The sequence below is a fragment of the Nilaparvata lugens genome, chromosome 1 (genome assembly GCF_014356525.2).
Source record: "Nilaparvata lugens isolate BPH chromosome 1, ASM1435652v1, whole genome shotgun sequence".
NCBI classification, from domain to species: Eukaryota; Metazoa; Arthropoda; class Insecta; order Hemiptera; family Delphacidae; genus Nilaparvata; species Nilaparvata lugens.
Genome location: NC_052504.1, coordinates 53,527,164 through 53,662,915, shown reverse-complemented (window position 1 = coordinate 53,662,915; position 135,752 = coordinate 53,527,164). Strand labels below are relative to the sequence as shown.

Here is a 135,752-nt window from a genome sequence, read left to right as displayed (position 1 = left end):
AACAGGGCTTCCTCGACTTTATAATAGAAAAAATTAAATAAAAAAAAAGTTTTTATACAAATATATGGAGTGTTTATCTTAAATTGATTTCATAAATAAATCATAATACAATTTTAATACATTTAGTTTTTATATGAGTTTGTATACTCTTGATTATCATGCTTTTTTAGATTATAATAAATATTTATACAGAAATAATGGTTGTTCGTATTTCTACACATCGACTTCCTTTAGTATACATAATATTTCCTTTGTGAGTAAATTTTATAATTCAACCTTTATACTGGTTGATCGAATAATCAGCTGATTCGTTCAGCATTGATTCTAATAATTATCGATTTTTCAAGATCGACTAATTCTTTCAAAATGTAAACAAATAATTCTAACCTCAATGTTCATGCACTTTATTTTTTATAATCCGCCAATAATAAGTAAGCCGCTTTATAATTTTTGATCTTACCAATGGGTTCTCATAGTTATAGAATCACAATTATACATGTTTTCTTATCGTTTTTGATAATGCTATTACTCTAATCGCTAATAATACTTGATTTAAGTTGATTTATCCTTTGACTAGGTCTAACCTTCTTTCCATTTATAGTTCTATTAAAATTCATTGGTTCATTTTAAAATGTTTGGTGGTATTAAAGTACCACGTGACACAATACGCCCTCTGATTTCTGATATAAAACGACAATTCGAGAATATAATATAATTTTATGATCCAGCTGGTTTTGGATCAGAAATCACACATGTTACAAAGTCTGTTAATAAGTCTACTGAGAATTCTGTCTCCTAACAATTTCAACAACATATACAATAATAAATAAATTCAATTCAAATACGTATGCCTTACATTGGCCAATCTCCTACTACACATAATACACAAATATAAATTATCTCCTCCTCCATACACAATATAAACCTTTTTTCCAATCCACGCTTCACTCTCAGGCTAGAAGCACATTTGAACGTTAGTGCAAAATCATTGCCAACCTAACAAACTTGTAATTCTCTGACTTGCAGAATATAATATTTCTTCTCCTCGACATAGAATAGTGACTTGTACATTTTGATTTCAATCTCTTGCAGAATTTGGGCTTTGCTTTTATATAACGAATTTTCAAAGGATAATCTTTGGTAAGTTTTATTAAAGAGAACTTCTTATTCATCTGATACATTGAAACTTTGGCTTAATGCTTTTTGGTGGTAACTATGCGGTTTGATCATTTGGCGGATAATTTTATTGATTTTCTCAATTAGTTTACACATAAATAAAATAATATAATATTTTATAATATCTCTACATACAATTTACATTTATATGACACTTGAGCCTTTCTTGGGGGTGTTGACTTAGGCGATTTATCAGGCATTGAATACTCGGGTACTTGTAGTGGACAGCTGGTTTCTGTTGGCTTCTGTCTATCAACTGTCGCCATTTTGATGTCTCCTAGATATACAACAGTGAGTTGGTTTTTTAAATTTGAAGTTATTTATTCACTGTTTCATTAATGAGGTGGTGTTAAAGATGATTTCTAAATTTTTCTTTTTTATTTTCAGGTATTGTTATTCAAAGTGGATACTCGTCTGATTAAGTGTATTGTTGGTGTTTGTATGGTACGTATACATAGACGGGTAAGCTAATGACGTTTCATCAAAATATTATTATTACTTTCCTTTATCTCTTAATGTTTTGATAATGCGGTTTGAGATTATAGGCATGGGCTTTGATTCTGTAAAATCTGGTGGTTTTGACGACCGAAAAACCACCAGATTATTTACAGAATCAAAGCCCATGCCTATAATCTCAAACCGCATTATCAAAACATTAAGAGATAAAGAAAGTAAATAATAATATTTTGATGAAACGTCATTAGCTTACCCGTCTATGTATACGTACCAGACAAACACCAACAATACACTTAATTAGCAGACGAGTATCCACTTTGAATAACAATACCTGAAAATAAAGAAAGAAAAAATTTAGAAATCATCTTTAACACCACCCTCATTAATGAAACAAGTGAATAAATAACTTCAAATTTAAAAAACCAACTCACTGTTGTATATCTAGGAGACATCAAAATGGCGACAGTTGATAGACAGAAGCCAACAGAAACCAGCTGTCCACTACAAGTACCCGAGTATTCAATGCCTGATAAATCGCCTAAGTCAACACCCCCAAGAAAGGCTCAAGTGTCATATAAATGTAAATTGTATGTAGAGATATTATAAAAATATTATATTATTATTATTTATGTGTAAACTAATTGAGAAAATCAATAAAATTATCCGCCAAATGATCAAACCGCATAGTTACCACCAAAAAGCATTAAGCCAAAGTTTCAATGTATCAGATGAATAAGAAGTTCTCTTTAATAAAACTTACCAAAGATTATCCTTTGAAAATATTCGTTATATAAAAGCAAAGCCCAAATTCTGCAAGAGATTGAAATCAAAATGTACAAGTCACTATTCTATGTCGAGGAGAAGAAATATTATATTCTGCAAGTCAGAGAATTACAAGTTTGTTAGGTTGGCAATGATTTTGCACTAACGTTCAAATGTGCTTCTAGCCTGAGAGTGAAGCGTGGATTGGAAAAAGGTTTATATTGTGTATGGAGGAGGAGATAATTTATATTTGTGTATTATGTGTAGTAGGAGATTGGCCAATGTAAGGCATACATATTTGAATTGAATTTATTTATTATTGTATATGTTGTTGAAATTGTTAGGAGACAGAATTCTCAGTAGACTTATTAACAGACTTTGTAACATGTGTGATTTCTGATCCAAAACCAACTGGATCATAAAATTATATTAGATTCTCGAATTGTCATTTTATATCAGAAATCAGAGGGCGTATTGTGTCACGTGGTACTTTAATACCACCAAATATTTTAAAATGAACCAATGAATTTTAATAGAACTATAAAATGGAAAGAAGGTTAGACCTAGTCAAAGGATAAATCAACTTAAATCAAGTATTATTAGCGATTAGGAGTAATAGCATTATCAAAAACGATAAGAAAACATGTATAATTGTGATTCTATAACTATGAGAACCCATTGGTAAGATCAAAAAATTATAAAGCGGCTTACTTATTATTGGCGGATTATAAAAAAATAAGAGTGCATGAACATTGAGGTTAGAATTATTTGTTTACATTTTGAAAAGAATTAGTCGATCTTGAATAAATCGATAATTATTAGAATCAATGCTGAACGAATCAGCTGATTATTCGATCAACCAGTATTAAAGGTTGAATTATATAAAATTTACTCACAAAGGAAATATTATGTATACTAAAGGAAGTCGATGTGTAGAAATACGAACAACCATTATTTCTGTATAAATATTTATCATAATCTAAAAAAGCATGATGAATCAAGAGTATACAAAACTCATATAAAAAACTAAATGTATTAAAATTGTATGTTATGATTTATTTATGAAATCAATTTAAGATAAACACTCCATATATTTGTATAAAAACTTTTTTTTTATTTAATTTTTTCTATTATAAAGTCGAGGAAGCCCTGTTTCCAAGCCAACCAATTGTATTGAGTTTAGTAAATTGAAGACCAATCAGAGAGTAGCTTACAGAATTATTCTTGGAAGAGACAAATTTTTCTGAAAACCTCCTTCTTCAGGCTTAAGATCTTGACCTGAGAGGATGCACATAGATTTTAGGGTTCTTTCTTCCTCATTTTAAAATTTTAAAACTATTAAGCCAAACCCTTTTAAATGTGGAATATTTGTATTAAATGTTAAATTATCTGTGAACTCAGTGCTGTCAAAGAGTTCGTAATTTGTAACTATTCCCCATAAATATATCTTTAATTCGGAAAGAAACTTATAAGAATCTGGATCATGCGCTAGCCCAGCAGAGACGAAAGGAGCCCACCTAATTAATTATTGGAAATAATTAATTCAATCCACGAGACCGTCAAGAACTCCATTTAAGTGAGTGATAAGTCGAACGAGCTCGTTTTAGATTTTCTGTGTAAAGTGGGGGAATTAATTAAAAGCGCTATTCAAATTGACTTAAATTAAATAAAAAGTCACCACGTGTTGGATAATATCACATAGTTCATAAGGACAATTTATAAATTTATTTGATATATGTAGGAAGCTTACTTCCACGCACTGCCCGAATTCATATAAATCCCTGAGATCTCATGTTTGAATAAAAATTTATCAATTATTAAATTTGTTAATTGAACAAAGTATAGTATATCAAACCTATAGACCAAACAGGTTTTTATTCGCAGAATTTTGTATTGACTGGAAGTCTAAGTATCAGTATTAAATATAATATATTTATGAATTTGAAACTCACTATTGTGAATATTGGCAAAACCTGTGATAATTATTCAGATTTTAGAAAACATTTATTTGAGAAAAATTATAGATATATCGAATAGTTTATACATACATTTTTATGGGAATATACTTTGTGTTTCATGTCAGCATACAAATCGTAGAAATTTATTTTATCCTAGTTCATCTTGTGATATACAGTTTGAGCTGTTTTGGTACCAATATTCAGCAGCATTTAAAATTGTTGAATCAAGTAATATTAACCTTATTCAGAGCACTCAATATTTATCATCCTTTGATGATATTCATTTTATCTGCCAGAACAAGTATATTAAAAAATTATATTAATAAGGTTCCAGTTATATCATATGAGGATCCAGAGAGCTTCAAGAACTGGCGTTGAAAGTTCTAAGGAATTTTGGAAGGATATATTGGTGAATACCTGTACTCACGACGAGCGTTTTAAGAATCAACTAGAAACAACCATAGTTGGTCCTTACCATTTTCTAGTGGCACATGGTTACTGATAATCAGTCATCAAATATTCTTTTAATTTCCTTACTGGTATTCTTCAAGAACTTCGTAGAAGCAGCGGTAAGAACTATTAATCACAGGTCACTGAAGCTTATGGTGATTACTTGCATTTGTAAAATCCATGTATCTACCACTGAGCTAGAGCTGAGGTTTGAACCCAGTAATTTTGCGAGCCGGACAGCCTTAATTTTTTGTGAATTTATTTGCAAAAGAGGGAATTTAGTGACTGCTCTTATAAATACCAATATCATCACTCTATCATGAGAGGTGATCCTCCAAGGGCAAAGGTTTACAATTTGACAAAGTCAATAATTATTATACTAAGAAAGCAATTTGTTTGAATATGTGTGTTTGTGGATATATGTATCTATGTCGGACGGATCTCGAAAACGGCTCTAACGATTTTTATTAGATCAGGAATATATTGTGCTTGCAACAAAAAACATTATTTTGGAACAGGTCTCAACTCTGGGATAATTCGTTGAACTACCAAGAGGAAGGATTATTGGTCCCTCAAGTAGCAGCTGATCAGAGAAAAGTTTTCCATAGTCTGTTGGAAACATAAGGAAGTGTGAGCAAATAAAAAACATCATAATAGCTGTAGTTGAGTTACCAAATTTGGCGACCTCATTTCAACACATTGCAGTTTTCATGGAACATCTGGAAGAATAGGTTCAGAAAATGACCTGATGATAGCAAAATAAGTTTAAAATCGATCTCTCCAAACATATGGTAGTTGAATGTAATGTTCATTGTGATGTGATAGAAATGCGACTAATTTCTCCAGCTTCTGTTGTATTGGTTCCTCTGTTGCTCTATGTTTGTACGCAGCCATGGCCTTGTGAGACACAGTTGCACTGTCTGCTAATTCATAATCCGGACTAAATACAACGAGAACCAATCAGAGAAGCCTTTTTAAAAAACAAAAAAACCTGCTCTGATTAATTCTCATGGAATTCAATCCTGATTGAAATTGAACAAGCTTTTGTGCTGCTAGGCCTGATATTTTCATGTTTCAAAATCAGCTGAAAACCAATTCGAAAAAACATTATATTCCATCAGCTGCTCCTATTTCCTTTCATGCTGTTATTACGACACAAGACTAACCTATTGATATTGATAGATCACAAGTAAATTCTAAAGTTGTCAATTTAGATAGAAATTGAATTGAGCTACATGTTAGTTTACATCCAAATTTTCATCCCTAAGCTTTTGGTTTCAAGCTAAGATCAAAGAAAGAAATCATAAAATGGTAGCATATAAATGTTTCACGTAAATAATTTTATCTTTCAATTCCCGTACCGAAGCACGGGTGCCCTGCTAGTTACTGATTATAAAATTGAATCAGTAGATTAAAGTTCTGCTTATGATGATAGAGATTTCATAAGACTAGATCAGAGTCGTAACAGACAATAGCCTAATCCCTGTTTGAAAGGAGAAGAAGAAGAAAAAGCAAAGACATTCAACAATTTTTAACCATCTTTGTAAAGTGAAATTGACACTTTTGTGCAGTATTCACAATCCTCACTATGAATTTTCAACTATCTAATTATTCAATTTAATTAGTACTGATTCTCTAAATATTATATTATGTGTAGACTATACATACATACATAGATAGTAGATGAATGGTTATATTTTTTCCCCAATCCATAATAACTATAATGAGCGAAATCTGTATCGTGAATTCTGTCAGTCCAGTTTTAATGATGTATCAAAAAGCAGGTATTGAGATAAGTATTTAAATTCTCTTTTCATAGGAGATTAGGCAATGAAAAGCAGTCATTCAATATATTTTAATACCATGTATACTCATTGCAATCGGTAACGAGCCAATCGCATGAAGGTACAATTCAGTTCATGTACTGTTTAGCTTGAAAATATTGATCGACGTGGAATTTTAAGTTGACTCTTTAATGGATTGAGAATTATTTTCAAGCTGTGCATCAGACTGCGATGGGGATTTTAAGGTGAAAGTTCAAATTCAAAAGTCCATTTCAGTATCAGTTCCATTTCCTTAACAAAAAAGCATTTTGCAATTATTCTCTGAAATTCCCATTTCGAATAGGATGCAGAAGATGAAAGTTCCGCTCCTGCTTCCCTCACAGCCTTCAACTCTTTTCAAAACATGGATTTGCAATTCACAAAATATTCCGAAAGCTGTCTTTCAACATATTCTTTCACATTATACATTTACCCTGTAATCTTCATGTGTATATGAGTATAATGTTAAAATTTATTGCTGTGCCTGTGCTGCCTGATGGTTTGTTTAAATAGGAATAGCAAACTTCGTTTGAACGAAGTAATTGTGCGGATGACAATAATAATAGATTTGAACATTTCATTCCATAAATTGAGTCACATTCCATGTATGAATTTTATCTATGCTGCTATCGTAAACCGATTATAGAATAAAATTAAATAATAAAAATCTGGTGTGGCGCACTTACACAATTTTCCTTGCCGTTATGAAAATTTATCACCTGACGCTAGTGCTCCCGCGCATCTCAAGTCTATTATTAAAGATTTGAGCCAGCTGGTGACAGGATAATAACGCTGTAGACACACGAGGTCTGCTATCTCTTCATAGTGAATCATTTAATAGAATCTAACTGTTGCCAACAGTTTGTAATTGGATAAACACATTTTCTCGAATTTCGAGCTTATTTTCATCATTAAATTGTTTCTGAAGCCTGATAATTGGGAATCTAAAATCAAACTTTGCATACGAAATTTTTAAAGATATGGGACTGGTGACAGTTGATAGAGCTCATCAATGACTATTCTAGGTATAAATTTAATCAGAATCGTTGGAGACGTTTTCGAGAATATCGTGAAAAACCCTGTTTTTGACAACATTTTCTCCATTTTAGCCGCCATCTTGAATTGCATTTGATCGAAATTGTTCGTGTCGGATCCTTATATTGTAAGGACCTTAAGTTCCAAATGTCAAGTCATTCCGTTAATTGGAAGATGAGATATCGTGTACACAGACGCACATACACTCATACACACACACACACACATACAGACCAATACCCAAAAACCACTTTTTTGGACTCAGGGGACCATGAAACGTATAGAAATTTAGAAATTGGGGTACCTTAATTTTTTTCGGAAAGCAATACTTTCCTTACCTATGGTAATAGGGCAAGGAAAGTAAAAACCGGATCATTTATAGACACTATACTGTGCAGATATAAATTATTGCTCAACTTCATTTTTATTTATAAATTATTCAAATAATACTCATTCCACAAGAATATTATGTTCTCAATATTCTACTACTGGGCTCCAATCTATAACGATTTTATTCAAACACTATTATTTGAGAGTAATTGAAAGTTAATTTTCCTAAAGCCGTTAATTATGTGATTATCGAACATTATATCAACTAGAAGAAAACCAGAAGAAAACAGCTGTTCTTCTAGTGGAGAAGATTGTTTTAATTTTCGGAACAAAATATTTCAAATTAATATTTATTATACAGTTTTGAGTACTAAGTAAAATAAATTTTGTTATCAATTCGGATCTTAATCTTTATTAATTTGAAATTAATAATTGTTTCAAGTGTTTGTGTTTTGTTTCAATGTGGAAATCAGTGAAGAATTGGAAAGTCGCACATAACCTTTATTTGGAAAATTTATTTTATGAAATTGGGATGAAAAGAAGTTTTGGACTGTAGTCTCTTTCTGTGTCCTTAAGTTGATTGTGAATGATAAAAAAATAAATATTACAGGAAATTGAATAAGAGGATTGGAAATAAACTGCTAGACCAACATATTATGCAACAAGTCGCCATCAGCCAGTGGTACCCCATTCACCCGGAGCTCAATCACTGGAATGATTACGTTTCTCAAAATGTTAGCTTTTGATACATCAAGTGGTTTTTCAAGGCAAGAAATGAATTGATCCGCCTCGATGAATACTCATTCATTGGTAACAAGTTCTGTTCATTATGCAATAGAAAGGAGGAGAAGGATGTCACTCATTTCATTGGAACATGTCCCATACTCGTCGAGTTCAGATGGAAACACTTGGCAGGGCAGCATTGTCACGGTAAGATCTCAAGGACTACCTGAACGGAGATGATTGGTTGAAGATAACCGCATACTGTGTTGATACATGGAAATACCGACACTAATAACTTTAGAGTTTAATGGATAGTGAGTTCATAAATGTAGAATGAACAATCAAATTCATTGAAAAAGAAGCGTATTTGGAATACTCATCTGTTGTTAAATTAACTTTACAAACCTCACCCTGATGGTTGCTGACCAAGGGTTTAATGCCGGCGTTAATATTATAATTTTCCTTTGTAAAATTGGATTATGTTGTAAGAATGAAAGCAAATTATTCATTTATTCAGTAAATGAAATAATTTTCGAAAGTTTCCAGCATCTTCACTTGTCAACTTGCCGAGAATTGACTTTTTCAATGTTTATTTTATAGTCTGATAGAGATTGAGAAACTGGAAATGTTTTCCAATAATTGTATGTGTCAATATAGTAATATTTGTTGTGAATCAATGCTTGTGATGCGATTTATTTATCGTTCTATTGACCGAATTGCTCGTAGAATTGGAGCAGTTGAAGAACAATACAGTAGGCCAATACAAGCTTAGTCTGACTGATATCTCAAGCTACAGCTCAATGGTTACATGATTGTTGGACAGTTCCGGTATTCCCTGGCAAACACTTGAATAGCTCCCTCCAATTCTGATGGATGTTTTCCGCTTCACAGATTCCTTCTCAATTCTAGCGTAATATCTCATAGTGAGGTCAAGAGAATTCTATAGAGTTGTGAGCTGTATTCCGTTTCATTCACTGCTGTCGAATGGCCGAAAACCGAAAGTCGGATGTCGGATGTACATCCAAAAATCTTTTTGATCTTGAATTCCTGGTCAAATGGAAGGCGAATTCTGTATTGATTTGTGGAATCAAACATATTGGCTCAAAAATTCGTAATCTGAAGTATTAAAGTTTGAAGAGAAAATTAACGCTGTATTTCTGCGCAAGAGTGGTTTGTGTTGGTATTATACAGTCATTATCGAACCTTGACATATATATCTGAATGTAGGTTCTGAAAAGGTATCCGAGTTTCTCTAGAGGGAACAAGACCTAAAGACCTAGAGTACACTACTTATATTCTTGTATTTATTTTTGTTAATGAACCTGCGTCAAATAGCATATTTCACAGTTTCAACATTGTAACTCTAATGAGGACTATAGCAATAATAAATTGATAAGATGCAGAATAGAATTGCATACTATCAAATTCGAAACGAGATTCGAATCTCTCAATGATTCGAATCATCATTGTCGGCCGAGTTCGTCTAGTAGTCTGGACTTTACAATCTTGAGTCTACTGGCACCGCTTGGTTCATGAGTTCGAATCCCGCCGGTGGAATGGATGGATGTTTGGTCATCTCACTAGATCACTCATGCACTTCCCATTATCCACGCACAAACAAAAAGCTCATGGGGGTATCATACGCAGAAAATATTCTTTGTAACTGGAAGATGGATCATAGGTGTTCATAGGAATTCAAATGAATCATAATTCATAGGAGTTACAACGCTGAGGAGTAATTAATTAACTCGAGGTTTTCTCATGATGTTGAAACGTTGATTCATAAGCACAGTCTCTCGCTTTCCCGCTATATTAACATCTTTCACACACACACACACACACACACTCTCTCGCACTCTCTCTCACTCTAGTTCACTCACTCACGCTCACCCTCTCTTTTTCTCTTCTTATTGACTGCGACTCATTATTGTGAGTAGACTGACGACTATATGTTGCCTCTGACATTCCTTCAAAATAGCTGTTTCAAATTCCATCCTTACCGAGAATCGAGAGTAATCACAGACTGTACTAACGTTGAAGCCCTAGTTCGTCACTTTGTTAATCAAGGATGATTGCACCACTAGCATCTAAGCCACGTTGGCGGTGGTTTACAGCAACAAATACAGTGAATAAGAAGAGAAATAAGAGCTAATCAGTAGTGGTGTACTGCTGTACTGTATGGCGGGTGCCAACAAAGCTAAGTAATCCCTCTGCAAATAGTAAACTTTCTCTGGGTCACATGTTGGTTCTATGCAGGAGTTGCATGTGTGACAATAATCGTTGAAAAGATTAACCTGTTCCTTTGGCACTAGCATAGCAAAATGTAATATATAATTATATATGATAAGACTTGCATCCACTTTGGTACTAGGAAACCACGTAATATTTAATAAAATGGGGTTCAAAAGCTCTGTTTTCAACATTGCATAGGAATTAAGATGTAAAGCTTCTCTATTGAAAATGAATATTCTCTCCAAATGAGAATTGATATTATGAGAATGATTTTGTCTGTTTGGATTTAGAACAGACGAGATGTCCGTTGTTATACGAGATACTCTCTCAAACATTTCTTAGTTCACTCTTCTAGGTAATGAGAGTTTTAAAGCTGAGAGAATTTCATCCTCTTCTTGGAAGGAAGAGAAACCTTTTTAAATGCTTCGGCGAAAATCATCCTTTGTGATTTCGTCCTTTGTCCTTCAACCTTTGCCTTTTGTTCTCTGCTTTAACAAAGTGCACACTTCTGTTCAACAGCATCAATTTAATTCATTAGTTGAGAGGAAATAGGCCATTCAATTTTAATGACAATTGATGTTTCAGAAAACTCATTCATGATTATTGATTCTTCATGATACTCTGTTGTAGTCGGAGAGAACCAAAAGAATATCATACTCATCATACTGAATTATGATATGCTATTAAAAAACAATAAACAAGGCTCCTAAAAAAGGGAACATAATAATAATAATAATAATAATAATAATAATAATAATAATAATAATAATAATAAGCGTCTTTATTTCAAAAACAGAACCTAACAAATCATCAAGCATACAACATATTGAACAAATTTAAAAAAAAAATACTTCTTAATAAACCTACGTGATCTGTATAAAAGACTAATTTGACATAACCGGAAGGTTGTCTGACAGGAGTCGGTATCTACTGAATCATTATTACAATGCTTTATCCTAACTGAATAATATCCTTCGACCAACAAAACTTAAAAATAAAGTTAGCAATTCGATAATTATAATTATGATACTGTTATCCAAGAAATAAAAATAATATGCAATCTTCTTGAAATAATGAATAGAAAATACATAGTAGATAAATAATAAACTTTTCCCTTCATCAAAACAAAACAGAAAAAAGTGTACAATACTTAAATAATTTTAATTGATTGGACATACTCCAATGAAATGTTTAATATTTTCCCTGTGCCCTATATTGCACATTGAACAAATCCACTGCCCTTACTCTCTTCCATGTCCATAGTTCAAATTTAATAATGCACCTCTAGCTTTTAGAATAGAACTCATCATTTTCCTGCCCAATCCAGATTTCATATAGCTCTTTCCTCTACTCATGTCTAAAATATGATAAACGCAGTGAAATTGTGAAGTAGTTGCTCTTTGCAAACAACCCAGTCTATTTTTCTCTTTCATTCTCTCATACATACGCTCAAATTCACTTTTTCATTCACCAAACATTCTGCTAAGTTACATTCATACTCTATATCCAAACGCATCCACTCCTTATACAAAGATATCTTATATCTAATTATTTTCTCAGCCAATTTTCTTGTTAATCTGTGCCTGCCGAGACTCATAGTTTTAGCAATATACTCGATGTGCATTTTTAAAACATATAAATTAATACAATGATTCCAAATCTAGTTCAATCTGTAATATATAATTGGGTGTGGCTCTAGGTAATGCCAACAACTTTTTTACAAAAAATCAAGATAAAGACTCTAAGGCCTACCATACACGTTTCGATCGGCCTTGAGGCCCGGACTGTTCAGTCAGGGTCTAAGGGCCAGGCCTCTATGGCGGTCTCCCCATTCACGTACCGGTCGGCCTTACGGCCGATGCGTATTTAGTCGAGCGGTAGCTCTATTGTAAGGTGGGCGTTGTTTTGTGCAGATTTGTGAAGATTTTAGTGCAATACATTTTAGTAAATTCAGTTCAAGACGACATGTCATCTATTGAAGACCTACAAGCTATTGCAGTGATAATGTGTGCAGTGTCCTGCTTGAAAGGAGGAAGTTCACTCATGTAAACTTATTGTTCCCAACAGACTGAAATCACACCACAGCCCAAACTACTGAGCCTAAAAACTTGAAAGTTTTCATGGTTGTTTATGGAAGCCTCAAGACTTTTCAGAAATTTGCCCCACTGAGGGAGCTGGGGCCCACCGAAAATGTTGTACTTTTCAACCGCTCATTGCACAGCAAAGTCATAAGGGAATTTTTTGTTCAGCTACAAAAAAATATTAGATCTATGCAGAAAAATTCCGATCAGGAGCACAGAGGGGTTCAGGAGAAGGCATTTTTCAAAAATGTTGATGTAAAATCACACTACAGCTCAAACTAATTGGCCTACAGACTTAAAACTTCGCACAAATATTCTTCAAACATGATAGACACGCACTAAGAACAGATTTTGAAATATTTCGCCTCTTAGGGTTTCAAAGGATGAAAAAGGATCCTATTAGGAGTCTTCTCTATATATACTGTTCAACCAGTGTCATACTTGGTAAAATTGATGAATGAGATGAGGGATGGAGTAATCTCTCTCAATTGATGCATGCACTTACACATCAGCCTTCTCTTCCTAAAAGTCCATTATTATTTGTTCAAGCCAGTTTCTTTGTATAGTAGTTCTAGTTTTTCTTTTTCCAATGCATAGAGCTGAGGAAGAGATTTTGTCCTGTTATCGTTTTCATTCCCATGACTTGAGCCATCCCCTCCGCTCTAGGCGTGTGCAGCCTGGAGCTGAGCTCAGTTACAAAACAGATCTCATCATCGAAAGATCATTGTTTTTCGTTTGGATGGTTGATCCATAATTAGCAACTCCTATTCATTTAATTTGTTATTTTTGGATATGTAATCATGGGAAATTTGTCCCATTATTATTGTAAATGTAATATATTCGTTTTGTGTAATTGATTCATAACTTGTGCTTGTGTTTGTGTTTGTGAAAGTATATTGAGAGTGAAAGCCAACACCCTAAATAACTTTAAATACTTTGAGTTAAATATATATCCAGTCAGTACAAATGTGTGAGGACTAAGGACCACAAGAACAGATCACACACCATGGCAGAATAATATTGATTTGTTTTCATTCATCTGTCTCCTTCATATTCCTTATTCCAATTTACTACCTGGAACCCTGTTTGTAACAAACAAATCGGTATATAATTACATCATAGTTTGGATTGGGGTAAGTGATTTTTCCTATTTGTTTTCCTGGGTCTAAATACAGGTGTGCTGAATTGGATATATGAATGTGTTTATTCATATCATACAGTCCAACCCAAAAAACCAGAAGCAAAAGGCCTATGGATTCATAGTTTTTGTAACATTATATATCTGGTCCTCTGGGCCGGATTCTTTATCCAGTTCATTTTACTTGTTTCCTTAATGAAAATACAACTTTGGCTTTAATGTTTCAATATATTTTCAGTTGTTATTCGTTTCATAATCGTAACGCAGGGTAGATTGTTAGTCTGCATTGTTTCATAATCATAAAAATGTTTTGTTGTCTTTTGCAAGTGTAATAGATGCTTGTTTCCAGTTGTTTGTAGTAGTAGGTAGCTTTGGAGTGAGAGATGCGCTCACTTTTCTTGTATCCTGTACAGAGCAGCTGTTATGCTATGCGCATTGTACTATGTGCAACTATGAAGCAAAGCCTATGCATTGTTTAATGTTGATGGTATTTCATCTATCAATCACAACAGATTAGCTTGCATCCATTGTATTGTTTTGTGATTCATTCAATTATGAAAATGGTCAATGAAAATCATCCATTATCCCAAAATGAGTGAAAAATTGTTTAAGCTCGAAAGAGCAAAATTGGAACAGTTGTTCCAACATATTGTGATGAATTTTTTGAGTAAATCTCATGAAAGGAGAGAATTAACTAGGAAAATTATAATTACCCTCATAAAATAGAAGGTTTGCCTAACAAACAGTTAGCACCCAAGCAATAAGGCTTCCTTATCAACACAATATGACTGAGCTGAGTATAAGATAAGAGTACCATTTTGTACTACGCATTTTTTCAAAGAATTATTTAATAACATTATAATTATTCTGCCAATTAAGTACAAATCATTCATGAATCGCTCATTGAACTTTTGGAGGTTACACTTTTGTTCACAATTGATCAGATGTTTTGTAACAGCTCAGACACAGCTGACTGACTCAATATATTATAAATGTCTTGCCAGATTTTAATGCAAGCTATAATATTATTTCTGAAATTAAGAATTATTGAAAAAGGATGAAGAATTTCAAAAAAAAGATAAAATGTATGTATTATTGTTAAAATTATTAATTACTCACGAAATTACATTATAATGTCGAATGTTGTAGTAACAAAGTCATAGCATGAATATTGTATCATTGATAAGAGCAGCAAAATTAATTATAACAGTTTCGAATATGATGAGAATTTTATAGAAGTATTAAATTATAAATTATTGTTTCAACTGAGTCACATGGTGAATGAATCTCTTTGGCAAGTCTAAGCCAATTATATGTCATAGAAATGGCACCAAAATGGATGATTGTTTGAAAGCATCATATATTAATCTGTTATCAGCCAGCAAACTTGCCTTATCATATATGCTAGTGTATGTACACTGTATAGGGGAACTGTATATAGAGAATTAAGCAATTCACAAAATTATACAAATTAAGTTATTATTGTAATCAAAGGAATTATATTTTACTGCTTGCCACTGATGTCATGCCTACGTCATAATCATTCTACCAATGGCGAATTTTCATGCAAATTAATTACACAGAGATTCCAAGAAAAAGGTTCCAGCCAAAGGCCTACAAGAAGGCAAGACACTTCCCTTTTAAAATCCCCACCATTAAGACCTTGTTAAAAAGTTACCAAAGACCTATTAGTGAAATTTTATTTGATTTTTGTATTTTCTTTATCTGTGAGCCAATATCTTAGGCTAATTTATCTATCATTTCGTAAAATTATTCATCAATTGATTATTCTAGAAATTCTAATTCAATTATTCCCTAATTTAATTGATGAAGGAAATATTTAATTAAAATTCCACACATGCTAAGACCAAAGCTTGGACCAGCCACCGATCATACAAAATTTGATCTAAAGGAACCACGACTGCCAAGAGGAATCACGTGAGTTTTTATGTTTTGGGGCCCCAATCTTCACTTCAAAAAAAATATAGTGGAGAAAAATATAGAATTTTCTTTGTTAAAGTAATGGCCATGCTGACAAACGCTTATAATCATTAAGATCCTAGATTTTATCTGGTATAGAATTAATAAGAACTTATAGTTGATTAACTATCCTCCACTGCCAGAACCACGACCTTGAGTAATTTTAAAAATCTTTTATAATTTGTTTTCATTATTTTTTCAAAAAACAGTTTAATTTGTCAATTATAAAGTCTGTTGGATCATGCATGGTATCATGCAAGCACAAGCAAATTTCTAGTTATTTTGTTGATGTTAAACTATTTTCAATCTTTAATCCAAGCTTTAAATCTGCACTGTCGAATTATATATTTTATTATATTATATTTCCACTTTGTCAATTCATCTTCTGAGTTCGATTATTTCTTAAGCCTGTCAATTATTGTGTCTGGCACGTTCTATATTATCAAGAACTGATCAAGTATGATCATTGAAATAATTGTTTCAACCTGGATATCGGAACAGATCTAAGTGGATGTAGTGTGTGGGGTTAGATCGAGATTATCTATTCTCTGTCCTTACCTGCTCATATATCAGCTTTTATCTGTGACCAACCTCGGCTTGGGAGCGAATTTTTTGACTGTATGGCAGATGCAGCTGGAGATAATATAATTTCCTACAATAGAGCATAAAGCCCGACAAGACTCTGTTCTCGAAGTATATTCCGAACGATCTCTGGTCCTTAGTACCCTATCTTAATCCTTCGGAACTTATTAGAGATGCAGTCCCGTAGATTATCTACATTGGGGTTTTTGCTCGACCTGTATGATTTTGTATGCTTTTTCATCACAGGTAATAGTTTTAAGATATCCGTACTTAGTGTTTAGCAACCGCTACACTACCTCTGAAATTTTTATCATTATACAATCAGTCAAAAGAAGAATCAAGGGTGAGCGAGTGTTTATGCCTCCCGCGATTCAGACGATTGCATCAAATCTTGTAGTGACTCAGTCAGTCTGGTGTTCACTTAGCGTCCACGCACGCATTTTCAAATTCCTAACCTCAATACTGGGGACTCAGTACAAGATTCGTTATACATGTGTCGACTTAACCTTGGCGGCGATAGTAATTCCCCAAGAAGAGCTTCACAATATTCAGCGCACCTATGATCTCGCAAAGGGTGCAATTACAGACAAAAAAGCTGCTGAACAATTTCTAATTCTCTACCATCCTACTCTCAAAACAGTTAACGAGTATGAAGCGGTCAAATTGTCAATTCAAGAATTGGAGCTTGAATTGAATGCTGAGTATGTTCCAAAATTCAATAATGCAGTTATAGAAATGTATGAATATATCGAATCTGTTGCTGTTCAATTGAACAAGTCTAGAGTTGAATCACAACCCAAACCTATTTCCACTCCCACCAATCAGGATGATTTATCAAACTTATTGCCGAAAATTGAGCTTCCTGTTTTCAAAGGCGATCAAAGTCGTTGGTTCATCTTCTATGAGATGTTTAAATGCATGATACATGAGAGTACAACGTTATCAGATCAGCAAAAGGTTCAGATTCTACAAGGTTCAGATTCTAATTATCAGGTGAGGCTGCAAGCATTGCTTGTCATCTGCCCCCTATTGCCAGCAATTATGAGATAATTTGGAATGCTCTGTTGAATTGTTATAACGATCCCCGCTCTCAAACCAATGCTTATCTCAAGAAAATTTTGGAATTCAATTGTTTGGAATTGGAGTTGAGAGAGGGATTGGTTTTGATGATGGATCAATCACGTTATTCGATTACAACTTTGAAACGATTACGAGGTGAGGACGTCTCTGACACTATATTTTTGTATCAGGGTTTGAAAATACTTGATCCCATCTCACGTGAAGCTATGGTCCATGAGAAGGATGTACCCACTTATGCCAGTTTTTTGTCATTCATTCAGAAGCAAATTAAATCTTTGCCATATGAAGAAAGTTCATCGAAGGCTTTCATAAGACAAGGTGCTGAACCTAAAGTACTTGTAGCTCAAGCACTTGTAGCTACAGTGAACAGACCAGTTAAGGTTTCGGAATGTTTGAAATGTTCACTGAGATATCATCAGTTGAAAGATTGTCACCAATTTCTAAAGTTAACACCATTTGATTAATCTCATTCCGTTCAAGATGAAGGTTGTTGTCTCAAATGTTTTTCACTTGCTCACTTTATTAAGGCCTGCAGCTCCGTGAATTGTAAACAATGTAAGGAGTCTCATTATTCGCTGCTACATTTCGGGAATATCTCAAAATTATTATCATGAAGTTTGGAAACTGAAGTGGTTGAAAATGAATCAGCCAATTGTTGTGCTACTTCTCCCAGCGAGGCACCGAGGCACCCTCCACTGCCCTCTCAGCCACAGCTGTTCTGCATGTGAGAGATGAAAGAGGTGTATTGTGGAATGTTAAGGTGTTGATGGATTCTGCTAGTCAAAGTCACTTCATCACCAGAAGACTTTGTCGGAAATTGCATCTACCAATCACTCATCACAAATCATTGATTCATGGTTTCGGCGGCAATATGTACGATGTTTGTGGTCGTACAATTGTCACAGTTGAATCAGGGATCGATTCTAATATCCAATCTTTGATGGAATCGTCAGTTGTTGATAACATCATGGATAAGTTACAGTCTACCAGGATCGATAATTCAAAATTGACTCGTTTTAAAGGTCTCAGATTGGCTGATGAGAAGTATTATCTTCCAAGTCAAATTGATGCTATAATTGGTGCTGAACTGGTACCATACATATTGCAAAGTGGTAAAGTGGAAATTGAACCACAACGTTTGATTGCTACAGAAAGTGTTTTTGGCTACATTCTCATGGGTCGAGCACCACTGTCAACCACATCGTCGGAAAACTCAGCTTGTTTCATGGCTTGTTATACTTTGTTGGACAACTCAGTTTGAAGGTGTTGGAAAGTAGAAAAGATTCCGGATTCGAATAAATCGCTAACTGTCGATAAAATGGAGTGTGAAAATAATTTCATATCATCAGTTCGTCGAGAAGAGATGGAAGAGAGTAAGTGGCCTGTCAAAGTCGAACTTGAAACTCCCAATTCAAGCACCCTGTTGGAAGCCAAGGTCAATGCTACCGTTGTCGCGGTGATTCGATCAGAGACTCCATCAGTGAATGTAATTCAACAACTAATTGATCTGTGTTCTAATAATCATAAATTGTTGCATATTATGTCATTGATATTGAAAATGTTTCGTATCTTACCAAGTCACAGGAATTAAATTCCAACGTGGCTGAAAACTATTTATGTAGAGCTGTTCGAAATATTCATTTTTTCAAAGAGCTACATGAATTGAAGAAGGGGAAAGATTGTTCATCACAACTCCAACAATTGTCACCATTTAAAGAATTAATTTAGAGAATTAATTCGAGTTGGCGGTCGTTTGCAAAATTCGGAAATGAATTTTGATAATTGTCACCCTATCGTGCTTCCCAAGAATGACAAATTGACCACGCTTCTCATTGATTATTATCATAAGAAGTATTGTCATGCTGGCCCTCATTTATTAACGTCTCTATTGAAACAGAAATTTTGGATTTTGTCATCACGTGTCGTGATAAGAAATCGTATTTGAAAGTGCAATCAGTGCTTTCGTTGTCGCCCTGTTCTAGTACACCCGAAAATGGGTAACCTACCTTCATGTACAGTAGTGCCTTCCAAACCGTTTGAGCATTGTGGTGTCGATTCAGGCACGGCCCTAGGGACTTTGCCGCCCTGGGCGAAATCGGCAAACGCCGCCCCCCACCCACCACCAGGTATCCCGTCTAATAATTGTTTACTTGGAAATTTGCCGGAAGGTTATCAGCTTTTCAAGTTAAAAATGACATTTAATAAAATATTTGACAAATATAAATATTGAGGAATAAGTGCAGGCAACGAATGCTCAAATAAAGGTATGGAGGGAAAATTTTGGAACACATTTTTCAACTCTACAGCTCTTCTAAGGATAGTAAGAGGATTAACATATCAAAAGTCCTCACCCTTACCCCATGTGCCAAAGGGGTGGGGGTGGTTTGTACCATTTTTTTCATTTTTCTCATATATCTCGGAAACTATGCATCTTATGAACGAACATTTGTACACCATACAAAATTGAAGCCCACAAAATTACCAACAAGTTATGTTCTCTACATTTTTTTCATATCTCTTATAGTTTCTGAGATATCCGCTCTTGAAGGTGAGACATTTTTTGAAAAACACTTCTACCTCCAATTTTTTCATCTTTTCGGCCATAAAATTTTTGAATGATTGATGAAAAAATCCGTGCTGATTATAAGCTGATGGAGCATCAAATTATCTTTAATTTGATGTATATTTTCACTATTTTACGCATTTCCCTACGACTGTTGCAGCAGTTTTAGAGTTGAGAGTAAAGTTTTGTTTGGTAGAGGATTTCGATAAATCTGATACTTTTTGAGATATATATGTTCTAAATTGATGCATTTTCGAAAACCCAGTTTTTTCATTTTTCGCTCTTTCAATTCTTATAACTTTCCAACAATTGATGGAAATTGAATGTGCTTACTACGAGATTGTAGAGCAATTGATCAAAAGTCTTCCTATGACATGGATAGCCATAGTTGGAAGAACTTTTGATCCTCTACCCTTCTTCACCACATAACATGTATAATTTGCCTTCTAATATTGTAATGTGTTCTCATATTTATGTTATTTATTTTATACTGTAATGTTTTTTTATTGATGTAATTAATTTTTATTTCATATTGATGTATCTTATGTGTGTGTGTGTGAATAAATAAATTGAAATTGAAATTGAAATTAAATTATTCATTTCATGTATAATTATTCGACAATTTCACGCATTCCCATAATTATGACTGTTGCAGCAGTTTTAGGTTTGAGAGTCAACATGGATAAGTTACAGTCTACCAGGATCGATAATTCAAAATTGACTCGTTTTAAAGGTCTCAGATTGGCTGATGAGAAGTATTATCTTCCAAGTCAAATTGATGCTATAATTGGTGCTGAACTGGTACCATACATATTGCAAAGTGGTAAAGTGGAAATTGAACCACAACGTTTGATTGCTACAGAAAGTGTTTTTGGCTACATTCTCATGGGTCGAGCACCACTGTCAACCACATCGTCGGAAAACTCAGCTTGTTTCATGGCTTGTTATACTTTGTTGGACAACTCAGTTTGAAGGTGTTGGAAAGTAGAAAAGATTCCGGATTCGAATAAATCGCTAACTGTCGATAAAATGGAGTGTGAAAATAATTTCATATCATCAGTTCGTCGAGAAGAGATGGAAGAGAGTAAGTGGCCTGTCAAAGTCGAACTTGAAACTCCCAATTCAAGCACCCTGTTGGAAGCCAAGGTCAATGCTACCGTTGTCGCGGTGATTCGATCAGAGACTCCATCAGTGAATGTAATTCAACAACTAATTGATCTGTGTTCTGATAATCATAAATTGTTGCATATTATGTCATTGATATTGAAAATGTTTCGTATCTTACCAAGTCACAGGAATTAAATTCCAACGTGGCTGAAAACTATTTATGTAGAGCTGTTCGAAATATTCATTTTTTCAAAGAGCTACATGAATTGAAGAAGGGGAAAGATTGTTCATCACAACTCCAACAATTGTCACCATTTAAAGATAGAGAATTAATTCGAGTTGGCGGTCGTTTGCAAAATTCGGAAATGAATTTTGATAATTGTCACCCTATCGTGCTTCCCAAGAATGACAAATTGACCACGCTTCTCATTGATTATTATCATAAGAAGTATTGTCATGCTGGCCCTCATTTATTAACGTCTCTATTGAAACAGAAATTATGGATTTTGTCATCACGTGTCGTGATAAGAAATCGTATTTGAAAGTGCAATCAGTGCTTTCGTTGTCGCCCTGTTCTAGTACACCCGAAAATGGGTAACCTACCTTCATGTACAGTAGTGCCTTCCAAACCGTTTGAGCATTGTGGTGTCGATTATTACGGACCTATCAGGATTATTATGGCTCGGCATCGAAATCCATTCATCTCCAAGTCGTACATTTGTCTCTTTGTTTGCATGGCTACTAAGGCTGTGCATATTGAATTGGTTTCCGATTTATCAACTCTCATGTTTCTAGCAGACTTCCGTCTTTTCTTGTCTCGCCGTGGTCCTTGTAAAGTTATGTATTCCGATTGTGGCTCAAATTTTGTTGGTGCCCATGAGCAATTGTTGGGATTATCACAGTTATTGAATTCAGCTGAATTTCAGAACACTCTGACAAATTCATTAGAAGAGTTTTGCATCGATTGGAAATTTGTCACTCCTGGCTCGCCAAATTTTGGTGGAATATGGTAAGCCAATGTGAAATCTGTCAAGTCTCATTCGATCCGAGTAATTGGTACACAACTACTTACATATGAAGAGTTGAATACTATGTTGGTCCAAGTGGAGGCAGTCTTGAATTCGAGACTGTTGTGACCGTTGAGCGAAGATCTGCGTGAGCCACTCGCTCTGACTCCTGCGCATTTCTTAAAGCTGACACCTCTGAAGGCTTTCCCCATGAAATATGTGTCTGAGACTCCAATGAGTCGGCTCACTCGATATGAGTTGATTGACCAATTAATTGGTTCAGTTCTTTTGGAAACGATGTAGAGTGGAGTATTTATATGAGTTGCAAACTCGTAAAAAGTGGACTAAGGTGTCACCCTCCCTTACCGTTGGTATGCTAGTAATTGTCGATCAGCCTAATTTACCCCCATTGCAATGGCCTATCGGTATCGTGGAAGAGGTCTTTCCAGGAACCAATGGACAGGTCAGAGTAGCATCGGTGCAGTTGAAAAATGGGCGGATTAAAAAGCCGGTAACGAAGTTGTTCCCATTGCCTACTCAATAGTTCAGTTGTGTTTTTTTTTGTATTATTATTTTTATTGTTTGTCGTTTCAGTCTCAACTGGAAGTTAATTTTCAGGGGGGAATGTTCAAGCCAGTTTCTTTGTATAGTAGTTTCAGTTTTCCTTTTTCCACTGCATAATGCTGAGGAAGAGATTTTGTCCTGTTATCGTTTTCATTCCCACGACTTGAGCCATCCCCTCCGCTCTAGGCGTGTGCGTCCCGGAGCTGAGTTCAGTTGCAAAACAGATCTCATCGTCGACAGATCATTGTTTTTCGTTTGGATAGTTGATCCATAATGAGCAACTCCTATTTGTTTAATTTGTTATTTTTTGAATATGTCATCGTGAGAAATTTGTTCCATTATTATTGTAAACATAATGTATTCGTTTCATGTAATTGATTCATAACTTGTGCTTGTGTTTTTGTTTGTGAAAATATATTGAGAGTGAAAGCCAACGCCCTAAATCACTTAAAATACTTTGAGTGAAATATATATGCAGTCAGTACAAATGTTTGAGGACTAAGGACCACAAGAGCAGATCACAGACCATCGCAGAATAATATTGATTTGTTTTCACCCATCTGTCTCCTCCATATTCCTTATTCCAATGTACCACCTGAAACCCTGTTTTCAACAAATCGGTATATAATTACATCATAGTTTGGATTGGGGTAAGTGATTTTCCTATTTTTTTTCCTGAGTCTAAATACAGGTGTGCTGAATTGAATATATAAATGTGTTTATTTGTATCATACAGTCCAACCCAAAAAAACCAAAGGCAAAAGGCCTATGGATTCGTAGTTTTTGTAACATTATCATCATACACTGCATTGTCTACTCATTCTGCCGCTGTTCTAACATGACTGATCTGCTTTTGAGTAGCCTGGTCATGATATTTTATTGCTTCAACAGTGTTATCAAAGAACACTTCATTTGACTAATTCTTCTAAATCGACATACAAGTTCATTAATATACAAGTACACTATATAATATAGATACAGTGAGTGCTGAAGGGTGTTAATAAAATGGTTCATGCATGGACAAATAAAAATCATGATTCTTCATTCTTGAGATATAAATATATTTATTCATATTCTAGATAAGAATTAATTTTTCCAGTAATAATATTGTTGCTCTACATTTGCTCTATCTATACAATGAATGAATTATCTCTTCTATATTCGTTCTTCCAACCTCCTTTAACCAGTCATTAAAAATTTTTTATAAATATATTTGGATTTACCTTCAGTATTACGTGGATTTTCAGGCAAATTGATAAAAATTATAAGTTCTAAATTGATTTAGCCATCTGTGACGCACACTATTTGCCAAGCAAGTAAGTTATTGGAACCTAAAGCCGGCTCCAGACATGTGTGATTCGGTAAGCCGCGAATGTTCGGCGTTCGGTGAACTAATTTGTCTTGATATTTGACAATTAACCAGCACACATCTACACACATGCGTGGTTTTCCGAGCACTTGCTCCTTTTTTGGAATAGCAAATATTCGTCAACTGAATGTCATCCGCCACTGTCAACATGGAACAGCTGTTATGTAGCTAAGGTGAACATGATATTTTCGAGCTCAAAATTTGAGTGGTTTCATGTTTTATTTTGTGAATTTAAAGTTTGTTCCATGTTTTTACGAAAGTTTTACTATCAATATATCCGAATTTGAAATTGTTTGTTTTATTCTAATGTATATTCTCAGATTGTGATTTGGTGTAGAAATTGAAATGAACATAACCTATGTATAATATTTGGACAATTTGAAACTAAATTAGGAAATTGGAAAAATTTTAAACAATAGCCTGTTTCTTCTTTTTTGATCATTGTATTGTTTGTGCTAACCAAATAAGTAAATAAAATTATATGGATCTCGATATTGAAGATGGATGCTTTTCTTGCTTATCCTGCTTTTATAAATAAACCAAAATGAAGCTGCGTTTACACCGGAGTTAATAACACAAGTTTTTAACATTTCTGTTATCAACTGATGTTAATTACAAAAGTTAAAAATATCATGTTGAGTTGCGTTTACACCGGAGTTGATAACATGAGTTATTAATAAAAAGTTGTCAACTTGACTGAATCGACAAAAAATTTCTTGAAAAAAGTTGATAACTCGTGTTTTCAACAGAAAATTCCTTGTTATTAACAAGATTTATGTTATCAATCGAGAGTCGGTAACTTTTGTTAATAACAGGTTACTATCTTCCTCACAACCCCCTCGCCCAGCATCCCTACCCTACAACTACAGCTGTTCCCTAATAACTAGAGCTGCAGACAAAACATGTGGCAAAGTTATTAACTTTCGTTGATAACAAAACTAGCAGCAAAAATAAAATGTTATTAACTTATGTTGAAAACTTTCTGTTTTAAACTCTGGTGTAATTTATTTACATTAGATCAGATGAAGATCATTATTGTAATGATCACACACTTGTTTCAATTCAAATTGCAGACAATTTTTTTGCTTTTTATTTCGGCTGTTATATCATATGAATAGTCTTGTTGAATGAAATCAAATGGAAGTCAATAAATTATATTGATAACAAGATCTTGTTAATAACAAGGGATTTTCTGTTAGAAACATGAGTTATTAACTTTTGTCAAGAGACATTTTTGACAATTCAGTCAAGTTAATAATTTTTGTTAATAACTCGTGTTATTAACTCCGGTGTAAACGCAGCTTTAATACCCTTTGTACCCGGGTCAGTAACTGTATAGGACATGGAAAGCCCTAGAATTTTAACTTCAATTGTTAAAAAAAAATATTTGTATAAATTTTTAAAACATTTTAATAATTTATTAACCTGGACGGGACTGGTTATTACCCTAGTGGAAGAGATCCATAGAAATCGATAGAAAAACTCTATTGATATCAATATATGCTCATGGATATCAATACGTGCTCATGGATATCAATAGAAATCCATGGATACCAATAGAAATCACGGTAAATACAGTCAATGAACTTATATTGATATCACTATTAGTTTAGTGATATCAATAGGAGTCCATGGATTGCGGTAATTTTAAATGCAGTTTAAAACTGAATAATTTTGGCAGATTTTCAATTTTCCCGGAACAATGTATTTTTGATGACTGATTCGGGTGTAGAAGTGAATTTCCAGCACTTTTTGTCTCTTGCAAAAATCGTCTACAGGGCACCGTTAACAATATATATATATATTACCTTTTGCGGTAATTTTAAATGCAGTTAAAAACTTTGTAATATTTTTGGCAGATTTTCAATTTCCCGGAACAATGTATTTTTGATGACTGATTCGGGTGTAGAAGTTAATTTCCAGCACTTTTTGTCCCATGTGAAAATCCTGTCAGACGTGCCGTTAACGTGCTACTGACGTTTAAAATTTTAAAAAAATTTTGGTTCATCATGGAAAATTCTGAAAAAATTCATGGACGTTTCTGTTCATATTATCAACATTGTCCTAGAATTTAAAGTGATTCCATTCAAAATTGGAAAAGTTATAACACTTTTTCAAATTAGATCACAGTTTATGAGGAAAATCATGCAGTATCCGGAATCACTCACACAGACTTTGAAATGATTTTTGGGGTTTCAATTCAAATAATAGCAACCTACTATTTTATCGTTTCCAACATTATTCCAGTGTCAAGCACAAATGTCCCCCCATAAAAAATCAATAATCTCCACCTGAAATTAATATCAAATATTTTAATAACAGTAACATTGTCAATAATTTTTGAAATTGCCACCATTACTATGGTATCGAATGAAAATATCGATATATTATCAATAATATTGATACTGTGGAATAGAAATATCAAAGTCTCAACAATCGATATATCAAACTAATTCTAACTTTTTTCCCGGGGAAAACTGATTTTATTGCATTCAAAAATGTAGAGATCAGGATTGTATTCTACTTTTACTTATTTAAACTAAGTAATTTGAATAATGCATTTCCAAACAAAGATGTAGATCAGTGGTTGCCAAACAGTCGATCGCGAGCTACTGGTAGCTCGTGTGGTAGTTTTTGGTAGCTCACAGAAATGCTCGTGCAAAAGAATGTCGTCCTGTTTGAATATAAACACTCTCCCAGTCTGAAGAAAGTCAATCACGAGAAAAATTCTCCACAGCAACGCAGCAATAGCCAAGAATACAATTCTTTCAGTCTTGAGACAACAGTCTGATCAACGATTTCAAGATTTTAAAAGCTTTATTATGGTACAATTCATCAACTCTCTTTGGAGAGATCCATGCAGAAGATTTTGCAGCTTGTGTTGTAAAACATTTAGGTGGAGATCTGGCTTCAGTTGGAATGAAATTCGTGTATTTTCAAAATGATCTGTCTCTCAGATCACTTTCTACAACTGGAAATTTTTGGCCTCAAGTCCCCAAGAAAAATATACAAATATTATTCAAGTTGCATTGAGGTTGAAAGCTATGTTCAGCTCTACTTACTTGTGTGGAGCATATTTTTCAAGTATGAAATTGATAAAAAAATCTATATATAGTGAGGTCCACGTTATAATGGCAGTGGATAAAGATAGAAGAATAGCGATACCGATTCTCTGCATTAATTAATTATATTTCTACACTATCAAAAACATAATTGGTATCGTTGTGGACCTAGAAAAGGATAGTAGCACCGGCTTTGTCGAATGATAAACTCGGATAGCAAAACCAAAGTTGATCAAATACTGTCATTATAACGTGGACCGCACTATAGGAATATACTGACTGATGAACATTTGGACAACTGCATCAGAATGGCGGCTACAACGTACACTCCAAACATCAAGAAAATACTTGATGACCAAAAAGAGTTCCACTGCTCTCATTGAAATGTAAATTTCAACGTTTGTTATACTTTTTCTATGGGATAAGTAGATTTCAACACTAGAGATGTATCTTAATAGTCAATAAAAGTGTGAAATATAACTTAATAATAATAAGAGAAAAGCCTCTTGAATTTATCATTGCTGGAAATAAGATGATTATTATTCTAGGCAGACACATTCCAGGGTTATATGCTGGTACATATATATTTAAATGTGTAACAAAACTTTTTATTTAGCCTAGCCTAAGTAATTGAAGTCACCACAAACTAATCTACACTCATGTTATTATAATGAACTTAATATCAATAATATATGACTGTGGATTGATAGATTAAAATTTATTCAGTTGTTTTCTGGACCGGCAGGTTTTATTTAAACTTTTTTCAGCAAGCAATTGATTCATTTATTTATATTAACAGCTTTATTTATATCTTATTCCAATTTAGAAAAACTATCGGTGTAGCCCTCTCATTTTAGCAATATATATTTTATATAATAAGAGAGAGTGAGACTGTGTGTTTGCAAAATGTGTGTTTTTCCAATTTTCCAGTCAAAAAATATTATTTGAAATATGTTTAATTATAAGTAAACTTTTGTTTCATCTCTGATAGGAGCTGTGGAGATGAAATTTTCCAACACAAAAGAAAAAGACATAGAAGCAGTACGGTAATCAAATACTGGCTGAAGTCTCCAAAAACTCGGTTTACCATCAAAGAGAAATCTAAGTAAGTCTCAATTTTGATTAATTTGAAACAGAATATAAAGTCAAACAATTTTTTCTATGGGTGATGTCCACATGAGCTCTAGGCTTGTGCTAATCATTATAAGTTAGTAATCATACCGGGTGAGTCATATGTATGGGAACCTTTCAATAAATTAGAGACTGTTGTAGATATAATACTGTAGCTTTCTGGATATGTTACTGGTCAAATACTCTAACTCTTGACGTATGGTACAACTGAATTTCAACCCCTCCATAAGGGGTTGACCAGGTTCAGAATGTATAATATGGTGACTCAAGAGTTTTAACTGGAATATTTTCAATGTAAACGCCTATTGTGTGGTACATTATTTTTAAGGGCTTTTTAAAACAAGAAACATAACATCAATTAAAATGTACTATGAAACTTGAATCCAAAACGGTGGCTGGTTGAAGTTGTAAACAGTTTGTAAAGAAATGAGGGGTTATAACTCAAATATTTTTAATGTAAACACCCATTGTGTGATACATCATTATAAAGGCCTTTTTAAAACTAGAAAGATGACATCAATAAAAATCTATGATACTTTTATCCAAAATGGCAGCTGATTGAATTTTATCAATTATTTCTTTAAAAACCAAAACTTCAATCAGCCGCCATTTTGAATAAAAGTATCATAGAAAATTTTTATTGATTTCATCTTTCTCGTTTTGAGAAGGCTTTTAAGATAATACACAATGGGTATTTACATTCAAAATCTTTGATTTACAACCCCCAAGTCACCCCCTTATGAGGAGTTGAAATTCAGTTGTATGTCAAAAGGTGGAGTATTCGACCAATAACTTATCCTGAAAGTTACAGTATTATTCTATCTACAACAGTCTCCAACTTATTAAAGGGTTGAAGACTGATGTTTTGAAAATAAATTCAATTTTAATATAAATTATTGTTGTTTCTTCATTTTATTAAAGCAAAAATCTCCCTATTAGCCATCCAGACATTTATGGTTTTTTCCCAATGGGTGATGCAAAGCTATAGTGAGGTCCACGTTATAATGGCAGTGTAGGAAGATAGGAAAAAAGGGTTGCCAGATCTCAGCCTTGCCACCCAAACAGCTGATACTGGTATATCTGATGAATTTAACTGTTCACTATTGTTGAAAATAGTTAATCATATTTTATTTGTCAAGAAAATATATTTTTTAAAGATGTGATAATAAATTTTCATGATTGAGATTAAATATTTTGTCAATTAGTTGAATTTCTACATTGTTGATGAACGATGTGGCAGCATCGCAATGCGTGAAAGAGATAGCGCCATCTGCTTTGTTGAACGATAGACAAGGATAGCAACACCATTGCAAATCACACACTGCCATTATAATGTGGACCTCACTATAATACAAGCAAATGGCTGATACAAAGTCCAAAAGCTGAAAAAAGAAGCTTACATGAAAAATATTTGAAATTTGTAAGTTGTTGAATGATTACAAATCAAAATGAGCTTTCTTTTTGTAATTATAGTTTCCAGCTGTTAGATTGCATATATCACCTACTAGGAAAAATCCATTTGTCTGAATAGGACTTGATGGTTCAATTTATTTTCTATTCAGTTTTTTGTAAAATTATTGTGAAGTTAGGGTAGAGAATTTACTTCACATTATATTGTGGTTATTCAAAAGTTTTATAAGATTTATAGTTTTTTAATGTAAAAATAAATAATTGAGAAGGTTATTTTTTAGAATATTATAAAGGTAATCCTTCTCTATCTTTCCACAATAAAATATTGTAAAAATGTATTTTTAAAAACGTTATTTCCATGTGAATTTTTGGAAATTTTCATGCGAAAGAAATGACCAAATATGGGACAAGAAATGAAGAAAAAAACGTTTTATTCATGTTCTTTTCTGAGAGTTTTTACATGTTCAGTAAAACGTGAAAATGTAAAAACAAAAAAAACGTTATTATCAAGTTTCAGTTTCACGTACTTTTCACGTGAAAAGTTGGAACATTTCCACCTTTTTTTCACGTGAAAAAAATTGTGTTTTCTCGACTTTTCCACTAGAATATGACGTTGTAATGTAAAACTGTGAGGACATGATTTTCACGTGAAAAAAACACTCTTGTGTTATCTTGGACTTTCCTTTCACGAGAGGGAGAGTCATGCATATTTGAATACATTTTTAGGTTATTAAATAAATTTGCTAGCAGATTAATTCAGGAAATAAAATCCTCATTTTCTAATTTTTCAAGATTTTATACTTTGAACTGTTATGTGTTCTAGAAATGTTCAAACACCGGATCCTGGAGGAAAATCTGAATGCTTCAAAAATTAAGATTGAATTGAGGTGCAGTAACATAAACCGGTATGTAGCTCAAAAAATTGCTACTTTAAACAGGAAGAGAATAAAGTAATCTGGAGCACCACAATAAGGACCTTTCTTCATAGATAATTTAATGACATGCGTATGAGTTATTTTAATAAACAACTTTTCACATTATTTATGTCTTAACTATTTACATTCCTTAATTTTTCATCAATATGTCAATAGACATCTATTCACTGAATCCAATTTACTTATATTGATTATAGGTAATTGAACAGGTATACTCCCTTGTCTGATGCTAGTCGCAGCTGGGTTAGAATATTATAATCCTTGCAAATTTTATCTTCATCCTAAGCTGCTCTCCTAGATTTAAAAGAGGATTTTTTCTATAAAGGGGACAGGCTGCTTATAGATGGCTATTGATCTGTATTGATATAAATTCAGCTGATTATGTATTGATATCCATGGCTACCTATTGATGTGTATTGATATCATTAGGTATTTGAGCCAATACACATCAATACAAATCCATGGAAATGTATTGATGTGTATTGATATCAATACAGCTGGTTATGTATCGATATCCATGGATATGTATTGATTTGTATTGATATCAATAGGTATTTGGGCCAATACACATCAATACATATCCATGGAAATGTATTGATGTGTATTGATATCAATACAGCTGGTTATGTATTGATATCCATGTATTGATTTGTATTGATATCAATAGGTATTTGGGCCAATACACATCAATACATATCCATGGAAATGTATTGATGTGTATTGATATCAATACAGCTGGTTATGTATTGATATCCATGGATATGTATTGATTTGTATTGATATCAATAGGTATTTGGGCCAATACACATCAATACATATCCATGGATACCTATTGATGTGTATTGGCCCAAATACCTATTGATATCAAAACATTTTTTTTATTGATCTCTATTGATCACTTCCACTAGGGTATCTAGTTTTAATCAAGATTTTAATTATTCATTAACTAGCAAGCGTGCTCAGCAAGGGTTCATTTAAAAGTTGACTGATTAAAAACTTGAGCGAGTAGAATCTTGAAAAGCTTGAAGTAGGCCTAAAACCATCTTCAGTTAATTATATGCAAAATTTCAAGTTAATTTCAGTCCACTAGTTTAGGCGTGATGATACATGGAACATAATTTTCCTATCCCGTACGTGTATGAGCCATTTTTTTTCTTTATTATAATATAGATAAGTTCTTCAACTTGGTTCCAACATACTTGGGCATACAAGGAAAATCCACTAAGTCCAAAAAAGTAAATTTTTTCAGGAAATCAATTCCAAATTTCTAACATGAATCATAATTTCCTTATAGTGATTTTTCACAAAATAATATCATACTGCAAGAAATGAAATATTCTTCATTTGCTTGATAATTGATTATTTGATTTGATATGATTTAATATTCATAGTTTATAGAATGAATTAAAACATAATGAAAAATCAAGGTTTGGAAAAATTGCACTTAGTACGCCCATGATAAGAAAGTGACAGAACTCAATTCTTGTTTAGAAACCTTCCTCAACTTAATGCCAACCTTACAAAATTGGACTGGGTATTAATTTTAGTTACCAATTTTAACCATCTCTTTCGGAGAGGTAGTATCTCTAGATTATAGTTCTATATTAACAGATGGTATGTACATTTCACTTGAACATTCGTCCATTTTGATGTGTTCAAAAGTCCCACAACGAGCACGGATGTTCACTGCTTACCGAATACCAAACATCCATCCACACTACTTGAGATTGGGCGAGTATGCTAGGTGTTCGCCAAATTCCGCATGTCTGGAGCCGGCTAAAACAACGAGCACGAATTTTCGCTGCTTGCTGAATAGACAAACATCCATCCACACTACTAGCGATTCGGCGAGTCGCTGCTCGGTGTTTGCATGATGCATGTCTGGAGCCGGCTTAACTCATAAAAAGAAACGTCATTAGCCAAAAAAGACTAGACTATCATACTGTACATTAGTTGTTAGATTTTTAGCTTTTCTTCCATTAGGGTGGCAGGGGGGCCTAGGCCCCTTCCAAGGATCAGATAAATAAAGAAAATGCGGGTCTATCTATACACGAATCCTTAGAATCGCATACTGATTTAATACTTTTTTCAAACAGCAGTAGTATAATTCCTTCTACAGTATCAACAATGTAGTAAAATTGCCTTGAATGTATGGATATGGGTACGGAGTAATAAAGAATATATTTTTCCTACAGTTACCTTGAAAAGTGGCCATTCCTGCACTGATTACAGAACGCAAAGAATCACTTTTCCGCTCTAGTGCGGGAAAAATTTTTTCCTGCACTCCAGATTTGCATTATGGCAACGCAAAATAGTTAGTAGGTTATATGGAGCACCAGTGCAGCAAAATCAAAATAAGATGGTAACAGTGACTGTGGTGCACGTTATTATAATATTAAGGACAACGAGGACAGCGACAGCCACCACCCACACAGCACACAGCCGCTCCTTCATTCAAACACAACTACATTATTCAATTTTATTCATTAATAATAAAATTACACAGAAAAACATTTGATGGATTTCAGGGAATTTTACCCATAATTACCCACTTTTCATATTCAATGGTAACTGTAGGAAAAATTTAATGTGAAATATGTGCGCAAAGTTCCTCTGCTGCACTCAACAAACCATTCCATAACGTTTCTTTCGGTGCAGCAAACTGTCACTTTGCGCACTAGTTGCACAAATAACTATTTCCCTGTGGTATAGTTGAAGCTTGAATATAGAATGGGTACAATTATTGATCAGGGCACAATAAGTGAGTGATTGTATAAATTTCAACGTGAGGATGAACAAGTTGCAAGATGTCACAGTGAAAGCAAAATAAAGGGCACAATCAGACAATCAAAAATGTATGTACAGAGTTGATGAGAATTATGGGAATAGCTTAATGTTTCTTCAGCTTTCTTTATTCTAGTTATTTTCCAATTAGAATATGACTCCCAAGGAAATTGTTGAATTTGTCATGGTAAAAGAAAATTTTTTCTGTTTCCATGATTTTTAAGAAATCTGTTTCAGTGTAATTCCTTCTTTAGGGCCTCTCTGTAGGCCTATATTTCTGATGAATATTTCATGGATCAATAACTAATAATGTATATGTTTGTATTGATACTTCAATGATATTGATACTATGTTAGGCCTACTGTGTAGATAAACAATCTATTTTCATCACAGTCAACTCCAAGAGCAGAAGGCCTCTTTTCCTACATGTTATTAGATCTAACTTTCTTGATCTAATGAAAACAATAAATTTATATTTTCCTGATCAAGTAGCGAAAATAATAATTCAACTTGAAAATGTGAATAAAGAGATGTATGAAGCATATAAGCAGCTTATTGGAGACCACTTCAACTTTTGTAGGAAAATGATCTGAAAATATGATTGAGTTGACTCTGATATCATCTATTAAATCTACCAGTACACTGGATATGCAACAAAAATCAATGACCGAGGCCCCCTGTCCACTAACAAATGTGAATCCACCATCCCTATCCCCCATTGGTCTACCATTCAATATTACCATGTCATATCTTTCGCAAAGCTCTAGAATCGCCTCATCTCCACCAATCACTAAACTGTCTTTTGATTTTCTTGAGTTATTGACTCTTACTACAGTAGCTAACAATTCATCAGGTAATGTTCGACTATCTCCTATTCTACTATTGAAATCACCTAGCAGTATGAAATATTTATCCTTTCCATGACTCTCCAGTAAACTTCACAATTCTAATAAATCCCTATCACATCTCTCTTGCACACTATTCAAATAAATAGGTATTATGTGGGCTTTGCATTACCAATTTTTAGCGCTATAACTTCAGTATCATCCAGTACAACAAAACTTGCTGTATTTTGTAACTTCTTTTTATTGTAACCGTACAGAATCCCCCCTCTTGCTCGTCCTCTATTACAGGTTCTTATTGCGGGAATAAAACGTAAATCGTAATCTGAAAATATATGGCCAATACATGCACTATCGGACTCTTCAAGGAAAGTTTTGCATAAACAAAAAACATCATACGATTTAATGAAATTTATAAAATTAATATCATTTGTCTCACCCTTTAAACCCGCAACATTGTATCCCACTAATTTGATTATAGAACTTTCATTTTCTGTTTCACCAATACACTCATTATCTTTATACTCGTGACAGACAACACTTCCCTATTCCTGTGCCCTATCAACGTCCTTTTTCTCGACACCAGTTTGTCATTTCTCCAGTATTTTGTTTAAATAGCCTTTGAAGTCCACTTTGAACATTTCTTTCAATTTGACTAATTGAAAGAAATTAGTCACAAGAACTTTAGTTACGTGACACGTAGGAAAAGGGGGGGGGTACTGCTTGCGCTCAAAAAAGAAATAACGCGAACTGTAGGGGAAAAAGATTTACCTGAATGTTGATCGTCTGCTCGTGGAAGGACAAGTGTTTACCTTCGATGATGAGTATCACTCCTACCAGCTTTTAGTTCATATTCATCATCGAAGGTAACACTTGTATTTCCACGAGCAGAAGATCAACATTCAGGTGAATCTTTTTCCCCTACAGTTCGCGTTATTTCTTTTTTGAGCGCAAGCAGTACCCCCCTTTCCCTACGTGTCACGTAACTAAGTTCTTGTGCACCACAAAACTAGTTCCTTTAAGCTTGAATGTATTTTTTAGAATGCAATCAAAGTCTTTATCTGCTGGAATATGAGCTATTAGTGGTGCTTTTTTTTGCGGCCCTAAAGTGTGTGCTCTATTTACATGTATGTCCCTCCCACACTTCAACACTTTGACAAAAAATCAATTTGTTTATTCTCGTCGGATAATTCGCTGAAACATTTCTGCAGTTCTGCAATGTCGGATTTCGACGCCAGGGAGCCAAGCTTCTGATCAAGTAGTTTACTAAGAATATTTTCAATATTTTCCGAATTACCTGCCATGACTGATGAAAGTTCCAAGTCGCAATTGTTTGACACTGTAACTGAAGTTGGCTTTTTATTCTGTTGGTTGCTGTCCGGCGAACTAAGAGATCTTTTCTCTCTCCTACCACTCGCACTTGAAAAATAATTATCTACAGTTTTTTGCATTCGGTAAAAATTGACACAATATTCTTAATTGTACGAATAGAATTGCACAAAGTATGGTTAGAAATTTCAAACTTTATTCACGTTCCGAAAACAGTTCGCTTAAAGCGATAAGAGAGCTCAATAACAAGCGTCCGTTCTCTACCACGGCTGATAGCCGACTCTCGGAAACATCCTTCTCTAATATTTATAAAATAAGGTTCAAAAGCTCTATTTTCAACATTGCATAGGAATTAAGATGTGAAACTTCTCTATTGAAAATGAATATTATCTCCAAAATAAAAATTGATATTAAGAGAATCATTTTGTCTACTTGGATTTAGAACACATATTTTCGTTGGTTATACGAGAGTCCTGTTGGGAAGGTTCAAAGCAGCTTTCCAAACTGGCTGGAAATTCCGGAGCGATTCAATTACATCTTTGTTATTCAATGAGGTATCTTAATTGGGAATACTTTTTCCTGGAAAACAATTCTCCAATAATAGCTGTTATTGAAATATTGGCAAGGTATCGAGCAATTTCAAACCAATCTTCTCCCTTCAGTCCTTTATAATTAAATCGGGAAACTCTTTGACAATATTGTTTCTATTATCACTGGCTCTGAGAATTTTTGAATTCTTGTTTTTGATGGAGTAAAAAACTGAAATTGCTTTGTTAATGGCTCTTGAACTTGCAAAGAAATGCTGTATTATATTAATTATTTTGTCTCTAAACTTTTCTATGTATTGTGAGAACTGACTCGACCTAAGGGTCCTTTGTAACTTAATTTGATGAATCGAAAAGGACTCACCGGCTTTTGTGCTTTTTGGTCCCTGGATAACGATTCTCTGGTAGAGCATCAGTCTTTGTCCGTCAGCCTTTCACACGCATACACACTAATACCGTTTATTCAATTTTTTCACTTGAATCAACCGCACACTTCAACCGATTGCGAGCGAGTCCTGAGAAGTCTAGAGATGAGTAACGAAAAACAGCCAAGCTCCTTCAAAGTTGCTGAGAGAGAGTGCCATTACAACGAGAGATAAGATACTTCACCAAAGTTGTTGCGGTGAGGGGTAAGGACCCTCAATTGACAAAGATAGAAAGTTGATCTCCGCAAAACCAAATAAGCATAGAGCTAGAGGGGTAATTCAGAGAACACCTTTCCGAGAGAGGATATAAAAATATAACTTGACAGAAAACATTATTACATTTATAATAACACAGAATTGAAATAAAATATTTATTGTATCAAAGCAGCATGAATTGAAATAATAGCTGGCTGGCATCTTATCGCTATTATACTGATCGCTATTCTCTCAATTCGAGCTATGCCAGCCCGCTTACGAAATGTGATGTCACAGTATGTGAGAGACAGATTTTATCTCACGATATCAACATGGTTAACAATTTATGGGAGATATTTATAGATTATTTTGATACAATAAGTAATCAATCAACTTCTCATTCCGTTCTAGGGATTGACTCATAGTCCTGAGAATTGAACATATCTTATCGGGAGACAATTTCAAATACCGCATTTCAACATGTCTTACACTCCCATGAGCAGGAAATTGAATTAAAGGGCATTGTATAGCAGAGTTCAAACTCGTTGCTATGACAGCATACACAGGACAAATTGGCAAGACGGAGAATTTGCTTATTCTTGGAACCAACCACGAAAACTGCGGCAACAGAATGAGAGTAATCAGGTGAATAATATTGTATTATAATTATTAATAATAAATTATTGTATTGATGAACAGCAGTATCACAACATTGCGCGGTATCACAGTATTTCCACCTGATTCAATAAAAATTGACAGCTACATATTCCCAGTTCTATAAATCGCTAACTTTTCATTGTTGATCGGAGAAAAGAGCAAGAAGCAAATAGCTATTTAATATTTCATTCGAGCATCATCTATTTTATTCAGTATTCTTAACGAGCTCTGAACGGGATAAATTGTTGTTCACAGAAAATTTGAACTATCTGATAAACATACAAATATTCTTTTCATGAATATTATGATAGTCCTCTTCAAACTTTAGACCTTAGACTTGATAGATTATACGATATATACTCTCTGATTATGCTCACCTCTATTCTACATGTACTCCATTACACATTATTCCACTTAATCTTCATTAAATAATCAATCACAATTATGTGGTTATTTGACCAAAACCGTTTCAATTCATATTAAAATATTATGAACTATTTCCATGAAATATAAGTCTAAATAGCACTCGCTTTAACCGTTTCAATTCACATTTAAATATTATGAACTATACTCATGCTTCTATACATAGCTTCTTCAGATATCGAGTAAGAGTTGGATATGCTGCAAATTAGTGTCACACACTACTGCTTGTCTGCATCAAGAGAGCTTTCAATTCAATTATTGATATGCATTCTCATCACTCAGCCATTATCCGACATTGTACATGTAGCCTATGGGAACAGCCATTGATATTGGTGGTTTCTCATGCCATAAACATAACAATAACCATTGCTAGTTATCCTCGAGAACGTCTGACCTGTTGGCAATATGCGTACCAACACTAAAGGATAAAGTGATATGAGAAGCAGACTGAATAGCTCTGTATAGGTGACTTCATATTTTATTATAGCGTTATACATTCACTACTTGGTGATCTGAAAATGTTGGTATGAGTCGAAGATCTTTGAATAGCTCTTTAAAACGTAATAGAGCGATATATTTTAGTTGTGAGGCGGGGAATAACATTCTGAAAGTACCTGATCCTAATTTACTAACAACCCATACAAGAGCTTCAGCTTCTCTCTTGTAGTAAGACTGTCTACTATGACCATATTATTATTAATATCGGGGCACCGAGCTTCGCTCGTTATTTATTTATTGACTATTGATAAACCGAACACAATTCTTTAAAATTATTGGGGAAGGACTAACAGGCACAGTCCAAAACTGTTTTTTCCCAGAATTTTGATTTATAGATTATAAATAGTCCAGAAAGTAGGTTATGTTCCATACACTTGAATTCAGGTTTAATTTTCAGTTCAAACCTTTGAAAACAAAAAAAAATCTAATTTAGATTATTTACAAACCAAATTGAATAACAAAATAACACTCACTAATCACTTAAAATTGTCAAATAATGATCAACTTTGAAAATTATGATATACTCCAGTTTAAAAGGATTATCATGTCATGTCAACAAATCTGATTATCTTGATAAAGTCGATTAAATTGTCTAGCTAGATAATATTTCTCGCTGATTGATTACACAGCTAGAAATAAATCTTTTTCTCTCCCACACACGCATCTCCTGTTTCGACAGACGACGAAATTATCATCTGTTTTTTCAAGGATGGATAATTGTTATCCTTTTCATGTCCTCCAGCGAGTTTTCCCAGGGATGAGACCTAGTGCAATCGAATTTTTATATCATAAACCTACCATGTTCCAAATTTCGTGGAAATCGTTAGAGCCGTTTTCGAGATTCGTTGAACATGAATAACCAGATATAAAAATATAAACAGATATACAGAAATTATTGCTCGTTTAATATAATAGAATTTTATATCATAAACCTATTATGTTCCAAATTTCGTAAAAATCGTTAGAGCCGTTTTCGAAATCCGTTGAACATAAATAACCTGAGATAAAAATCCTATTATATTAAGGGAGCAATTTCTGTATTTATATCTGGATATTTATGTTCAACGGATCTCGAAAACGGCTCTAACGATTTCCACGAAATTTGGAACATGGTAGGTTTATGATATAAAAATTCGATTGCACTAGGTCTCATCCCTGGGAAAACTCGCTGGAGGACATGAAAAGGATAACAATTATCCATCCTTGAAAAAACAGATGATAATTTCGTCGTCTAAATCTACGATTTTCAAGAAATTTGGAACATAGTAGGTTTATGATATAAAAATTCGATTGCACTATGTCTTGTCATTGGGAAAACTCGCTGAACGACATTGAAAGGATAATTCATCCTTGGCTAAAACAGCTGTGGATAGTAAAAAAGTGAGTGAGCGAGTGAGTATGAGAAATTTAAAATATCGTATCCCCGAAATTCATAAGATGACATATAGCCAGCTGTGAAATATAAACACGATCATTTCAGAGAATATTGTGTTCTAAAAATAACGAGCGAAGCTCAGTGCCCCGATATTAAAAATATAAACAGATATACAGAAATTGCTCGCTTAATATAATAGGTTTATTATTCCATTGTAAGACATAATAAGACACATAATAAGACAGGACGCATTTACGTCAAGTATTCTGGAAGGTACAGTTGATGGACAAAGGGGTCGTGGGAGACCCCGGCTACAGTACTTAAGACAAATGACGAAGGATCTGGGTGCTATGAGCTATATGAACAATGGAAGAGAGTAGCAATGGACAGATTTAGATGGAAGGCTGCCAACCAATCAAACGATTGAGCTGTAAGAAGAAGATTATTCCATATCATTAAACTTAGATATGGCATGATCTTACATGTTCATACATATAAAAATCTTATACATCATATGATCTTATACATAATAAAAATATAATTTAGTAGTACGGCCATGAGAATATAATGAAGCCTTCTAGTTTTAGACTAACTATATATTCATTCCCCTCAAAGTTATCAAATGTTACATAATATTGTAGAAAATAAAAACTCTCCAGAAAATAAGTTCATCGTAGAAATTTGTGTATTTAAACTGTGGATATGGAAAAGTGGGTGAGAAATGTCTCTATTTTCTGGGGCCTTGATTTTTTGCATATTCATACGCATATCTGATTCACTAAATAATAATGCTTGTTTTTGTTTGAGAAGAATAATGATATGATTAATAAAGAATATGATTCAATATTTGTATGAGTCATCAATCATGATTACATCATGTGAATGAATCTACTGTTAGTTCTCATGGCTTTAGAGCTTTAATGGCTTGATCCTGATTTTTATAAATATGCCATTATTTTCAGAACAAGCATTCACTTGTTTGGCCTAACTCCGGTATTAATATAAATAATGAGATATATGCTTTGTACAGCAACAAAGTGAAGTTCCTTGGAATATATACCGTGAATGTAAATGAACCCATTTTCATGAAAGGGTGAGAGTTTTTGAAAGACTGCATTCATTTCAGCTTCAAGACACGGTAATCTCATTCTATTCCATGATACGAAAAATATATTCACTTATTCAGATGTATTCAGCTATCAACAGAAAACGAATATCATTCTCTGGTACCGTATAACCTGCAAATAATATTGTTCTGATGTTATTGAATCAGCATACGCTTTCAGTTGCAAATCATAACAATCTACTTAAAATGTGAGAGTTGCTGAAGATAAAAACTCAACTTCATTGATTTTCGAGGGAACTATAATGTTGAGATCATTATTGCACAGAATGTTATGCTGATTTCGTTCCATCTCATCAATACCTATGTTTAATATAATAAGAAACTCATAGGCTAGTTGTTATCTAAGTTTATCAGATTAAGTGTTATGAAGTAGTTTAAGTATAGTTTTTCAGTTTGTTGGAAGTTTAGAGATATTTGATTTTCCTGCTATCCAAAACAGATAGCAATTTTATTCAATAAAAATTCAATCTCAAATACAAACCTTGTTCAATATTGATACTAGATCTTCTTTCCAATTAGAAAGTCACATCACACTTTTTATTATTGTCGAAATCATTCTCAATTTCTCAACGATATCAATTCAATTTGGGAAATGGAACCAAATGATGATTTTATTACAATTCTTGAGCCGCAAGTTAAGGTTAACGCGGGGTAAAGGCACGATATGAGGCTCGGTGCCCACTCACTGGCTCGCAGCCGGATATCAACTGAGGAACTAAGTTGAAAACTCACTGGAGCTGGCTTTCCTCATCACTCAACGCGCGGGCGCGTCTCTCCACTCACAAAGGGGTGGCGAATACACACTAACACACTCTTGTTATATTCTGACTACCATATTCACTCACATGAGACGCATTCAATGAACCTCGAGGCTCAAGAAAATACACAATTTTTCAAGAATTCCCAAGATGATAGAAGGTGCTGGAAAGCACGTATGGACCAGACCTATCATGTTAAATGTTGACTTGTTAAGTAATCTAACAAGAGTTGCTTTAAAAAACTGAAGACTTGAGACTTTCTTAAATCATTGCAGTGAATATTCTTGAGGCTCAACGCAGAATTTATAAGGTGATAGTAAAGAAGTACTGGAAATCAAATCAAATCTTATTTATTTTTCCTTAATGATGGTTACAAAGTTGGAAACTTAAAGTATAAAATACATATCATAATAGTTAGATATACAGTAGGTAGTATAAGTAAGATATATAATATATAAGGAGGGTCCCTGCAAGGTTAAGAAAACCTGAGCGCAGAGGCCGAGTGCTGAATTTTTTTCATAAATTGATATGAAATATAAAATATTCTTAGATCAAAGATAATTAAAAGATTTTCACAGTATAGCAATGTAAAAACTTAAATATCCATCCTAACAATGTGGTAGTAAGAAAGGAGACAAGTTATGAAGATAAGCTGAAGAAGAAGACTTAATATAAAAACATGAAGATGTAGCTAATGGGAATAGGAAAAGCCAAGGTGTAGAGTTCAGTGGATGAGAGACATGACAGAGTTTAAATCGGTACAAATCCAATTTTCTATATGTTTTTTAACATGCCCAACCGGCTTGGATGTGATGAGATTTTGTGGAATACTGTTAAAAATTCTTTCATAATTATACACATATTGTTTTCTGCAAATGGATAGATCAGTTCGGGGACATTCTACTCCTACGCTTTTTTGTTTTTTAATCTATTAATATTATAAAATTCATGAATTTATGTTTCAGCTTCTGGCATTTATCATTGATATGGTGTTTCCACCTTGAATGAGAATCCAATGTTATCCCTAGATGCCTCACTTCTGTACTCTTCCCAGAACTAGACAGCTGCATTGTTGTGGGAACATTTTGGGACAATTTTCTCTATGTATTCTTACATACCAGTTGGACTTCAGTGATCTGGTACTGGGGGAGAATTGCATGCAAACACTCTCTTTATCATTCAGTGTCAGAAAATGGTTGGATAATCAGGATCGAACATTCATCAGCCCATTCTCAGCACTCCCAATCACCTTGTCCCAGGTTGAACCTGTGAATGTTAAGGTTGTGTCGTCTGCGAAAGAGAGCACACATCCCTTGTCTATATCTAGGCATAGTAAATCATTTATGTATATCAAAAACAGGATTGGGGATAGAACAGTTCCCTGAGGAACTCCATACTCCATTAGATTTCTGTGGTCTGTGACATTATGGCTGTTAGAGTGGATGGTCTGAGATCTTCCGTGTAAATAGCTTCTAAACAAATCCAAGCAGATTCCACGAATTCCTATATCTTCTAGTTTGCCTAGTTTATTGTTTTATGTGGGACAGTATCGACGGCTTTGGCCAGGTCAAGGAATACTGTAAGAGTTTTCTTATTATCAGAGAAATTGTGTAAAATAATTTTAACAAGGTGGGCGATTGCCCAATAAAACATGAAACAGGAAAAAATGTGTTACAAAGCTATAGCTTGGTTCAAGGCCTTCAAAATGATGAAGAGTCAAACTTTTTCTGTCCTAAAATCTTAATTGTCCAGTTAAACTGCACAATGTACGTTTGTTCGCTCTACCCATTTAAATAAAACTACCATCAACAGGTGTTTTCGGGGAAAATATTATTCAAAGTGTTTCTTCTGTTTTCAATGCAATCCACCACAAAAGCCCCAGGTGATAAGGAATTAACTTTGGTCTCAAATTGTGGACCGGGATTCCTTCTTTCACGAGCATTCAATCAAAATAAAGATAAATATAGTTTTGAAATTAGTTAGGCAAGTTTAAAGAAGCCGAATTTTTCAAGAAATGTATCATCTCTTCAGAGTTCAAGCCATTTTTCAATAATAATGATAATAATACTGAGTATGATGCCCACATAAGTTCTTAGGCTTGTGCATGGGTAATGAGTGAGAAGGATGATGATGAGAGATGATGACTACTTTTTAGGTAGTCGGAACCGACGGCTTATTGTCTTCTCCAGAAGACGGGGTGGCTGTATCTATGTGGTTGTGCTGTGGTCAATGAAACAGAGTAGATGAAGACATATTTGAGACTACAGTGATTATAGAGGATAGAATTTCCTATAGTTATACTATATCTAATAATTTTTTCTTGCATAATTCTTTAGTTAGTGGGTGATAATTAACGGAAGAATAATGGAATCTTGAAGTCTTCGGCTTCTTAAACTCACCTAACTAATTTTAAAACTATTTATTCTTAATCTGATTCAATTCAAGTAGAAAAGAACATCCTGGTCCACAATTTGAGAGCAAATTCAATTCTCTATCATCAAGGGAGACCGAGGTGGATCGCATTGAAAACAGAGAGAACACAATTTTAGTTTCCACACCAGTGTTTTCAATAGTGTCGGGGTAGAGGTTTGTGAATGTGTTTCATTACATTAGCAGTGCAATGGAGTCAATTTAAGAGACTTGGCAACATTGTTCTCCTATCTTTCTCAACTGCCATTATATGTTTCTAAATTTGCGTTCAATTTGAGTTATTTAGATTATTGAAATTTATTCCAATACAGTCGCGGATCCAGGACCCTGACCTTTGGGGGGGGGGGCGATTTGGATTTCTATCTTTAATGAGTACTGAGTTACAATTTTACAAGAATAAGTAAAATTCTATGAAAAATCAATTTCCATGATTTTAGTTTTTGATCAAAAATATCTTCCGATTGTTACCATTTGAATGTATAATACAAGATTCCTCTGAGCGTGATTTTGTGCTCTACAGGTAGAGCGCTCTATCTCATATGGATCTCCAGGTAAACCTGACAACATTGATCCTTGTATTTTAGAAAACACCCAAGTTTTAGCTTCAATCATCATAAGCAACTCTATTGTCATCACATCCAGATTTCGCACCACGATATAAGTTCATAAGATCATATTCTATGAGAATCACCCGTTAGATGATCTTAATTTAGTGTAGAGGCGCGCATAAGGACACCTCAAGAATCAAAATTTCATACTATCATAACTTTTGACACAATGATCAGATCTCAATGTACCACAGCCCATTCTTCTCGGCACGTCAAGGTGGTACAAAACCATGCATCATAAGTGAAATTCGATCAGAAAATAGACAATTCATTCTTGAGTGTACTTTAACCAGTATTTCAATTCACAAAAAATGACCAATTTCCATATTCAAAGCTCCGTATCTTGTGAAATACTTTGGATAAAATTTAAAAATGTGAATGTGAATAAGTATATTTTCTCTTCCCACTACAATGGAGAATACTTTTGATTCCAGTGTCATTAGAAAGTTACAGCTGATTTTAAAAATAGCGATTTCAGTATCTCATTTTTTTCGCGATTTTTCTCTCAATCAAGAGTCTCTAAAATGAGTCCGATACATCATAGAAACTAATGATTGATTCCAAATTGTCGACTATTCCATCCTCTACGAGCTGAGTTGCCTAAAATTCATTTTGAATCACTGTTTCCTATAATAGAACTTCCTGGAACGTTGATATGAGGAAAGTATCTTCGATTTCTTGATTTTTTTTAATGATTGGATTTTATATTACGATCATATTCTTCCATTGTGTAAATAGCACAAGGAAATTTTGCATGAAATGATTGGTTCTGGACTTCTTTTGTGTATCCAAACAATATATTGAGAAATAAGAACTACAATATAGAATGCAAGCACCCCCTTTTTCATGTCTATATTGACTGGACTTGAGTAACTGTAGATTTTTCAAACATCACTCGGAAAGTGGGGAGGGGGCGATCGCCCCGATCAATCAGTATAGCAGGACGAAACAAGAGAAAACGTGAAATCAATCATATTATTGATTTGGGGCTAAAGAGGATAAAGAAATTAGATAGATAGGCCCACCTAATTCGAGAATTTCTTACAAAATTTCAAAAATAGCAATAAATTGCTAAGTTTAAATACATACCAAAGAACAACGACAAACTTCCTTGACTCCTTGCATTGAGAGCACTCTGACAGCGAGATATAATATTTTTCACAAAACAAACATTATCAAACTGTGTTAAGTATTTTGATTTCCATAGAACGGTTGCTGAGGTAACCAACTACGATTGAGCAGACTGGTTATTGGAAATGACGAGTTTGTCGGTCGTAACATGTGAATCACTTTCAATTTCTAACCGCTAGGATCGCAACATTTACATTTGATAAAACGTTGAATTCAAAATATTGCTACTTTCCACTTTCAGTTATTATTTAGGCAGAGCTACAAAGCCTTATCGGACATTAAATTATTTCAAATTTCAAATGTGAATAGTTTAAGCATTTCTTCAATCCCTTTTGGTAGTTCGAAATCTTAACTCATTACGAATATTTCAAATCAAGTGCTCAAAGTTGATCAACATTTGAATTCACAAAAATTTCCTCAGTCTCCCCTAATTATCCGATTTTGCCAAATGTTGTATACTTTTACTATCAAGTCCATCGATTCCATTTTTGGAAAAGAAATTCAAAATTTCAAAATTTTTGGGCCCCAAATGGGGGGGGAGGAGGTCAATTTTCAATTTCGGTCATCTACTCGATAAACAAAACCTATATCCCAAGTTTCATCAAAATCTGTTGCTGTTGGATAGATTTGACTTAAGCAGTGTGGGAATAAAAAAGTCCCAAAATTAATAAAATGACAAAATACCCGCATATGGTATCTTCGCTGATTTATATCGTTGAAACTTTGTTCTGGTCTTAACTGAAAGCGCTCAAAAATCCATAAAAATAATGTTATTACAAAATTCTGAAATTTTCACTACCTTCTTCGTAAATTGAGATGACGGCATGCGAAAATCAAAGGGAAGTTAGTTACAGAAAATAATATTTTGTCGGTCTTTTCAATTTTATGATTTGCATAGATTAATCAGGTGGGGGACGGGTTGTGAAACGACCGTTCCACTGGATTATTATTAAGCTTCTGGTTTATCATTCAACTCTGAATATGAATTAAACCTGATATATCATATGTAAGGAAAAAATAGGTGGGCCTCTCAACAGAAACATTATAAAATCAAGCACCAAGACAGTCAAGAGGTTAAGATTATTTTAAATTAATATTCCTACTACAAGTTATTTTTGTCTCTATACATCTTTTTTCATTTGGTTCATTTGGTTTTTAGTGCTCAACTTACGAATCAGATTTAGTTTTGAACAATTTTAAACTGCATTACAATATTATTGTTTAAACTGGGTTAAAAACAAACAAAAAAACTTGTTCTAGACAATTTTCCGACGCTTCTCAAAGTTTTCGTAACAAAATTCATATTTCTAATGTTTTCATTCTATAAACAAATGAGATTATCATTTTACAACACGAAATAAATTATAATTTAACATTTTCTGAATAACAGTGATTGGTCGAAATGCCAGCAAAGTTGAAAAGTTTTATAGATGATTTTTTTCAATTTTTCAAAGTACCTTGTGTATTGGTGTTTCAACCTTGTTAAATTCAACTTGGGCTATCTCTTATATGCTTGAGTAAGTTTTATAAAATGTTCAAAACAAATTCTAGAAGTTCTTAGCATAGCCTTATCATTATTTTGACCTTCCTACTCATTTTATTTTTGTCTTGTCCTTCAAGATTTCCCGTAACTTTCTTCTTTAGTCTATCTCTCAGATTAAATTTTCATCTGATTGCTTGAGTTGTTTACCTTAATATTAAACGGAACTTCAATTATAATAATTATTCCTTATTCTGATACGCACTTTGTATTTCTTATTTAGTTACTCAGATAGACTTGGGCTTATCATATTTCATAGTAAGCCTACTAAAAGAACACTACTAAATCAGCATTCTATTTACTAAAAACTCTATTATAATATCTTCAATCTTATACTTATATATTATAGCATTCTGTACTTTTGATTCAGACATCTTACACTCAGATAGGCTTACTATTCTTCCTAAGTATATTTTTAATTTTCTCATTATCACTATTTCATTCCGCTTTTAGTTCATAGGATTATTTCCCTATTTTGTTTCACTTTCTCTTTCAATTAGGCTTACTGATTTTGCTCAATTTTCTCATTCATACTTTTTTTCTTGCAAATCACTCGTTTCTGCCTCTTTCTTTTTCATCTTCCTGAATTCTGTTTTCATCTCAACTATACTCCTAAACATTAATTAACATTCCTAAACTAACATTCGCTCATTTTTGTTCCTTGTTAACCTTTTTTTTCTGCAGTAGATTCAAACCTCTACCCATCTCCATCATCCATGGATAGGATAATCTTTCTAGAGTGAATACCACTTCCAAAATTATTATTATTCTATTGATTTAATGATGCAAAACTATTATGTAAAATTATTTGGTGGAGAATCAACAGGGACACCCCAAGACTATTCCTAACCCGAATTTTGATTCATTAAAATAGTCCAGAAGATACGTAGGTTATGTTCTCTTCACTTTATAAAATTTTGTCTAATTCTCTCACCAAACACTTGAAACAATAAATTTCGAATTTAGAAAGATTAAGATCCGAATTGATAACAAAATTCCTTCTACTTCTAGCAGAAGTGGAGAAAAGTGAACTGTATTATGTCGATTTATGTCGTTGGATCACGATTTATTAGTGAGTTGTTAGTCTGATTCACATGAATAGAGTAGAGAAATATAATATCATCAATTTTTTAATTGTCTCCATTTTCGTATCGCAGAGAAATGGCAAGCCAAACTCCTGGAATCCAGTTGCTTCTGGCCGCCGAGCAGCGAACGGCCGTGCGAATAGCAGAAGCAAAGAAGAAACGGATAAAGAGACTGAAACAAGCAAAAGAAGAGGCACTGGCGGAGATCGAGATGTACAGAATGGAAAGAGAGAAGAAACTGGAGGAGCTGAAAGCAGACCTAGATAAAGTGAGAGAGAAGGACGCTGAGAAAATCGAGAAGCAGACAAAGATTAGAATTGACAGAATGCAGAAATCTGTAGATAGAAATAGAAAGGATGTTGTTGATAAAATAATGGAACTAGTATGCGAAGTAAGTAGCTGATTGATAAAATATCAATTGAGGGAGCACAACATAATAATTCTTCAAAATCCGAAATTTATGTCTCCATGTAGAAATTCATCAGTTGTGAGTGCGAGAATAAACAATAAAATTGGAATAATGATGATTGTATTATTCAAGACTAGCCGTTAGGCTCGCTTCGCTCGCCATATCCGTCTAGCCAGGGGGCTCCGCCCCCTGGACCCTCGACTGGATCGACCAAGAATGAAATCAGCAGGCTCGCTTCGCTCGCCTGCATTTTTCATTTGAGCATTTTTATCATATGTTAGTCGGGGGCCAGACTGGACGTCTGGCTAAACGGATATGGCGAGCGAAGCGAGCCTGACGGTTAGTAATATAATATTCTCAGGATTGAAGTAGCAGTGCCCAATCAATTTTTCCGCGATAAATGCATTTAAATCTTCAACTTGGTGCCAACCTAACAATGTCAACTCAATTTAATGCATACCTGACAAAATTATTAATTTAGTTGCCAGTTAACAACTGTTTCGAAGAGGTACTCTATCTAGATTATAGTTCTATAGTAACATATGATATGGAAATTTCAATTATAATTAAAAGATTGGGAGAAGAAGAATATACATGCTAAAAGACGAACTTTAAACCATTAAAAACAACCCTTAGAGTTAAAATATTGGCAAAAGATTTCTTAGTGCGCCTCTAAAGGGCCAACTGAACATACCTACCAAATTTGAACGTTTTTGGTCCGGTAGATTTTTAGTACTGCGAGTGAGTGAGTGAGTGAGTGAGTGAGTCAGTCAGTCAGTCAGTCAGTGAGTGAGTTCCATTTCGCTTTTATATATATAGATTTTTCTCGACTTCATGAACAAATCGAATTGTTGCTAATGTGTGAATTTGAGAGTAAAATATTGAAATAATAATTGATTGAAGACCAATGATTGTTTCATTAGTTCCTTTACTCATACAAGAATGCGAAGAAATGGACAAAGATCATCTAAAAAGGGCGCCATTCCAAAAAATTGTACGTATGAGAAGTGAGATGAAATTGTTGTAATTTATACTTCCATCAAATTAACTGATTTTTAAACGTTGGAAATCAACATCAAAATAAAAATTGGAAGATATTTTGGGGAAGGGCGAGGGCGCTCAATCTTACCCACTTAACTAAAAATGGGAAAGATGGTCAAGTTCCAGGAATAAAACTTTCAGTGTTTGAGCTAACAAGCGCGCCCTCGCCCTCCCACAAAATATCTTCCAAATCTCAATTCGATGTTGATTTCCAACGTCTAAAAATCAGTCAATTTTATAGAAGTACTAGCAGGGCACCCGTGCTTCGCTACGGGAATTGAAAGATAAGATTATTTTTGTGAACCATTTATAATCTAAATTCTACCAAAATTGTTATAATCGTTTTTGAGATTAGGCCACAACTTGGCATGACAAATTTTGAGTCTAATCATTGATGTGTTGGAAGTGCTCTGTAGAATAGTAGTCCAATTGCAGCGAATTTTGTAGAATATTGGGCGGGGTTCAAGAGTCAACCTCGACTTTGTTCATTGGCAATTAATATTTCCCGTTGACAGTTATCAAATTAGCAGTGATCATGTTATTTTTGTTTTTGCTTGATGCAATTGAAGATTAAATTCCAAATTAAGTTGGTTCGGAATTTCATGACTCTGGTATCCATGGATACCTTGCTTATTCTGGAATTTTTGGCATAGCCTGTTGCTTACTTTTCATTTCACTTATCCAAAAGTGTAAAAGCTGCCAATCCACTGATTCTTTCTTTCATGGAAGTCCATTCATACATAAAAGTCCATTCATAATAGTTAGTATAACATTTATTGTGGCTGATTTCTCATGTCCTAAACTTTACTATCATAAATATTGAAGTGGGATCATTTTAATGTGAATTTGCATAAATCTGAATAGAGTTTATTCACTTTGATTATTGACTACCATTATATGATTTCTTTCTTATCTTAGCTTGAAACCAAAAGCTAAGGGTTAAAAATTGGGATGTGAACTAACATTTAACTTAATTTTATTTCTATCCAAATTGACAACTTTAGTATTTACTTGTGATCTATCAATATCAATAGGTTTGTCTTGTATCATGTAATGACATCATGAAGGGAAATGAGAGCAGCTGATGGAATATTATGTTTTTTATATTTAGTTTTCAGCTGATTTTGAAACATGAAAATATCAGGCCCAGTAGCACAAAACCATGTTTAATTTCAATCAGGATTAAATTTCATGAGAATTGATCAGAGCAGGGTTATTTTTAATAGATGGCTTCTCTCATTGTTTCTCATGGTATTTAGTCCAGAATAGGGATTAACAGTGCAACTGGCTCTCTCAAGGCCATGGCTGCGTAGAAACATAGAGCAACAGAGGAACCAAAAAAACAGAAGCTGAAGAAATGATTCACATTTCTATCACCTCACAGTAAACATTACATTCAACTACCATATGTTTGGAGAGATCGATTATAAATTTCTTTTGCTATCATCCTGTCACTTTCTGAACCTATTATACCAGATGTTCCAAGAATACTGCAATGTTTTAAAATGAGGTCGCCAAATTTGGTATCTACTATTACTACTATAATAAATAATACTATAATAAACTACAGCTATTATAATCTTTTCCATTTGCTCACACTCTCTTACGTTTTCAACAGACAATGGAAAACTTTTTCCTGATCAGCTGCTACTTGAGGGACCAATAATCCTTTCTCAAGGAACTTCAGCGAATTTTCCCAGAGTTGAGACCTGTTCCAAAATAATGTTTTTTTTTCGCAAATCCACTATATTCCTGATTTAATCAAAATCGTGAGAGCCGTTTTTGAGATCCGTCCGACATACATACATATCCACAAATACACATATTCAAACAGAAATTGCTTACTAAGTATAATTATTGACTTCAATGATTATGATTTCATTCAATGAGAGATTATTTCACATAATAATAACAGCTGGCATCAAAAGCAAAAATGGCAAACATGATTGAAATTGAAACAGTAGCAGTCATCAACATTATTATCTTCATCTGATCTGAAGTAACCAAATTATAGTAAGATTCCCATCAATGTGTCAGCATTGTTTAAATGGGGAGCATTGATGCTATTAATGAGAAATACTGCCAGTCAACAAACTGTTATGCATATTCCCCAATATTTATAACGAAAGCCACCTTCTATTTTCTTTGGTAAAACAATCAATGTCTGAGAATAATATTGATGCATGGGAAAAGCGCCTTTATTCTATGGGAGATATTAATTCCTACATTAGGAAAAGGAGCCAGAGCTATTTGGCCGTTTTAATAAATAACCCCTTTCTTTCGCCCAAGTTAAATTTTGGCCGAATTTCCTCATTCTTTGCAAACAGATTCCACAACGGACACTTGTGAAGTTTTAAAAATACCCTCCATATATCATACTGAATTATTAAAATTTCATCGAAATTGTTCATGCAGCTATCGCGATCGGATATACCAACAAAATTAAATTAGTCTTGATAGAATAGGATCAATTGATAGAAGCAACTCCCGCCATAAAAGTTTGTTTTATGAAAAATAAAAACTATCTATACTCCCAGGAATAGGTTATAGCTCCGATTGAAGCAGCAGTGCCTAATCAATTTGTTCTCGATAAATGCATTCTGATTAGTTCTTCAACTTGGTGCCAACCTAATGAAGTCATCTCAACTTAATGCCAACCTGTCAAAATTATCAATTTAGTTGCCAGTTGACAACTGTTTCGAAGAGGTACTCTCTCTAGATTATAGATCTACAATAACATATGATATGGACATTTCTATTATAATTAAGAGATTGGGAGAAGAAGAATTTACATGAAAGACGAACTTTGAACCCTTAAAAATCACCCTTAGAGTTGAAATATCGCCAAAAGATTTCTTAGTGAGCACCTAGGACGTTCAAGGAAGCTATATTCCAAGTTTTGTTGCAATCCATTCCGTAGTTTTCCAGAAATCGTGATCAGTGAGTCAGTGAGATAAGAATTTTATAAGTATAGAAGAAGATAAATCACAACAATTTCATACGTACAATTTTTTTTGCATGGCACCCTTTTCAGAGAATCTTTGTCTATGGCTTCCATTATTTCTTAGCATTCTTGTATGAGTAAAGGAACTAATGAAACAATCTTTGAGAATGTTACTAGGATCTAGAAAGTAAAAGTAAACAAACACCTCTGAACCTATGATGCGCATTTCCAAATACTCAGAATGTAAACTCATAATGGAGGGATAAGGGAGGTGGGTTTTTCATTGATGTAATACATTGCCTTTTTTACCAAACTTTTTGAATACTGTGACATCCTAAATTTATTGAGACCATGGATTGAAATAAATCAAAGAAATAAAAGATATTATTATTGTCAAAGGCTAGGAAGAATATCAAATGTACTGTTAACTGATAGCAAAAAAGCTTACTTATCAACAACTGAGACTGATATAAGAGCACCCGTTCTATACGGCATATTTTGGAAGAATTATTTATTGCAAATAATTTGTAAATTGTTTATAGTCAACCATCAAATTTAGAGGTTACAACTTTGTTTACATTATTGAACAGCTGTTTTGAATGCAATCAAGAAATTAGTTTTTCCTACAGTTACGTTGAAAAGTGGCCATTGCTGCACTGATTACAGAACGCAAAGAATCACTTTTCCGCTCTAGTGCGGGAAAATTTTTTCTGCACTCCAGATTTGCAACATGGCAACGCGAAATACTTAGCAGGTTATATGGAGCAACAGTGCAGCAAAATCAAAATGAAGTTGGTAACAGTGACTGGGCTGCTATAGTGAGCAGAGGTGCAACGAAGCACAACGAGCAAATTATTAGTATTAGATATTATAACCAAGGACAGCAGTGGATGACAGCGACAGCACAGTGCCACCCACACACACAGCACACAGCCGCCTCGCCATTCAAACACTACTACATTATTCAGGCAATTTTTCCATAATTACCCACTTTTCATATTCAATGGTAACTGTAGGAAAAACTTAATGTGAAATACGTGCGCAAAGTTCCTCTGCTGCACTCAAGAAACCATTCCGCCCTCGCCTACGGCTCGGGCGTAAACGTTTCTTTCGGTGCAGCAAACTGTCACTTTGCGCACTAGTTGCACAAATAACTATTAATGAATTATCTGTACTACGGACCTTACGTTTGAGACAAAACGATGATATAATTACTTCTAAAACTAATACGGTAATTATTGTATAAGGGATAAGAGGTTCAAAATAAAAAATATATTTATTATTGTTGAAATATTTATCAATGGAAATGCACAACATGTTGAATATTATAAAAGGGAGCAAGATCATGATACAAGCATTATCACTGATGAGAATAGTAATATTCACTTTTTGTTATTTATGATTGTAATAAGAATCTTCTGTATGAAATGTTAATATTATATTATAATATATTATAGAATCAACTGCATGGACTGATGTAAGAATCTCTGTGACGTAATGTATACGTCATACTGATCCTACCAATAGCAGAATTTCAATGCAAATTAAGTAAGACGGAACTGCTCAGCCAAAAGAAACGAGACATTACTTCCCTTTTGATGCCTTCACCGTAAATAGCTTCATTGTAAAAAGTTACCATTTTCTAGTGAGATTCTTGTTCATTCAATTTATGTATTTTGATTGTTAGCCTATAATCGAGGCGATATTATTTGTTATATTTTTAAATTATTAAATAAAAAAAAAATGTTTATTCACAGTCAAAGAAAATACATAACATAAAACATCTTCATACAAATAAAAACAAGTTTTTAATTAAAAAATAATACACAAATGCAAAGCTCAAGGAGCTTGTCCACATATGGGAGCACAGTACTAATGATAATTAAATGAAGCAATCAATTCGACAAACAAATCAATCCATAATACAATCAACAGCCTAAAAAATAAGAACTCTAAACAACTGGGGATTTGTTTTCTAAATGAAAGGCTGAAAAGACATAATTCACTAATCATGGGTTGCATCTAAATCGATCTGACAAAGTAATCTTTTGTAATAGATTGGCAGAGCTGATTGAAAGCCGTTTGCAATCCTCTGGTTTAAAAACAGTCAAAAAAACAAATAACGATTTTTTAGTAAATTGGCTCAAAACAGGGAAAGGGAAATAGCTACAAATGCTAGAGATAGAGTAGCACAAGATGGTAAGGATTTTAGTATTTATCATCAAAATATTCAGTATCTTCGCAACAAAATTGACAGATTAGAAGTATTTCTTAAACAGGAGGATCCTGACATTGTTATTTTCACAGAGCATGGCTTAAAAATAGAGGAAATAAATCAAGTTAGGATTCCAGGCTATTCACTGAGATCAGAATTTTGTAGAATAGCTCATAGAAGTGGTGGTGTATGTATATTCACTAGCAATGCTAAACATACCCAAACTTATGAACTGGATTTTGTTAAGAGATTTTCTGTTGAGATGGATTTAGAGGTGACGGGACTAAGGTTAAAAATTGATGATCGATTTGAGGTAGCAGTGTTAGGTATCTATAGGTCACCAAATGGAGACTGGCAAAAATTTTGTGAGCTGCTCCATACACTTTCGGAAATTACAACCGCTCGTTTCACAAATGTTATAGTAGTAGGAGATTTCAATACCGATTTTGCCAGGCAGGATAAAATGACAGAGGATATTAGAGATATTATTAATATGAATAATTTAGAAATTAAGGTCCACGAATAGCCTATACAAGAGTAACTCGAACTTCACAGACAATTATTGATAATATCCTCACAAATATAGAAGGTTGTAATGTCAGGTTAGGTAGCTCAGATCTATCAGATCATAACTATCAAATTTTAGATGTTAAGTTGCAGGGCCAGAATCCAAGCAGAAAAAAAACTTTTGTGAAAGAAATTCAGCAATATGAGCTAGGGAATATAAATTGTTTGAAGCAGGAACTGCTTCAAGAAAATTGGAGTAGTGTTTATAACAGTTGTAACCTAAATTACAAATATAAGCAATTCATTGATACTCCAAGATTCCACATTAGTGTATGCTGTCCAATAAAAAAAGTCAAAGTAAAAAGTAAATTAAACAAAGTAGATGAATGGATAACTGAAGATATTCTTACTCGAAGAAATATTGTTAGGGAAGCTTATGAGGAATTTAAATTAGTGAGGGATGTTCCGAGTGAAGTCAAATACAAATGTCTAAAGAAAAACTATGCAAAAGAAGTGAGGAAAGCTAAGTGTAAGAAAACAGCTGAAATATTAACAACTAGTACCAATTTTAACTCTGCTGTTTGGGAGGTAATTAATAGAAATAGGAGAGCAGCTCAAAAATATACAGTTACTAATGTCCCTAGGATAATCGATGAACATGGAAATAATATGGATGATAGTATGGACATTTGTAACTTTTTCAATAAGTATTATCAACAGGTTGCATATAATCTCCAAAAGTCACTTGAGCCACAAATGGCGACCATGTGCTTTCCTAAAATTTAAAAATTGTAGATTTCTGTTATGTGGTAACACATGCTCTGAACATATTGTATTTAGGAATATGAACGCTCGAAGAGCTAGAATAATAAAAAGAACCGTTTCTCGAAACTATTGAGAATGCATTTGAATAGCCTACCTAGCCAGATGACTGGGGTTATTATTCTTTTCAAAATAGTTTGAGACAAAATCATTCTGTCATAGAAACTTGCTAACAATATATGATAACAGTAACGTCAGTCACAGACACGTTTACAATAGAAACCACATGGCCCACTGTGTTTTGTGTCAACCCTTGTATATATCTATAGCATAAGTTGATGGCAGGTAAATGAAGATATATGAGTAAATGTATTTATAAATTAGGTCATGAAGTAGATTAGGCTATATGTATAAAGTATTCAGCAAATATAATGTTGTACAATAAATTATAATTCAATAATTATTATAAGCTAATTAAGTTAGTTGAATCCGAATTCATAGGCTAAGGACAAATTTGTGAATAGAATAAATTAGGTATATTTGATTGAAACATGTTGACAATGAGTATAAGAAACCTGCTTAATTAATTAAGTAGTAATTAATTGGTATCTTATTAATTTGATTTATTCAATTCAATTGTAATGATATACTGTATGAAATTGTGTTTTGTTCTTCATTTAATGTGTATATTATTGAAGTATTTTCAATATTAGATTTATAAGATTGATTACTGTATTAATCAAATCAATGCATTCAATTGTCAGTATCCAAACTTTAGAGTTTAAATATTGATAAAATGTATGATATAATTTGTTTTAATAATGAAGGGGAGCCATAGTTTAGAATGATATAACATAATAAACATTATAGTGAATTCAAATTGATATTTGAATTCAATTTGTGAGCAGAATATTAGCTGATGAGTTTTTCGGGTAGGCGGAGCTAGGTGGCGAAGGGTGATGAGGGGTGGAAAATCGTGGTGCTAGTATATATGCAGGCAGACCCTGTCTTGCAAGTTAGTTGCAGTTAGTTGCTGTTAGTTGCTGTGAGTCTCTTGGATTTTGGACAGTGTTCAGTGTAGGAGTGAGTTTTTGGTCTCAGACTTCAATTATCCTATAGGGAATTGACTGAGCCAGGTAAAGATTGTATTTAGAATTTTCAATTTTTCTCATTTAAAATCCACACCACCCCACCCTAAAAAGCCCAAATAAGTATATCAAATTTCATAGCATTATAGTAAAGAGCAAACTTAATTATTACTTCTCTTCAAACTCATATCTAAAGACACAATCTTAATTAATTTCTTGAAGCTTACAGTTGAAATTCACTTCTAAGCACAAATAATAGTTTTTTAAAGCAAGGCTCCCCTAATCATATTCATTCTTCAAAATTTATCAATTCTCTTATTTTTGACTATAATCATATTTTTTACTAGAGTTGTTCAATACTTTGATTTCATATCTTATTTTTCAAGTAACCTGATAAAAGTAATAAGAACTGTTTGTTAAATTTTGTTGTTTAAAATTAAACTTGAACTGTTGTACTTTCAAAAACTTAATCATCTTGTATTTATATCTAATCATTACTATACTTAGATCAATTTTTTATAAATTCATATAAATTTAAAGTTCAATAATAAATTCATAATTAACCTTTGTTTTGCCTTTCACTTCGTACATTCCCTTACACACGACCCTGATCTATCTATCTTTACCTTTTTCTTCAATACTATTATTAGTTCAGTGAGTGAAATATAAGTATCCACACAGTGAGTGAAATTTTAGTGAAGTAATTATTCTATCAATTCATAGTAATTGATTGGCGCCGGGCAAAATACCGTATAGAGTGAGGGAGTTCGAAACCCACTCTAAACAAAGACCGACAGTGGGAAAGAGTTCACACTGAACACTAATACTTATAATACAACTACATTAAATGCTGAGCCAATTGAAAAGGTATTTAAATTTCATCCATTATCAAGAGATGAGTTGTCAAGAATAATAAAAAATTTGAATAACAAAAAAACAGTAGGATTGGATGGGGTCTCAAGCAAAATTTTAAAAGAATGTGAAAATGAATTACTGGACCCTTTATTGCATCTCCTTAATACTTCACTAGAGCAGGGTATTTTCCCTGATGATCTGAAACAAGGAAAAATTTTGCCAATTTTCAAGAGCGGTGATTCTGAAAGAGTTGAAAATTATAGACCCATTAGTATTCTAAATGTAATAAGTAAAATTTTTGAAATAGTAGTTTTAAATAGGCTATTGATGCACCTGGAAGAAATTAATTTCATATGTGATGAACAGCATGGGTTCCAGAAAGGGAAATCTACTAAGACTGCAATAGTATCCCTTGTTGAAAGACTAATAGATATAATAGATTCAGGTGAGAAGGCAGCCGCAATATTTCTTGATTTATCCAAAGCTTTTGATTGTGTGAACCATAGAATATTATTGGAAATACTAAAAACTGTAGGTGAGAATGGTATAGAACTAAAATAGTTTGAATCATATCTCATAGGTAGAAACCAGTGTGTTGAGCTTACCAAGGTGGATGGGAATGAAATAATAAAAATTAAATCTCAAAAACTGGAGGTCCAGGCTGGAGTACCTCAAGGCTCAATTCTGGGTCCCTTACTGTTTCTGTTGTATGTGAACCAATTACCAAAAGAGTTAAAAGATCACAGAGCTCTGTTGTTTGCTGATGACACATCGCTTATCTTTAACAATTATTTATTAGATAGTCTAGAATAAATGCTTTTACTGGAGTACAGTCAATTGTCCAATTCTTGAAGCAAAGGCAATTAACAATAAATAGTAAGAAATGTCAATTCCTACAATTCAAAGTAAATATAATTCAGTAGAGGATAGAGAAATAAGGTGTTTGTAGAGGAAAATGAATTAGACCAAGAAGAGAAAGTAGCATTCTTGGGAATTTTATTGGACAGGAAATTAACATGGCATCCTTACATTGAGAGGATATGTAATAATATATCATCTGGGGTATTTGTCCTGCGGCAGCTTGCTAGGCTGAATGATAAAAAACTACTGTTAACTGCTTACCATGGACTTATACTATCTCATATTAGGTATGCTATTTTAGTATGGGGTAATTCATCTCAACAAAATATGGACAGGGTGTTTAAGATTCAAAAGAAGGCACTCAGATGTATAGAGAAAGTGTATAGGTTAGACTCTTGTAGGCCTTTATTTAAAAAGCTTGGTCTATTAACTGTGCCATCTTTGTATGTATATGAAGTTGTAATGCATGTGAAAACGAGTGGTGTGATCCAGAATTCAGATGTTCATGAGTATAATACGCGAAACAGAGCAGATTATCATATAATGGGTCACAATAGTAGGAAAAAAGTGCTTCTAGGTCTGGGCAACCTGACTCTCTCCATGAAGCGTGTGGCAGGCCTAAGCACCTGTGCATTTACTGTATTGCCCAGGTTACCACTTGCTTGATAAAATTGAGTGAGCACTTTGTAACAGAACATTGATCTTAATGGGGAATATTCAATACTGCAAAAATATTTTCTCTACCTACATGTTCTTCATCTCCAATAGTAAGAACTAATGATTTCTGTAATCTAATTAGAGGTTTCATATGGGTAATATATGTGCAACCCCAGCAAGCAAAACGATAAGAGAGCCTAGAGTGTGCCAAAGAGAAGTAGATCTCTTTCAAAACTGACCTGGGACATACTTTTTTCAAATAATAAAATCTATGACGCAGTTGCCTCAGTCCATTCCTGAGAATGTTGATATGAGCCCTCCATAAGAGATCCCTCTCCACTACAACTCCCAGATACTTCACAGTATCTGTCTGCTGGATTGCACTACAAAGGCAATTCTCGGAGCTTACACAGTCAATGGAATGGTACTTAAGTGGGCTATGAAAAGTATAAGATTGGGTGAGGCCAAAGTTGACAAATGTTGTCTTTTCAGAATTTAATCTTAGTTTATTAAAGGTGAACCATAGAGATAGTAAATTGAGATCTGCTTGCATACTAGACTGAAGATTCTGCAAATTGGACTCACCATATGTGAAAGCGGTGTCATCGGCAAATGCTGTTATTTTCCCTTTAAAGGGTCCACCAAAAAGGTCAATTATGAATATAAGGAACAGCACCGGGCCCAAAACTGATCCCTGGGGTACACCTTCCTGAATCAATTGATTTGTACTCACAGCACCATCAATACATACAAATTGATTCCTTTCATGGATGTATGATTGGAACCAATCCAAAGCCAACCCACGGACTCCAGCTAACTCCAACTTTTTAATCAGGATATCATGATCAACTGTATCAAATGCTTTTCTGATATCAAGGAAAATACCCGAGACCCTGGACACTTCCCCCTGATTCAGATTGGCGTGAATTTCAGAGATGAACTTTCTCAGTGCTAGCTCTGTGCTCAGACCCTCTCTAAATCCGAATTGATTTGACGTGAAAAAATCAGACACATTCAGAAATGAAATAAGACGTGATTTAACTATTTTTCTAAAATTTTTGAAAATATAGATAACAAGGAAATAGGTCGAAACTCTTCAACAGTTGTGCTATTGCGCTTTTTTGGGATTGGTATAATCTTTGCAATTTTCAATTTAGATGGAAACTTACCATCCAATAAGCTTTTGTTGAAAAGGTAAGCTAAGACAATATGTATCCTAGAGGAGATACTCTTTATGAGCGCTAATGGAAATCCATCCATTCCTGGAGCCTTGGAACCATGCAGTCCAGCAATAACACTGGTCATTTCCTCTGGACAAACAGGTCTCCAAAACAAGGATTGAGTGTTGCTGTCGACCTTGAAAGATCCTATATAGCTTTCAATCACTTCTTCTGAAGGAAGCTGACCCCGTTGTGACCTCACCCCTGATACATCAATAAAATAATTGTTGAAAGTTTCAGCAATCTCAGTTTTATCTGTAACTTCTACATTATTTGATACAAGACGTAATGAAGAATTTTTGGCTTATTCTGTCAATTGATCACTTCTATGAATCTGAAAATTTAATTTCCCGGTCTGGGCGTGATTTTTGGACAGTTTCATTCTTCAAATTTCCTTCTATTTAGTTCTTCAGTTAATATTTGCAGTAGCAGAAGCCCTTAGTTCTATTTATATAGCTTCCATCAGATATCTGAAATAATTTTAAAAGAATGATATCCTAGCAGTTTGTTGAACTATAAGATCTCCCATATTCATTCCCCTGATTTGCTGCGCAAACCCCTGTTTTTTGTCTTCATTGACTTAGCTAGGAATATACTTTTGACAGCAGCAAGTATAATAGTATATCACTGATTACTACTCACCTTTCTACATTCTTGAAAAGTGGCTAAACGGAGGGTAGAAGCAAAAATAAATGATGTGCAATCTATGTCTATAATTGGAAAAGTCAATTAGGATCTGAAGTGGAGTTTCCTTTACCAATTTGTAATCAATTGTTGATATGTTTTGTTTTTTTTTACAATGAGAATATCGCAAATGAGTTCAGTCTGATTTCACTAGAGCATTACCATAGATGTGAGGAGAATTCTATTGTCACTTGCATAAATTAATTGCATCTTAGAAGACTGTTTATAGGGCATAAAACGGTTGAAACAAAGATAACGGATGTGACATAGGGATTAGAGGGGTTGCAAATACTGAAATCATATGGAATTTTTCACGGAAAAGCTTAAAAGCGAGATTTTTTATCGTCGAGAACCGAATACATACGTGGAATTGATCCTAGATAATTTCAAAAACTATGGATAATAGTAGGTGAGGTGAAAATCTCTTCTTCTTCTCTATACTTATAAAAGGCTAAGCCCCGACAGACTGAAATCACACCACAGCCCAACAACCCATGGTACTGAGCCTAAAAACTTGAAATTTTGCACGATTGTTTATGGTAGCCTGAAAACATCCACTAAGAAAGGATTTTCAGAAATTTGCCCCCCTGAGGGAGCTGGGGCCACCCCAAAATTTTGTACTTTTCAACCGCTCATTGCACAGCAAAGTCATGAGGAACTTTTTTGCTCAGCTACGAAAAAAAATCAGATCTATACAGAAAAATTTCGATCAGGAGCACAGGGGGGTCCAGGAGAGGGCATTTTTCGAAAATTTTGTTGTAAAATCACACTAGGCCTACAGCTCAAACTAATTGTCCTACAGACTTGAAACTTTGCACAAATATTCTTCAAACATGCTAGACGCGCACTAAGAACGGATTTTGAGATATTTTGCCTCTAAGGGTTTCAAAGGATGAAAAAGGATCCTATTAAGTAAGGTTATGAACATGGTAAGGTGAGTGCCATATGGAAATGAGATGATTTAATTATTCACATGTGATATTCTAACATTATGTTGTAATCATTGGAAATAACAAAATAATATGATAGAAATTCAAAAAAGAACATCTGTTCTATTATTGCTTTCTACCTGATTCCACTCAACCTCAATAATATTGTTCTGATAATTGATAAATATGTTTAATAATATTATTATTATTAATATAATAAAAGTATTGTTTCAATAATTGATTATTATCATTAATATAATAATAGTATTGTTTTGGTAATCAATAAATATTTTTATTTTCACAAACTCTGTATAATTTATAATGGTGAATGTGAAACAGCTGCATCAAAGAAATTATCTCAAAAACATATGTTTAGGAAAACCATAGTTTTGAACTTCGTTTTCCTGATCAATGTATAAGCCTACACGTGGCATGTATTATTAATTTTTCAGCTAGAACAGTTTTTTGAGACTGCTAAATAAACGTCTACAGTTTTATCAATGCTGTATCGGCAATATGAAAACGCATGCAGTTAATATGTATTTAAATAATGGTGTTGATATTTACATGATAATTATTCTCTACCATTTTTATTTAATTGAAATTTCAAAATTATTCAAGCCTTGATAGAATGATTGACTCACTGTACAGTCATTCGAAAATTTTAATATTGAAATGAGGGGTATTTTGGCAAGCTGAACAAAAAAAGAAGGTCCTATGTACCTTTTTGATATTATTTCTTCAAATGAAAAAAGGGTTTTGTGGGATGTCAAAACTCCCCCTGAAAGAGAACTATTCATTTTATCCTATCTTTTAGTAAAATAACAATGATTTCTGCATTGAATAACATCTATCTTGCCAACAAGAATTTAGATATGACCTATACTTTAGATTTATACAGAGTGATTCATAATTATGGTAAAATAATTTAATACGTGATAGTAGAGGTAAAAATAAGAAAAAAAGTTCTCATAAACATATATCCATAAACGCTTCATTGGCGAGCTATACAGAGTGAAAGATTTCGCCCGGAATTCAGTTCCTCTGGTGAATACACCGATGCTGAATTGTTTGGGGACTAGTTTTTGAAAAACTTATGCTGGATTCATATGAAAAAATATCTGAAAAATTAAATAAAACTAGTCTGGAAGCTGTAGTGTAAGTAGTTTTTGAGAAAAAAGTTGTAATATGCAAAAAATCTAAGTAGAAAAACACAGACTTCTACGTTTGATGCCCAATAATTTTCTTTAATGACCAGTAAACAAATAATTCTTCTTCTTCTTCTTCTTCTTCTTCTTCTTCTTCTTCTTCTTCTTTCTTCTTCTTCTTCTTCTTCTTCTTCTTCTCTTCTTCTTCTTCTTCTTCTTCTTCTTCTCTTCTTCTTCTTCTCTCTTCTTCTTCTTCTTCTTCTTCTTCTTCTTCTTCTTCTTCTCTTCTTCTTCTTCTTCTTCTTCTTCTTCTTCTTCATCTTCCTATATCTAAAAGGCTAAGCCCCGACAAACTGAAATCACACCACAGCCCAAACTACTAAGCCTAAAAACTTGAAATTTTGCACAATTGTCTATTGTAGCCTCAAAACATCCACTACAAAAGGATTTTCAGAAATCTGCCCCCCCCCCTGAGGGAGCTGGGCCCCCCAAAATTTTCACTTTTTAGCTGTTCATTGCACAGCAAAGTCATGAGGAACTTTTTCGTTCAGGAACGAAAAAAATCAGATCTATGCAGAAAAATTCCAATCAGGAGCACAGGGGGGTTCAGGAGAGGGCACTTTTCGAAAATTTTGATGTAAAATCACACTACTGCTCAAACTAATAGGCCTACAGATTTAAAACTTTGCACAAATATTCTTCAAACATGCTAGATGCGCACTATGAACGGATTTTGAGATATTTTGCCTCTAAGGATTTCAAAGGATGAAAAAGGATCCTATTAAGTAAGCTTATGGTAAGATGAACTCCATATGGAACTGAGATAATTGACACATGATATTCTAACATATGTTGTAATCATTGGCAGGCCCGGCCCCAGGGGTGGGCGGACCGGGCGGCCGCACAGGGCGGCAGGTTTTGGGGGCGGCAAATTTAAAGGAACGGAAAATTTTAAAATACAAAAAAATAATAAATTCATAATATCAAATGTGAATGGTAAAATTATATAAGAAGCTTTTCAACCTCGAGCTAATGAAGACTTTTCTAAGATCAACAATGTCCCAGGAACGTCTGAGTGGTCTAGCGAACATAAAATAGTTCAGTCCCCAGATCTTGAAGAATTGGTGAAGGAATTTCCCCATGCAAAGGTTAGACGAGTTCTACTTAATTAAACAGGTGTGTTAAACAATCTTGTAGAAATTGAAGTTCTAATTACTTAGCAAGTTAAGTAGGCCTAATACTATGTTGCAGTCTACGTCTTAAGGCTGTGCAAAGGCTAAAAATAAACTTTCTTGTACTGGTGATATTTTTCAAAGTTTTTCGATTTGTACAGGTATATATCAAAATGAAAAAGTTTTCTTAGGAAAACATTTTCTTCCAATCATTACTTTCTGAGATATGAACGCCTAAAGTTTAAATTTTTGGGACAGGACATTTCGGTACGAGATAAATTCTTCATGGTATTGTTGATTGAATAAAACAAGAAAATTTTGAAACATTTTCTGAAAATATCAATTTTTTAAAAAGTTATTAAATTTACAAAAAAAAAGCTCAACTAAACACTATTTTTGGTCGGTTTTAGTAAATTGAATAACTTTCTCAAAAATTGATATTTTTAGAAATTTTTTTTTTATTAGATCAAAAATACCATGAAGAATTTATCCTTTGAATTTCATGGATTCATCTCGTACCGAATTTGAAATGTTCTGTCCCAAAAATTTAAACTTCAGGCGCTCATGTCTCAGAAAGTGATGATTGAAAAAAAATGTTTTCCTAAAAAACTTTTTCATTTTGATAGCTTGAGATCCTTAAGCGATCCTTGATCGTGTCCTCGCGCACCTCTCCTCTAGGAAATACTGAAATGAAGTGCAACTAACGGGTGATTCTCATATAACATAATCTCATGAGCTTATATCATTGTACGAAATATCACTGTGAGGACAATATAGATGGTGATGTGGTTGAAGCTAAAAATGAGGTGTTTTTCACAATACAATGAGCATTGTTGTCAAGTGTACATGGAAATCTATATGAGATAGAGCGCTCTACCTAGTCTCAGATTTTAGAGCACAAAATTACGCCCAGAGAGATTTTGAATTTTACATCTAGATTGTAATCGGGATATATTGTTGATCAAATACTAAATATGATCAAAATTGTTTGTTTTTTTTTTTAAATATCACTCATATTTGAAAAATCATAACTCAGTACTCATTGAAGGTAGAGAGTGCCGAATGATCTCATTTCATTCAGAATTTTATGATCTTAAAAAAGGCAAGAGCAAATTTTTCTGTCCGATCACTGATTTTGCAGGTAATAGCTGAAAACTGAAAATGAACCTAACTTTTTGGGCCACTCTGTATCAGCCCGAGGGAATTTTACATGAAGAATTTGGTTCTGAACCTCTCTCATGTATCCAAATAAAATATTAAAAAATCAGAACTACGATATAAATTGCAAGCAAACCCCCATTTTTATGTTTATATTGACTGGACTTTACTGTTCCCCAATATTCATATTCGTCAAATATTTGTTTAAATGTCAATAAATATTGTTAAACATAATTTTTTAGAGTTTGTTGAGACTCTGTGGTGTCGCATCACAAAGGAGACACAATAGTAACGCTGGTTACACACTGGGCGGTTTCTGCCGCGGCGGCGAAATAGTCGTCGCCGCCTCGAAAAAAAAATTCGAGCTTACACATTCAGCGGAAAAAATACCGCCAAACATCGAGCGAAAAAATTACCGCCACGTATGATCAGTAGCCAAAATAATTCTTGTAGTTCTTCATCGCAAATGTGTTGTGACTTATCTGTTTCATTAGTGTTCAGTTAATTGTATTTTGCACATTTTTCAAAAGTATATATTATTAAGTGTTCAACTTAAAATGGAAAGGCAACAACTTTTACCACTTTTGTTGTACCGTCGAAGGAAAAGAAGACAGAAGAGAAATCGCCTTACTTGGATTCACTGAAATGAACGTTTTTATTGAATCGACAGCGATATACAACATATTGCAGTTTTTTCCTTGTCATCCAGAGTTTCAAAATCCTCCCTAATCTCCATACACACTTCCTTCCACGAATTCCTTGTTGCATCTCGATCCTTAAATATGTCGAGGGTTTTGTCCCACAAAACTGGCCTCTGTTCTACAAATGATATTAACAACTCATTGTCTATTAACTTACTAATTTTCTCAAACTCGTCAACCACAAACACTTAAATCAATAAATAAATGTTATAAACAACTTACAAACTTTAGAACAAGACACAAATTAAAAGGCTGATTTTCAAAGACCTCTGACTTGGAGCAACTGGGAAAGACGACTGATCAGCGGCGATGGTAGACAACCGCCAAATGTGTTAACGCCCCTATTGTTCACGTACGCCACTGCGTAGACAAGAACGGCAAAAACACCGCCAGCCGCAGTGGCAGTGGACGGCTGCACAGCTGTCGCCAACGGCAATATAGCCGCGCGGCGTTTCTGCCGCCCAGTGTGTAAGCTTCCATTCAAGTCCATAGACAACTGCTAGAACGGCGGCGACGGCGAAATCACCGCCCCGGCAGAAACCGCCCAATGTGTAACCGGCGTTAGGCAATCGCTCAAGGAGGGGTGGAACCCGGGATTAACAATTAAAGACGGGATATTTGGGGGTGGAGGGGGGAGGGCGGCAGTTGCCGATCTCGCCCAGGGCGGCAAAGTCCCTAGGGCCGTGCCTGATCATTGGAAAGCTTAAAACAATTTCATCAATTAGCTGATCGAATTGATTTTGCGTTGATTGAGAGCGCGAGCTTACCACGTGTTTGTTCCATCGTTGTATGCTTGGCCACTTCGGTTTGCGCCTTCTATCAGCTGTATATGGAGTCTCATACACTCCGATTAGAACAGAGCACAAAGGTTTTCTTTGGTTAGGAGTTTGTTGATAATTCTTTTTTCAAATTCAAATTTTATTGCCATCAAAAATCACATTGAAAACTTTCTTAATAGACAACAAGATTACAGAAACAAAATGTCAAACATATACCTACATTTATTTGTAGCACGGCCAGAAAAAGACAAACTTGAGTACTAGCCATGAGTTCATTCAATATAACTTAATATATATATATATTTTTTTTCTTAATATTCTGTGAATAAAAATTACTAGTTGATGAGAGATGCGAGTAATTCCTTATATTTGATCTGAATGCTTATTCATAATACAGTAGTTGGGGTCACTGCAATCAAAATTTTTTTATTCTGTACGGTAGCTAATAAATTTCATACGTATTAATTGTCCATAATGTATCCAGTGTCCATAATGGAAGTAATTGAACTACTCAAAATTATTGGCTTACTGGTCCCTCATAGATTCATAGTATTCCTGGTGATTGAGCCTGTCTTTTTCAGCGTTGTCTATTAATAATAAAGCTTAATTTACAACTAGCTTACCCAGCGAACTTTGTACCGCCAATGTATCTCATGTTACACTTGACTTTATTTGGTGAATCATGAAATTTATCTGACAATCAACATGTTCATTTACATCTCAATAAGGACTTTCTATGTGCTTAGGTCATGCAGCATTCATTATTCCGAAAACATATTATTCTTCTCAATCAATTGGTAGTAATATCTATCAGTAAAGTTTTCAATTAAAAAAAAAGGTTATATCAGTGTTTCAAAGAAAAATAATCAATGTTTTCATAGCTGTAGATTGTATTCTTTCCATTTTAGGATGAATATAAGCTAAGCTAAATTAAAAAAAAATAAATTATTCTTTCATTCTTCACTAATTAATGAATGCAATATGAATACTATACATATACACTATACAATATATATATACTCTCTTTCATTAGGTGAATAATTTTTTCAACATTTTCCAGTTTCTCAATGATAGGGTAGTGATAATTATTTGTAAAGGTCTTCTAAGGAACCGCCATTACCAACAGCTGGTACCAATCAACTACACATCAACTCCAAACTACCGTTTGGTAATACCAGTACACAATAATTTATCACAGGGTGATGTGTTTATTACAGCTGGTAACTTTAGATGCTGAATCATATTATCACAATATGATCTTGAATCATGATCATCTTTTCGTTCTTCAGTAGCCGCTCGGCCGAAAATTTCGAAAACATATGTCTGTAAAATGGATTAATAAATAATTATTATTAGCCCCCCTATTGAAATTTCTGTTCATCCCCAACAGTCACACATCACCAATATTCACACAACATATTCCCAAAGTTTTATGCCGTTATGTCAAGTAGTTTTCAAGTCTACAGGGAACAAACAAACATACAAACAAACACACAAACAGACATTCATTTTTTATAAATAGATTTCCATTCGGCTCAAACAAAATCCTCTCCTAAATGAAGGTAGAATGATAAGGATTCAGTTCTGTTGTTTTAACATTTTCTCAAATCACTTTCAAAAAGTTCATGTAGTACCTACTATTGTGTTTGAGACACTTCTTGCGCTATCATAGTTTCACCACTACTCTGTTCCACAGTCCTATCTCTTGCAGTCGTTAACTATATCTCTATAATAATCATATAAAGTAAAAAGCTGGCTTATGCACGTACGGGATAGGAAAATTATGTTTGACGCATCATCACGTCTGAACTACTGGACTAATTAACTTGAAATTTCGCTTATAGATTCTTAATTAACCAAGGATGGTTATAGGCCTTTTCTCAATTCTTCAAAATTTCATTACGTCAAGTTTTAAAATAGATCCTTGCGAAGCACGGGTTCTTGCTAGTAAGTTAATAAGTGAGACGCAGTATTTTTTAGTCTCATATAGTATTTATTGAGAACAATCGATTTTATAGATACCTAGCGATTTTCAAGACCAATATACAGGTCATTTTGAGCAAAAATTTCAATAGCATGATCCATCTTTTTTAAATCTTCTTGCAATTTCATTTTTTTATGTTGTGCTTCAGTTGAGTTAGTGACATCAGAAATGGAATTGAGATCTTTCATCATACTACTTCTTCCTTCCGTGTTGATGGAAAAGAAAATTGAATCAAAAGATAGTGAACATATCAATTATTATTTTAATAATAATTCATCCAAACGTGAGCTGTGAGATGTGTAGTTTGCGATTATATTGCTGTGATAACAAAAGTTGTACGGTACGGTACATTTTGTCAAGAATTCTTCATGATAATGAATTCCGATTTTCATAATGAGGATTATCATTTCATAGAAATATCAAGATCACCATGAAGTTAAAAGTGATGTCTATAACAAGGCACGTTTTTGAACTTCTACATTATGAACTTTAAAGATTTTGTTATCTCTTATCACGATCGAAATAACTGGTTGATTCACTTGGAAAGAGATTCACAATCACATTGACATTATATTATAACTTATCAGAAACTATCAAATCTAGTACAATACGGTAACTCAAGTTATTCAATGGAAAACAGTCACAGAAGCATATTCATATTTGAAAACACTAACTTACGAATCATGATCTGAGCCAAGTATTCATTCCGTTTATGCTCCGGGAGTGCGATTGTACCTCTTGGTCGATTCATATCCCGCTTCATCGATTTGTAATTTCCATTTCCACGTTTCTTACAATCACTATAAGAAATTTCCATTCAAGATGTTGTTCAAATTAGACAATTATTTCAAAGACTTGATTTTTAATGAGTATGGATTATTTCTCAGTTTTCTAATAAGTAGAAATGTCACACACTGGTTAAATATCTAAAAACACTAATGAACATGTTTTCTAATATATATAATATAGGGCTGAATCAAACTCTTAAAGCTCAGCTCAATAATATGATCAAGTCGTATTATTCATTGCTCTTTTATATTAATTTCAGGTAGTGAATATTGAAAATAATATTTATTATTAGGAAATATTCAACTAGACGTAGGTACTTTTAAATGATGATAGAAGTTTTGATTTTTAATGCCTATTCGAACTACTGTACGGTATCTTGGGAAGAGATTATTTGAAGTTCTAAAAATATTTTCCCCCACATAAAACTCCCAATCTATTGCCATCATTAGTGAGAGAGAGTCTATACTTTTGGAGAATATACAAATGATGACATTGAAATACTTAGCCTATTCGAAAATAATACTGAGCTAACGTACGGTATGTGAAATAAACATTATCAGTAGCCTACCCTTCCAGATTTTCAGCACCCTCTGGAGATATTCCTTTGTAATACTTGATGAACGCAGTACCTAGAGGTAAACTATAGGTTACCGTATATATTATGTACATATTCATTTTTATGAATCTTTTCGAGCTTGAATGGTGAGCCTATAAAGAACTGTCTAAATAAAGACATTACAGTAAGAGAAAATTCAAGTATTCATAATCTTTGAATATTCTCTAGATTCCACTTCTTAACAATGAAAATTACCCTGCACCTCTTGATTTGATTGATTTTGTAAAATACTATACTCATTTCAATAAATATATTATTAATATTCTCTTTGAACCTTATCTAAATAAATTCAAGATTGAACGGAGCTTTTACTTTTGCTGAAATACAGTTTGATGCCTTGCGAATGGTGACATTTTATTAGTATATCCAATTTCTTCACACAGTTTTTCAAAGTCTTCAATGTTCGACTGAAAAATTCGAGGTTTCAAGTTATACGGCTTAATTATGATATCAAGGATCTTCTATTATCTTTCTTTTGTACTAGTTTATGTGAGTCAATGTTATTTCAAAATTACGTATTCTCATCAAACTCTACAGGAAACAAACTAAAAAGAATAAACAAACTAAACCTGTAAGGAAAGCTAGTCTTGCGTAAAATTAACCTTTTAATTGAGTCCAAATAAATTTTTTATTCCATTAACAAGTAGAGGAAGAATGAGAATTTTTGCTAAGAGTAAATAGCAATTCGACTATAACTGATCGATGAACCAATGTGATACCGTACCTTATTTTTTGATTGGATAATTTCATGATAAATGAACTTGATTATTAACACCAAAAGCGCCAATTACCGTATCCCTTCAAAAGCATATCTAGACAAAAATTGTACAACTGCCATTTCAATGTAGTCTACAGTAAAAGTATACAGTGTCATCAACCTTTACATTAATATTTCTATTTCTCTATTAACTTTTTAAAACTGTAAAATTTGCCACACTGTTCAATGATAATAAGGCTTGATATAGTAAAGAAGCCTATAGTGACTAAAATATTAATGAATATAGTTGAAAATTTAGCTTATTGATTCTTTAGAATACTTTTCATTCAATCTATGCTAAAAACGTACTTATTCAATAATTGATGAAGGCATAAGCTTTCTGAGACCTGAGACTTTCTATAGTCTTCAAGCTAGTAGGCCTAGTACAAGTTGTAGCCATGTTTGCTATTTATTATTTAATTAGTATACCTGTATTTCACTCATCAAGAGATACACACTAAATTTAGAAAAATCAGCTTCTCTTGGAATCCCCCACAGAATTTATTTTGAGCTAAAAAAAGTAAATTCGTATGGCTTTTGTTGGTGGGGAGTCCCTTGCTTTATTTTGAGCTGAATTGATTCTAGTGATGGACCATTGTTTAAAGGAACTAAGTTTCAATCACATGAGTCTCAAAATTGACTCTCTTCAAAGACCTATCTGAAGAATTCTGCTATCTTAGTCCCTAGGCACTAGACCATATTGTCTAGCCAATAATAATTATCATTGTGCTATTTTTTTCAACATTAATATACTTTTTTGGCTTGACTAATAATAAATAAAAAATATTATATTGGAAGCCAATCGATCCTTGTGATTCAATAAAATTATTATGGTTTGATCTGGCAAAAAAATATTGGTCTCATTTCGGTGAGGGCTACATTCTTGGAGAAGGATGTATCCGGCGAGCGAGGATATATCCTTATACCCCCTGGATACTTTACTGAAAATAGTCTACTAGAGTAATCTTCGGTAGACTACAATGGTATTATAAGTGGAATACAATAATGATTTCTAAGTCCCGTTTGAAATGAAAATTATAATTAATGTACATTGACAATATTACAAACGGCACTCACTGTAGGCCTACTTTGACCTTGGCTAATGTTTCCAATACTTTTTATCATTTCAATGTTTTTCTGTCTCTCAATTTGTATTGCATTTGTGTTATTTCTGGGCGCTTGTTTGTTCATGATAGAATTTTTTTGAAACCTGGAATTATTATTCATTTGATACCTCTTCATTGGTTCCTTTCTTATGTCATTTTTAAATGTATTGCTGGGAATGTTTGATTTTGGAGCAATAACATTGGTCTTAGGTTTGATATCTGTTTGTGAGCTCTGTTCGCTGGTATCATGAGTCTTGACAGATTTTCCATTACTTGGATATCTGAAGAGGACTGTGCTGCTTATTGACTCACTGGCTTCTTCTGCTGTTTGGCATCCTTGAAATTAAAAATTTGCATGAATTATTATTCCATTGAAATTGAGAATTGAATTGAACTGAATTGAATTCATTGCCAAAAATTACAAATACATATTTTTACAATACAATATAAATAACATTGATTGTAACTTAAGTGCATCAATAACATCAATGTAATACTTGGCACTGCCAACATAAGATACCTTGTGTGTTGGCAATTATCAACATAGAGAAAGAGAAAGTAGAAAAATCTAGCGAATTAAACCTATGTATATTGTAGTAGTCCAGTCAAGGAAAGGTTATAGAGGGAAATCTTTGGAAGACAATTTTTGACCCCACAGTTCTGTTTAGGGTAGTAAGGAGGTGAACATATCAAAAGTACCCACCCCTACCTCCTGTGTAAAGGGGTGGGGGTGGTTCAAAGGTGCCATTTTTTTGTTTTCTCGCATAAAACTCAAAAACTATGCAACCTAAGGACTTGACTGTCATATAACAAAATTAAAGCTTACATAATTTCCTACAATATCAATTCACAACGTTTTTCATATCTCCTCTAGTTTTCGAGATATACGCTCTTGAATGTGTGACATTTTTGAAAAAAGCATGTTTGCCACCAATTTTTTCTATTTTTGCTCTTATAACTTTTTAAAAATCGACAGGAAAAATCCATGCTGATTATAAGCTTATGAGGCATTTAATCCTCTTCAATTTTATGTATAATTTCACGCTTTTACGAATTTCCTTACACCTTTTACAGCAGCTTTAGTGTGAATTCTCCATTTTTTGCAACAATAGACCGACCAATTGACAAAGGAATTTGTAGAGAATGTTTTAAACAAAATTTTTGACTTTGCAGCTTTGTTGAGACTAGTTGGGAGGAGAACATATCAAAAGTCCCCATTCCTAACTCATGTGCTAAGTCGCTTAAAAGTTGCATTTTTCAGCGTTTTGCTTCCACGCTCATATCTTGAGAACAATGCGTTCAACCGACTTAAAAAACTATTCAATTTATAAATTATTTTTATTTTCACTATTATTAATACAATTCACCTATCAAAAAAGTAATACATCATGATATACGGTACTATAAACCATGAGCCACCATGAAACTGAAAGTATAGGGGTACTGAAAACTAAGTGAGAATGCAACTCAACGATTAATTTTTGAAGTAAAATATTACCCCACCACTGATTGAAGCCCAGTTTCAAAAACACAATTCGATTAATTTAGGTAGTAATAGTCAAACTATCTCAATTTAATCAACTATAAATTCAACTAAGAAAAAAAACGCTTTCCTGGTGAGTCTGAAGATGACCAACAACACATCGTTACGTCGTCACTGCTAAAAAGTAAGTTTTTCCTCTTTCCAATTCAAAAGTGTTTTTTTTTTTAGGCTTCAACACAGGAAACTTTAATTACTTATTATTCAACTAAATTTATTGATTTACTCAAAAACTCAGAATGAAATATCGGACAAATGTTACCTTCATTTTTGTACGCTTTTGAATGATTTGGTGGACGGAATATTGTTTTTACAATTTCAAATTCTTTTGGTGGTACCTTCTTCGGAGTCTTTGCTGATGTTTTGTTCGATGTCGGATTTTTAGTTGGTACCTATAATAATTCAGAAATATGTTTAAAGAAAATAAGAAATGAACATACCTACATGCTATACATGAAATTTTTTGGACAATATTCGACAAAGATTGAGGGTAGGCCTATAATAATTTTATTTGGGCTATGCCTACGGTATAAACAGAGAGCTTCTACAATATTGAGATTAAAAAGACCAAAATAAATAAAATTGAAAGTATACGGAATCTTTTAGGGCTACTCAAAATCTTGTTCCAATTTGTTTACGTTTTCCATTTAAACACTTAAAGGGGCCTTAGTGGTGGAACATGTCGCATCAATAATAAAACAAAAAGGATACTAAAACGTGTTTCATTTTGCTGAATTGAAATAGTTACCGGTATTATGGCAATTATACATTAGCCTAACCTACATAATATAGAAGAAATATTAGTACTATTCTTTATTTCTGGAAAATCATACTCACTCTTTGTGGTTTAACATTACAAACTGTTTTATTGCCAATGTTAGTTTGAGCATTCTCTTGCAAATCTAAACTATCCAGTGAACTTCTGGAGGATTCACTTTCAAGTGATGATGAATTGCTATTGCATGTTGATTTCTTCCTCAAACGTGATTCCGATACATTTCTTGATACCTTGATATTCTCAATAAACTTCTTCATACAAAGTGAAACTGCATTATCGTTGGGAAGATTCAATTGCGATTTGGTCGATAGTCTATCAGCTCTTGGATTCCTATTTTCTTGGCCAATTTTCTTGATGGACTTCTTAGTGGTAGATTTGACACTTTTCAACTGTGAATTTACATGAAAACAAGTTCGAAATAATATTTTTCATAGTACATCTTGCAAGGCCACAAGTAAAAACAGCATGAATCACAGTACATAATTAAAATTTTCTTGTGACAACAGTAATCTAGTGCATGTTAGCCATTATTATGTCTGTTCGAATTTATGATTTGAACAACTCGAGTTGACAGAGAATAAATCCAATTCAGCCTACGCCTACAATATGAATACGTCCCACAATAATGAGAAAACAGTATTGTTTCATAATAATCATATAGAGAAAAAAGAACTAGGCCTATCCAGAATCTCAGCTAATTTGTGTACGGTATAAGGAAGTGTAAAGTCTTTATTCAGTAGCGGAGGTCTTGAAAAACTATTCAAACACTGAACATGAATTATTGGACAAAACTATCAAATTATTTTACTTGTGTACTGATTATTCAATAAGATTGTATTCAGATGAAAATGATTTGTGAATAAAATATTCTTGGTTTTTGGTTCTTTTAAATCATCAATTCCACAAAAATACTCTATTAATTTAATGCTGATATGATTATTTTATTGCTCGAACTTTCTAGCACAAATTTTATAATATCTATAATGAATTTCAATAGACAATAGCCAATATAGATTGAGGCAATATAGGTATAGGCCTCTCTCACCCGCTGATTATTGGTCGCAGTCGCATTCTTCTGAATGGATTCATCCTCTGGTTGTTTTGCTTTTGACTGAATATGTCTTATTTTCTTCACATTTGCTTTTATGTAATTTTTCCTCTTCAATTTCTTAGAATTACCTGGAAGAAAACGAATAATGAATTTTATCATTATGGGCTCACTCGTTATGATAATACTCTTAATAGTAGGCCTATGCTTATTTTAAGATTTAGGAAAAATTTAACAGTCAATGTGAACACTTTCTTTTAGATATAATATACTAGTAGTTCTGTGAACAGTAGATCTCGCGTAGTTATAAACCGCAGCCTCCTCTTATACTGTCCATCAGAGTAAATCCTTTCTGTATGTCGTGTCGGCGAGATATCGGTGTGAAAACGGCTAATGGCTTTTGGGGTTGGTGTATCAAAAATGCTAACATCAAAAGCTAATCTCCTTCAAGACATACTGGCAACAGGACAGCTCGAGTTCAAAGCAGAGAAAGTTCGAGAGACAATACTATGTTATTTTAGTTATTAATTGCATGCGTTATTGCACGCAATCAATAGTTCATTTGATAGTGCATAGTGCATAAAAATTGCATTCAATGAAGCATGCAATTAATAGTCTACACAGGTGCTGATTTTTTATCAAGTTACATTGAGATATTGAATTTCATGCGTCATGAGGTCATGACATGCAATTTATAATCCACTCGACAGCTGATTTATGATGAATAATTCTATAGTCTAATTTTTACTCTAATATTGGCGTATGAAGGAGGCTCATTTTCCTTCTATATTAACCTTGGAACGCAAAATTTCCAAAAACCTTGTATATACATAGACGCGCAATTTAAAAAGGAGCATACCTGTCAAATTGTATGAAAATCTATTAACGCGTTTCGCCGTAAATTCGCAACATATAAACATTCAAACATAAAGAGAAATGCCAAACCGTCGACTTGAATCTTAGACATCACTTCGCTCGGTTAATGAGGCCTAGCAATCTTGGATTTAGATGATGAGAGGGTAAAAGGATGACACTTCTCCACTTCCACAAAATTGCAAAAAGAAAAATGAAATCAACGAAAAAAATTTTGATAAAACCGACCTTAAAAAATGTTACTAAACCCATAAAAGTTTAGACTTGTTATTATAATACTCCTGAAATTGGTTTATAATATTTTTTTACTAAAAGACCTACTTCCTTATGTTGCATTTGTGGAAATAAATTCAATACCATTATAGAGAATAGTATTATATATAAACATTTGATTAGATGAAAACCTATCTGATTGCGGATGTGATCACATTGGTATTTATCAGGATAAGGAAAACACTGTACTAACCTATAAAAGTCAAGTACAAACACAATATATTATCAATCCAGACGGGAATTTCATACCTGATTTATGAAACTCCAAAGATACGCCCAAATTGGCGTTTTCAAGCCCTTTTCCAAGTTTTTTCTACTTTTCCAAATTTTGATTAGAGAAAAAAACTAAAATTGAAGGTGTAGATAAGAATATATTTTAACATTATACAATTTTAAACTGAATGAAACACAAGTAAAATATGATGATAGAAATGATCCAATGCCCTTGATAAAAATAAAAATCCTATAGAATAGCTCACCATTCAAAATTATCATTATGTGAATGGAAATGTATTTTTCATCATTTTTCTGATATTTCATTGAAGATTGATGAAACCTGTCAGGATAGATGTCAAATCAACAACTTTGAAAAAATTGAGACTGTCTCAGTACCGTACCCAATGTATTACAATACCTATTCTATAGGGAGGTTATAATTGAAGTGGAGAAAGATAGGAGACGACGTTGCCTAGCGACTGTCTTGTCAATGCCTTCTATAGACTTATTATACTTATTATTATTACTAATGCGATACAGGCTTATTGATGTAATTCAACTGTTCATTCTCATGAAAAAAAAATAAAAAAAATTATTTTTCAATAATTTTATAATGAATTTTCATAATTAAGATGAAATATTTTGTTGATTTATTATTAATTCTACATTGTTGAAAGACTATCTGGCAACAGAGCAAAGCGAGAAAGAGATAGCGCTATCCACTTTGTTCAATGTTGCCTATCATTGGATGGTAGCAATACCATTGCCAATCAAACACTGCCATTATAACGTGAACCTCACTATAGGTACCTTGACGGTACCGGTACCACTCTGCCGGTACTGCTAACTATTTGAAACAATATAAGCTACTGTATCTATAGCCTATAACTATGTACTCGAATGAATTATTTCAATATAAAAATGATTAATTACTAGTTATAATTATTCAATAATGAAAATATATATTTATCACAACAAACTCAGGTTGAAGAGTGATATTATGAATGGTTATGGTGAATTTGAATAATGTATCATATATTATTAATGTTGCCGTGTGAAATCAAATCCAACCAAACTTTATTTCGCCATAATTATAAAAAAATACAATAGAAATGGTAATCCTTAATGAAAAGTTATGCAACATAAAATAAAGCATTAGGCGCTGCCTGCAAAACCATAGTTTAAGTGCTGACAGCGAGTATCAATAATAGGCTATAGCCTACATTTTCAATATAAAAATTTCAATACAGAAATAAATAAATGGAACAAGAAAGAATATACATATGAATGAGAAATATAAATAAACAGAATATAGATAAAGATGAAAAATAAGTGTAATAAATATGTAATGTTAAATAGTTATTTGTATATCTAGAGTGAAAAGTGCTGTTTTTTCTCCCTGAGGGAAAAGTTTAAAGCCCGAGGCGAAGCCGAGGGCAACAATTTTCCTGAGGGAGAAAAAACATTTTTCACTCGTGATATACCAACAATTTTCCTCCACCTACATTTTTATAAAACGCTGTGGCTACAGTTACGGTAACCGTAGCTCCAGTTCGCGTTCCGGTCAACATTTGCGCATGCGCGGCTACCGCTATTTACATGTGCATTGTGGTGTTGGTGGTTTTTGGTCACATGGTTATGATTTCTAAGTAACCTATCATTTCAATGTTTCGATCATGAAGTTAACATCCTTCCAGGATTTAGAAAAATATAGTAGTCAAAAATGAAAAAATAATGAATTAGCTTGTATATTATAAATTGAAGTACAAATTAAATGTACTCATGGTGGTGTTATAAAAAGTAACTCCAAGTGACATCGACCAAAAAAAAGTAAGTTTAAGGAAGAAGCTATGCGAAGAGCCTTTAAACGAATCATCATAGACCTAAGCTATTTATTACCTAAACTCAGGATTGTTTTTGGTGGGGTGTAGGGGATTCTGTACTCGAAACCACGAGAGATAGATTAAGAAACATCTTCAGAAGTGATACTTTCAGTTTTAGTTGGTGTTCAATTTTCAGCTGCTCTAATATAATAATTATGCTCTATTCAGATGTGCTACACCATACATCCGCATATATACGCACTAAGCTTACCTTGTCCAAATACAGCATCGTAATGCGTATATGGATATACAGGGTGTTTCAGAAGTAGTGTCGAGAATTTTAGGGTATTGTACCTGGATGCTAGGAGACTACAAATGTCATATTTGAAGTGTCCAAAACTCAGCGGTTATCCTTATAGCTGCCATTTTGTTTTTTTCACTTAAAAATTTTTATCTCAAGAACGAAATGTTGTATTGATCTGAAATTTGGCATGAATATTTATGCTATAAAGACTCAACTATAAAAAATAAAAAAAAATTTTTCGTTGAAATTTTTCAAAATGGCGGCCTTTTTAAATTTTTGATGGCGAATATCTCAAAAACCGTCCATTTTACAGAAAATTTACAAGAGACAAAAAAGTTAGCAAATTTTTTCACGATTCCATGATACCTAATTTATTAAGATTGGTCGAAGAATAACAGAGAAATTAATTTTTTTCGTACTGCATGCATGACCACTTTTCACCATTTAAAGATCAATATTAATTTTTTAATTCCAGATGTATTTAAGATGAAGCTTTGAAACTCGGTATGGCTCCATATGGGCAAACAGATGATTTTACAATGGTTTTCAGATGATAATGTTTGTCTTGTAAAAGTATTGTTGTTTCATTAAAAGTAAAGAACCAGATGTAGTGCTTCCTATTTCTTAGTCTCACGTTTCCTAGGTCTTATTTCTATCTTAAATTTCCAGTTTCAATATTTTCGGAAAGAACGGTTTTCATGAAATTATAAAAAAAATTAATATTGATCTTTAAATGGTGAAAAGTGGTCATGCATGCAGTACGAAAAAAATTAATTTCTCTGTTATTCTTCGACCAATCTTAATAAATTAGGTATCATTGGAATCGTGAAAAAATTTGCTAACTTTTTTGTCTCTTGTAAATTTTCTGTAAAATGGACGGTTTTCGAGATATTCGCCATCAAAAATTTAAAATGGCCGCCATTTTGAAAAATTTCAACGAAAAAATTTTTTTTTATTTTTTATAGTTGAGTCTTTATAGCATAAATATTCATGCCAAATTTCAGATCAATACAACATTTCGTTCTTGAGATAAAAATTTTTAAGTGAAAAAAACAAAATGGCAGCTATAAGGATAACCGCTGAGTTTTGGACACTTCAAATATGACATTTGTAGTCTCCTAGCATCCAGGTACAATACCCTAAAATTCTCGACACTACTTCTGAAACACTCTGTATATATAGGGAGTACAATGCTGTATTTAGACAAGGTAAATTCAAATTTAAAGGCAAGGCAATTCAAATTTACAATTTGAATTTGAAACATCTTCAGAAGTGATACTTTCAGTTTTAGTTGGTGTTCAATTTTCAGCTGCTCTAATATAATAATTATGCTCTATTCAGATGTGCTACACCATACATCCGCATATATACGCACTAAGCTTACCTTGTCCAAATACAGCATCGTAATGCGTATATGGATATATATAGGGAGTACAATGCTGTATTTAGACAAGGTAAGCTCCGGTAATGAGTGCTGTGACAAACGAAGTTTGTTAGCGCATGTGCAAATGAAGTCATAACTTTACCGGAACGCAAACTGGAGCTATGGTTACTGTAACTGTAGCCACTGCGTTTATAAAAACTGCAGATAAAATTTTTTTTTGAAAACGTATGTGACCAAACAATGTGTTACAACATAATCTAAAAAGTGAACAGAAACAGCTGGCTTGTAATCACAGTTCTCCGCCGTCAGCGCTAACTGTCGGCAAAAGTTGTAACAACAATGGCCGCCACAACTACAGCTATAATGAAGTTCCCGTTTTAAATTTGAATAATTTATTAGGAATATTCGTTGGCTGGTATTTTGAATAGCATGGAATATGAAAAAATATTTTCCTCCACCTAAGGTACTGTCTAAAGTACTTACTTTACTCCCAGCAACATAATACTAAAGTGTCACTTTTTCGCTCTCGGTAGTAAAAGACTGAAAAACTCCCTAGGGAGGAAAAGTGACTCAATTTAAATAACATGGGAAGCATTTCTATTTTAAGAACTTACATTGTAATAGGTAAGAAGGTCTAAGCTCAGATGAGGAAGCATATAGAGTAGTCAGTCATTGAGCCAACTAAATTCAATACCTCAACCAGATTTGATCAACATAATATGAAATATATGCTTGTATGCTAAAATTATTACAAACTTCATATCACTATAATGAAAAAATGTATAATGTAATTTGAAGCATTACCTAAAATACAATAATTCACTGTTATTTAATGCTGATTTCTATTATGGTAAGTGGCTAAGGAGATAAAATAACGACAATTATTATATTTGTGTATTGAAAAAAATACAAAATAGAAGACAAATATAAATCCAATATAATGAATATTATATTTTTTTTCAAATTAAAAGAAATTCACAAAGGTAATTGCAATAAATAAAACATATCTACAGATAATTAGACAAATGTGGCTTTAAATAGTGCATTATACCTATGTGTAAATGAATTGAGTGCATTTATTTATTATTTTTAAAAACTTGACATTTCGCATAATTTAATTCGATAATATTTTCCAAACATTTTTGGCAAAATATTTTAATTCTTTCAATAATTGAATAAACTGAAATAGGTAAACCAAAAATAATGGATTGTGGCCAAGTCAGGCGATTTTGTATAATGAATTCGTCTTTTCAATAATATTTAATTATTAATTTTAAGTTATATTAGAAGCAAAAGTTTAAAATTTGTAACAAAACTTACGTGCTAATCGTTGACCTTGCATAGCTATAGAATTTAAAAAAAAAAGAAAATTGAAAAAACTTTTTAATTAACCAACTAATTTACAGCAATAAAAGTAGTTCTAGACCTGTAAAAATGTTTATTATCTAGATAAAAATATGTACAGTATGTAATAAATCATATGATCTATATACTCCAGCATGTAAACCTTTTAATTTGAAATTATTTTTTTGCATTTCAATAAAAATACTTATTTGATGAAATTATAACAAGAAATAATTGGTTTCATTGATGTTGTTTATTTTTTTAGTCAAGATTTTCACATTAAAAGCATTTAATTTTTCAAAGTTGAGCTTATAAAAAATTATTATTTGGGTTTGAACACTGATTATTATTATTTATTTCACTAACTCACTCGTGTTGATGAAGAAGATTAATCTAATATAAACAAAGAAGATATTTCTTGGTGAGGTACATAGTTTATATTATTCAGCTTCAGAGAAAATTTTGAGTATGCATGTTAGCACAGTTAAATACAATATACACTGTAATGGGGTATTTAAAATAGGTGTATTTTGGGGTTATATTATGTATGGTGGAGTGATGGTATTATAAGGTTGTGAGAACAACCCTAGACATTATGGTAACAATTTATAATAGGGGAATCGCTTGGCTTGCGAGAGGTTAAATTGATCTAACTCTATAACTCATGAGAAAGGAACTATATTTTAAAATAATAAACAAAACAGTTATATTTTGGAGAACTAAGTAATCGATTTAATCAAATTGTAACTCAAAATGAAACTGGAAACTTAAATAAAAATAATATTGAGAAAACTTTTTAAAAAAACAATAGAATAATTACAGGATTTGCCTTCAATAAAAAGATGAATAATATATAATAATAAAATTGATAATATTAGCTCACTGAACTCACTGAACCAGGAAAATGGTGTCTCGGAAAAGAAGGGTAGAGCCGGGCCCGATTATCTGCAGTAGATAGCTCCAGGTCCCGTCCTCGTAACCGACTGACTAGAGCCTCTCATTTTTTCCATAATTTTACTTGTCATGAATTTTCACCGTCGTCAACAATTTATCTATTCATTGTGAAAATTCATGACAAATAATAAAAATTATGTAGTTCTATTACATCCCCGGGTCCCCCTAAACTTCGACCCGAAGTTATCGAAAAAACGGCATCTCTCTAAGTTAATTTTTACACATTTCAATAATATTTCAAAAATTAAAGTCAAAATTACCGCAAGCTAAAATTATTATTATTATTCACAATATTATTCTAATTGGATATTTATATGTAACATAACTTTCAATGAATACCTTAAATCTATGTGAGTGCCAATTCATAAGCTAAATGCAAGTGATATAAATTACATTATAGTGAACTAATTCATAAAAATCAAACTTAGCCTAACACATCAATCAACTTCAAATCAACAATTCAATACATTCATATCTGAATAAGAATTGAATGGAAAAAATTTCAATTATATTGATGAATAAAATTAAACCTACAAAATCTACGAAAGTAATAAAATTGAATCATAATGCAAAAATTAAACATCAAGTCCGAATAGTATTCGAGTAAGCAAAATAATATTGTGGACCTTGAAAATAAGAATAATAATAATAATTGAAATAGTTTATCTTCTAATCTGGGAAAATATTTGAATCGATAGCATAAAAGAGTAAATGGATACAATAATAGTGAATAAGTAATTATTATTTGCATAGTTTCCTATATCCTAACCCATTATTTTAATGATTTCATTACATACTACTTTACTAAAACACAATATATTCTTAAAGCTCCTGTGGGTAGTCCACAATTGGAGTACGTTTCGGGACTCTCAGTTGATTTGCTTTCTTCTTAATATAATTTTGAAGACATAAATACAAGAATATAACAGTTATCAGTGTTTGCCAGACAATAATAATATAAATGATCAGTTTATTGTTCACCCCTAACAAATCAAAGTTATTTGGCATTTCAACATGATGGAAAATGTCTTCTGAGAATGAGTTGTGCTCTTCAAATTTTGAAAAATTCAAGTGCCAATTTTCATTTAAGATTTCCGAAAGGTTTAAGTACTGAGGCAGAGTCTCATGTTTAAAAATTGGGATGCTCAATTTAGATAAATTTGTCCACATGTGAGGAATTAAGTTATTAATAGCTGGAGAAGGATGGGAACGGGAGTCGCAAGGATAAAGAGTGCTTATCAGTACGTCGCCGTTGTCGTCTTGAAGTTCGCAGTTGCAAGGGATGTGGAGTGATAGGGTTCCTGGACTGTTGCTTGGGACCTCAGTTGTTGAGTTTTTACAGCGAATTGTCGTCTTTTTGCCGGTGTTGTGGAATAGGAAGGTGTCTTCTCGTAGGCGAGTGATTAGGGTTTGATTGTCAGTTGCTTTACAATCAAATTTGCAGACTTCTCGTAGCTCCGATACGTCTGCTTCTGATGTTAGAAGGTGGAGACAAGTGGCTTGGGTGGCGGAGTTCGACATCTTTTTCCTCGGAATCAAGCAGAGGCCTTTCTGCTTGAACTGGCAATCGTCTTCTTCGTCATCTGACAGGATTTGCAGTTTATTTTCTTCTCTAAGTATCAGGTGATGTTGGGAGGTCAAACGGCAGGTATGACCATTCCAATGAAGCGGGATAGATTGCAGGTGGAATAATGAAATAGTTGAATTTTTCTTCTTTATTGGTATTTTGAGGGTAACCAATAGTTCGTTGTCGGATTTTCTGCAGGATGTTAGTTTCAAGTTTCGAATTTTATCGTTGTCTTTTGTTGATATGGTGAAGTTTCTCTTGTTTATTTTCTTTTCGAGTTCTTGAAGTCGATTGTTTAGGTCTTCTTTTGAAATGACGTGATGAGAAAGTTGTTGATTGTAGCATCTCATGTCGATTTCATTGTAGTTGTTAGATAGAGTCATCATATACATGAAAATAGTAGTCCTCAGTTGTGTTTTCAGTACATCGGTTGTAGTATTCCCTTTCTGAAACTTATTCTGTTGGGTGAATGATTCTTGCCAAAGAATAAGGTCATGCTTCATGTTGTTCAATACTTTCTTCACGTTCTCTGCCATGCCGTTCATCTTGCGTGTGTTGTCTATCAATTCGACATGTTCAGCGTGAACGAAGTCTTGAAGATTACTGAGATGAGAAGTGATGTCGGTTTCGGTTTTCACGTATGCGCCCAATTCTTCGTCGGTAGCTACTCCGCAACACCAGTTTAGGACCGCCCCGATCGTATCGATAGAGCGTTCGCGGCGTGGTAGTCGATTTTCGCTCTCAGCTGGAGTGTTGTCGTCATCGCTGCCAATGTAAATGCCGTCTTGTAGTTGTAGAAGTTGCAGCTCCGTTCGATGAATCTGATCAAATACTGCACACTCCGATGAGGAAGGGAAAGGACATGAGTCAATTTTTAAAGGAGTACTCAGAAGGTTCCTCATAACAAATAAAGGATTTGACCTAGGAATACTGAATGTTATTGGAACTGTGGACTCGTAAAATACTACATTGTGAATTTCTTTAAATAGAGCTCCGTGAAAAAGAGAAATTTCTTGAGACAATACCGTACAACATATTTCTACAAATGCTAAGGAACAAAGTATTATGGTATTCATTTTAAAAATATTATATCAGTTAGTACTCTATATTAATCTATCAATGAACAGTTCGTATAAGATATCAATTTTATAAACAATAATTACTAGTAAAATCCCCAAAAACCCTACAAATAGATTATGTAAATGGTCAAATTAATAGCTATTTCTTATATTCCAATCGTAATCACTACTGGAATTGATTATTTCATTAACATCAATACAGATAATATTGTTATTAAAATATACGTTTTCACATAAATAATCTTATAAATAAATAAATTATTATATCAAGAATCATCCGTTTCTGAAAAAGAGAAACATTTTATTACATACGAGTCAAGAAAATAATATTCAAGCATAAATCGTATTTGATGATTTTCAAATAGCATTCATTCATAAACAAAAACGTGAGAACAATTCACATCTTTTAATAATGAATCATCGTTAGAATGTCTAGTAAAATTGTCTATCAGAGCTCAATTATATTTCATTGTTTCATCGAAGTAGAAATCCAATCAATTAATTGATTGATTGAAAACTGCATACTATTGTGATTTGAGAATCATCTCGATATTTAGTCGTGAGAAAATGGATTTGATCGCTTCACAAGTCAATACTGATCTCGCAAACAAAATTCTCTAAAATTCAGTTGTAAGCATGATATTGTTTTTCAATGATTTGGAAAATAAATAAATTACATGAATGTTTCATCTCGATTTCTTCTCATCAATTGTCTTTTAAATTAATGAAAGGCAAAGATTTAGGATGAGCGAGGTATAATTGCTAGCATAAAGAAAAGTGCTGGAATAAAGAATACAGTTAGACAATAAAACAATAAACACTTAATTGATGGGATCTCGTATGAAATTTTTTCAATTTATCTACATGAAAAGCTACATTTTTATAAGTACCTCGTAGCGGAAAAAATATCTCATAGACTTCATCTGTTACTTTCTTTACTACTTCATATGGGCCTGAATATTTTTTGACTAATTTCCTAGACTGTCCTTGTCTTACATCAGGATCGTGGACCATAACTAAATCTCCTGGTTCAAAAATGCAATCTGTTCTATTCCTATCGTAATAGTATTTCTGTTTTTCTTGTGCATCTGATAAGATTGATGGTATCTGTTCTCGCACTTCTTTAAGATTTGCTAATCTCGCGTCTAAATGATAAGTGACGTCGTCATTTTCGGGAAAGATTTTCAAATCTAAAGGAGTAGTGGCTTCAAAACCGTGCAATAAGAAAAAAGGTGTATATTTCAAAGAGCATTGTTTCGAAGTATTGTATGCGAATAAAACTTTCGGCAGCATTTGTACCCACAATTTCCTATTATCGGCTACGTAAGCTGTTAGCATCTCTTGAATTGTCCGGTTGGCTCTTTCGGCCAGACCTTGACTTTGGTGGTGACTTGATGATCCTAATATGTGTTTGATTCCAAGCTCAACCATAAGGTCATCGACTTTTTTTTACAAAATGTGTACCTCTATCGGATCGAACTTCTTTTGGAACGCCAAATCGGTATATTAATTTCCATAAGCATTTAGTGGTATTATTTGCGTCGGCGTGTTTACAAGGTTCAGCTAAAATATATCGGGTCGTTAAGTCAACAATCGTTAGAATGTATGAATAGCCCATTGAGCTCTCTAACGGACCGATGTAGTCCATCATGATACTTGAGAAAGGCTTACTATCACACTTGATGGGTGATAAGAAACCTTGAGGCTTCGTAGTAGGGGTTTTTCTCTCTTGGCAATTTTTACATGATCTTACATAATTCGCAATGTTTTCATACATATTTTCCCAATAATATTTCGATGATATTTTCTCATGGGTTTTATAAATGCCGGTATGTCCACCTGTTAAGGAATCATCATGGAATGTTTCAAGGATTTTATTGATAAGAGATCGGGGTACGAGAAGTTTCAATTGATTGGTATGCCCATCAAATTTCTTCAGATAGACAATGTCTTTTTCGATCGTGTATTTTCTCGCCTTTCTAATCGTAGCTGTATCACTATGATTAGGGTTTCGTATTGCATCATATATTTTTCTTATACTCTCATCATTTTTCTGTAAAGTCTTTATGTCTATTTCTTCTATTTCGAATATATTGTAGTTTTCGTCCTTTGTGAGATCAGTTATATCCTTCTCTAGTGGATATCTACTCAGGGCATCAGGTACGTGCATTTGGGCTCCTGGTTTATATTTCAAATCGAACGTGAACTCCGTTAATTTCATAAGTAACTTACTGACTCGAATACTGGGGTTTTTCCAAGTTTTATAGTATTGTAAACTAGCATGATCTGTGTAGATTGTAAACAATCGGCCAATTAAGTATTGTCTGAAATAATTTACACAATACACTATTGATAGAAGTTCAATCTCTCCTACTGCCCAATTTTCTTCATGTTTTGTCAGTTTTCTGGAAACAAAAGCTACTGGATGTAATTTTCCATTGTCATCAGGCTGCGAGATAATGCCCCCTATTCCAACTCGAGAAGCATCTGTGTGTACCACTACCTCCTTATCATTATTAAAATGATGAAGTACGGGTTGTGATAAAAGTTTGCTTTTTATTTCCGAGAATGCGTTCTGCTGATCTTCTTCCCAAGTGATTGTTTATTCTCGTTATTTTTAGATATCAGATTTGTTAAGGGTCTTGCAATTATAGCGTAGTTTTGAATGAATTTTCGGTAAAATCCACTAAGACCAAGAAATGCTCTGACATCTTTGACAGTTTTGGGTATAGGGTATTTTTCGATAGCTTCCAAGGTTTCGGAAGCGGGTTGTATCCCTTCCTTTGAGACAGTGTGTCCAAGTACTTTAATTTTTCGGTAGAAGAAGTGACATTTAGATGTATTCAATTTTAGTCCTACGTCTTGCAATCTTTTCAAGGTTTTCTCGAGCTGTTGATATTGCTTATCAAATGATTCTCCATAGCTAATGATATCGTCCAAGTAAATCAAAACTCCTCTATACAAATAATCATTGAATACTTGGTTGATTGCTCGTTGGAAAGCATTTGGAGATGTTCTAAGACCAAAAGGTAGTCTTTTGAACGTGTACAGCCCTTTATGAGTTGCAAATGCTACATATTTTCGACAATCTTCGTGTAATGGCTGTTGGAAAAATGCTTGTCTGATATCTAGGGTGGAAAAGTAATCCGAATTGTCAAGAGAATCAAAAATTGTTTGAAGAAGGGGAAGGGGATATCTATCCGGTAATATTTTCTCGTTCAACATTTTATAGTCTACAACCAATCTGAATCCACCGTCTTTTTTAGTAACTAAAAATGCGGGAGAAGCATAATGACTCTGGGTTTCACAAACTATTCCTGCTTTTATCAATAACTCTACTTGTCTGTCTATTTCTGTTCTTTGAGCGATAGGTAATCTGTACGGTGACTTAGCAATGGGTGTGTAATCTGTAAGTTTGAACTTGTATTCGGGTAATTTCGCTTCCTCGAAATCAATTTCGTTTGTTGAAAATAGGTGTTTGTATTTATTGATGAGTCTTTTCGCTTTGGAATTTTGCTCTGGTGTAAGATCTTTATTAATATCTATTTCACAACCCCCTCCATCGAATAGAACAGAGTCTACTAATGAAACAGATTCGTCGTAATTACAAACTTCTCCTTCAATTTCACCAATAATAGTTTCATGCAACAATCTTATATCTTGCCTTCCTAGATTCAAAATTCTAATTTCACTCATGTTTGTTTCAAAATCATCCTCATTCCAAAGCACATGCAATTTTTTATTATGTAATAACGATTCATTTGGAGTAAAATGGGATACTTTGAGCAATTTTTGTGTTAGATTGACCTTCACGTCTTTTTGAGCGGGGATTATTGTTTCAAGAGCACATTTGACGAAATTTACGGGATTGGGTATGCAGACTTCTTTTGTAATATTTGTTTCAGAATCGTTGTGTAATCTATTTAATGTACAAATCCACTCTTTATCCATGTCTAATTCGACTATTTTACCATTATCGGTCATTGAAATGATGTTATTCTCATAATCTAATTTCATTTTATATTTTGAGAAGAAGGAATTTCCAACAATAATATCGGCCTGTAAGTCTTCAGAAATTACTAAATTTACTTCGAATTTCCTGTCATGTATTTGAATTTCACTCGAGATCATTCCTGTGATCGGCATTAATGAACCATTAGCTACCGATAAAGCAATACTACTATTTTTCAAATGTTTTAGATCATCGCTACTTAAAAGATTTTTTGAACTATGTTTACGTTCGTACCGGTGTCAATGGTAATTGATACATCTTTTCCTTTGAATTTTCCATTAATAGTAAGTACTGGGACTTGAATTCTTCTCTCTTTAGTCAATGATCCATTCATTCCAAGTTCGTGCTGAGCATGCATTTCGGAAGACAATAGCTGTTTGAAGTTGGTTTCACTTTCTATTTCGTTAGAGCAATTAATTTCACTTTCATTTGAGTATAACTGATTATTATTGGCATTGAGAAAAAACTGCCTGACAAATTCTATCGCTTTGGATTGTTCATCTTTCATTGATACAGAAGATATTATATTACATGTGATTTCTTCTTTATCAATTGAATTTGGAGAATAATTATCAAATGGAAATTCAGCGCTTTGTTTTTCAAATCCGGATCCCAAGTTCATATCCGATTCGTCTAGGCTCGGGATCCTGTATTCGAGTTTTTGATAAGAAAAAACAATCGTCTTTCCAGTGATTATTCCTCTTACAGTATGTACAGAATCTAGTCCTATTAGGGTTGATTGGTGTCCTGTAATTGACTGATGTTGATTGTGTGTAATTATTGTTTGTATAAGGTTGTCTTTGGAAATTGTTCTGATTTGTTTCGTGTGGGAAGACGTTTCCGCTCCTATTTCCAAACTGTCTATTAGGATTAGGATTATGTGATTGTGTGTTTCTGTCGCGATCATTGTAATTATTATTGTTTGAATAAGGTTGTCTTTGGAAGTTGTTCTGATTTGTTTCGTGTGGGGAAAAGTTTCCGCTCCTATTTCCAAACTGTCTATTAGGATTGGGATTTTGTGATTGACCTACATTTCTACTCAAATTTTTCACCACAATACTCAGATCGTTCAATTTCTTCTCTAAAGTATCTACTACATTTATTTTTTGGACAGGCTGTTCGATTGAAGCATTATGCATTCCTAACTTTTTGTCTAGAAGGAAGCGAGATCTTTCATATTTGGCGAGATTTTTCTCTAAATCTTCAACTGATGCATTGTCCATGAAAGCAACATGTTGCAATGCTCCTACGTCTAAGCCTCTCAAAACATATCCTACTATTCTTTTCTCTGACATTTGAGGCTCAAGAATGTGACAAAGTTTTATTATATCTGCTGTGTATTCTGTGTATGTTTCTGTTGGTAATTTGTTTCTGTTTTCGAGTTTTTGTCTGGTTGTCTCTTCATGAACAGGGTCTACAAGTTTACTTTTTAAGTGGCCTACTGCATCAAGAAATGTCGCGTTTTCATTTTTATCCGAAAATATGTCGAAAATTGCCAATGCTGTTTTCTTGAGGTAGAGGGGTAAATACAAGATTTTATCATCCTCATCCCACTTATTTATTTTTGCTGCCCTATTGAAGGTTTTCAACCACTCGTTGAAGTCTTCACTCTTTGTACCCCCATAGCTTTCGGGTTTCGCAAAGGGTCTTTTATCATTCCCTGCCATATTATTTTCTGGAATTAGGATATTTGCTAAGTTATCGGGAGCTACTGTGTCGTAGATGTGTTCTTGATTTCTGCCTAGCTTGCCTACTATTCGCTCGTAATCGGCTAACATAGGGAAGATAATACGATCGCGTTGAGACAGGGACCCTAACTTAAGTAATCGACTTAGAGCATCTCTAGCTCCTGAATCGTGGTCCACATAAATACAAACTTTTTTTGCCAAGTCAACAGCGAATCTCAAGTATTCAATATTAACAGATTGAGGGATGTGAATACCTAACTGTTTGCCTAGCTCTAATAATTCTGATTTATCCAGAGATTTTACTTTTAAATCAATAGGTAAACGTAATAATGAAACCTCGAATTCACTAGGTGATTGTTCAGAGTCACTAGAACTAGAGCTACTCATCTCAATATAACAATAATAACAATTATCATATTTACCCTGTACGTTGAGAGAATAGAGGACATAATTATACGAGATCAAACACAGAATATAATAATTATGATAATGACCTGAAATGAAAATGTCAATAGATAATTTGAAGGCTAATCTTGTCAATTAATAAACTCTTTCTCATGAGAACGACGCCCAACACCATGTAATGGGGTATTTAAAATAGGTGTATTTTGGGGTTATATTATGTATGGTATTGTGATGGTATTATAAGGTTGTGAGAACAACCCTAGACATTATGGTAACAATTTATAATAGGGGAATCGCTTGGCTTGCGAGAGGTTAAATTGATCTAACTCTATAACTCATGAGAAAGGAACTATATTTTAAAATAATAAACAAAACAGTTATATTTTGGAGAACTAAGTAATCGATTTAATCAAATTGTAACTCAAAATGAAACTGGAAACTTAAATAAAAATAATATTGAGAAAACTTTTTAAAAAACAATAGAATAATTACAGGATTTGCCTTCAATAAAAAAGATGAATAATATATAATAATAAAATTGATAATATTAGCTCACTGAACTCACTGAACCAGGAAAATGGTGTCTCGGAAAAGAAGGGTAGAGCCGGCCCGATTATCTGCAGTAGATAGCTCCAGGTCCCGTCCTCGTAACCGACTGACTAGAGCCTCTCATTTTTTCCATAATTTTACTTGTCATGAATTTTCACCGTCGTCAACAATTTATCTATTCATTGTGAAATTCATGACAAATAATAAAAATTATGTAGTTCTATTACAACACCAATGCACAGAATATATAAAAATAATGAATTATACTCTTAGCTCTATTTGATTATATTCATATTTAATTTTCAAAAAAGATTTTACTTTTAAGTTACAGCTCAAATCAATTTTATTAGCTTGACATTTTACTTATTCCGAGCATAAAGCAATACTATTCATAAATTTTACGCGTATTTGAACTTCTAAAAAGAGTAACAGCATTGAATCAATCAATAAATTGTTGATTGGGTACTCACTTATTTAATTCTGACTTTTTGAGATTATTTAATAAAATAGTTGATAAAGTTGATGACAATACCTCAACGGAATCAACGGCTTCCTCTCATGATATCTATTATACGATTCTAACAATAGGCTATCTATATTAGAGGATACTGTGGTAGAACCCTTCAATGGGCTCCAATGTATCATTTAAGGAATCAGTTCATATAGACCACTATTACTGCAAGTATAGAATAACCCTGGATGGAGTATTAATTCAAAAAGCATCACTTATTTGATTAATTTCTAAAATGCTTTTGTTTGATATGATACAACTTTCCTTGTTAAAAAATACTAAATATTTTGTTGGAAAATAATGAGTACATCATTGTATTTTGGAATTTTGTTCAATATTCTTTTAAAATTTTAAAATAATATAATACTATTTCAAGTTTTCAGAAGTGAGACTGCAATTTTCAAGATCTGAAATGGTCAAGAGTCGCCAAAAGTCGGGCAAGAATGTTGGTGATGTAAAAGACTCAATGTCAGATCATTCGAGAGACAGTATCCTCATTCGGGTTTACCCTCATCTGCCTTCAATTTCAGAGCAAAAATGGTAAGAGTCTTGAAAATTCAGCATACCGTATATGTCATAGTGAGCACTCAATCATCTTGAACTCCTAACACGACAAACTATTATATTCTTCTTTTCTAAAGAAGAAAAAGTATAATTGATGGCAATCCAATCACTAGTTAGGTTATTTTTCAATAATAAAGTTATTTTTTAAATAACTTGATTAATTAATGACAATCCTTACTTTTTCAAAGAGCTTAATTTTTCTATTTTTTTGCAAAGGATGTAAATATAAGTTTTTGAAAATCATTTCACTTGTTTCTTGTTTTCAAGTGGCCTAATCCAGTTTTTACCAATTTAGTAGACCTATTTGCTGAGAACTCACCCAATTAACCATAGGTACCACTTGCAAAGTAAAAAGTAGAACAAATTTCTATTCTTTTTGAATTTGAATAAAATTGATTGAAGAACATTTTTTTCGAAAATTTTAATGATATTTTTCCTTATTGCTTCAATAAGGTATGATAAGCTTTTCTAATTTTCCAAATAGAAACGTTGTGTAAATGAAAATTTCCACAGTCTATCCAGATAAGTGCTCAATTCGCATTACTTTCTTGAATTTTTTCATGAGTTGTTTCAGGCATTGAATACAAGAGTATTTATTATTCATCCAATCAATTCCTCCCAATATTTTTTTGAAATTTTATCGAATCAAGTCACTTGGCCAAAGTACAAAGTCACTTGTCCTCTCTTTCTTAACAGACGAAAACAAATTTCTTCATACTAATCCTTAAAGAGCCTTATTATAGGCTTTAAAGGATTTATAGAGAGAATCATAGGATTCATAGAAAGGCTTCTAAGAGAAGCCTTTTTATGATTGCACCAAGTGTTCATTGACTGCACTAGATCAATTTTGATTCTTAAAATTGAAAATTGTACAGTACTATCATTTCAATAAAAATAACTTCTTTATCTATAATTTATACAGCGCTTAAAGCCCTAGATGTTTCAGTTAGCCTAACTACAATGTTAATAATCAAGTATGGTACCGTATGGTTAATTTCGGATAGGTTTATACGGTTCTAGACAAGAGTACAATAAATTCTCATTTTAATTGCAAAATTTTTATAATTTTTTAGAAGAGTATTGTTATTTATTGTATGTTCAACTACATGAATTATTCAAATTGCAGGAGGAACTTACTGCAGAGTGACGATGAAGATAATGTGCATTATAAAATCATGAATGAATCTTGCAAGGCGGCTAAAAATCATGAAGAATCACAAGATTTGTCAAAAAAGGCATTTTCATTTGTGACAATGTGCTGTCATATGGCATGGATGAAGATAATTCAGGTAGGCTTTGATGTAACCCAATATTATTATTAATTTTAATTTATTACTAATAGGATGAGATACTGTAGTCACCATCTGTGCTGTACATATCACCATAGATGAAGGATAAGTAAGATAACTATATTATTCTTGTCTCTGATATCACCTAATTCATATTACAATGGATTAATACCTACCTGCTGATATTCGCTATCGATAGGCTGACAGCATACAAAATCAAAAGTTAGAAGCAAGTTTTTATCATGATGATCACGACTTTCTGACTGAATATTTATTTTTCAATAGATCATAGTCATTAACCGAGAGGAAGCGATCAAATTTCAACACTCCGAATAAATTTCAACCATTGATGGAATGATTAAGTGAAACTACAAAAGGGAATTACACTGAACAATATGATAAAGTTTAATGTCTGTATAAAATTATTTTTGATGTTCAATGTCTGATGTATATTATGTGTATTATGTGTAATTATGATATCTTCTCATTAATCTCTCGTTGAGTTTGTTGTTTTGTATAGTCTTCAGTAAAATCTCATCTTTGGATTAGGCTAAATAATTTTTCCTTCGGATGATGCCCACATAAGCTCTAGGCTTGTGCGTGAGTGAATGAGACGATGATGATGCGAGATGAAAATTTGAAGATTTTTTATGAATAGTTATTCTTGCTGATTACTTAGCCTACAATTCTCAAATTTTCACTCAACCTTAAATTCAAACAATTCTACAAATCGATTGCTAGAGAATTGGCTCAGAGCAATTTGCGTAGGGTGAGCTCTGAAGTTTTACAAAGAATATTTTTCTTATTCACATTTCCATAGATGAATTTCATGAGAATCGACCCAGGTGAAAAATCAGAAGATTTTGAGGAGAAATGGCAAGCTGATACTGAGCCACTGAAGAGCCCACATGCAAATGATTTCTGGCCTGTACCAAATGACCTTATTCAGAAGAACTTTGAGAGACTTTTGAATATATCCAGCAATTCTGATTCAGACACAAAATCCAGAAGTGAGGTAAGAGACTTGAAGTTTTCAAAATACATTAATTTTACAAAACTTGAATTCAAGTAAACTTTACTAGTATAAAAACCTCTTTGGGTTTATTCTACATTATTCTACTTATTATATTTGAGGTCGGTTATTCAAGAGCACCTTGGAGTGCTTGAATGTAGCTTGATAGGCCTAGATACTCAAAGTTAATCTATTCAGATTGATCAACTTATTCAGATCTCAGTTTTATAAAGTAGGTAAGGTGTATTGATGAATAATTAATAGATTGTTGAGTTTGAGTAGTCTCCAATACATTCGATTGAATCGAGAATTCCCTAAGAAAATGGGTTATTGAATGATCAGAATTAGATGAGATCCTTACAAGATTCATCATAGATTAATGGCTGAGTGTAAATTTTATATTTTCTTTGGTCTCACTAAATTGTTTTCTCCTTCCAGAGTGACAAGGACCGGGGAGACTCCTCATTGACAGCAAGACTGTTGCCGAATATGAGCGAGGCGGAGCTGCACTCTCTAAAAACAAAACTTGAGATTCCCATCTCCAAGTACACAGGCAGTCAAGATTATCTTGCAGCAAAGGTTTCCAATGAGCAATCTTCTTTGAGCTGCGACTGGTTGAGGAAAGAAACAACTGAACAAATAATTAAACTGTTGGGTCCAGAAAAATCATTCATTAAGAGCATTGACAAGTATCCTGATTTCATACACGAGCTAACTGCTACAGAACAGGTTGAGAAGGAGAAAATTCATAGAGATGAATCGAGTAGCATTGATTCATGGCATAGAAACATGGAAGAGAAAGTATCATTCTTCCAAAAGCTTACTGAGAGTGAGAGAAAACATTTTCTCCCATATTTGTCACTGATTAATGAATCACTTGAAACTGATCAACAAGATGAGATCTATTTCGGAAACTGCTGATCTCAGTATCATCATATTGCTGAGGAAAGGGAAATTATGTTCTCGGAAATGTAAAATTATGCGTAGATTACTCTTGGCAGCTTTTATTACTGCTATTGGCGAGTATTTTATTGTTTGTTTATTAAATTTCTTCAATGAAGGTATTGTAGTTATCATTCTGTTTATCTAATCATTATACTAACTTATACAATTCAAAGTTTTCATTCTGAATTCATATTGAATTATAGGCTAGGCCTATATTCAATAACTATATTAATCAATAATCATCTCGAATTTTCTATTACATTCAATATTACACATATTTACAAGCATATAGAGAAGACCTACAATATATTTCATATGAAATAGGTCACTGCTGAGATTTTCTATCTCAAAACATTTTTAATTTCAAACTTGATAAAACATTTTTCAATCTCGAAATTATTCAATATAGACCTGAATCACGAAAACCAAAAATACAAGGAACTGAATCGTTTGAACAAGAGTTGAGATATTCTGATTGTATGAGTTTGAGGGGGGGGGGAATTGACTACTACATAATTGGAATTCTGTGAGGAACCAACTTATTATAGTGTGGGGTAGCTTATAGGAACCAACTCAAGATACTGTTGAACTAAAATGGGAAACATCAAACATTGATGTTATTAAGTACTGTGAGTAAATTTTTAGAATGACAGTTACAAAATAATTGAAGGACGAACAGAAATGGGTACGACTTATTATGCGACATACCATAAAAAATATATAAAAATAAAGGGAATTTTTAGGTACAACTTTCCAGGATTAATTTCATTATAAATTAGAGATAATAAAGAATAATATTGTCAAACAAATCGAATAAAAATTTTTATTAGAAATTTAATTGTCAATGGTACCGGTACTCATTCATCTTGTATAATACGGCACCGGTACAGTCTACGCTAATTAATCATCAACTATAGAAAATGGGTTAGAATATTTTCGAATAATAAGATTAATGTTCATGATATTGATATACATAATGTTCATGATTTATGATTCAGAAGTTTGATATTTGCCATTATAAAAACATGGCTAATAAATTATTTATATTATGATAAGATTCATATTCAAAATTCAACTAAATATGGAATTATAAACTGGAACATATTATTTCATTCATTCTATTGTTAATAATATCTGATTATTGAATAGAATACAAACTATGTATATCAACATGACTATATTATAGATATAATGATTATAAATAACATGGATTCGTGGGGTCCCATCTGACCGAATCCCAAAAGGTCGAAGAGTATCCTTTCCCATATGGTCGAATCCCATCTAGCCGATGAGATTCGATCAATTACGACAAACTTCAACATTTTTCTATCAAATGGGATTCGACTATTTGAGAATCGTTCAGATGGGAAAATCAAATCTTCGACCTTTTGCGACAGTGAGATTTTCGGTCAAATGGGATTACTATTAAAACTTTTCGATCATTTGGGACTCGACCATTTGGGACAGTACAAGTTTGGTGGCATGCCAAATGACCGATTCCCATCTGGTCGAGATTATTATTTTGTCGCAAAAAATCGAAAATTGAAGAATCCCAAATGGTAGAATTGAAACTTATACTTTCCCAAATGGTCGAATCCCAAATGGTCGAATCCCAAATGATCGAAAAGTTTTAATAGTAATCCCATTTGGCCGAAAATCTCAACTGTCGCAAAAGGTCGAAGATTTGATTTTCTCATCTGACCGATTCTCAAATGGTCGATTCCTATTTGGTAGAAAAGTGTTTTAGTTTGTCGCAAATGATCGAATCTCATCGGCTAGATGGGATTGGACCATATGGGAAAGTATACTTTCGACTATTTGCGACAAACTACAAAACTCTTCTACCTAATAGGATTCGACCATTTGCAACGAACTGCAACATTTTTCTATCAAATGGGATTCGACTGTTTGAGAATCGGTCAGATGGGAAAATCAAATGTTGGACGTTTTGCGACAGTTGAGATTTTCGGCCAAATGAGATTACTATTAAAACTTTTCCATCATTTGGGATTCGACCATTTGGGATAGTATAAGTTTCAATTCTACTATTTAGGATTCTTCAATTTTCGATCTTTTGCGACAAAATAATAATGGGAATCGGTCATTTGGCATGCCACCCATGGATTAGCTCTTTGACATAACGTCAGAACTGACTTTATTGTGAATTTATACCAATTGCTACCGTAGTTATCAATTCCATTATTGTTCTCCGTAATACTGTACTTAATTATACTAATTATTATCATGTACCTCATATATTTTATAAATACTCGTATACCGCAATCGTCTAGTAGAGCCTAGTATACTGTTCTGTCATTACTCTTTGATAATATCATAGAATAAGAACAGTGTCGGATCCAGGATAGGCCAAAGGGGGGGCTAGGCGTTTGGGGAGGGAAATCACCGGGGGGTAAATACCCCAGCAAGGCGAGGGGTCCAAGGAATTGTCAAAATTTAAGTTAAAATGACACATTTTTAGACCATTTTCAATAATTATTTATTATTGAACTGAGTTTAGAGGCAAAAAACTATGGTTTGGCTCAAGAATATTGACTAAAAATAAAAGGATTTTGAAGCCATAGAATGTTTTCGCATTAACATATCATATCTGAACCTTTGACCATAAAAATTTGAACGATGAAAGCTATTACCTTTTTATTTCATGTACGGAAATACTTCTGGTAATGATATTACTTTTTTGCAAATGATTAAATTATAAAAATAAACCTGTACCGGTATGTACATTTTAGTTATTCTACCTTATAATAATAATTATTATTATTATTATTCTACCTTATAATAAGTTCGTATAATGCATTACTTAGACTACTATTTATTATTATAAAAGGTCTAAAGCAGAAGTATTGTGTAAGGTTTAGCTGATTTACTCTTACCCTGAATTTAAAGGGTAATAGTTCAAAACAAAGAAATAAGTTGAATATTTCAAAGGGCAGTAAAAATGTAACAAAACATATTCAAAGAAACTTTCATGTTACAACCTTTTTTAACAGTACAATGCTATGAATAAGTTATTTGACAAACACATTCGGCAACCGAAAAAAACTAATTACCCATTTTATCTAGTTTAAATTGGATACCTAAGGAGGGGCTATAGCCCCCCTAGCCCCTCTTTGGATCCGCCACTGGATAAGAATGATGATATAGTACTTATATGCTTTTTCTATGGTTTATATCTACCCATTTGACTTATTTTGATAGATAGAAAACATTTGGTATTTTGTTCCATTTTTGGCTTTAATTGATTGCTTTATGAACACTACTACTGAAAACTGTATCAGTTCAGTCCAGTAGCTGTAGCCGGCTAGCCGCACACCGCACTACGCACTAGTGGAAATCATTGTTTCAAATATCTGCCAGGCCATCTCCTCATTGGGTCCGCACTACATCAATACAGCACTGATCAGACTGTGTAGTGCTGCACTCTGCGCGAAAAAGCGAAGAACTTCATACATTCGCTAGCTATAAAAAGTCCTTTTACTAGAGTGAGGCTCACGTTACAATCAGTAGGCTAGTGGAAAAGATAGGAGAACAGTGTTGCCGATTCTCTGCGTTGCCTCTGCCTTCTAGAAAATAACTGATATCTGACGATAACTGTTCATCCTTGTTAAAATAATGAATCATATAAACTGTTATTCCTCAAGAAAATGTATTTTTAAATGATTAGAAAATACATTTTTATAATTGAGATTGAATATTTCGTTAATTGCTTTTCTTTGTCAAATGATAGGCAAGGACAGCAACACCAATGTTGATCAAATTACGCTATTATAATATGAACCTCACTCTTGATTGCATTTATTGAAAAGAGTACAAAAAATGTATTTGTAGTGTACAGTAAGTTTGCGCTCTAGTGCGTTATTGTTATCAGTTATCAGTACATATAAGGTATACAGTAAAGTGTTAATACAGTCTAAAAAGACAGAGGCCCTGAAATTGATCATGATCACTAAAAGATCTGACATCAGACCTGAGCCAATCAGGTCACTCGATATGAATGAAAGATTACTCGTGTTAACATGGGAAATAATAGAATGTAATACATTATTTTATCTACAGTAACTTGTATCCTCTTCGCTAAGAAATATGGATAACTAATCACTCCTCCCCTCTCAGTGAGTTTGAACCTACATTAAACAGAGTAATGATGTAGTAAAATTAAACTATTCATGAACAGATTCCGTATAGACTTACATTAAATAATAGAAAAAAGTATTGATAACAATAAATGCTAGATGTATAGGTCACGTTTCCTTTTATCTTTATTAATTTATTGTGGAGTCGTCAAAGTCGATGAAAGGATTCTTCAATCAATGACAATACATATTATATTATATTGAAGAAGCTCATACATAAATGTAATTAAAACACTACAGCCAGTTACACACATATCCACTCTTGGACGTTCGATTTTTTGCCGTCCTCATGAATTCTATCAGATTAAACGGACATAATGTATTTAATGTATTTATAAGGGCGGCTAAGAATCGTACATCCAATAATGTGTATAACTACTAGCCTTTCTTCAAAAGCTTTACATCTATGTAAGATGAATCGATCAATGAGTGGATAATATTATATTATAAATAAATCTATCCATGACTCCTCCCACAAGAGTTGAAGCTGCAAGAAGTCCGTAATTCTTTTCTGTAATCAAATACTGTAACTCATGTAACTTATACATAGAGTTAATCAAGGAAGGTGGTTGACGTCAAGGCCGTACCCAGGGGGTGGGTCACAGGGGTTGGAACCCCCCCGAAATTTTCTCAAAAATAAAAATTTTCATGTACATAGGAACTGAATTTCTCTAGTAGGCTATTATTTAATTATTTTCATAGGTAAATAAAGAAGAGTTCAAAGTTGAAAGCAATTTCTAGTTAAAAGTACGTTACATACACAATTTCGTGGTGCATTAAACGATGCAAAGTCTATTTGTATTGTCTTTTAATTTTCCTATTCACCACAGACCACATAACGGTGGAAATTATATTAAAGTTATCTTTCACATACGTAGCTCATTTAAGGCTGATCGGTACACTTTTTTTTGAATTGGATAATCTTTTTCAATATGATTGTTAAGATCACTATAATTGAGAGTGAGAAAAACTGGCAACTGAAATTTGCAAGTGGTCTAATAAGCGAGTTGTGGGTTATTGAAGTGCTAAACTCCGTTTTCTTTCCAGATCATAAAAGGTTTCGAATTTTCCATTGGAGTTTTTCTTCTAATACATTCAGTATATCATTGGCGTTCTAGTATGCCTTTTTCACGATTTATGCCAAAATAAACAAGTTATCGAATTTACAAAAAATGTTACTTTTTACTTTCCTTGCCCTATTACCATAGGTAAGAAAAGTATAAGTGTGTGTGTGTGTGTGTGTGTGTGTGTGTGTGTGTGTGTGTGTGTGTGTGTGTGTGTGTGTGTGTGTGTGTGTGTGTGTGTGTGTGTGTGTGTGTGTGTATGAGTGTATGTGCGTCTGTGTACATGATATCTCATCTCCCAATTAACGGAATGACTTGAAATTTGGAACGTAAGGTCCTTACAATATAAGGATCCGACACGAACAATTCCGATCAAATGCGATTCAAGATGGCGGCTAAAATGGCGAAAAAATGTTGTCGAAAACAGGGTTTTTCGCGATTTTCTCGAAAACGGCACCAAAGATTTTGATTAAAGTTATACCTTGAATAGTCATTGATAAGCTCTATCAACTACCACAAGTACCATATCTGTAAAAATTTCAGGAGCTGCGCCCCATCTATGCAAAGTTTGATTTTAGATTCCCAATTATCAGGCTTCAGGTACAATTTAAACAAAAAGTCTCAAGTGGAAAAGATTGAGCATAAAAATCTCTACAATTAAAGTTCAGTAATATTTTCAACTAAAATTGAAAATAAGCTCGATGTTCGAGAAAATAAGATTATTGAATTGCAAACTGTTGGCAACTGTTCATTCTATAAAATCATTCACTATGAAGAGATAGCAGACCTCGTGTGTCTGCTGCGTTATTGACCTGTCACCAGCTGGCTTAGATCTTTAAATAGTAGACTTGAGTTGCGCGGGAACACTACCATCAGGTGATCAATTTTCATAACGGCAAGGAAAGTTGTGTGAGTGCGCCACACCAGATTTTTCATTTATGAACGATATGAAGAATGATTTTTTTAGTTTGGAAAGATAATTTTTTTGAATTTTCAAGAGAAGTTCTGTTAATATAGTCAAAACCGTTTATGATCTGGAAAGAAAACGGATTTAGCAATTCAACGACCCCTAACTCCCATATCTCGCTTATTAGAACACTTAAAAATTTCAGTTACCACTTTTTCTCACTCTTATAATGATCTTAACAATTATATTGACAAAGATTATCCAATTTAAATGAAAAAAAAGTTTACCGGACAGCTTTAATGCCATGAGCACTTTTTTGAGCCAGCCAGAGAGAACAACAAACGGCTTTGTATGGAAATGGTCCAAGCGGCAAGTCCATCAAAGCTTCGTTTTGTCAATAAAAACATAATGGTCTGAAAAAGGGTTATTTTACAATTTTTAAAAGGTTTTATTGGGCCCTCCGGACCACAATGTATGTTAGGACCCCGCCTAGTATCACAACCCCCCCCACCGAAATTTTTTTCTGGGTACGGCCTTGGTTGACGTATTTTGATCCATACTCATGCGAAGAAACATAAAGGTACATTCATTATTAATTCTGATTTTTCAATTATTATTCTTTGAATATCACCCTCAACTCTCAGTTTTTGACTACTGGAGGGGTTGTTATCTGAAATCGTTCTTCAGTATTTTATTGGATGAGCGTTAGCGAAGTTCTCACTTTTGACTTACTAGAGCCCAATGTCGTTTTCTGTCTGTTTGTATGTTCGACAAAAACTTTAGAAAGAATTGATCAATCAGCTTCAAATTTTGAACACGAATTCTTCGAACTTCTTTATAGATCGAGTTCGTTGGACAACTAAATTGACTCACTCCATCGTCCTTTTTAGGATATAAAAATAACATTGAAAGTGCATAAAATAAAAAAGAATCAGTCAGCTGGAATTTATTTGCATGCTATTTCTGTAATTTTTCCATTCACTTAAAAAAGCTCATGCTATTATATGGCAGTTGTCACATAGGCTGTCAGACAGACAGGCTTTATGCGCCGACACGAATGATTTCAGCTTAATAATACACAACATTAATTTATAAGTTATTAACTCGCTTCCGTTAACGTCTGTAACATACACATAATTAATATTAAATTAATTAATTGTGATAGCAGTTGCTAAGCTACTATGAGTGTTCACTAACACTTGATTATTCAATGTATAGGTACCGTACTCATTCATTTCATTTTACTTTCCTTGCCCTATTACCATAGGTAAGGAAAGTATTGCTTTCCGAAAAAAATTAAGGTACCCAAATCTCTGAATTTTTATACGTTTCAAAGTCCCCTGAGTCCAAAAAAGTGTTTTTTGGGAATTGGTCTGTATGTGTGTGTATAAGTGTATGTGTGTCTGTGTACACGATATCTCATCTCCCAATAATTAACGGAATGACTTGAAATTTGGAACTTAAGATTTTCACAATATAAGGATCCGACACGAACAATTTCGATCAAATGCAATTCAAGATAGCGGCTAAAATGTTCGCAAAAACAGGGGTTTTCGCGATTTTCTCTAAAACAGCTCCAACGATTTTGATCAAATTTATACCAACGATTGTCATAGATGTGCTCTATCAACTGCCACGAGTATTTTATCTGTAAAAATTTCAGGAGCTCCGTCCCATCTATACAAAGTTTGATTTTAGATTCTCAGTTATCAGGATTCAGATACAATTTAAACAAAAAAATTCGAGTGGAAAAGATTAAGCATGAAAATCTCTAAAATTAATGTTCAATAACGTTTTCACCTAAAATTAAAAACAAGCTCGAAATTCCAAAAAATGTGATTATTCAATTGCAAACTGTCGGCAACTGTTGATTCTATTGAATCATCCACTATGAAGAGATAGTAGACCTCGTTTGTCTCCAGCGTTATTGTCCTGTCACCAGCTGGCTCAGATCTTTGAATAATGGACTTGAGATGCGTGTGATCAATTTTCATAACGGCAAGGAAAGTTGTGTGAGTGTGCCACACCAGATTTTTTGTATCATTTATTAGTACCTTCAAATGTTGAGATCATAGAAACTCTTTCAGATATTACTACTGTATATCATACTTGTAAGAAATGTATTTGGATTTTTCCATAATAATTCTCACCAACTCTGTATAATTACAAGTAATTACTCTGTATAATTATTGCGGATCTCAGAGATCAATACAACAGTTCATGAGCGAGTTCTTCAACCCAGGGGGTCTCCAGTACTAGTTGGCTAGGAACAATAATTATTATTTCGTGTTTGGATTCCATTTTTCATAATAAATCAGAATGTTGAGCTAATGGATGTGAGAAACATATGCTAGCAGGTGTTGTCTTCCATCTATAATGGATAGCAGTGGAGCTGCCTTTCACATCAATCATTGCTGAAGTCATCCTTGCTGCATGTGGCAACAGGACGCGACCACCCTACTTCCAAACACTTCATCGATCCACACTTGTGGAAGCCCATCACATCCTTTCCCCAAAGGTTAGTTAGAGAAATTTGAATCTATAACCTGCATGCCATACTTGTGACCCTCAAGCGCTTTTATTTTCTAGGTAACTGAAACTATTCCATCAAGAATTCATTCAAGATTATGCAAGGATTCAGCGTACGTTTAATTCGTGGTTCATGTAGAATCGATAATATATGACATTGTGATAAATTTACTAAAATTTCTAGTTTCAAAATATTTTTCTCTTTCAAAATTGAAAATTTTTTTTCAATTCATTTATTTCACAAACAAACATAATACAAAATAACAGAAAAAGATATAAAAATGTGAAATAAAAGTGGACAACCCTAGGCATAAGCCCATTTGGGGTGTACTACTCCTAATAAAGCAACCAGAAAAATCTGGTGTGGCGCACTCACCCAACTTTCCTTGCTCATTGAACTGTAAGCCCCATTCTTAAAGGAGAGTAATTTAGGGGGATTACATAATGACGATTGGCAGCAACATATTTGAAACTACGATCAGACTATTGTAATGTGTATATATAATTATTGTTTTCAGAGTACTTTTTCCTTTGTGTAAATTGTGAAATTCGATGATATTTTTCAAAGTCGTCAAAACAGCTGTTCTACAGATGAAATATCTCGACTATGTGTTCTTTTTATGAACTGCTCTACCTACCTACCTCATGCACGAGAAGGAGGTTACAAAGTCCATTTCTCAAGGATGGGGTGGACCCCCCATTAGTTTCCCAGAAAGGAGACTCATGCCAGTTAATAGAGCTGATAAATAACTATACAGAGTATGAATATGAAAAAATCGGTCAAGTCATTTTTGAGAAAATCGTGAAAAACATGGTTTTTTAGTAGTCTAATTATCCGACATTTTACTCAAGAATATTATGGAGCTCCTGCAATTTTTCCAGAAATGACTCATGTCAGTCGATAGGGCTTATGAATGTCCATGGTATAAATTTGAAGAAAATCGTTAGAGCCGTTTTCGATAAAACCGTGAAAAACATGGGTTTTTAGTTATTATCCGCCATTTTTCTCAAGAATATTACGGAGCTTCTGCAATTTTCCCAAAAATGAGACTCATTTCAGTTGATAGGGCTTAAGAATAGTAGCTATCCATGTAAGAATTTGAAGAAAATCGTTAGAGCCGTTTTCGAGAAAACCGTGAAAAACGTGGTTTTTTAGTAATTATTCGCCATTTTTTCCGCCATCTTAAATAGAATTTTATTGAATTTCTTATTGTCGGATCCTCATGGTATAAGGACCTTAAGTTTAAAATTTCAAGTCAATCGGTTAATTAGGAATGGAGTTATCGTGTTCACAGTCATACACACACACACACACACACACACACACACACACATACACACACACACACACACACCACACACACACACACACACAACACACACACACACACACACACACACACACACACACAGACCAACACCCATAAATCATGTTTTTGGACTCAGGGGACCTTGAAACGTATAGAAAACTTGAAATCAGGGTACCTTTTTTTGGAAAGCAATACTTTCCTTACCTATGGTAATAGGGCAAGGAAAGTAAAAATCAGAGTTTCATTTTTTTAATTCAATTCATAGCTAAGTATACTCCTTTATAGGAGTTACAAGGTTAGCCTACAGAATGGTCTCCTAATTTATTTAAATTCTATCACATGCTGTTCAGGAATCAAGCTTTTGTAACTGATAAGCAATCCAATGTGTTTGTTTCATCATTGCTATTAATACGAGTTACATTATTACAAGCGTAAGATAACTGAAATAGTTATTTGTATAGCGTGATGTTACAGGTGAAGTGCTGAAATACCATCATTGAGAGGTCGTCCAATTGACGTGTGGGACGAAATAATGTGTCCAAATGCTGGCTGCTATGAAGCAGGCCAGGCCTGGCAGCCTGGCACTGGCTGTTGAGAGTTGGAAGAGTCCACTGTAGACAGCCTGTCGCTAGCTTTTCGCATAACTGCTATCTCGCGCTATGTCTCTCACTTGCTCCCCGTTTCTCTCTCCTCCTGTCTCAGCCGCACCTCATCACACCTCTAGCTGTTTTTCCGCTTCGATTAATATTTACTTTCGTCGAGCGTGTTGAACCCGGCTGTTTAATTTCAGCCAATATAAAGCGTGGCGGTTTTTGGCAATCGCCAAAAGACAGTTCTTGGTACTCGACTGTTAATCTTGCCAGATGTGTTGGGGTGTCCTTGGATTTCGGATCTAATTCGGTGTAGGAGAATGAACAGACAGGGCTGCGGCAATGATGTTGGTAGTGATGATGACAGGCGGAAGGGAAGAGTATGGTATGGAATGCACAACAGAGATAGGTGAATATTCTGAAGAAATAGAGACTAGTGCAGGAGAGAAAACTATAGGTTGAAAGCTCGGAAATACGAAAGAGAGCGAGTGGAGAGAATGAGAAAGAAAGTGCTGGCTAGAGCGCGATGAGCTGAGAAAGAGAAATGAGTACATGTGTAATGGAACATGTGAAATATACAATGTGGAATCAAGTGTAATGGAAAGAATATAATATTCTTGTATATTCAGGTGTAGAACAAGAAAAATTTAGTTGGAATGAGAGAGAAAAGATTCACGAAAGAAAAATGTAAAGAAAAGCCTCATGAGGAATTCGAGAGGAGTACAATTTATTATATAAGGGTGAATAGGTTTTCGAGTAGACCCAATTATTCGGTTAAATAGCGAATTGAAAGATTTTTAGAAGCTATCGAAATTTGTATGATAGCGATGGGGAAAAGAGTCTGAGAGGGAGCGGGAGGGATAAAGGGGTTTTGAAACATTTTGTACAGTAGTTTGTTCAAGCCTCTCACTGTGCAAGATTGATCGCTTTGCCAAACGTATCTACTGCCAAGTTAAGCTGTTACTTCTAAGAACTTTCTTGAACGTCATTTCAACATTTGGCTCCCGAGTATGATACATGATGATAATTACTGAGTTGGCTTCATATCAATATGATTTTTGCTCCATTTCTCTATCCTAAGAGATGTTTGTGAAAAATTGGGGATGTAATTGGACGTGAGGATATCACGCTATCAGGTTCATCATCATGATAAGTCAAGCTGTCAGAGCTCTGAGAGAGATCGAAATCTTGTTCCAAGTTGTACTAGTAGTTCTGTGAACAGTAGACCTCACGCAGGAATTCTCATCCACAAGTACCTGATTGAAACATAGACCTTATGGAAATACAGCAATAGACTGACTTCTCCACACATCTGTGTAATCACTTGTCAGCTGATTTATGATGAATAATTCTATAGTCTGATTTTTACTCTAATATTGGCGTATGAAGGAGGCTCCTTTTTCCTTTTATATTATCCTTGAAATGCAAAATTTCCAAAAACAATGTATATACGTCGACGCGCATTTAAAAAAGGAACATACCTGTCAAATTTCATGAAAATCTATTACCGCGTTTCGCCGTGAATGCGCAACATATAAACACTTAAACATTTAAACATTAAAACATTAAAACATTAAAACATTAAAACATTAAAACATTAAAACATTGAAACATTAAAACATTAAAACATTTAAACATTTAACATTAAAACATTGAAACATTGAAACATTAAACATTTAAACATTTAAACATTAAACATTTAACATTAAACATTTAAACATTAAAACATTTAAACATTAAACATTTAAACATTAAACATTTAAACATTTAAACATTTAAAACATTTGAACATTTAAAACATTTGAACATTAAAACATTTAAACATTCAAACATTAACATATTTAAACATTTAAACATTAAAACATTTAAACATTTAAACATTTAAACATTAAAACATTTAAACATTTAAACATTCAAACATTTAAACATTCAAACATTTAAACATTAAACATTCAAACATTTTGACATTTGAACATTTAAACATTAAAACATTTAAAACATTTAAACATTTAAACATTTAAACATTTAACATTTAAACATTTAACATTTAAACATTTAAACATTTAAACATTTAAACATTTAAACATTAAAACATTTAAACATTTAAACATTTAAACATTTAAACATTTAAACATTTAAACATTTAAACATTTAAACATTTAAACATTTAAACATTTAAACATTTAAACATTTAAACATTAAAACATTTAAACATTTAAACATTTAAACATTAAAACATTTAAACATTTAAACATTTAAACATTTAAACATTTAAACATTTAAACATTTAAACATTTAAACATTTAAACATTTAAATATTAAGAGAAATGTCAAACCGTCGACTTGAATCTTTGACCTCACTTCGTTCGGTCAATTAATAGTTGTGGAATGAATTGGTTCTGATGAAGATCCCACAATACAAAATTATATAGTATGCTTGAACGTTCCTAGAAAATATTTTGCATCAATCCATTACAAGGCGAATAATTAAATAAGTGTACAGTACTGTTACCCTCCAATGAATATCTAGTTACCCCCTGGGTTGGAGAAGTGGTTCATGAACTGTTCTATTCTAATCTTTGAAACCCGCAACATTTAATAATTATAGAGACGGTGAAAATTTTGGAAACAGCTAAATATTTTTACGATAATAGTTTGACAGTAGGTTCCATTGGGTATCCTATTTGAAATGAGAAATTACTCTGTCGCTTCAACATCTTTGTCCCTCATATTATGAATCCAAATCAATTTTTACTTTCCTTGCCCTATTACCATAGGTGAGGAAATTATTGCTTTCCGAAAAAAATTAAGGTACCCCAATTTCTAAATTTCTATACGTTTCAAGGTCCCCTGAGTCCAAAAAACTTGTTTTGGGTATTGGTCTGTATGTGTGTGTGTGTGTGTGTGTGTGTGTGTGTGGTGTGTGTGTGTGTGTGTGTGTGTGTGTGTGTGTGTGTATGAGTGTATGTGCGTCTGTGTACACGATATCTCATCTCCCAATAACGGAATGACTTGAAATTTGGAACTTAAGGTCCTTTCACAATATAAGGATCCGACACGAACAATTTCGATCAAATGCAATTCAAGATGGCGGCTAAAACGGCGAAAATGTTGTCAAAAACAAGGTTTTCCGTGATTTTCTCGGAAACGGCTCCAACGATTTTGATCAAATTCATACCTAAAATAGTCATCGATAAGCTCTATCAACTGCCACAAGTCCCATATCTGTAAAAATTTCAGGAGCTCCGCCCCATCAATGCTGATAGATTCCCAATCATCAGGCTTCAGATACAATTGAAACCAAAAATATCAAGTGGAGTAGATTGAGCATGAAAATCTCTACAATTAATGTTCAGTAACATTTTCACCTAAAATTGAAAATAAGCTTTAAATTCGAGAAAATGTGATTATTCAATTGCAAATTATTGTTGATTCTATTAAATCATTCACTATGAAGAGATAGCAGACCTCATGTGTGTCTCCAGCGTTATTGCCCTGTCACCAGCTGGCTCAAATATTTGAATAGTAGACTTGAGATGCGCGGGAACACTAACGTCAGGTGATCAATTTTCATAACGGCAAGGAAAGTTGTGTGAGTGCGCCACACCAGATTTTTTCAATTATAAAGTTGTCATGTGATACAGAGATCCAAGAGAAAAAAATGAATGGCGAAAACCGCACAACTCAACCATTATCAGTTTGTAAAAGTTGTGAATTATGTTGTATATTAGCTAATTGAAATCATGTGTCAGCGCATACAGTAGGCCTACTGTCTGTGTGATAGCAATACCTACTATTACTTAGTAGTAGTAGGTATTGGTGATAGTCCCAAATAGCTGAGAAAATGGAAAAACTATGGTAATTACATGCAATGAATTTCTTCAGCTGAATAAATCACAACATTTTTTTTCATGTGCACTTTCAATGTTATTTTTATATCCTGGAAAAGGACGAAGGAATGTGTCCTGAAAGGACGAAGGCAAATTTTGTTGTCCAATGAACTTGACCTGTAAAAAGGTTCGAAGAATACATGCTCATTGATCAATTATTCTTTCTGAAGAAACATACAAACAGACAAACACTCAAACAGACTGACGCTCAAACAGACACTCAAACATACAAACAGACGGACAACGACTTTCGCCTTCAGTAAGTCAAAAGTAAGAACTCGCTAACGCTCGTTCAATTAGTAACATCGTTCCACCTGAATAGAGGCTGGGCTTTTAGAATAGACTTCAAATACACATTTCTTAAGAGCAAAAAGTTTCATGAGACGAAGACGAAAAACTATTCAGTTGAATATCTCCAATATTCCAGACAATGCATCATTCAGAAACTTTTTCCTACCAAAGATCCCGACAATACCATATGCAATAATCATAATGTTCTTCATATTATCTCGAAAGTCATCCTTTCTGTTCGAAAACGTGCTGATCATATTCCAAAGCAAGAAAAGCATTACCAATCGTTGGTACTGTGGTTTGTAGTGTTCGAGTAGGCGTCTCTGACCCAGGTCAGAAGACCGGTTGGCACCTTCTTCACCACTCTACCTTTTTCCTTTCGTTCTTCTTCCTCTCAGTCCTTCAATGGTCTTCTTTCTCTTCTTCTTCTCTTGTGCTCCTTGCCTTCTCCTTTTTCTTTCCTTGTTCTCCTACTTTTCCTTCTTTTTGACCCTCTTCTCGACACCATCACGCCACTCCTCTTTTCATGCGCTGTATTCAGCTACAAATCGTCTCTGTCATATTTTTTGAATCATTTTTTCTCGCTCTCGCATCGAATTATCTTCAACAACCTCTCATTGCTGCTGTTCTTCGAGCTACATTATTTATCGACCTCTTTCCATCATCTATCCAAGTCACCAGTACTACTTTAAATCGGTCCTTTCTACTACTACTGGTGTTCTGTACAATATTACATTCTCTCTCTCTATACGAAGACTAAAATTGATTGAAACATAATGAATAGTTGAAATACCAGCCTGAACTTGACATGACCCCGTGCAACCTTGCATTTGAGCTTGTGTATCATTAATTGTTTCATATCATACTGTAAGTAATAGAAACAGACAGAATCTCGCATCGATCATATTTTATTTTCTACCACACTACTTTGTACTCATTATAATGAACCTTCTCAATTCTAAGAACGATAAAGTTCACGGACAAGTTCTAATTACTCATAATAATTATAAGTGTGATGACATTTTTAGTTTTCAATTCCAGAGAAATTCAATCTAATCATATACTTTCCAACTATGATATCAAAAGAGGTTGATTAATATTCACCTATCAAATTCTTGGTAGTAATTTACATTTATAACAATGGAATATAACATACCTGTTTCAAAGGAATTGTTCTCATAAGTTTGGACATTGAATGTGTTGGCTGCCGTTGAATTTATTATTATATATGCTATGAGAACTTATGGAGTTAGTATGAAGTTGAAAAGTACTATATTCTTATTATTTTATTATTTTATCATTCTAATAGCCTTCTGATACAACCATTGATCAAGAACAAAATACTGAATCGAATATTAACTCTTTGCTCCTCATGAAGGATGAAACATTTAAACATTTGAACATTTAAACATTAAACATTAAACATTTAAACATTTAAACATTAAACATTAAACATTTAAACATTTAAACATTAAACATTAAACATTTAAACATTAAACATTAAACATTTAAACATTAAACTTTAAACATTAAACATTTAAAATTTAAACATTTAACTTTAAACATTTAAAATTTAAACATTCAACATTTAAACATTCAAACATTTAAACATTTAAACATTTAACATTTAAACATTTAAACATTTAAACATTAAACATTTAAACATTTAAACATTAAACATTAAACATTTAAACATTTAAAACATTTAAAACTTTAAACATTTAAACATTTAACCATTTAAACATTAAACATTTAAACATTTAAACATTTAAACATTTAAACATTTAAACATTTAACATTAAACATTTAAACATTTAAACTTTAAACATTTAACATTTAAACATTTAAACATTTAAACATTTAAACATTTAACATTTAAACATTTAACATTTAAACATTTAAACATTTAAACATTAAACATTTAAACATTTAAACATTTAAACATTAAAACATTTAAACATTCAACATTTAAACATTTGACATTTAAACATTTAACATTTAAACATTCAAACATTTAACATTTGAACATTTGAACATTTGAACATTTGAACATTTGAACATTTAAACATTCACAAACATTAAACATTTAACATTAAACATTTAACATTCAAACATTTAAAACATTTTACATTTAAACATTTAACCATTTAAACATTTAAACATTTGAACATTTGAACATTTAAACATTTGAACATTAAACATTTAACATTCAAACATTTGAACATTTAAACATTTACAACATTTAAACATTTGAACATTTGAACATTTAAACATTTGAACATTTAACATTTAAACATTGAAACATTTAAACATTCACAACATTTAAACATTTAAACTTTAAACATTAAAACATTTGAACATTTAACATTTAACATTTAAACATTTGACATTTAAACATTTAACCATTTAAACATTTAAAAATTAAACATTTAAACATTTGACATTTAAACATTTAACATTTGAACATTTAACATTTAAACATTTGAACATTCAAACATTCAAACATTTAAACATTTACAACATTTAAACATTGAACATTTAAACATTTAACCATTTAAACATTTAAAATTTAAACATTTAACATTCACAAACATTTAAACATTAACATTTAAACATTCACAACATTTAAACATTTAAAATTTAAACATTTAAAACATTCAACATTTAAACATTTGAACATTCAAACATTCAAACATTTGAACATTTGAACATTTGAACATTTGAACATTTGAACATTTGAACATTTGAACATTTGAACATTTGAACATTTGAACATTTGAACATTTGAACATTTGAACATTTGAACATTTGAACATTTGAACATTTGAGCATTTGAACATTTGAACATTTGAACATTTAAACATTTGAACATTTGAACATTTAACATTTAAACATTTAACATTCACAAACATTTAACATTTGAACATTTGAACATTTGAACATTTGAACATTTAAACATTCACAACATTTAAACATTCAAACATTCACAAACATTAAAACATTTGAACATTCAAACATTCAAACATTTAAACATTGAAACATTTAAACATTGAAACATTTAAACATTCAAACATTTAAACATTCAAACATTTAAACATTCAACATTTAAACATTCAAACATTTAAACATTCAAACATTTAAACATTTAAACATTTAAACATTAAACTTTAAACATTTAAACATCACAAACATTTGAACATTTAAACATTAAACATTAAACATTTAAACATTTAACATTTAAACATTTAAACATTTAACATTTAAACATTTAAACATTAAACATTTAAACATTTAAACATTTAAACATTTAAACATTTAAACATTTAAACATTTAAACATTTAAACATTTAAACATTTAACATTTAAACATTTAAACATTAAACATTTAAACATTTAAACATTCAAACATTTAAACATTCAAACATTTAAACATTTAAACATTTAAACATTAAACATTCAAACATTAAACATTTAAACATTTAAACATTTAAACATTTAAACATTTAAACATCACAAACATTCAAACATTTGAACATTCAAACATTCACAAACATTTAAACATTTAAACATTTAAACATTTAAACATTAAACATTTAAACATTTAAAACATTTGAACATTTAAAACATTTAAACATTTAAACATTTAAACATTTAAACATTTAAACTTTAAACATTTAAACATTTAAACATTCAAACATTAAACATTTAAACATTTAAACATTTAAACATTTAAACATTTAAACATTTAAACATTTAAACTTAAACATTTAAACATTTAAACATTAAAACATTTAAACATTAAACATTTAAACATTTAAACATTTAAACATTTAAAACATTTAAACATTTAAACATTTAAACATTTAACATTTAAACATTCAAACATTTAAACATTTAACATTAAACATTAAACATTTAACATTTAAACATTTAAACATTTAAACATTTAAACATTTAAACATTTAAACATTTAAACATTTAAACATTTAACATTAAACATTTAAACATTTAAACATTAAACATTTAAAACATTTAAACATTTAAACATTTAAATATTAAGAGAAATGTCAAACCGTCGACTTGAATCTTTGACCTCACTTCGTTCGGTCAATTAATAGTTGTGGAATGAATTGAGTTCTGATGAAGATCCCACAATACAAAATTATATAGTATGCTTGAACGTTCCTAGAAAAATATTTTGCATCAATCCATTACAAGGCGAATAATTAAATAAGTGTACAGTACTGTTACCCTCCAATGAATATCTAGTTACCCCCTGGGTTGGAGAAGTGGTTCATGAACTGTTCTATTCTAATCTTTGAAACCCGCAACATTTAATAATTATAGGCTACAGAGTCGGTGAAAATTTTGGAAACAGCTAAATATTTTTACGATAATAGTTTGACAGTAGGTTCCATTGGGTATCCTATTTGAAATGAGAAATTACTCTGTCGCTTCAACATCTTTGTCCCTCATATTATGAATCCAAATCAATTTTTACTTCCCTTGCCCTATTACCATAGGTAAGGAAATTATTGCTTTCCGAAAAAAATTAAGGTACCCCAATTTCTAAATTTCTATACGTTTCAAGGTCCCCTGAGTCCAAAAAACTTGTTTTTGGGTATTGGTCTGTATGTGTGTGTGTGTGTGTGTGTGTGTGTGTGTGTGTGTGTGTGTATGAGTGTATGTGCGTCTGTGTACACGTGGTCTAGTGGATAGAGTGCTTGCGTAGCAGCATAGAGATCCCGGGTTCGAACCCCTCTCATTACCAAAAGTTTTTTAACCAGATCACTCCCGTGTTATCGGATGGGCACGTTAAACTGTCGGTCCTGGCTGAAGTATGACAGTCGTAAGGCCCATTGACGGCTTAAATTATATATTTAGGCGGTGGAACATTCCCGAAAGGGAACTCCCCACCAACAAAAGCCATACGAATTTATTTTTTGTGTACACGATATATCATCTCCCAATTAACGGAATGACTTGAAATTTGGAACTTAAGGTCCTTTCACTATAAGGATCCGACACGAACAATTTCGATCAAATGCAATTCAAGATGGCGGCTAAAACGGCGAAAATGTTGTCAAAAACAAGGTTTTTCGTGATTTTCTTCAACGATTTTGATCAAATTCATACCTAGAATAGTCATCGATAAGCTCTATCAACTGCCACAAGTCCCATATCTGTAAAAATTTCAGGAGCTCCGCCCCATCAATGCTGATAGATTCCCAATTATCAGGCTTCAGATACAATTGAAACCAAAAATATCAAGTGGAGTAGATTGAGCATGAAAATCTCTACAATTAATGTTCAGTAACATTTTCACCTAAAATTGAAAATAAGCTTTAAATTCGAGAAAATGTGATTATTCAATTGCAAATTATTGTTGATTCTATTAAATCATTCACTATGAAGAGATAGCAGACCTCATGTGTGTCTCCAGCGTCTCTATGCCCTGTCACCAGCTGGCTCAAATCTTTGAATAGAAGACTTGAGATGCGCGGGAACACTAGCGTCAGGTGATCAATTTTCAAGTTGTGTGAGTGCGCCACACCAGATTTTTTCAATTATAAAGTTGTCATGTGATACAGTGATCCAAGAGAAAAAAATGAATGGCGAAAACCGCACAACTCAACCATTATCAGTTTGTAAAAGTTGTGAATTATGTTGTATATTAACTAATTGAAATCATGTGTCAGCGCATACAGTAGGCCTACTGTCTGTGTGATAGTCCCAAATAGCTGAGAAAATGGAAAAACTATGATAATTACATGCAATGAATTTCTTCAGCTGAATAAATCACAACATTTTTTTTTCATGTGCACTTTCAATGTTATTTTTATATCCTGGAAAAGGACGAAGGAATGTGTCCTGAAAGGACGAAGGCAAATTTTGTTGTCCAATGAACTTGACCTGTAAAAAGGTTCGAAGAATACATGTTCAAAATTTTAAGCTCATTGATCAATTATTCTTTCTGAAGAAACATACAAACAGACAAACACTCAAACAGACTGACGCTCAAACAGACACTCAAACATACAAACAGACGGACAACGACTTTGGCCTTCAGTAAGTCAAAAGTAAGAACTCGCTAACGCTCGTTCAATTAGTAACATCGTTCCACCTGAATAGAGGCTGGGCTTTTTAGAATAGACTTCAAATACACATTTCTTAAGAGCAAAAAGTTTCATGAGACGAAGACGAAAAACTATTCAGTTGAATATCTCCAATATTCCAGACAATGCATCATTCAGAAACTTTTTCCTACCAAAGATCCCGACAATAACATATGCAATAATCATAATGTTCTTCATATTATCTCGAAAGTCATCCTTTCTGTTCGAAAACGTGCTGATCATATTCCAAAGCAAGAAAAGCATTACCAATCGTTGGTACTGTGGTTTGTAGTGTTCGAGTAGGCGTCTCTGACCCAGGTCAGAAGACCGGTTGGCACCTTCTTCACCACTCTACCTTTTTCCTTTCGTTCTTCTTCCTCTCAGTCCTTCAATTGGTCTTCTTTCTCTTCTTCTTCTTGTGCTCCTTGCCTTCTCCTTTTTCTTTCCTTGTTCTCCTACTTTTCGTTCTTTTTGACCCTCTTCTCGACACCATCACGCCACTCCTCTTTTCATGCGCTGTATTCAGCTACAAATCGTCTCTGTCATATTTTTTGAATCATTTTTTCTCGCTCTCGCATCGAATTATCTTCAACAACCTCTCATTGCTGCTGTTCTTCGAGCTACATTATTTATCGACCTCTTTCCATCATCTATCCAAGTCACCAGTACTACTTTGAATCGGTCCTTTCTACTACTACTGGTGTTCTGTACAATATTACATTCTCTCTCTCTATACGAAGACTAAAATTGATTAAAACATGATGAATAGTTGAAATACCAGCCTGAACTTCACATGACCCCGTGCAACCTTGCATTTGAGCTTGTGTATCATTAATTGTTTCATATCATACTGTAAGTAATAGAAACAGACAGAATCTCGCATCGATCATATTTTATTTTCTACCACACTACTTTGTACTCATTATAATGAACCTTCTCAATTCTAAGAACGATAAAGTTCACGGACAAGTTCTAATTACTCATAATAATTATAAGTGTGATGACATTTTTAGTTTTCAATTCCAGAGAAATTCAATCTAATCATATACTTTCCAACTATGATATCAAAAGAGGTTGATTAATATTCACCTATCAAATTCTTGGTAGTAATTTACATTTATAACAATGGAATATAACATACCTGTTTCAAAGGAATTGTTCTCATAAGTTTGGGCTATGAGAACTTATGGAGTTAGTATGAAGTTGAAAAGTACTAATATTCTTATTATTTTATTATTTTATCATTCTAATAGCCTTCTGATACAACCATTGATCAAGAACAAAATACTGAATCGAATATTAACTCTTTGCTCCTCATGAAGGATGAAAGGTCGAGGTGTTGAAGAAATAAATGTCTCTAATGAATAATTATTGTTATTGATATGAGATAGAAATTAATGTGACAAATGAATCTGATTGAATATGGCTTAAGAAATAATGAAAACGAATTTGAGAATCGTTTTGTATTATTATGCATGAACAAGAATGTTCTCCTTCGGTTCAATGGAGATCAAACTCAACTAATTTACATCGTTCTTTCAAGTAATTTTGGATTTCAACGTGTGCGAGCAGCATATATAAGACTTCTAATGTGTGTTTACGAGATAAAAACGACAGGGAAGTCCGAGCTCTGGGGCGCCCACGATTCTTTGTTAGCTATAAAAATATACTTCGTTCATGGTCGCTCAAGAATAGAAATGCACCACTTCCTACATTTTGAAGCTAATATTCGGGACTGGTGCCAACGAACTAAATCACAGAGAGGAGAGCGATTGTATGTAGACATCACGTTGCCATCATTTCTCCAAATTCAACAAATGTGTGGGGAACAACAAGTCGAAACAATAAAAAGCTAACGATTCAGAACAATGCAAAGTTGGAAACTCAAAATAGTTCTGACAGAATAATGAGATAACGTCTATTGGAATATAAGAGCCTGGATTAACAGTAAAATTTTGACGCTGATATCTGACGAAAATCTCCCAAAAACAGATTCCTATTCAAATCAATATATTATTTCAAGCGATTATTTGAAGCCAGAATATTTCAAATTTGATTTTCCAGTTGAATATTATTTCTAAGTTACGAGAGTCTTCGACTTGCCTCCCCACCAATAGAAGCCATCGACATGACTACGCACCTCATTACGAGATTCTCTTCAAACGTTATATTCAATATAAATTATCAAAGCACTCAAATATCACTAGGATGTTTCATATAAATAACTGAATAAAAAGACAACTACTCGTATATCCACAATTGAAGGTATATTCACAAATCTAAATATGTGAAGTCCCCTTACAAGACTGAAGGGCTGTTAGGAATAGTTCAATTATATGCTAACAATTACTCATTCTATAGATTGATATCCGTACTCATAACAGTAATTGTTATTGGTACGTTGATTTATAGTCACAAATTAATCAAGAGTTTAAAAACAAGAAGTTGAATAGCAAGTACTGCACCTGCGAAAACTTACAAAAAGTAATATTCTGTACTTCAGTGGCGAGCATTCACATTGGAAAGTTTGGAAGTTTAGAGTTATGAGATTCTCATTTCGTGTATTGTCAAAGACGAGTAGATGGAGTGAGTTGATGATGCAACGTTCCTTCCAAACTTTCACACATAAATCAAGTGTGATGGTCTCTTCACCAACTGAAATCTTTATTATGATCATCTGCTAAGTGCACTTTCTGTCGCCCACAGGTGCAATGTTGAACCGATAAGTTTCAGCTATTGCCTTCCGGGAAATAAAATGGAATTATGGGCATCTGGTTTCCAGGCGTTTTCTTTAATCCCCCCACTATAAAAGTGAAAAGGAGCAGCTACACTGTGACGTCACCTCGTCAGTTATTACTTTCATCACCGCCCTTCACTCCAAGGCCCTTCGGATTCACGGCTCACAGCCCGAATTCTCCCTTTCAAAGTTCAGTCTTCATTAGTGACAGGCTCACACTACTGGAGGATGCAACATAAATTTCTGCCGCTCCGGCTTCTTCTCACTCATAAAACCTTCACATCTCATCCCTTTTCAGGTTGTGAAGAAGTTAATTTTATACTCTGCGCCGAATATTCTTATAGTCCTGCCCTCACAAATGCTCAGCAAAGATTAAGAGCTTGGAAAGGGATAGGGAGCCCCTATTTATTGCCGTCTTGATCCCCTTCACTATTTCGGTTTGTTATTCGAAGTCAAACAACTGAGTAACAAGATGAATACCATCAGGAGATCCAGCCAATCCCGCTCATACTTAAAGTTTACGACTTACATGTGGTTGAAAAAAGGCTCATTCTAGTGGATTACACCATAAACATCAACCATTAATTTCAAACAGTAAAATTATATAAATTCAATGTGGTATATACAAAAACGACAATAATTTAAGAAGCCTGGGAAAAGAGACAATAACTATATAAAAGTAAGTCACTAAGTTTTGAAGTATAGAAATAAATTATATAGTTACTCCGATTTACAGAGATTGCAATCTTATTGGATGAAATGAAGAACAAGAAAGTCAACAACTCTTCGATAATTATTATAACAATGTTTCAAATAAATTTCAAGCATCACAACCTAACTACATGTTCATTTTTGGAGCTCAATGTATATGCCCACATCCATTATTGAATTCATATAATATATATAATTAGATTATGAGTTCCAACTTGATTTTGTGTGATCACTGTCCTATACTACTCAACTTATGGTACAAATTATAGTTTTCAAAATAAAATTATAGTTACTTACTGTCCAAAAAAACGGATATTTTTATTTATCTATCAATTACAAATTTGTTCATTCGATTATGAAATTATACACAACCGTTGAGGATACAAAAAGTAAAAGCCACACAGGAAGGCAAGAATGTCGTAAACAATGGAATACTGATGTGAAACAGCTGTCCTATGTGAGTTGAAGGCTGACGGATTCTGTTCGCCCAGTGAAGGGAGATGGTTTTAAGTGGCCTGGACGATGCGACCATCTTTATAGCCCATTTCTTTTATAGTATTCATCCTATAAATTCCCTATTTGTAAGGGTGTATTCGCAGATTTTGACCCAGCCTTGAAACAAAAAGATAAGAGGGCACTCAGGATTATTGAGTCGGGGTTTTTATGAGTTTGAAGGTGAGTAATTGATTCATTCGATCAATAGAATAGAGCCTGGAATGTATACCCAGTAGAAATTGGATGAGTTCAGTAGTTCAGTACTACAGTAGTACTGATTAGAAAATTCTCAGTTTTGAAATCAGTAATAATATTTTATGTAGCAATATGAAGAGTTATTAATTTATTTCAACTATTAAATGGGTTTGAAAACACTAGTGTTTTCCTAAATGTTGCAGGATTCTGCTGAAATACATTGCGAGCGGAAGGGTTGGATAACAAATTATCAGGGCCAGAGCTTGTGGGGCTATATCCAGGATTATAGCCTGCTTTACGTATCAAACATGGCAGCTGGCGGTTATGCCTTGACCGTCACGCTCCGTATCTTCAACCGTGAAGGGCACACAACCAGATTGTTATGCAACACGCCTCTCCCACTCAGTCAGCTGATTGTACTTTGCCCCAGAAAGCATTCGCGATTCCATTGTGACTACCATTCACTTGAACTGTATCTATTTAGATGCACTCCTTCGACAAAAGTATCCAACAAGCAACCAAATTTACCAAATGTAAAAGTATTAATAGTCAGAGTAGCCTATAGGCTACTACCTATAATCCAGATTTTGCCGTATGATTTAGAAAACTCCGAATTTATCAATATTGGAAGAATAGGTCAAACGAGAATACGACTTTATACTTGACGTGACTTTATTTATGTATCTATCACATTGTGTACAAATACATGACTTGAAGAAAGGCTCATGGACAGGCTCATGCCCAAAACTGTCTCATTCCCAATTTTTACTAAAGTAACTACTTCACTAGGCAATTTGACTTTCTGGCTCGAAACTTCCTTCATGTTGAGGTCACTTAGAACCCATACCACGAGAGAGTGGAAAAATCAGGATATTTTTGGTTCGACATTCTCGGTCGATAATGTACAAATGAATGGTTATACAAATCCAAACTACGCTATAAGACAAAACAACTAGAAAAGATTCAGTAGTTTTACAGTCGATATTCTGTTTTTCTGTTTTATAACAACTAGGCTACATAATAATTATTATTGGTGGTATCTTTGTTATAAACATCGATGCATATACGAAATCCTCAATTCAATATTAATGTTTGATCATCTCATTAATCGACTTCACATTGTGTGGATGTGCACTCGGGCAATTGATCATATTGAGGTCAAATTGATAGTAAAGTCTAAAAATATTTGAATCAGTGGGCCTATCATTAAGTAAAAAATTAGTAAATCCTGTAGATTATAAGCAGAGAAAACTCCTAATGTATTCTGTGATTATAAAGTGCAATAATTTGAGTTTTTATAACGGAACAAGGGGTCCCAAATAATACTTGCTATTTCTTCGAATTTACATTAAAATATTTTGCCAAAATCGATAATGTTGTAATTTGTGAATCCTATAGTACAGCTTGTAACCTGTAATGATTGTTTTGTGGAAAATAGATAACACTAGACTTCTAGTTGTAAACGACACCAGAACTGTTATAACTTTAATATGTAGTATTCATCTAGAATTGAAAAGAAAAGTTCAGCTCTAGTGAAATTTTATCTCCGCTTGCCCAGTATAGATGCTAGATTTACAATAGCTGTATTTCATAACAGACTCCTTTAACAGATTATTCCTATTAAAATACCTTTAAACCCCAATTATCAGTATATGTATCCTAGGTTATTGTGCTTTGTTCATAAAAACGTGAATAATTACAGTAAATGACCTGGAAAACATTGACTGTTATCATTCACAGGTTACATTAATATTTCATCTACATTAGCCTACTGTATTACAAGGTTGGATGTAGAGGCTGTTCAATTCTGTATCACCAATAAAAAATTATGAATGCTCCTTAATAATGAACGCTTCAATAAGGAGCATAGGATTGATTTCTTAAGGAGTGTGGTCATTAATGTTAGGTCAAGATTTAAGTGCTTGTAGCGCGTAACTGAGCGGCAGTTCTTTCAGGAAGGGTAGGAGGAGGGAGAACAGAGGAGCCGACAGTCTCGACCTCTCCACCAAGAGAGGACATGACATGCTATAGGCTTTCTGGCTATCATAGACTTCTCTTGGCTTTCTCAGGCTACCGTTGGCTTTAGTAGAGTATCCGATAGAAGAACTAGCCTGGCCGATGCAATGAGATGCGATTGCATGAGTCTAGTTGCTAGCTCCAGTTCCGGAGGAAATCTAAGCTCTGCAGGCAAGAGGCAACAGATACAACTAATTACTGAAACTACCTGCCCAACCGGTTTGTCGGCTTTCTTCTTATTCTCCTTGAAATTTATTTCATTGTTCACTGTTATTTATATGACAACTCATCCTCCCTTCCCCGCAACTTAAACACATTAACCCTTTTCCCCTGCAATAGTGGACTATTGCCCACCTCCTGTAGGCTACTCTGACCCTTATCACGGTTCTCAATCGAATGAAACCTTCCAGATAAAATTACATACGAGCTGTTGAATTGGTTCCAGATACCCACAGAGATTAATTTGATGGATGGTAGGTGTAGCTCTCTACATCTATATGTTAAACAGTAGCACTCCAGGTTATATATCAAACAAGCCTTCATCTTGAATCGATTATCTAGCTTTTCTGTAGTCAACTGGAAAAAAACTATTCTATCAACCTCTACTTATTGTACTTTGTCAATCTTGTAATATTCCAGTATCATAATGTTATCATGATCTTTTATGTAGCCTATATAGAGACAGTGAAGATAGATATTTATTGAAAATAAGCATTACTTATAACATGTTCTTTGATTGCTAATTTTCGATTTATTCAATAAATAATACAGAAATAAGCAGTTTTGTAGATGTCTGGAAGCTTCTTTTGTTCATTTATCAAGTAGTATTATTCAGCAAAGTTATAATGTTTGATGAGATGGAGAGCCAAGGAGAACCAAGAGATAATTATTATAATTGATGGAGAGTCATATTATTATTATGTTTGATGAGATGTATAATCTTAATCACTTCGAATAAAGCAGATTGGTTTAGAGAGTCAATAGAGATAGTATCTCCATTGAACTAACACAATAATTTGAGAATATTCTATAAGAGTGAAAACAGAAGAATAAATTATTAAATTCTACAAGTGAAGAGTTCATCAATATTTTTTATGGGAATTATTGATCTGTGGCTTCGAAATTCTATCTATCATGACGTTATTTCTCAATCTCCTTTTCGTGTGAACATAGAAATTATTATACATGCCAGTTAACTGGTTTTCACAGAAGTGTTGGCATAGAAAGACTCCTATCGAAGGCAATATCTTGCGAATATCTCCTGCTTTTCAGGTATTCTGTAACATGGATGTTGTGAATTTAATAGATGGATCCTTCAACTGCTTACAAGACATAAATCATTCTACCGCTTCACAGCTCTCCACCTATAATTTTATTCGAGAATACGAGTAGGTAAGCATTTAGTTTTTTATGAGACCTATCCGACCATCCATATCAAGAAAACGTAAACCAAAATCCAGGTAAAATTTATTGTCAGAGGCGATAGTAAATTAAGGGTTGTAGGGAGAAATGAAAAGTACGTGAGAGAGAAGAATGAAAAACATCCATAAGAAACTCAGTAGGAGAGGCAGGTAAATAATAGTCATCTCCATGAATTTTTGTATGATTTTGTTATGGAGATGTATATATAGGGCACAAAATCATATTTACATGTTGAAAATAATGTACCAACAGTAGTAATGTACTGCTATGGGGCTGAACAGTCCAAGTGATTAGAGCAGTGTTTGTATGCAGCTTACTGCAACAGAAAATATCGATCAAATATTCTCATCTTGAATCTTCAATAGTAGGGCTACTCAAGTTTTCTTATTATATTTTCGATTTGATTGAAAATTGTCAATGCTATAAATGTTGATGTTCATGTTCTCTCACATTAGCTTATGTGGTGCTCAGGTGCTCTTCAAGAAAGGCTTCATCCTTGATTAATTTGTTTCTTGAACAAAAAAAAATGTTGAGTACAAAATTTGTATCTTGTTTATTTCTATTGATAAAGCTCCCCTCCCTGAAATCATTTAGGTGCAGATCACAATGATGCTGTATAGTGACTTCTTGCATCAGCTTTGTTGGAGAAAATAAATTATCCACTGGATGTAAGATGTAGCAGAATGATGGGACAAGTAGTGGAGGGGTGATCGAGTGGGTTCCAAACCGGTTGGCTGCCGGGTTACCCATGGCTCGTGCGCGTGCGAGAGCTCGCATCCTGGATCTCATCATCTTCCTCATGTGTTTCCACCACCTTCCTTCCGTCATAAAAAAGTCTCCAATCTTCTCCTCATCCATATTCTTCTCTCACTTCTGGACCATAAATTTCATCTTCCACTTATGATATTTCTCTTGTTCCTCCCTCTAACTCTTAGTCTCTCTCTTCCACTCTGACTTTATAACTCCTCTCTATCAATATCTCTCTTTCTCGCTTTTCCATTTCTTGCTCTCTTCTTTTTTCTCTCTTTTGCCTTGTCCAGGCAAGTCTGGATGGTATAGTAATATCTGCTGTCCATGACAATATATATACTTTACACTGCACGACCAGGACTATACTATAGCTAAGTATACTATAGCTATAATATAAGTATACTATAGCTTCCTGCCCCACCATACATTTAGTTTCCTTTCTTCCTCTAAACAATCCTCTCTCACTTTGGTCTCTCTATGGCAAGTTCAATTGCTGTAGCAAGAAGCACTTTTCTTGAGTTCGTTATTACTTCGCCTTTGTATGCTTTGAAGACTCACACATACAGACTCAAATTAAACTCAACCTCTTTCTCGTACTATTGTCCGCTGTGTAACCATAAATTTCTATTGTTATTGTTCTTTTCCCTCCGGGTCCTCACAATATTTCGCCTGCGTTCAGACTCACGATCGTTTGAAGGTCGAAGCGTCCACTCTGCTTCAGAGTATCACCGAAGTACTCGCTCAAATAGTATTTTTCAGATACTTTCTCCAAGCAATTCTATCATACTCAATTCTTGTCTCATTATTGAAAAAGCTATTTAGCAAATGCCTCAATTTCTAATGAAAATTGTAGAAATAGCTGTGATGTTGAGATTTGATCATGTATCATAATGGTTAGTTTAGTTTAATTTAAATGGTAATGATATTGATTGAAAAACATTGGTTCATGCGTAAATTGGTTGAATGCAAATCACAGTGATGGTGGACTGTATTGAGAAAATGTGACGAGTACTTTGCTTGTCGGATATTCATGAAAGAGCAATTTTTTTCTATTCCTCTCAAGAATAAGTGTCCTTTTGCAACAGCAAGCAAGTGGAAAAACTTTCATGGACTTCTGGTATAGTGAATTATATAGGAAACTTGTACTCCGTTATTTTTATGATTCATTCTAAATCACCCATCATATAAATAGTCTCTCACACAACCTTACTTCAGGTACCACAACTATTTGAACCACCACTCAACATTTATCTGGTTTGGGATGTGATTGATGAATCTCCTTGGAATCGATTCCCAATATAATTTACCTGCTTTCAGTCGGTGAAAACTTCTATTAAAATATAATAGTGGAATAGGAGATTTGGGAATACTAATAGGCTTGTATTCTGCCTTTGCCATTTGGAAGTTGGGTTAATGAGTAGGGAACTGGCGTCCATGACGTACCACATATTATCAAGTGAAGTCCTTACAAGTAATATTGGTCATTTTACCCATTTGTTCTGAGCCTGAACAATGATGAAGATTGAGAATCACTCGAAATGTTCGATTTTCTGAAAAAATAAAATATTTTCATAATCACTCGTCTTTTTCATGAATAGTCATATCACAAGGCTAATCAACATAATGAGATTTTGAAAAAGAAGTCAGTGAGGTTCTTGATTTTTGAGTGTTGCTTTTCTAATCTTCATTACTCCTGAAAGAATTAGCACCGGCTTCAGCAGTAGTTGTTTATTTTTCAAAGAAAAAAACTCCAAGAGCAATCTTTTCATTGACTCTGATCCTGTTGTACCTTTTTTAATCAACTAGAAGTACATCTGAGATCAGAGCATGTTTTGTTGTCGAATGACTTTCAACTCCTCTTCATCACCATTGTTTAATCTCTGTCATTTTTTATTTTCTGTATGGGCTGAGTCCTACCATGTTTGGCTGCATTCTCATTACACCTTTGATCTTCTCTTCCTTAGACAATGACGAGCACAGTCTGCAAAATCTTACTACAAAGTTTTGGTAGCTATATCACCAGAAAATATAGCTCAGATATTCTAAGATAAAAATATTCATTACTTACAAATTTGGCAATCTAAAATATATATTGACCTGGATGGCAATTATTCACAATCATTAATCATGAATTGCCTTATTGAATTGCTGCCGATTATAAAACATGAATGTTGCAGCTTGGTGTGGTGTTTTGGGTAATCCGTATATTGATTAAGTTATTTTATTCGTGATGGTCATGCTATTGAGACAATATTTGGATGGGAAAATTGTTCCAGTGGAATGGATTTGAAACGAAAAGTTCTTCTCTTTTTGTTTGAACGGTTTCATCCCTATTATTTGCAGTATCTTCCCATCTCGCTACACAACGTGAGCAGCTTCCGATCTATTCACGTTCTGATTGAAGTTTTTTTCGCGGACGGTCTCATTTTGACAACTAGCAAGGCTTCGTTCTGCACGGCTGTTATCTTCTCAGTTTTTGAGCGCACCGTGACGATGAATAATTCACGCGAAAAAAGTTACTCGTAAAATGTCTCGTATTCCGAACACGTAGGCTACGCTGAACAAGAAAAGTAGCCACTGAGTTTCCACGCGCTATGCAAATCAAAGAACAGGAAAGCAGAGTGAAAATTACTTTATAAGAGAAAAGAAATTGTATGCATGTTTATAAACTGTAACAGGTTTGGTGAAAGTTTCATGTTTAAAATATCAATTTTGAGGGGAGGTTACCGAATAACTTATTTTTCGGGAAGATATTTTGTTTTCATACCGGTGTAAGAAAATAATATATACAATGAGAGAATGAGAAGAACACTCTTGTTTGAAATTCAAATGAATCACAATCCCTAAAAACAATAGTAGGTATTGCTAAAACTCAAAAGGCTTCAGCTGCTTGAGCATCAACTTGATCAACATTTTGTTCATTTTATAATTCAGAATGATAACAGTACCTATTGATCAGTGACTATGAGGTCACGAGATACTAAGGATCGTGTATTCTATTCACCAAAACGAAAACTTGGTTTGAGCGCCAGTTGATGTGAATAACGAAAAATCTGGTGTGGCGCACTCGTGACGCTAGTGTTCCCGCGCATCTCAAGTCTACTATTCAAAGATTTGAGCCAGCTGGTGACAGGGCAATAACGTTGGAGACACACGAGGTCTGCTATCTCTTCATAGTGAATCATTTAATAGAATCAACAGTTGCCAACAGTTTGTAAATGGATAATCACATTTTCTCGAATTTCGAGCTTATTTTTAATTTTAGGTGAAAATAATACTGAACATTAATTGTAGAGATTCTCATGCTCAATCTTTTCCACTAGGAATTTTTTGTTTAAATTGTATCTGAAGCCTGATAATTGAGAATCTAAAATCATACTTTGCATAGATGGGGCAGAGCTCCTGAAATTTTTACAGATATGGGACTTGTGGCAGTTGATGGAGCTTATCGATGACTATTTAAGGTATAACTTTAATCAAAATCTTTGGTGCCGTTTTCGAGAAAATCGCGAAAAACCCTGTTTTCGACAACATTTTTTTCGCCATTTTAGCCGCCATCTTGAATCGCATTTGATCGGAATTGTTCGTGTCGGATCCTTATATTGTAAGGACCTTACGTTCCAAATTTCAAGTCATTCCGTTTATTGGGAGATGAGATATCGTGTACACATACACACACACACACACACACACACACACCACACACACCACACACACACACACACACACACCACACACACACACACACACACACACACACACCACACACACACACACACACACACACCACACACACACACACCACACACACACACACACACACACAACACACACACACCACACACACACACCACACACAACACACACACACACACACACACCACACACACACACACACCACACACCACACACACACACCACACCACACACACACACACACACACACCACACACACCACACACCACACACACACACCAACACACACACACACACACACACACACACACCACACACACACACACACACACAACACACACACACACACACACACACACACACACACACACACACACACACACACACACACACACACACACACAATTTTACACTTTTAAGAGCCTATATCTCGAAAACTGTTGGAGATATCACAAATCACCACAGAACAAATAATTAATAATATTGTAGAAAGTTTATCAAGCTTTATTCCTGAATAGTTAGTCATGTCGGTTGAACGCATTTCTCTCAAGATATGAGAGTGTAAGCAAAACATTGAAAAATGCAACTTTTAAACCACCCTCACCCCTTTAGCACAAGGGATAGGGATGAGGACTTTTGATATGTTTATCCCCTAACTGGTCCCAACAAAGCTGCAAAGTCAAAAATTGTGTTCAAAACATTCTCTCCAAATTCCTTTGTCAATTGGTCTATTTTTGCATAACTGAAGATATCACACTCAACACTGAAGCTGCTGCAACAGTCGTGGGGATGTGCGTAAACTTGTGAAATCATACATTAAATTGAAGAGAATTTGATGCTCTATAAGCTCATGATCAGCATGGATGTTTTCCATCGATATTCAAAAAGTTATTAGAGCAAAAATAGCAAAAAATTGAAGGAAAATGTGTTTTTTCAAAAATGTCACATCTCTTAGAGCGGATATCTCTAAAAGTAAAAGAGATATAAAAAACTGTTAGATCAATATTGTAGGAAATTATGTAAGCTTTAATTTCTTATAGAATAGTCATGTCTGTGAAATGCATAATTTTCGAGTTATTTGCGAGAAACCAAAAAATGGTTCCTCTGAACCACCCCCACCCCCTTAGCACAGGGGGCTGTGGTGGCGACTTTTGATATGTTTACCTCCTCACTACCCTCAACAGAACTGCGGGGTCAAAAATTGTCTTCCAAACTTTTCCTTCTATACCCTTTTTTGAGCATTCATTGCCTGGACTATTTCCTTACCTTAGGGCAAGGAAAGTAAAAATTCATATAATTATAACAAAACTAATTCAAAATCATCTGACTTGGAACCAACTGCCGCTCATAGGCCTATGATTTATATGCCCTAGCAGAGTTATGCCCTAGCCTATTAATGATTTAAACTCTAGTTTAAACCGTAGATCCATCCAGAACTCCTAAAAGCCGTTCAAACGGGACTTCAGATAAATAGTCTATTGAATAGTCAAGTATTTCATGAATAGTCTATTGAATAGTCAAGTATTTCTTGCTTCGCGTTTATTTTTTTAATAATATCAGATAGTTGACAAAAAGATGTCTCGTAGTTATTTCATTAATGTAAATGAATACGTCATAAATTTAGTGAGAGCAACAGATTAACAAGCCTTTTATGAGTGTATAGATCTGATGATTTCTCGATGTTTATTTTCTATATCTCTTAATAGTGGCTAAATTTCATATTCATAGGAACAATACATGTATTTTGAGTTACCTCAAAGTATATTTGAACTTGTTCCAGACTCAAGCACTCAAGGATTATTGATATAAATATAGCGCTATTAGCATTTTATATTACTAATTCAGTTATATTTCTACAAATTAATATATTGTTTTCACTCATAAATACAGTAAATACATTCTGCAATACCAAATCTCATTGAAAATCTAATCTTTCATCTAATTTACAATACATCAAACAACAATCCACATTCAATAACATTATTTATTCTATTATTACTTCGGTTAATATTATCACATAATTTTGTTTATTTCATTGTCCTGCAATACTTATAGAATTTTATACTTTTATTAACTTTATTATTTTGTGATTGTAGAAATGTCTGTAAAATTATTTGGAAAATAAAATTTCAATTGAATACCAACCACTCTGATTTTTAATTCCATTCTATTGAAAATTTAAATCATAATCTCAAATATTCTTATTTTGTGTAACTCCCAGCCTGGTAATGGTGAAAGATGAGAAGCAGATGTGAGCGGATTCGATGTGTTAAAAAAATCAAGCACTTCAGGCATGAGCCTGCTAATGAACAAGCACACACTTTGAGTGTTTTGTACAGTTGAGTGCTTCATGTGAATTGTAGGCCTACAGGTTTTTAAAAGGTTTGGAAATAAGAATCGACGCTTATATTAGACATTCTCGACGTTTTCTGTTTTGATATATCCCTTTGAATTCAAGTTTGATGAGTTATGGAAATTACACATTATAATAATTTTCATGATTCTTCACTAGTAGCCCAGTCAAATAGTCATTAGAATGCGGCCCGACCAAACAAAAATTAAGGTAATTGATTTTATTGTTTTAATCGGTCCATTTGGGTATTAGTAAGAGTGATCTATGGTTTCCCACCTAAATTTCTGAAGGCATAACTTTTGGCAGCCTGAAAACCAAGAGATTTTGGTACTTTTTTCAGTTCTTTTACGATATCTCCAAAACCAATTGTTCAATCGATATCTTTGTTCCATTCTTTTTTGAAGAGCATTCAATTCTCTTCAATTTTCATCCCCTGAATGTTCTTCTAACTCCAATAGGAATCGAGTTATAGCTCGTTGAAATTTGTTTATTTTTAGAACTAGATCATAGAGTATCTGTGACTAGTTCTAGAAGCATATTATAAAAGTGACAGGGAATTGAAATTCAGATTTTGAAAACACTTTAATTATAATATTATATTCTATCTCAAATTAGGACTACAATATTTGTTTCTCAAAGTAGGCTTGAATAATTCTGATTGTAGGTCGAAAAAGTGTACTTTTTTGTGATCTTCGGGAAATGGAGACAGTTCATCGCGATACATAACCGGCTCCGATGTAGATTAGAAGAGCTCTACAATTACTATATATAAACTAGAGACTATATTATAAAGCATGTGTAGAAAAATAAAATAATAAACTGGACTTGTAGAACCGGTTGTGAAGACCGATCTCGACTCGGACCATATTAGAAGCAGGGTCACGTTTCTGCTGGCTTTTGTTTTCTTTCTATCTCTCCTCTTCTGTCTCTTTTCTCTGCCACATCCCTTCTTCCACCTCATCCATTCCAACTACCTCTTCTATTTTGTCTCTTCCTCTTCGACTCCTTCCACACTTTTTTATTTTTTTACTTTATCATTTTTCCTCCTACTTGTTTGTGGTTGGAGCAGCGGGTTGGAAGGGGATGCCTCAGGCTTCCCCTGCGTTTAGCTGTACAGACTACAGAACTCTTCTACACATTTCCAGCTCGCAACATCTTGTACATGAAAACTTGCAAATATTCAAGTGACTTATTGACCTATTTAACGCCAGTTTGTAGGAAATAGATTGGAAATTAATCTCACGTTCTCAATAATGTTAAATAGTGTTAATTGATATCTGTATAATGCTCCAATTATAATCTTCTCTTGACCTTGCTCCTTTATTCTATTATTGTCATTCTAGGAAAATACATTCAAGTCTCATATTTCAAGACTCCAAAGATATGCATATCAGTATTCGTTTGGATATTTACTGAATATCCAGAGTTAACATGAAGGTCTGTGATCTTCTATTGTGTGATCTTCTCATGAAGTCTGTGCGTCTCCAATATTAAAAGCAAAAAAGATGGAAAATTTAGAATAGTTTGAACGATTAAGGGCCGTTTGCACAGTATAAGCTTAAGCTAAAGCTTAAACAGAATCTGGATTTTTTTTGGTTTAAACAAAAATTCCGTTTCCACAGTATCAGTTTAAACCACGGTAGGCTATTTAGATGAAAACGGTAGAGGCCACGAAATGTATGCGCAGTGGCCAGCCAGCTAGATTGCGTCATCGACACCAACCGAGGTTTTCAATATCTATTGGCAATATTTATGAAACTTTTTTGTTAAAACAGATGATTGGATATAAAATGACGTCAGCTACACCGGAAATTTAGCACAAACATGCGCATGACACCTACCGTCTTCTTCTATATACCGTGGTTTAAACTCTGTGTTGAGTTCAATTAAACTCTGGAAAAGTTTAAACCTCCAAAGCAGGAGGTTTAAACCAAATATTTTGGATTAACTTGACATTTGTAAAGATTTGATGGGGAAACAGCTGATAGTAAATTATTTTTCGACAGTTGTTTTTAATGCTTCTGTAGACGATAATAATTATCAATTTAGGTTATAGTGAATCATTATTAAAATTAAAAATAATTATAATGGAGGAGTTGATAGACGTTTTTAATGCGATTGATAAAGATGACTGCGAAGATATTTTAAAACTGAGAAAAATTGGGCAAAAACGAATGATTTAAATTTCTGGGATGATAAAGAATTTTCTTAACGGTTTTCTCGAGTAAAGCAACTGCAAATCCAGTATTTGATTAAATAAACCACTTGATAGAAAATAAGACAATTTTTGACAGTGGTCTTTGATTAGGAAACATATTTTTAATAACACATATCTGAGATATTTTGCTTTCGAGAGATTTCTAATGAACGAGGAAGATTGTAGTAGATTTAAGCGTAACAAAATCGCTTTTTTAAAAACATTCTAAAATATATTTTTTGGTGCCTACTAAATAGAAGTTTGTATCTAATAGTAATATATAGCATTTCGTCATTTTTTGATCGCTTTTCACTTTTATTACCGTACAGCTTGCAGCTTTGTAGATTTTGAACAAGGAAATAGTAACTACATAACCTCAATTTACTGATGGTTTGTAAACAAATAACAAATTTCCTGTGAGAATCAGCCTTCCTGATATTATAAACGGTGACATTCTATTACCAACTTAACGCTAAACTAGTTTAACTTAAACTGGATTAGTAAATGCACTGAGAAACGGGATTCAAGTTTAAACTTTCAGATTAACTTAAACTCTATTAACTTAAGCGAGTCTAACAATATATACTGTGCAAACGGCCCTAATAATGATAAGCTTGAAAGCATGAAATATGAAGTTTACAAACTCAACATAAAATAGAATAAAGACCAACTAATACTACAATAATCAAATGAAAATTCCTAGAGAACATTGCTTGATTGAATTGAATCACTTACCAATCATTTCCACCCCTCTTTTATCGGGTATTTTGCAGCTTCTAGGTCCATTATGCACAATCTCGGTTTAAACGGAGATGGATAAACTGTTGGTTCGAGCCCGTAAATAAACAGGTTATAGCAAAGACCTTGAAGAGATAAGGTCTTTGGGTTATAGATGCGAACATGCCCACTTGTAATTGAACATGCCCGTAATTGAACAACCGTAGAATAAATTGTCTATAGTTGAGCCTATTTTTATATAAAGTATAGTTGCTCCATGGTTGTGCATATGGCACACTCATCAAAAGCGTAGTTGATCATGAGACGAGTCAAATCACAAGCTCAACAACTTCAAATATTTAAATAA

At 33.4% G+C, this 135,752-nt stretch overlaps 5 protein-coding genes across 20 annotated transcripts; 3 read left to right on the top strand and 2 right to left on the bottom strand.

Moving 5' to 3' along the window:
- Nucleotides 1-23,290: 23,290 nt before the first annotated feature.
- LOC111056193 lies at nucleotides 23,291-97,417 on the top strand. Of its 8 annotated transcripts, none has more exons than XM_039436625.1 (5): nucleotides 23,291-23,697; nucleotides 93,812-93,975; nucleotides 95,126-95,288; nucleotides 96,109-96,303; nucleotides 96,739-97,360. In XM_039436625.1, the coding sequence occupies exons 2-5, from the start codon at nucleotides 93,848-93,850 to the stop codon at nucleotides 97,219-97,221; spliced, it is 969 nt and encodes a 322-aa protein (XP_039292559.1). In that variant the 5' UTR covers nucleotides 23,291-23,697; nucleotides 93,812-93,847; the 3' UTR covers nucleotides 97,222-97,360. The 8 variants fall into 8 exon arrangements, with proteins under 8 accessions (XP_039292559.1, XP_039292565.1, XP_039292553.1 ...); XM_039436631.1 differs by lacking the exon at nucleotides 23,291-23,697 and adding an exon at nucleotides 79,374-79,645; XM_039436619.1 differs by lacking the exon at nucleotides 23,291-23,697 and adding an exon at nucleotides 82,839-83,091.
- Nucleotides 46,304-49,247, top strand: LOC111054955 (V-type proton ATPase subunit G). 2 transcript variants are annotated; one of them, XM_022342089.2, is made up of 2 exons: nucleotides 46,304-47,153; nucleotides 48,778-49,247. In XM_022342089.2, the coding sequence occupies exon 2, from the start codon at nucleotides 48,782-48,784 to the stop codon at nucleotides 49,106-49,108; it is 327 nt and encodes a 108-aa protein (XP_022197781.1). In that variant the 5' UTR covers nucleotides 46,304-47,153; nucleotides 48,778-48,781; the 3' UTR covers nucleotides 49,109-49,247. The 2 variants fall into 2 exon arrangements, with proteins under 2 accessions (XP_022197781.1, XP_022197780.1); XM_022342088.2 differs by having other exon boundaries at nucleotides 47,026-47,597.
- Nucleotides 69,813-135,500, bottom strand: LOC111056195 (nuclear pore complex protein DDB_G0274915). 7 transcript variants are annotated; one of them, XM_039436588.1, is made up of 8 exons: nucleotides 135,404-135,500; nucleotides 76,451-76,584; nucleotides 75,465-75,794; nucleotides 74,890-75,019; nucleotides 73,059-73,423; nucleotides 71,537-71,631; nucleotides 70,498-70,619; nucleotides 69,813-70,021 (listed from the first exon to the last, which is right to left on the bottom strand). In XM_039436588.1, exons 1-8 carry the CDS (start codon nucleotides 135,408-135,410, stop codon nucleotides 69,858-69,860), a joined length of 1,347 nt encoding a protein of 448 aa, XP_039292522.1. In that variant the 5' UTR covers nucleotides 135,411-135,500; the 3' UTR covers nucleotides 69,813-69,857. The 7 variants fall into 7 exon arrangements, 3 of the variants coding, with proteins under 3 accessions (XP_039292522.1, XP_022199222.2, XP_039292510.1); XM_022343530.2 differs by lacking the exon at nucleotides 135,404-135,500 and adding an exon at nucleotides 82,647-82,773; XM_039436576.1 differs by lacking the exon at nucleotides 135,404-135,500 and adding an exon at nucleotides 78,079-78,229.
- LOC120353315 lies at nucleotides 84,219-92,581 on the bottom strand. The gene is made up of 2 exons (XM_039436565.1): nucleotides 91,407-92,581; nucleotides 84,219-85,217 (listed from the first exon to the last, which is right to left on the bottom strand). Exons 1-2 carry the CDS (start codon nucleotides 92,355-92,357, stop codon nucleotides 84,447-84,449), a joined length of 1,722 nt encoding a protein of 573 aa, XP_039292499.1. The 5' UTR covers nucleotides 92,358-92,581; the 3' UTR covers nucleotides 84,219-84,446.
- LOC120353343 lies at nucleotides 105,799-123,207 on the top strand. Of its 2 annotated transcripts, none has more exons than XR_005572301.1 (2): nucleotides 105,799-105,888; nucleotides 122,438-123,207. XR_005572301.1 is itself a non-coding variant. In XM_039436658.1 (2 exons), exons 1-2 carry the CDS (start codon nucleotides 122,208-122,210, stop codon nucleotides 122,897-122,899), a joined length of 474 nt encoding a protein of 157 aa, XP_039292592.1. In that variant the 5' UTR covers nucleotides 122,012-122,207; the 3' UTR covers nucleotides 122,900-123,207. The 2 variants fall into 2 exon arrangements, 1 of the variants encoding a protein (XP_039292592.1); XM_039436658.1 differs by lacking the exon at nucleotides 105,799-105,888 and adding an exon at nucleotides 122,012-122,219.
- Nucleotides 135,501-135,752: the final 252 nt, after the last annotated feature.

Bases quoted from the DNA above. Each gene is read 5' to 3' on its own strand.
- LOC111056195 (XM_039436576.1), bottom strand. From the start codon at position 78,139: ATGAAATATCAGAAAAATGATGAAAAATACATTTCCATTCACATAATG. The intron at 75,795-76,450 runs GTGAGAGAGGCC...GTAAATTCACAG, and splicing joins CTGCGACCAATAATCAGCGG to TTGAAAAGTGTCAAATCTAC. The intron at 70,022-70,497 runs GTAAGTTAGTGT...TCAACACGGAAG, and splicing joins CTTGGCTCAGATCATGATTC to GAAGAAGTAGTATGATGAAA.
- LOC111056193 (XM_039436608.1), top strand. The intron at 95,289-96,108 runs GTAGGCTTTGAT...ACATTTCCATAG, and splicing joins CATGGATGAAGATAATTCAG to ATGAATTTCATGAGAATCGA. The intron at 96,304-96,738 runs GTAAGAGACTTG...TTCTCCTTCCAG, and splicing joins ACACAAAATCCAGAAGTGAG to AGTGACAAGGACCGGGGAGA.
- LOC120353315 (XM_039436565.1), bottom strand. From the start codon at position 92,357: ATGAGTAGCTCTAGTTCTAGTGACTCTGAACAATCACCTAGTGAATTC. The intron at 85,218-91,406 runs ATCGAACAGCCT...AATAAACTGCAA, and splicing joins TAGGAATGCATAATGCTTCA to ATCCTGTCAGATGACGAAGA.